At 49.1% G+C, this 117,888-nt stretch overlaps 2 protein-coding genes and 1 long non-coding RNA gene across 5 annotated transcripts; 1 reads left to right on the top strand and 2 right to left on the bottom strand.

The window, feature by feature from the left end:
* Positions 1-17,387: 17,387 nt before the first annotated feature.
* ADAMTS8 (ADAM metallopeptidase with thrombospondin type 1 motif 8) lies at positions 17,388-47,905 on the bottom strand. Its single transcript, XM_039496689.1, has 9 exons — positions 47,267-47,905; positions 33,792-34,031; positions 32,756-32,888; positions 31,575-31,742; positions 30,548-30,846; positions 27,274-27,457; positions 26,537-26,709; positions 26,250-26,425; positions 17,388-23,624 (listed from the first exon to the last, which is right to left on the bottom strand). Exons 1-9 carry the CDS (start codon positions 47,903-47,905, stop codon positions 22,892-22,894), a joined length of 2,745 nt encoding a protein of 914 aa, XP_039352623.1. The 3' UTR covers positions 17,388-22,891.
* A 4,947-nt stretch (positions 47,906-52,852) lies between these two features.
* On the bottom strand, positions 52,853-64,756 carry LOC120375785. Of its 3 annotated transcripts, none has more exons than XR_005586772.1 (4): positions 64,670-64,756; positions 56,310-56,464; positions 55,254-55,554; positions 52,853-54,223 (listed from the first exon to the last, which is right to left on the bottom strand). It is a non-coding gene; the product is annotated as an uncharacterized LOC120375785 (long non-coding RNA). The 3 variants fall into 3 exon arrangements; XR_005586771.1 differs by having other exon boundaries at positions 55,312-55,554; XR_005586773.1 differs by having other exon boundaries at positions 55,312-55,554; positions 56,310-56,582; positions 64,670-64,754.
* A 7,848-nt stretch (positions 64,757-72,604) lies between these two features.
* On the top strand, positions 72,605-101,229 carry ADAMTS15 (ADAM metallopeptidase with thrombospondin type 1 motif 15). Its single transcript, XM_039496745.1, has 8 exons — positions 72,605-73,790; positions 87,261-87,393; positions 89,225-89,392; positions 90,691-90,974; positions 91,952-92,129; positions 96,138-96,319; positions 97,198-97,373; positions 98,707-101,229. Exons 1-8 carry the CDS (start codon positions 72,825-72,827, stop codon positions 99,485-99,487), a joined length of 2,868 nt encoding a protein of 955 aa, XP_039352679.1. The 5' UTR covers positions 72,605-72,824; the 3' UTR covers positions 99,488-101,229.
* The last annotated feature ends 16,659 nt before the right edge of the window (positions 101,230-117,888 follow it).

Genomic DNA, 117,888 nt, shown 5'->3' with positions numbered 1-117,888 from the left:
GGTACTGCAGCCCGATGCACGCACGGTCCCCAGCCCAGTCAGGTACTGCAGCCCGATGCACGCACGGTCCCCAGCCCAGTGCAGAACTGCAGCCCGATGCACGCACGGTCCCCAGCCCAGTGCAGAACTGCAGCCCGATGCACGCACGGTCCCCAGCCCATTGCAGGTACTGCAGCCCGATGCACGCACCGTCCCCAGCCCAGTGCAGAACTGCAGCCCGATGCACGCACCGTCCCCAGCCCAGTGCAGGTACTGCAGCCGGATGCACGCACCGTCCCCAGCCCATTGCAGGTACTGCAGCCCGATGCACGCACGGTCCCCAGCCCATTGCAGGTACTGCAGCCCGATGCACGCACGGTCCCCAGCCCAGTGCAGGTACTGCAGCCCGATGCACGCACCGTCCCCAGCCCAGTGCAGGTACTGCAGCCCGATGCACGCACCGTCCCCAGCCCAGTGCAGAACTGCAGCCCGATGCACGCACCGTCCCCAGCCCAGTGCAGGTACTGCAGCCCGATGCACGCACGGTCCCCAGCCCAGTGCAGGTACTGCAGCCCGATGCACGCACGGTCCCCAGCCCATTGCAGGTACTGCAGCCCGATGCACGCACGGTCCCCAGCCCAGTGCAGAACTGCAGCCCGATGCACGCACGGTCCCCAGCCCAGTGCAGAACTGCAGCCTGATGAACGCACGTCCGGTGCACGCGTCAAGTTCATGCGGGAGGACACAGTGCAGCCCGATGTGCATGGTCCCCAGTTAGTGAAGGTACTGCAGCCTGATGCATGCATGATCCCCTCCCCAGGCTCATGTGGGTGGACACAGTGCAGCCAGATGTGCATGGTCCACAGTTCAGGTACTGCAGCCCGGTGCATACATGGTCTCCAGTTTGGGGGAAGGTACTGCAGCCCGATGCATGCACAGTCCCCAGCCTAATCCATATGATACAGTTCCCAACCTGAAGCTTAACTGTCATTTCCAGCTGCCACTCCCATCACTTCAAATGGCCATTCCCAGGTGCCTCCTCCTTTTTGCCAAAGTGCAGCAAAACCATCTGACACTTCCAGTCCCTTTAGTGCTAAAGGAATGTCAGCTCAACCTTGCTGTGCAAAGAGCAGGAGAGAAAAAGACACTATCATTTCACATGACATGCCTTTTATGTAGGAAGTAGTGTGTGGATTTGCATCACCCCAGGGTCAGCTCTGAAGGCAATTGTGGTTCACTGCGATAAGCCAAGGGCAGCCCTTGGGAAGTGCAGCCACTACCTGTTCCAGTCAACTTGTGGAACTCCTTACCTGAGGATGTTGTGAAGGCTAGGACTATAACAATGTTTAAAAGGGAACTGGATAAATTCATGGTGGCTAAGTCCATAAATGGCTATTAGCCAGGATGGGTAAGAATGGTGTCCCTAGCCTCTGTTTGTCAGAGGATGGAGATGGATGGCAGGAGAGAGATCACTTGATCATTGCCTGTTAGGTTCACTCCCTCTGGGGCACCTGACATTGGCCACTGTCGGTAGACAGATACTGGGCTAGATGGACCTTTGGTCTGACCCGGTACGGCCGTTCTTATGTTCTTAGGATACCCCTGTTTCTTCCCTGTCCTTTTGGGGAGACTGTCACCTCACGTGGTGCTCAGGGTTCTCAGGAGAATGGAATTGCATCTTGTCTCTGCTCAGGGCATACAAGGCAAGTGCGGGAAATCTTGCCCATTCTCACACCAATGTGTATTCACCCAGGGGCCAGATCACAATCTCCCCCTTGGAAATGTACTCTGTGTTCAGCCACTCCTGATAGTACAGAAAATGACTGAACCCTGCTTAGAATTAGAAGTGTCTTTTAGAATTTGGCAGTGGCAGATTAGATAAATGGTTGACCAGATTAGCCACATGTCATCTCTGAAGCACCCTGGGGCCTCTCCAACTGTGGATTTAAGGAAATACCCTTGTGGAATTATTTTCTGGCAGCACGCTTCCATTCCCTGCCTCCCAAAAGTCACTCTGGGTAGCTGCATGTTTGATCCATCCAGGTCAAATCTTCAGATCATTCCTCCCTAGAATTTGGTCCACGTCAGTGCTAACCCAATGTAAGCATGGCTTGATTTAACTTGATTAGTGCAGCCATTTGCTACACGTTTTTGTAATAAATTCAAAATAAATTGCAGCAGGAAACAGAGTGAAAGGCCACAATCCAAAAGTATTAATCAGCAGTGAAAAATCTAAGTCATCTGCTGGAAAGTGACACACTGCTCACTGTTTTAAAGATAAAAAACAGGAGCAAGCTCTCAGTGCTGTATTAAAAATACTGGGGCAATTGTAATAGGTTCCTAGCAAAACTAGTGAGCTTTGCTGCAAACCAGTGTGAGAGCGAGCAGACTCCAGGAATGCTCTTCCTGCTTCGTCTTTCACTTATTCTGGCTTTACACCAATGTACAGCAACTACAATGGGAGTTTGATTCAAAACTGCCTTGCACCTTGTGTTGTTATTTACACCTCTGCAAAGCAGGGGTAAAACTTTCCCATGCCAATTTGGCAGCGTTAAATGAAGACCCACTGCACAGGTGTAAATGGAGACATAAGTTGTGAGGCAGTGGAGAATCAGGCCCTGGCTGCCATGGATTATTCCTGATTTACACTGATATGAGTTGATAATCAGACCTACTTTATACCAGCCTCTACATGCTGATGCAAAAATGGCCAGGCCAGTGCATCAGCTGATGTAAACTGGCATAGTTCACCTGATTTCAGTGGAACTACAATTAAGGATAATGCCCGCACACTTTGAGCCTGATTCTCCTCTCACCTATTGCAAATCGAGGTGTGGCAGATGTGGAGCTGCGGTGTACTAATCTAAGACTACTATAATAATTTATAAATTCTACAGGTGACTTGGTCAGTGAGGCAAAGATACTGAATCGTTGCATTGGATTATTAGGCTTTCCTATATGAATGTATTGATCTAACTTAATAGGGGGCTGTTGGCAAAACAAGCACACGCTTGAAAGACAATGGGGAAAGTTTTGAGGATCCTATATCCTGTCTCCAGCAAAGGTACATGCCTTGTTTTGCCCCTGCTGGTAGGTAGAGATCACAAGAACAGCAAACGCTCAAAAGGACACTCTGGCGAGAGAAGAGCAGGGACCTGAGGATGCTGTTTCTGGTGAGACCAGACTGAGATGAAAGAGAGAGACACAGGTCCAGCAAGGGTGTCTAAAAGCAATTGAAATGCATCCGCTGAAGTGGGCTGTAGCCTGCGAAAGCTTATGCTCAAATAAATTTGTTAGTCTCTAAAGTGCCACAAGTACTCCTGTTCTTTTTGTGGATACAGACTAACACGGCTGCTACTCTGAATCTTGTCATAAAAGCAATTGAGGCTTCTGTGGCTCCAGGGAATGGTAAGCCTTAGGGAAAGACAGGCACGCACGTAGACTTTCCATTGGCGTAAGTGTTGTAGCTGTGTTAGTCCCAGGATATGAGAGAGACAAGATATCTTTTATGGGACCAACTTCTCTTGGTGGAAGGTACCAGCTTTCAAACTACAAAAGTTTAAGACCTGTTTTCTATGAAATGCTTTTGTTCTGAATAAATAATCATGTGCTTTAAGGAGACTGCCTGGCTACCGCTGCTCCCAGAAGAAATAGAACTGCAGGTACTGAACCTAATTCAGATTTGCCAAGAATCTCTTGACTGACATCTGGGGCGCAAGGCCCAGTCTGAGAGTGAGAACATCATGTGATTCCACCCTAACAAAGGTGATGGCTTCAGGCCCGAGAGGGAGTACAGTCCCACAAGGGATCAGAGGGGCAGTTAGCCCAGATAAGGGGTAACTTTATAGATGTCCATGGAGTTACACTGTTGTAAAACCAGTGTAGAATAAATCAGACTCTCACTGCTGTGTAGTCAGTCAACCAGTTTGACAGTGGAATGCAACATATCCTAGCTTGGTACGGTATCTTCCACACAAAGCTCATCTAAAAATGCTGTACAGAGTCAAACAAAGACACTGGATAGTGTGCGGCATAAGTTATTGAACAAAGCAGTGCTGGAAAGCTTGAATGTATGGTGAACAAAGAAAGCATTCTAGTTAGAAAGCGATAACAATGGGTAAGGGAAATTAATAGTCATAGAGGAGAGAGAAAAGATACAGGTGAGATTTTAAATTAGCTGGAGTGTCAATGGAGCATATGAAGAATATGGGAACATACGAAGAATATTCCAGGTAGGAGAATCTGTAGAGAAGTTTCTCACCCCAAGTGTGGCTTGTGGGAGAAGGACAATGAACTTCTGTTCTATGCAACCTGTAATGATAGGTAGGTTCAACTTGGGTGGTCAGATAAATTGGGATATAACCTGTGCGAACGGTGGCATGGACTTGCCCAACTCCATTCGGATAATGGGGTTCCAGCTAAGAATTATGACAGTGACAGAAATGCCATCACGCTACAGTGGGGTCAGAATGACCATACCGGAACAGACCAGAGGAGCTTCTCAAGCAATACCCCACCGCTGATCAGATATTTCAGAGAAAAAGGATTGACACACCAATAAAAAAGCATTTACATTTGTCCTTGTTTGTACATGTGCAGGTTGGCGATGAGCTATTAAAGTCAGTACAGAAATGGGAACAAAAGTGTCACGTCATTGCATGAAAGAAGACATTGAAAAAATTATTTATTATTTGATTTACCATTTATATAGTGAAAGCACCTGGAGGCCGCAGGCAGGCACCATACGAACATATAGTAAAGGACTGTCCCAGGCCCGAATGCCACAACGTATGTGGTCATAGGTAATGTGTTAGCATCGTGTAAAAATGAGGCATGAGGAAATGAGAATGGACAGAAACTGTAGGCGAGAACCTCGGTGGGTGTAACTGAGTATACTTCCATAACGTTGGAGCAGTGCTGGTTTATACCAGTGAGGATCTGGCCCCATACCTCTAGGTGTTCTATTCTGTGCATGGTAGGGAGGCGTGTGAATTATCTAGGGCCTGATCCTGCAAACTCTTACGCCCACAAGTAGACCTTTGAATTCAAGTGAGGAAGGACTACTCACGGGAGTAAGTGGCTGTAGGATCAGAAACGCAGTTTTCTATGCGGATGCACTTGGCTTTCCACGGAAAACTCCATGAGGGTTGTTAGCATCCCCAGCTGAATTAACTGTGACAGTTGCCTGAACTCTGCCAGGTCAATTAGAACGGCCCACTGACCCAGTACAGTTCAGCAGGATCTGCCAATTGCATGATGACCCCCTTGCGCTGGATTTTTCAAATCACATTTTTAGTTCTGCTTTCCCAGCCCTCACTGATTCATTTGCTCAGACTTTGGCAGATGTTTAGGACTGAAGCAAAGTGAAATCATTAACTTAACATGCACGCAGATGCCAAGCTGCACAGGTTTTAGCAGTGTGACACAGTTGCTTGGTATTTACCACGCAGTCATGCGGGGACATGACCGGCGTATGCAGTCATTCACGTCTCCCTCTTTCAGCTTCTCTCAGGTCTGCCAGATGCCCCTCACAGGGAACACAGGCGGGTCAGCATGTTTGATGCCCTTCCCCTCCCCCCCCCCCATAGTTCTTTCCACAGAAACTTGCTCAAGGAGAAGGATTTTGATTGACTTCAATAGGCTTTGGATAAGACCCCCAGTGAGAATAACCCCTTCATTTGTTTTCTTCCCAGTTTTCTCTTGTTCTTGGAGAAGCCTGAAATGGAATTGTGACACAAAGGGCTCCTTGGTGTCAGCTGGCAAAGGGTTCACTGCTCCAGTGGTTCTCAACCAGGGGTCCAGGGGGCCACGAGCAGGTTTCAAGGGGTCCTCCAAGCATGGTCAGCATTTGACTCGCTGGGGCCCAGGGCAGAAAGCAAAAGCCCCACCGCATAGGACTGAAGCCAGGGGCCCCTGAGCCCCGTCACCAGGGGCTCAAGCTGAAGCCTGTGCAATGTAGCTTAGCAGGGGCCCCTGTGGCATGGGGGCCCCAGTAGGGTGACCAGATGTCCCAATTTTATAGGGACAGTCCTGATTTTTGGGTCTTTTTCTTACATAGGCTCCTAGTATCCCCCACCCCCTGTCCCAATTTTTCACATTTCCTGTCTGGTCACCCTAGGCCCCAGGCAATTGGCCTGCTTGCTACCCCCTAACGCCGGCCCTGGCTTTTATATGTGGAAAAACAGTTACGGAGGCACAGGTAGGCTGTGGAGTTTTTAAAGCATGTTGGGAGAGCCTCCGAAAGGAAAGGTTGAGAACCCCTGCACTACTCTGTGTCAGTAACTCTTAAGAGGCCTGACAAACTCAGTACACCTAACACACTACTTTCATAGTGCCTTGCGAGGTACAAATTAAAGCTGGTGTCATGCTGGTCATTAATATCATTGTGAAATGTACGGTTAATGACTTATGGGTACCTACTAAAACTATGTAACAAGGCAGAGTTGACAAACAGGTTTTCTGTCAGTAAAAGCGTATCAGTTCACCTACCCATCTCTGATGTAAATTAAGCATTGTAAATCAAACACAGTGGCAGCCGCATTTGCATTCCAAGTCAACAGGAGGATGTGAAGTCAGCATTGGATCAGCACCCGAGGGACTTAACCACAAGTGGTTGTCCTGTCTTGGGTGCAAATACAATTAACTTGGCAGTATAGGAGGAAGGGGAAAAAGACCCTGGTTTTATCCTGCACTTAAGGAAGGAATTGTGCAGTGCAATATATTCATGAAAATGGGATCCCAGCCTGTCCTGTCTGGAAACACTGCAAAGATGATTTCAGTGAGAAACTGCTTTAGAAAAAGATTTTACCCAATGAAAGTGAAGTGTAAACCTTAAGGAGTGTTATACCTTATGTCCTACATGTAACCACTTCTGTTTCCATGACCCTTTCTCAGCATCTCTGAAATCTTTGTCTTCGATTCTCAACCTCTTCAATAATAAACATCTTTAATAATAAAGTTACAATTGTTACATCTCTGTGCTGTGGTGGTACCAAGGCCCTGATCCTGAGTTGTACCAATCAGGCTGTGTGCATACCCTGTTCCCTTGGGAATAGAAAAACTGGTAGTAACTGAGAGTGTCAGTGACAGGTGCTGGACACTACAGGGGGCACTTCAGAAGCGCTCAGGGACTAGGGTACACCCAGTGTTACCCTGCAGGGAAAAGTAAGAGCTGGAAGAGCTCTGGGGAGATTGGGTGGCTAACAAACGGGGTGTCAGGGAGCTGGCAGCCAGTTTAGTATCAGCAAATTTCTCTCTCCCTGCAGCGGGGGTGTGTCTCACTCCTAGCCGCCCCAAGAAAGCATCACAGGTAGACCTGACCCACAGCACCCAGCTGAGATCTTTGCATGCCTCATTAGGCTTTTAATTGACAGCAGATTATTTTGGACTTAAGAAGCAAGGTGCTGGAAACTGCTCACGAGTTACATTTTGATATACGGTGTCCTCTGCACATCGTACATCACTATACAGCACTTCAGACAATTGTGTAACCCTTGCCCATTAATTGCAAGTAAGGGTTATGTGTGCACGGCCTTCAGCCCAGCCGAGCCTGTCATATTTGCATCGCCCAGCTTTCAATTGTGAGAGCTCCTGTGACGTAAGCCTTCTCAAGAGTAACCTAAATAGCAAATTCTTCCAAGCAGGGCAGAAGAGGACTAGTTTTGGTCAAAAGAATTCATTGGTCCCTTCAAAATAGATTCCTCAGCAGTTCCCCCAAGATTATCAGCTGGGATAAATTTATGTAGGAGCTGTCCTTATGATTTGGCCTCCTCATTCCTAAGAAACCAGGTCATTTTTTATTACTATTTGCTTTTTCTGTACAACTGGTAATTTCTCCATGGGGTGCGATGGTGCCTCTGCTTTCTCCCAAGGACATTGGAATGAATGGTGCCTGGATGCCTCTAGCACCTGCATGCCACAGTTGCATGCAGTGAGCAGGTGGGATGGATAAAGTCAGACCCTGAAGAAACAGTCCATTAAGGATTAAACCAGTAGGATTCTCCAGAAATTGAATAGCATTCTTTTAGCAGCAGGCCATCCCTCCCCAGTGACCCACAATGGCACAGCGCAGTAACAGATCCACCGCCATTCTCCCCTTAGTCTCAGCAATGCTTCTTTGACAGGAGAACCTTTTCCCAGGGAAGCTATGTCAAGCAGCAGGCTAGTTCCTAGGAAAACATCAAACAAAAGGGTCTTCTACTCCTCCTGGTCTCCTCATCCACTCTCCCAACCTTCTTCCTGGCTAGTCAGCTCCTACCCTCAGAGCTTCTGTCTAGGAGTCCTTCCCCTTGGCTGGGTCCATACTCCCAGTCTACCTCCAGGCCATCTACCTGGAGACTGGTCTTTCCCCAAGCCTGCTACAAGAACCATCTTCTCTCCAATCACTCGCTTGCTTCAGGACCAGTGACAGGAAACAACTTCTCTCCTCGCCAGCTGAGATCTTCCAGCCCTTTATGGCAATCACCCACTCTTCCCCAGCTGGGCCAGATAATTGAATGAAGCCACCTGATTCCCCAGCCTGATCAGGATCAGCTGGGGTGGGGAGATGGGAGTAGGGGGCTCTGAGCTGTCACAAGCCAGGCAGATCCATACTCCCCTTAAAGAGCCAGGCAGCATGTGACAGTTCTAGAAACATTAGTCTAAAAACCTACCTAATTAATAGAGAATGAGCTCCTTTCTTTGAACCATCCTATCCACCTCTATAGCTAGGCTATCATGTTTGATTAAATTCTATAGGATGGTTAAAGAAAGCCCATGGGAAAGCCATCATTTTCTACAGGACTTTTCCATAAAGGGTGAGCCTGATTTTGGTCTCATACTCATTTTCCAACATTACAGGCAGGAGCCGTTGACATTATCGAAGTTACACTGGCATGAAACTGGAGTAGTACAGTGGTGAATCAGGCCCTATAAATCGACTGGAACTAATTTTGAGCTCACTTACATCTAGAGTAACATCACCGAAGTCAATAGAGTTTCAAAGGTAGAAACTGGACTGAGAGGAGAATTATGATACATTTTTCAAAAGCCCTGAAGTAACATAGGAGCCTAAATCTCATTGATTTTCACTGGAAGGCTCCTAAGTGCCTTAGTCCTGTGGTTCTCAACCGGGTACCCATGAGCAGGTTTCAGGGGGCCTGCCAAAATAAACCAGAGAGCAGGGCCGGCGTTAGACTCTCAGGGCAGAAAGCTGAAACCCGAGCCCTGAAGCTGAAGCCTGAACCCCTGAGCCAGGATGAACACTGACCATGACATGCGCATGTGCCTGTCGAAGCCACCCCCATGTCTTGACAGAATTGGCGGGGGGGGAGGGCTCAGAAAGAAAAAGGTTGCGAACCCCTGCCTTGGTCCTGTTTGAAAATAAGACCCAGGTACTTTTGAAAGTTTTACCCTTAGGCTCAGAGGCATGGATCCACAAAGGGGCTGTGGCGTTGCTTCGCTCAGTACTGTGCTGGTGGCGGCCAGAGTCTGAATGGGGTTTGATGCAGGCGGGCAAGATAGGTGCAGGCAGAAAGAGGAGATCACAAGGTAAGCTTGCCCCCTTCCTCCTGGGGGGCTCCACACATACTCTGTCCCTGCCCACAGCCCTCTGCATCCCCAACAACAGCCTCAAGCAGAAAGAGGAGCTCACCAAGGGAATTGCCCCCCTTGGCAGGCAAGATAAGCGCTCCTTATCTTCCCCCTGTTCCCGGATTGCACTGGTGTTTAGGCAGGAGTCTGGAAGTCTAGAACCAGGCAGCAGTACTAATGGTCCGAGGCAGAAACTTAGGCCTCTAGAGAACTTTTAACCTTGAACATTTAGGTACAGAATAAGTTTAGGCACCTACCGTGTTAGGCAGCAGCAGAGTGGCACCTACAAATGGGGCTTAGGGGCCTAAATATCTTTGCAGCTCTAACCCAGAGTTCCTCTAGCCCTTTCACACCACACCATATATCAGTTATGGTGAAGGAGGGGGTTGATTCTTTGCTACCTTGCACCTGGCATATTCTCGTGCAAAACTCTACCGGTAGTGTAAGGGAATGCAGAATGCTGATCTGGTAACATTTGACACCATGTTGCATGCCCTTTGCACACACACACACACACACACGATTATGTGTAATTTAAACAATTACTTTGCAGATCCAGTAGTCCCTAGTGTGCACTGCCAAAGAGTCTCTTGGTTTATTCCCAGCAACACAGCGGCTAGATGCCCAGTTTTCCAGGACGCTGCTTTCTAATGAGTAGGGCTTGTGCTCTACTTTACCTAAGGGCCCTGTTTAGCTGGAAGAACTGCTAATAGCTTATCTCCTCTCAGAGCCGTTATCAGGGGGTTGCTGCTGTTACAGCATAAAGATGTGAGAACTTTTTCCTTAGATTTCCCCGAAAGTGTGGCATGAAGCGCAGGGCAGTTATCAGCGCTGTCTTGTATCACTTTCAGCAGCTTGTAGCGCTCCTTCCTGTGGAATGCTTGGGGCTTTGGCTCAGAGTGAACATTTTGTGCCACCAATCCAGGGAGCTGATTTGTTGGGTAGATCTTTGAAGGGCCTGCATCAGCGCAATTCACTAGCGATGACACTTAAAGCCCTCTCCGTCTGGCTATGATATTCCGGTTTCCCGTCAATGCAGAAGACACCTAGGAATATCTCTTGGCCCTTTCGACAGCAGGCACGGCGTGATTGCCTTTCTGATAGCAAGGTTTGGAGGAGATGACTAATTTTCTCAAGCTGAACACTGACAAGCCAGAGCTGTGATTGATTGGGCGTTGCACACTGAGACCTCTTCTCCCCTCCTGGGCTGTTTCCTTTCATGGCAGTGCTGTTCTTCCTGCTGACAAAGTTTCTCATACTGGAAATATTTTTGACCTTGGGTGTTTGGAGCTGCATTTTTAGGCAGGCAGCCTTACTACAATTACAGGAATTATTCCACCAGGATGTCGCTTTTGCACTCGCTAGTCTCCTGGCTGCTTCTTCCTCAGAGAATTTGCAACCCATGCAGAACTTTCTCCCCACTTCCATATATTTTCCCCTGGAAGATCTCAAAGCACATTACAAAATATTCACTGAGCCTCAGAGCTCTCTGCACACACAGTGTTATATTGGCCTTTTTACAGATGAGGAAACTGAAGCACAGAGAGATTGTTACCTATTACCTTTATTATTGCACCATAGTCTGTGGCAGACCCAGGAGCACTTCCGGCTCAAAATCTCGTGCTGTACCGCCTTTCCCTGGATTGCTCACCAGTCCCAGGATATTGGTATGTGTTACTCCTGCAGGGGCGGCTCCAGGCACCAGCACGCCAAGCGCGTGCCTGGGGCGGCAAGCTGCGGGGGGGGGGGGGCGCTCTGCTAGTCGCCGCGAGGGCGGCAGGAAGGTTGCCTTCGGTGGCATGCCTACGGAGGGTCTGCTGGTCCCGTGGCTTTGGCGGGCCTCCCGCAGGCATGCCACTGAATCCGTGGGACCGGGGACCTCCCGCAGGCAAGCCGCCGAAGGCAGCCTGCCTGCCAAGCTTGGGGCGGCAAAATACCTAGAGCCGCCCTTGTACTCCTGATCAGATACAAGGTGGCAGGCACACTACCGTTGTCCTAATAAATTAGCCTCATGAGCAGTCCCTTGTAGTCAACAGGACACTGTCAATTAACTTCAATGAGTCTTGGGTCAGATGCTATTCCCGTTTTGATTCAGGTTCGCTGTCATATTTGGGTCCTGTACATCATTGCCTACCCAGGAACCAAGTCAAATCCCTCACATATAACACTCAGCATAGGCTGACTCCCTGCCACACTTACCCACTCTCTTTGATCTGGGTAGTTCCACAGGGAAACCCTTTTGCTGCTACCCTCAAGAGACTGCTGCCTATTCTTTGCTTTAGCCCTCAAGCTTTTAAGGTTCCCTTGTGGTTCTTCAATTCACCTCCTCCTCCTCGTTCCTGCCCATATTAGTCTCTAAAGGGCCATTAACTAACTTTAGATCCAGTCCACAGACTTAGTTGCTTGGCAACTGCCAATTTTTTTTCTCCAGTTATGTTTTATTTGGTTTTATCTTGTGCGTAGCATGGCAGGCCATTCCCGCGCAGGACACTATGTACGTGTGACTGACTAATTGCCCAAGGGGAATACAATTCAGCCACCAGGCCCTGCTGCGAAAGCCACACTGCAGCTATGGATGCACCCGCTAGTGCCTGAGGGTCTGATCCTGTGAGTGCTGAGGGCTCAGCTGCCTTTGAGTCACAGGATTGGGGCCTTAGCTGGCATTTGATAAAGAAACACCACGCGATAACAGGCAGGCAACAACATCACGGACTGTTAAATGGTTCTGAGCCTGGACAGAAGGGGGTGGGTAGAAGGGCCTGTGTAAAAAGCCTGTCAGACTAGGATGATTAGCCTTTGATTCTTGTTAGGCATGGCTCTCCAGACACGAGCGCTCTGTGTTGAACGCTCAGGCAGTTATTGGGAGACAAGATTTTCTTGAGAGTGGACTCTTGGGGATGAAAGAGAGCCACTTGCCCCAGGCCTGTTGGAGTGCCACATAGTTCAGATTGGCTTTTGAGGAAGCAAGGGTGAGAACACAGAGCGTTTGGCTCAGGCAAACAGCTCTCAATGGGCATATGAAAAGAATGGCTCCTGCAAGGGGCCGACATCTCAGCTGCCACAGACTTCATTGCTTCTCAGCCCCTTGCAGGATTCCCTGAGTAGGATTCCCTCAGGACATTACATGAGGCCAAAGAAACAAATAATTGTCCCTCTGTGACGTTACACCCCATATTCTTTATGGAACTATGCTTATGATAATGGATATGGCATAACTGAGCTATATTTTATGCAAGATGGGTCTTTTGTATCATCAGAAAGGTTATAATTTACTGAATGTGATTATCCAATTTGTATGCCTGTATCATTTCTGTATCTAAAGTTAGGAATATTGCCTATGTAACAATATGTTTGTATATTTGGGAGACACCCACCAGACAACCAACTATCAGCCTTGATGGGCCATGAGGAAGAAACAATAAGACTTGGAAGATACTAATCTTTCTCCTTCCTGAGAGGTGTCCTGGGACATAGCTGTGACACTGCTAGGTCAGGTGGTCCTGCCACTTGGTACTAAACCCCATCTTGGACTTCTAGTAATTTTCCACTAAAAGGATGGGGAGGTCAAGACTGGGAAACAAAGGATTCCTGCTTTATGTAAATCTTATTTAAGGCTAGGGAGTAAGGCAAACAGGACTTTGAGAATACCAGGGTTGGAAGGGACCTCAGGAGGTCATCCAGTCCAAGCCCCTCCTCAAAGCAGGACCAATTCCCAGACAGATTTTTGTTCCTTAATGGTCCCCTCAGGAATTGAACTTACAACCCTGGGTTTAGGCAGGCCAATGCTCAAACCACTGAGCTATCACTCCCTCTAGTGTCTTCTTTCCCATGAAGAAAGCCTACTGAAAGTACCTGACGTGACAAAGGACCTGAACAGTGGAAAAGGCAAGGGCGGATTCCAGACTAAGACAGGAGTCTAGGCTGTAAAGAGAAATAACTGGAAGGCTAAGCCACAGAAACTCTGCCACTTGTCTAAAACAACATTTAGGATGAGAAATTATTTCTTGAAACCAGTCCCTTTAAGATCTTAAGCGTAGTATGCGTGTTTTGTTTTATTTGCTTGATAATCTGCTTTGGTCTTTGTTTGCTATCCCTTATAAGCACTTAAAATCTGCCTTTTATAGTTAATAATCTTGTTTTTGTTTATTATTAAACCCAGTTTGTGCAATTGCTAACTGCGGGGGCAAGAAGTTGTGCATATCTTCCTTCACATTGAGGGAGGGGGCGAATTTATGAGCGTACATTGTATAGATTTCTCTACGGCGCAAGACAACATTGTTTTGGGTGTACTTTCCAGAAGGGATCTGCACTTGAGTGGTGGGCGATTTCCTAGATGAATCTTCTTGTAGAGAGCTGTTTGCAGACTCTGTGTGATTCTACAGTTGGTGCGTCCCTACCTGTGTGTGTGCGCTGCCAGAGGCTGGAGAGCCTAATTCAGCAAAAAATGGGAGAGGGAGCCCAGGCCAGTGGAGCAGGCAGGCTCATTGAAATCCCAATATATCAGGTGGCATCCTAGAAGGGGGGTCCAACCCATCACACCCTCCTCCTTCTGACCCAGGCTGGCTCTATAATGCTTATTCTGAGCCCCACTTTTTCTTTGGCTTCAATAGCGTTATTCCCCCATTTGCACTGGTGGAAGGGCGATCAGATTTAGGTCCATATGGCCAAATTTTGCAAACCTGGGTGCCCAAAGTTAGGACTCTAAATCCTTATTTAAACACCTACATGAAAGTGGAGTGATTTTCAGAGGCTCTGAATGCCAACAAATCGCACTGAAGTTACAGGAAGTACAAGTGTCCAGCGCCTTTGGAAACCAGTCCACTTATTTAGGGGACAGTAAGAGCGAAGGAAATCCCTGGCTGCATCCTTAACTATAGAGCAGTGATACTCAGACCTCAGTGGTTCAGGAACCAAGTTGGTGATCAGCATTACCCTAAAGAACCACAGTGGTGCGAATTCCTTGTGTTGTTTACTATAGTACTATTCATATTTAAACAATCTGATGGGGAAATATTTAGTTTATATATATATATATATATATATATATATGTCTCATGGCAAATAAGTTAATAACTTAGTGCAAGTTGATAACTTAATTGTTTAATAATGTAGTAAAAGCATCCTGATTGGTTAATAGCTCAGCTTGGTTACTAATTAAATCTCACTGTTTTAATATCATGGGCTGCAAATAGCTGCAGGGGACACATTAAAGAGCTAGCTGCAGTCTGAGCATCACTGCCCTAGTCCATTGTGTGTGTTGGGAATCTGGCTTTGGCTACGATTTTAGAGGCTTGGGCCCATCTCCAGGATAGCTCTCACACATTATATGAGAATGGCTACTCTGTATTGTGCATTTATGGCGTGATCGTGTGGGATGCTGCACGCAAGGAGAGTGCTCAGGCCCTGATAGGATTAAGTGAGTAGGTAGCACATTTCATCCTACAGGACCACATAGTGCACTGCACCAGCACAGACACGCAAATCACTTCATCCACTGCTGAAGTGCAGCTACTTCTGGGGTGGAATGTAGCAACTGTTTGGCACGACCCAGCAGTTTAGGAGGCGAAGTGAAGGAAATACCACAACCAAGGAAATCTGCAGTGAAGGAAGTAGGCTGACAAAATATAATTACCTCAAACTGGAATGCAACCTAGACACTGGATAACAGCCCTAGTTCTGCATGCGAGAATGGAGTGAATCTAAAATTAAGGTACACAAGGTTATAAAGAGGGTGTCATGCATTTCTGTGCCCATTAACCCAGTGACATGTTGTAGAGTAGGCTACCATGCACTGCCTGTGGTGGAGAACTAACCCTTTCTGTCTTTCCTGGCCTGAGACCAAAAATAGCAGCCCACAGCCTCTGCCGTCAGCACCATTTGCCCAGTAAATCTTAGGGAAGGAAGTAAAAGCAACTGTTCCCAAACCTCAGAGGCTTGCTAGGGCACCACTCCCACAATAAGCAAATGGATCAGCTGCAAGTACGCGCCTGAATGCATTGGAATCAGTGTCCCTCAAGCAACCCCTGGTGCAGCCCCATTGCTCAAGCTGAGGCCAGGGTAGAGGAAGCTTGTGTATGGAGCACAGACCATTTGTATGCCAAGAGAGCTGCCTAGGTGGTGAGGCACCATCCCTGCACAGCAGGGCAAAGCCAGGCAAGGCGTGATCCTCTGCTGCATTCTGGCTGTTCTATGCCGTACTGGCGGCCCAAGGACCTGAACCAGACTCTTCAGAAGTCTGTCCCCATGCCTGGGAGATTCCTTAGGATAGAGATGCACTGTAGTAATACCTGTGCCATGCCACCAGTTAGGGGGGAAAGGAGGCCCAGCCAGTGTGTCCCTATAGCACGGCAATCCTTCACTAGCACAAGAGCCCTCTGTGGCCGTGGATCACCAGTGTGTAACCAAGGAGCAAATTAGCACAACGGGGAAGCACAAACACAGCAACCTTTGAACCCCATTCTCCTGAGCGGCACTGGCCCTACCACAGGGAGACCCAACTCCCCCAGCCTCCATCCCGCATCTCTCTTTGTTGGCAAAGAAACCGGAAACTGGAAAGATGCAAAGAAGCCATTTCAGAGGTGCTCACTTTGCTTTGGGACCAGAATTTTCTATTCAAATTCTCCTTGGTATTTCAAGCCCAAAGCTTTGTGTTTCACTGGCCAAGTTATAATCTTGCAGTGACAACGGTTTTCAGGAAGGAACATGTTGAAATGTGTGGCATGTGCTGGTTTTATTTTACCTTCCACGGATGGCATGTCAACCGTCCCTATGGCTGGGGGTCTAGGTCGAAACAGAACAACAGATAAGCAACCATGTAATGCAAAGAAGAGAAACGTTAGTCTCTATATGAAGTATGGCTGTGTTTTTGAAGAAGGCTTCTGGTGACAGTACGGACTACAGAAGCAAAGCTTGTGTGAACCAACCATGGAATCAGACATACTGAAGTAGAACATAAGCAGAGTAATGGGTCAATTTCTGCTCAGAGACACTGGTGTAAATCCATAGTAAATTCACTGAAGTCAGTGGCATTAGTGTTTAATGCTGCTAGGATAAATTCAGAAGGGATATACACAAGATGCAAAGGGATGTGTTAGACTCCTACTGACTTGGCAATGTAAGACTCAAGTTGAGCACAACACCTAAGTACGTGCTTAACTTTAAGCATGTGCTTAAGTGGTTTGTTGAATCAGGGCCTAAGTCATTTAAGAGAAGGTAGAGGGAATCCAGCTAACGTGAGCATCGAGAAAGGCAAACCATCTATATTATACGAAGTGAGACACCCTCTAAACTCAGTCCATACATCCAGATAAGTTTGCCACCTAATTTGGCGTCAGAAGTGCCAAACTTTAGCAGCTGTATTTTTAGAGGATGATGCTACATTTATAACAATAAGGGACAAATTCTGCACTTTCTGACACCAATATAAATGCAGAGTGTTTCATTTGGCAGCAGAGTTAAATGAAAAACGCAGCAGTCCCCCTATTTTAACCACTAGAGCATATTTCTTCTCAGGTCTAATAAGTCACGGAGTTCTGCAGTACCTACTACCACAGCATAAGCAACCTGCAAAATGTAAACAACTCCACAATTTCTCACAGATTTATTTTGACTGCCTCCTATCATAATGTTTTGTTTCATTAGTTTAAAATCCAGAGGGACATTTCTGAAAAGTTACATAAAAAAAGGTAAAGTGAGGATCAGAAATAAGGCTTGTGGGCTGGACATATAAAACACACAGAGGAAAGTATTCATGAAATCAAATTTAACCAGTGGAAAACAAAAACTGACAATGTGGTAATTTCCAGAAAGTCCTTTATTAAGAGATAAAGGCTAGCATTACAATTGGACTATCCATTTTCAAAGATTAACAAAACAGAACAAAACCCAGGATAAAACAAGAAAATGTTTCTTTGTTAAAATAAAATTAGAACGTTTATTTCTATTGGCTTGTTATGATTACAAAGCTTGATTGGAAATCGCGTCCTGATTTGCACACCAAACAGTAGTGAGATACCAGTTGTGTAACTAAGCAGTTAGAAAGATTAGCGAGATTTCCTCTCCCAAAACTCCACTGCGGGTGTGGGATGGGGGAGGACAGCAGCAGCATCTTAAAACACAAATGGTCACACCTTCTTTTCAGACAGTTACTGTACAAAACAAAAATTCATAATAAATATCTTACAGAAGAGGATCAGTACACTGCTACAATCCTTCACTGAAGGGAAACATATATACATCTCTCTCTCTATATGTATATCTCCTATATATAACTTATTTGACTTACATCACCATAAATGCTACATGTTTCTAAGAGAAGGATAGGTCAGGAATTCCAAAACAATCATCACCCAGTGAAATGTATGCATCAGACCTGGGGCCCAATGCCCAGGATCAAAACACCCCATGAAGAAGTTCTGATCTTGATCCAAATTTTGTGCTGAGAGTGAATCTCAATCTATGGTAACTAGAAGAGTGAGAACAAGAGACCAAAAAGGTCTGCTTAAAATAGACGGGATTGACATGGGCGTGAATGAGGAACTGGCAGGTTTCCTGCCCTTGTCACCTCGAGGTTAGCTTTACTTTTCAGTGGTCAGGGCTGGACCTCACATGCTGGCGTTAAACTATTAACCCTCAGTTAATGCAGGAATGCAGCTGCTGTAAAGAATTCCCACTTCAAGCTTAGAGACACAGGCCTGTGCTGAATATAAAACAGTACCAGTGCAAATGCTTGCTATAATGTTACTTCCATATCAGGGACCAATACAGCAAAACACCACGGTATTTTTTCAAACAGAGCTTTATATACCACAGATGCATTCTCTCCCTCGTGATCCAGCGAATCGCTGAAACCCATGCTTAACTTTAAACTCATTTGAAGTCCCTGGGACTACTCACAGGCTTAATGCCAGATGTGCTCTTCAGTACCTTACTGAACTGAGGATGAAGAATCCTCTTACACACTACTAGGACTAAGGGGAACACAAGCAGAGCTAGAAAGCAATTGGTAAATGATCATGCTGATTGGGATTTGTCTGTAACCGGGAACTTGCACATGCAAGAAGTTCTAGCTAATGAACTGCGCCATGGGCATAAACAGAGGAGGTCTCTCTGCTTGTTTGACACCAGTGTGAGCTTCATTATTAGTGCATCTGTTTTCCTTGGCACACTCTCAGGGAAATCTCAGACTGCAATTTCTGACCTCTCTCAAATGGGCACTACAACCTTGGAGAAAAGACACGTAGTTGCTTTTGAGTTAAACACTTACACACGTGAAGGAAAAAAAAAATACCAAAGCAAGAAAGCATGACTTCAGCATCCAACTATTTGTTGGAGCATGTGAGATGGTTTAAATTCCTGGAGATAGAGCAGCGTTCTGTGTATATTTCATTAGAGAGGCCTGAATTGAACCTCAAACTCTGGGGAAATTCAGCGCTGGATCCAAACTTTGCAGCTGTCTATTACCTCCATAAAGGGGCCTAATAGAAATTCTGGATCCCTCACACTGTGAACTTTTTCAAAGTCTGAATCCTGACGTGCACCCTCTGGCTCGGGTCTGACCATTTTATATATTGTGTAACATGCTGGTAAAATGATATTGGAGGAAGGCGCTATTGAGTTCATGACCTGCTCTGCAGACACACACTCAGATCAGCGAAGGGAAGCCAATGAGGATTTGTAAAGATTTCCCAACATATCTGGAGGAGAGCAAACTTGAGATTTAGTGGTTTGATTAAAGGAAACAACCAGATCAGCAGGGGTCTACTCTTCTCTCCAGCTACACCCCCAGGATAAGAATAACTTCACTGGGCTTCAGTGGGAGTTATCCATATCCTGCTGGAGGAAGATCAGGGCCTGAATGTTCTAGGTCTTCAAAATTAAGCTAGATGTCTGGTGAGGACAGGCTTTCTGGAAAGATTCCTGGTACAAACAGCCTTTCTCATGGTATTTTGGCGCATCTGCACCCAGAATCTAGAAACGAAGAGGCAGCAACGCTAAGGTTCTATCTGGGTTCAGCTCAGGTTTGGGGCTCAGGTTTGGGTCAGTTCTTATTAAGAGATGGGTAGAAACCAACCCTCCTTACTCTAACTTCAGATAGAGGTTTGAGCTTTGAACTCTTTTCTTTAAGGGTCTAGATCCAAACCCCAACGGTGAATAGGCCATACTTTTGGATCTGGATTTTGAACCCTTAAATCAGGAGCTTTCGGATCTGGTATTTTGGTTCAGCCCAGTATTGAGATACTGGTTGAGATATTCAAATGCAACCCGGGGATTTAACCACACACCGTCGAGCGAGCTAGCTAGATTTCCTAAAAGAAAGTTCTAGAGTTTAACTGAAGAACCAAACTGGTGGTTTTAGCACTTCTCCTATTCCTGCTGTCCCTTACATTAAATACGGGGCAGCCAGACTTCTTTATTCAAGATGAACAAAACCATCTTCTCTTTCATTGTCCCAACTCCATGCCAAGGTGGAAGGGTCAATCTCCTTCCCCTTTTCCTTGGCATGGCTGTTTAACGGGGCCTCAGGCAAGGGTCTCCCTTTCATGTGGGCCAAACGAGCAGTAAGTTAGCTCTAGTCTATGCAGAGAGTGGGTAAAGGCCGGGGAGCCCCATAGCAGCAGCACGTGTAGCAGCTTTAGTTTGAAAGGTCACTGACTGCAGGAAAACACGGTGACCCCACTGTGGAGGTTGTCTTGGGGCACACCCCTAATGAGGTTGCCAGAGCACATTCTGCACGAGTCAATTTCTGGAAGATTAATAATAATAACAACAACAACGAAAAAATAAATAAAAGAATGGCTCTTACAAGGGCTCTGCAGCCGCCCACCCACTCAGTGCTGACATCTGTGGCTAAAATAGCTTCCTCCCGGCCTCATCAAGTACTCTCTTTCTGTAACAATATGTTGCTGACCTTTAAGGAGCTGACCTCGGCCAGGTCTCTCCTATACACAGGAAGACCTGCGGCATGCCTGCAGCTGGCCTGCGTCAGCTGATTTGGGCTTGCAGGGCTCCGTCTGCGGGGCTAAAAATTGCAGCGTAGACATTCAGGCTCAGGGACCCTAAAGGGGGGGTGGATCTTAGAGCTTGGGCTCCAGCCCAAGCCCAAACCTCTATGTTGCCATTTGCAGCCCCACAGCCAATCCCTGTGAGGCTGAGTCAATCAGTCTAGGCTCAGAGGTACAGAGAACAGAAGTGATTTCCCCAAGGTCAGAAAGCAGCTGCAAAGCCAGCAACAGAACCAAGGAATCCTGCCTCCTAGTCCTAGTAACCTGCTCTCACCACTGTTCTGATAGGGAAATGCTGGCATGCCCCTTCCTATAGTACGGGCTTTGCTTTAGCTAGAAAAACCTAGAATTAAAATACAGGGAAAATAGGGTCAATAGGTTTGAGAACCCCTCCCCTCCCCCAAATAGTTTTCAATGATCACAGAATCTTATCCTCCAGGAGGGTCACCCAGCCCTAATTAGAAAAGGACACACATGAGACAGGCAGAGAGAGACAGGCAGACAAATGGAGACTCTCTTAGTTCTCTGGGGTTTGTTTCCAACAATTAAATGGAAGCCGTACACACAAGAGAGACAGAGTGAGAGCATCAAAAGGGAGAAAGATGCTCAGGAGTCCCCAGGGTACTTCTGGGTAATATGAGGCTTCCCTATTGAGAAACTTTGACGAAAAGTAAATTTGCACATTTTCCCTAAAGACAGAGGCTGCTGCCAGGTCTGATCAGTCTCACCGGATGTGTAGCACAGGGAACTTGCTTCAAAAGGTGAAAGTTCAGAGACTGGCCAGATGTCTGCACTGGGGACAGACAACATCTGGGTCGGAGAGAGAAGAGCTGGCTGTGTTACTTAGCTCTGGCAGCAATTCCTGCTGAGGGGGGAAAAAAAAAGACTCCAGCCTTGGGAGAAGCCGTTTTAGATGTCCTAGTCAGGACTGGTCAGACGGAGGACAATACTAGGGCAAAGTGGTGGGAGAATTGACTGAAAACCAAGGAGGGTTTCTATGCACAAGGAAACACTAGCTCGCACCCTCCTGGTCAGGAGACAGGGCATAGTTTAGATGCAGCATCTAGCTATATATCATGCAATAAACATTTCACTCTTCACCTTCAAAGCACTGTACAAACGTCAGCTAACCCTCATGACGTCCTGTGAATCAGGGTAGTGCCAATAACCTCATTTTACAGTGACTCATCTAAGGCTGCATAAAGGAATTAGTGTCCTTTAGACTCAGGAGTAGCTGGAGCTCGGTCCCCTACTCACAACACTCTGCCTCCTGTGACAGTTCATTGGTTGTCTGTGCAGGCTAACTGAGAGACACAAGTCGGAAAGGTTCAGATGGGCACATGCAATGCTAGATTTGACTTTGCAGGCTGGCTTTTCATGGGGCTTCCACTGCATTTGTGCACCTCTGATGGACCGACTTTGTCCGCTCTCCTTTCATCTGTTCAGATGGTGGACGGCTGTATATAACCATCTAGGAATAGGGATGGCCCTGAACAAGCCCCCTGGATCCAAACACCCCCAAACTTTGGGATAAAGGGGACTGAAATTGGAACCATGATCCACAGAAGTTTTGCAAAGGGGCCCAGCTTCAAATGGGCTCAACCAAAGCCCCAGCTCCGAACACCACTCAAGGCAGAGGTGCCAAATTGTGCAGCTTAAGCCCCTCTGTAGTAACAAACCCTAATGGAATTTGCCAAATTAGTATAAGGTCACGTTTAAAGCTTCTGCTCCCACAGTCTTTACTGAAGAGCATGGGAATTCTACCTGAGTAATGGCGGCAGGATCAGGCCCTTCGTCCCATACCGGTTTAAAAAACAAACAAACCCGTGCTAAACTCCGGGGTGCTAGAACAATTTGTATAGTGGGGGTGCTGAGAGCCATTGAACCAAATTGTAAACCCTGAATGTAATGGAAACCCCTTCAAGCCAGGGGGTGCAGCTATCCTACCCCTCAGCCTCCCTGCAGATGAGTCTCTCAGGCCACATATGGTAAATAATGGAGAGTGGGTGGGCATGGCTGAAACTCAGGTCATCCTTTTGGGAAACAGCCTAGAATATGATTAATTGCTCCTTAAATTAAAATTCATTTGCTATTGATCAGTAAAAATAAATCACTGGACTCCTCCCTTTCCCCGGACTATTTCTGAGGTAGATGTCTATTGGCGGGGGATGGAACCAGAAAAGAGTCTTCCAAGCAGGTCTGCCCCCGGGGGCCTGCTCAGGTCAATTAGTGCACATTCACTTTTAAACCTACGTCCCTGCTTGACTTGCCAAGCCAGGTCTGGTCTGGTTAGTAGTTGGCTACGTTATGCATCTCCGATGCCCTAGGCCTGTCCTGGCTCAGCATTCTTGCAGTACACAGGTGGTGGTCGCTGCCTGGGGCAGGGGCAAGCTGCATTTCTCAGGGGCTATGATCTTTCCTGCATAGTCAATGCAGGCGGCGCTCTGCGTCCGCACTCCCTCGCCGCAAGTTCGGGAGCACGGCGACCAGGGGCCGAGGCGCCAAATGGGGCACGGGAGGTCGCTGCAAGGCTTGATGTCCTCAGGCTTCAGAGCCTTGTCACAGGTGGTGGAGGCCTGGTCCTCCACATCCCGGCATTCCACCGTTCGCCTCTGCCAGCCAGAGCCGCAGGTTTTGGAGCACTCGGACCAGTCTCCCATAACCCACTGCGAGGTCAGCATGGGCTGGATGATGTTGGCTGATTTCTTTTCCTTGACCTTCTGCTTGCTAAAGGGGATGTCCTTCGGGAGGAAGAACGTGTACTTCACCTTGGGCGGGAAGACCTCACTGGAGACGGTCAGCAGTTGGACGGTGAGAGATTCCGGAAGCTGCCGGAAGCTCTGGAGGCGCTCCAGGGTCGTCAGAGAGCCACTGTACTTCAGGATTGTCCCCTTCACCAGGAGGTCTTGTTCCATGGCTGAAATGGCAAAATCTCCATTCAGGAGGTACTTGCCATCCAGGGTTCTCAAAGCCAGGTAGTTTCCATCGTGCCGGACCCCTCGGTGGCTGCGTTGTTTGATGTCAATGTTGGTAGCTCCAGCTGGGATCGTGACGATGTCATTATATCCATACCTGTGTGGATCAAGAGGAGATGGTTGTCATCCTGAACTTACAAACAAATTAGTACGGGAACGGGATAGCATATTGCCTGGGACAAGCTTGACCTAATTAGCACTCCAGTGCCATGGACGGGGAAATTCTGCAACAGCCTCCGATAAATGTTAAACGGGAGGGTTTTTCTGAACAGAATGTGAAAATGAGCAGTGCAATCAGTTATTTATTTTACACTGCCCCTACATTTTTACATTGCAGTGGGCCTGCAGAGTTTTGTACTGGAAGCTCAGATCTGCATTGGGACCTGCCAGCCACAACACAAGTCCTTGAAATGCTGTGTGTAAATAGTCCTGTCAGTTACAGGTGCTGACTTGTGCCAGGTGCTGGATTCTAGTGAGTTGCCTCATACCTGTCACAAATGATCATTATTGTTTGCTCAGCACAGATAATGTACAAGGCACAAAGACAGACAGTCCCTGACTTAAAGGCCTTTTAGTCCATAGCCATGATTCAGTGCTCACACTGCAGTCCCTAGGCCCCTGTATACCCCTGGATTCTACAGCGACACAATTTGCCATAGAATCCAGCCCAGCAGCAAAACTGCACTCCAGAATCTGATTTCATTTTTTTTTAAAACTCAGGTGCTATCTCTGATGGTTGCAAAGAAAACCTTCCAAACGTAAACCAAGTGCAACCAATGTGGAGATATCTGCTTGAATCTGCAGACAGCCTGGAAAAAATAGCTCAAAGAGGTGTGAAATGCCCCACTCATCTCACAAGAGATGTTAACTCTGAAACCTAAAGAGGACAATATAAACATCAATATCAGTAACTGCTTAACTGCTGATTGTTTTAGCAGAAACATCCAGCCATTGTTCTTATCTTAAAGTTCCAAACTGTCACTGATCCCTCCCTAGGTACCAAAAGCCCCAGCTGCCTCATACCCAGCTGTTTACACACAGCGTTTCAAGGGCTTGTGTTGTGGCTGGCAGTTACGCGTAGACTATTTTGGAACAAAGCCTTAGGGTCAAATTTTGCTCTCGATTGTGCTGACATCCTTAACCCTGACCTTAATAGGCTCTCCTGTAGATTAAATCCTTTCGGCTGTCATTACCATGTTAATCGCCCTTCAGTCAACCACAAACAATTCATTGGCAAATGGAAGTTCCATTCATTGTGTTCCCTGGAAGGAAACCGTTTAGGAAATCTAATTTGACCCCGGGAGTAATTTCACCACATGGAATTTGATATCTTAGCCCTTTGTTACTCTCTTTCCAAGAAGTCTTTTCTATGGGACTCTGATGGCTAGCGTTATTCTGCTTGAAGTTTAACCCGTAAACACTGGTGTCAGTTGCCACAGTTCTATTGATGTTAGTGGCACTACACTGATCTATGTCATCTTTAGTCTCTGGCCCAGACAACAAAACTCGCCCATGTGTCAGGCCAGCACAAGATCACTGAGCCATTTAAGCATCGCATAGGTCTTATGCTGGTCCACCGCACACGGGTGAAATTCAGCCTCTGAGCTTAGACTGTAAACACCTCAGGGCAGGGACTGATTTTTTTATTTGTGCCTGGTAGAGCACCAAGCCCACAGTAGCGGCACTAGATAACGTTTGAAGCAACAGGCACTGCTTGGGTTACATAAGGAATAATCTTGGCAGAAGTTTCATGGAGTTTGGGGCAGAGATAACAAACATTACAGGGTCACTTGGCTGGATTCTGAGCTCATTTACCCTAGTGCAAATCCAGGTTAACATTATGGAAACCGATAGAGTTATGCCTGATTTAAATTAGTGCAAATTAGATCAGAATCTGCCTGACTGACAGGTAGCTTAGGTTCTAAATGTGTGTGCATGTGAATTGGTTTTGCAAACCTTAATAATTTCATGATACATTTAAAAGTTAATGTTAAGAGGTATTTTTTTTAAATATATATATTTAAAGTTTTTCCTGCAATTTTGGCATCCACAACATTGCAGCACTTAGATAGCGCATGAGAATCAGAAAGTGTAACAGACAAGAGACAAAATGTGAGTCTGACCGGGTCTGGTTTCACTATCCAAGCTGATTCAAGAGTGAAAATGAAAACAAACGGGGAAGAGTAACCTAGATTATTAAATCTGAAATAATTGTAAACATCTGACATGCCGCTGGTCGTCTGTGTAAGGAAATATGCGTTTAGTAATGTGTGGGTGTATTCTTCTCTCTGCTACACCCTGTTTGAATGCATTAAAGTCAAGGAGATTGCAGAGGTGTAGCTAGAGAGAAGAATCAGATCCTGAGCTGCTGTATGTCAGTGGAACTCCACTGAAGTCCAGTATTTGGCACCCTGAGAAAGAGCCTTGGAAACAGTGACTATGTTTGATGATTAAACCCCTTTTCTCTGTGGGCTTGATCCTGCAAAGCTCCAATTAGCTGGAATGATGTAGAATCAGGCCCTCTAAGAGCATCCGTCCGGAGTTTGCAGGTTGTCTGGGGGTTCGATCCTGCAAGGGGCAGGACCATTATGGGGTGAAAGCCGCTGCTCCAAAAACATCCCCAGGAGAGACAAACCTCTCTCACTTGGTGCCACCTTTATGCTACGATCATCTCCTTTCATCACCCCCTGGAATACCAGGCTTCAACCTCCCCAGGACTTACTTGGATCTGTTGAGTGAGCCAGATATTTTCCTGCATGTTGACCCATTGCCACCGCACACCCCACACTTGTCCAGCTTCTTGGAGGAGCCAACCACGTGGTCACAGCCAGCCTTGATGCACTGCCCGTGGACACAGATGGAGAGGGTCTCTGGCCCACACAATGTCCCATCGATCACCTGGGCCAGAAGAAGCAGACAATAATGATACAGTTCCATGACTCCAGCTGGGGCCTTTCATCCAGTTATATCCCAGGCAAGGACAATAATAATTAAAGGCAAGTGTCTTACTTTGGCCTCAAATACTTTGAATTCGCTCCTCCCTCTGGCTCGGCAAAAGAGCTTGCAACGGTCCCGGGGGGACACCCCGGAATACTTGGGGAGCCACTCCAGCAGATTCCCGTCCAGATCTGTGAAGTTGTAGCTGTTGTACTTTGCGCACTGCTGCTCTCTAAAGCTCTTTCCTGAAAGGAAGGGGAAATGTGACCCTACAGCAACCCAACGGTAATGAATCACTTGCCTGAAATCTTACAAACGGCATCCACTCATGAGCTAGGCTTGCTGCTCAGCTGTGCATGCACACTGCAAGTCTCACCACTAGACCCTTGGGGAGCTGGGTGGATATGCCTACCAGAAGACTGTGGTCAATTAACCTGCCAATGGCTCTTGGGGAAATGGTGACTGGGAAGGGGTGGTTTTGGTGAATAAGCCTGCTGGTAGGTTTGGGAAGAGAGGCCGTGTTCTGCCTCCAGAAGCTGGGTGAGGGATACTCGGATTGTCTCAGTGGCAGACAGAGCCCCCCCTGTCTCCCTAACATTAGGCCATGCAGTGCCTGGCAGTCAGATCTCAGCAGACAGACTGCTGCCATAAATAATGCCTCGTAAATTATATCGATAGCTGTACAATGGCTCCTTTCACGTCCGCCTAAGCTCCCTCGCTGGGAAACCCGGCCGTTCTCTCTGGAGCGTCTGTAGACGGAGCCAGGGATATTGTGTGGAGGGTAGTGTGACTTGCAAACAGTGGATTACCATCTGGCAGGCATTCCTCTGTGCGGCATGACTGATATTTGGCTCTCTGACCCTCGCAGTATTTTCCACCGTTCTGAGGCGCGGGGTCGTTGCAGTCCCGGTACGAGAAGTGCACTCCTCCTCCGCACGTCCTGGAACAGGCTCCCCAAGGGCTCCAGGGGCCCCAGCTCCCATCCACCACAGGCTGCAAGACATTGCAAAGGATCCCGTTACGGAAGGCCCTCGTTATGGCAATGAAATAAATCAGTAATTACCCTTAGCTCTTATCCAGTGCTTTTCAGCAGTAGATCTCAAAGCGCTTTACAAAGCAGATCAGTATCATCTCCATTATACACATGGGGAAACCAAGGCACAGGGAGGAAAGTGACTTGCCCAAGCATTAGGCCAGCGTCCAAGCCAGGAACAGAAGCCAGCTCTCCTGAGTGCCAGTCCAATGCACTACCCACTAGAGAGGCCATTTGTGGGATGTTCAAAAGGGTTCTGGGTGCCAAAGACAGGCTTGTCCATTTAGGTTGAGATTTTCCAAGCTGCCTAAAGGAAATTTGTTCAAGGCACAAATGGCAGGTAGGTGCCGAGCCCTCAATAGGAGTTAGGCCCCTAACTGCCATTTGTGCCCCATTTTCCCCACTGAAGTGACTGGGAGCTGGGCACGCAAATCCCCAGGTTGGCTTTGCAAAACTCAACCGTAAGCCTGAGACCCAGGCCACCTCCCTCGCCACACCGCCAGCAGAGTCCAACCGGGCAGGGTCACTCGTGACATTGGCTCCAGGGTTTAAACTTTGCACAGCGGTGGCAGGCCTAATGCAGGGGAAGGCCCTTGCCTCCAGAGCCCCTGCCCTCTGGCAGCTCACCAGAGCCCAGAGCTTCTGAGCCATCATGTTCCACACCAGAGGAGAAGCCGGTGATGGGCTGTAACAGCCGCCCCTGGCTGAACATGGAGCAGGACTGGGGCCTGAAGTAGGGGCCTGGACCACCACAAGAGTAGGACAAGCTGCCCGAAGGACGGGAGCTATCATTGTACCTTTCAACCTTGTTCAGGGCTTAGGGCTTGACTCTCAGAGGAGATGAGCATCTATAGAAGTCTATGGGTGAAATCCTGGCCCCACAGGTGTCACACAATGGGAATTGACAGAGAGAGGGAAGGTAAGTCGTGGCTGGGCTTTGGGTTCATTTTGTGATAGGGACTGGGCTGCTGATGAGCCTAGAGGTGGTGTTTGTCAATCAGTGTGTTGCTGCAGAGCGCACGGGGTAGGTGGTTGTGTTAATTTCTAACTAGATAAATGTGACAAAAAACCTCACAAAACCCAATGGAGGTAGAATTTTTTTTTTTTTTAAATGCAGCCAAGCCACATGCTCTGGTTGAGGTTTAAACATCCCCTGTGGCGTTTGCAACCCAAACCTTGCAGCATCACCGGAGAACCAGCCAGGAAACAAACCTGTGGTGCCCAGGTGAAAACGAGCAGTCCACGTCCCTCGTGCCAGCTGAGTGAAGTGCAGAAAGCAAACAGCAAGGGGGGCGGGGGAGGAACACAAATATGATTGTTTGCACATTAAAAGATCGCTAGGATTGCAGCAGGAGCCCACAGAGGACAGGACACTCACAGTTAAAGGAGTAAAGCTGCGATGCTTTGGCACAGCAGGAGAGGCGTTCTCTCCTCAGTTCTTAGCCCCTGTGCTCAGTAGCAAGGTCACGAAGGCCAGAGGAACCACACCAGAGGAAAACTGTTGTGAATTATGACTCAGCCTCGTGATTTTTATCCTGACATTGATCCTGTCATGTAAATATGGAGGGCGAATAAAGGACAAAAGCACCAGGAAAATGACCCCATACGTTGCTTCCTAGCAGTGCTGACTGGGGGCCCTGATCTATCAAAGCACTTATGCACCTGCTTATCTTTAAGCACGATCAACTTTAATGAACCTATTCACGTGCTTACAGTTAAGCTCGTGTTTAAATACTTTGCTGCACTGGGCCCTGATTCAGAAGTAGTTGATCTCCATGTACATTGAGAAAATGACTCAAAGGCACAAGGACAATCTGCTCAGTCTAGTTCAGACCAGCGTAAACCATAATGAAATTCACTGCAGAGTTAATCTATGAGCTGGCCTTGTCCAGCACAGGCTGAAATAATAATAATAAAAAAAATCTCAGTGTAGCATGCTATCAAAGGAGATATTCACAACCCCCCCCCCCCAGGCAAATCAAAAGATATGGGCCCTTCCTGGATACAGGTTAGGATGGACGAGGATAAGGGAACTGCCCCCACACCCCTGCCAATTTTGTAACATGAGGTGCTTCATTTATAAATTGCCAGCCGTCTAGGAGCCCAGTTCCAATTGGCATAAACCTGATCCACAGGCAGGGCCGGCTCCAGGCACCAGCTAAAGCAGCAGGTGCTTGGGGCGGCCAATACCAAGGGGCGGCCCTCTGGCCGCTATAGGGGTGGTACGTCCGGGTCTTGGGCGGCAATTCGGCGGCGGGTCCCTCAGTCCCTCCAGGAGCGAAGGACCTGCTGCCGAATTGCCGCCGAAGAGTGGAGCGGCGCGATCGCGCTGCTGCAGCTTTTTTTTTTGGGGGGGCTGCTTGGGGCAGCAGAAAACCTGGAGCCGGCCCTGTCCACAGGGATCTGCATTAGCAGACTTGATTGCAGGATCGGGGCCATTGATCCTATCAGCAGTTAACACTCACACCCAGAGTATTTGCTCATCCTGTCTTTTCCCCGAGAGCCAGGCAGAAATTGCTTGGTGTTTGAGTTCACCCTCCTTGGCTGTAGGCAATGAGGAAATAGCGGTCTGAGCACAAGGCTGGGAGTCAGGACTTCAAGGTTTTAATCCCATCTCTGCTAGTGAATTGCCATGTGGCCTTGGGCGTGTCATGTCAGATCTCTGCCTCAGTTTCCACATCTGGGGTTAACGAGACTTCCCTGGCTCTTAGGAGGAACCATATATGCAAGTGCTAAGTATTAACTCTACTTAGATGGCAAACTGTTTGCGGCAGATGCTGTCTTTTTGTTCTGTGTTTGTACAGCACCTAGCGCAGTGGGGTCGTGGGCCTTGACTTGGGCTCCTAGTGCTACCACAATACACATAATAATGATAATATGGCCTTCAAGGCTGGGCAACGCCTAAAGCTCAATTGCTTTTAAAGATGATGGTGGAGAGGAAGATCATGGGCAGAAGCCAGAGGGCCCAGCTCTTCAGCCCCATTCTTGGTGAATAGTTCTTTCACCAGGGTAGAGACAGATCATCTCTTTCCCATCAGCCATTCTGTTACCTGGGGCTTCCTCGCATCTTGTGCCACGCAGCTGCCATCCCAGCACAGCCTGCCCGCTCCACAGGGCGTACCATCTGCCCACGGCAAGCTGCCATTTTTGGTGTGACACAGGGGCTCCCTGGTGTCCATTCTGCACCACAGCTGCGCACAGATGTCCTCGTCCGTGGTGTTTGGGCAGTGCCGGAACTCCTTGCCGAAGATCTGCTGGCACTGGCGGTCCAGGTCGTACATGGCGAGTTGGCCTGGAAGGTCTGTGGGGAGGACGATGGGTTCAGCTGGAGCATCAAGCAGACAGTCACCTGGTCAGTGAACAGGGCAAAGCAGAGTGAAATAAAGTCGTTTACCATTCACCTAAGGCATAGCCCTGGGCTCCTAGGGGCCAGCTCCATTACCTCGTTCTGTCCAGCAGAGTTGACTTTATTACCCCTACGCTGTCCCTGATCAGTGGGCGTCATGTCTAAGCCGTCAGGATCCCCCAGTGAAGCAATTCCTCAGCTGCTATTGGCGGCATGAAGCTGCCCCAGCACCTCTGCTTCCCTACCATAACCACTGTGGTGCGGGATGTTAAAGAGAGACGAGCAGCGAGGAAAGTGCACCGGGGACGCTCCAGTGCACGGTGTCTGTGACGGAGAGTTTAATAGGCCAAGCAGGTGGGTAAGAGACTGATATGGGCACTTGGGGGCCTCTGACCTATTCAGGCTTTGCCCAGCTAAGACGTCAGCCAGGGCCCGCTGCCTCCCTTTCACAGCTTGTGCGTTCCAACTTGCCACGGTGCTTGGGCTGGCCTAAGAGCTGAAGTCTCTGCACCCAGCTGAACAGGAGGCAGGGATATCAATAGGGCCATATTGTCAATGGCACATAGGCACCTAAGGAGGCAGGTGGGGTCGAATGGGATTTTCAAAAGTGCCACAGCAGGTTAGGTGACTAAATACATTTGAAAATCTGGCCCTGGAGGACCTGTGCTGGCCTGGGTCCCCATGGTTTGGAACAACCCCAGCCATCCAATGGGTACTGAATTGATTCCTACCATGTCCCCCGTCCAGAAACTCTGTGAGGTACATGGCACTGCAGGGGGACCAGGGCAGGGTCTTGTTCAAGTGGACAAAGAAAGGAGCCATCATGTGGTGTTTTCCCAGGGGCCCAAAGAGCCTCTCACAGGTCTTGGAATCATCATGGGGCATGCTGAGCACGTGGCCTGGAAAAGGAGAGAGCCTGAATGTTAGCAAGCCGTCTTCCTCCCTCCTCCCATCCTCACCAGCCTACATCCTCTCCGAGCACACCCCGCCCGGCCTCTGACACTTCCCGCCCTTCTCAGGTTGACAGCCTTGTCACGGGTTTGAACGGGGAACCCCCGTCGTCTTCCAGGAGAGTCCCAAACGGAGCACCTCACCTAGGACAGGCGTAAGCCAGGTGCAGGCAAAAGCAGGTGCCACCACAAGAAATAAGATGCTTGCTTGCGAGGTGGAGATTCCACTGTCCGCAACTCCATCCATTAACTTAGAGGGGACACCTGTATTTTCTGTGCCTGCTGCCCCAGGAGCGATCGAGCCAATCATCATATCTCAATTGGCAAAATGCGACCAACCAGACTCAGTAACAAAGCTCAACAATATCTTTTCCCCCCACTGTATCTGAATTACACAGTGGGAGCGGATCTCACGGGTTGGACCCAGACCAGTCTGAGTAGGCGCAAAGGACCACAGTGAATAAAAAGAAAAGGGTTTGGAGTGCTTGGGCCAGATCCTCAGCTAGTGTAAACTGGCATAGCTTGACTGTGGTGGTGGGGGGAAAGACATTTGGGGATATCATCTTGTTCACTCTGTTTGGGAGTATTACCTCTGCCCCCTGGATCTGGATCTGCCTGGTCTATTGAGCTGATAAACTCTTTGGGACAGGGACTATCCACACTCTGAGCAGTACCTGTCACAGTTGGGCCCTGATCTTGATTGGCCCTTCGACACTAATATAATAAACATCATTTATAATAATAATTGAAGTTAATGGAGCTACGCCAGTTTACAACGGTGCTGTGTGAATTTACACCAGTTGAGGATCTGGCCCTCCAGTTTAAACTGCCCCCTGCCAGACCCCCTGACTTGAGAGAGACTTCAGAGTGGAGATGCTGGCGCTATAAAGACCCTGCCGTGGATTCTGCGGCAGTGGTCCGGCTGGCTATTTCTCCAGTGCATGCCGTACAAAAGGAGTTACCTAGTTCATGAGCCAGAGTGTAGGCAGCCTGGAGACCCTCATCTTCAATCACAGAACAGCTTTTGTTGGGGTCGCACATGGTGCCGATGTCAGCCACTCCCAGGGTGTCGCAGCTCTGGTGCCCACAGAAGTCCTGTGTTTGAAAACGGAGTCAGAGGAAATATAGTTAGAGAAAGCATGGGTCCCCATGTGATTCCACGGACGCATGGCCTGTATGGATTTGTAGGTATATGGCTAACCAGGGATCTATCGATCATTCCGTTAGCATGCCACTCCCTGGGACTGCAGGAGCCCTGGGGTCTATTCCCACGTCTAACTTTTCCTTGTATGTTAACCTATGTCTTGCTACATAGATTGCTGAAAGAACTGTCTACGTCTGTACGTTTGTGCCAGGAGATGGTACTGCACGTTAGACTCAAAATCTACCAAGTTCTCTCATGCTTGAGGCATAGACAAAATGAACTCCTAGATCATTGCTGTCTATAAATCCCATGGTTCTGTGATATGAAATTAAGTAAGACAAGATGTGGCCTATTAACTGACTACTAAGTGAGGTTCCTCGTTATGGGATCTGTAGGTCAGTGGGTTTCCAAGCAGTTTGCATCTCTTCCTTTTCTCTAAAGTTCCCATGCCGTTGCTGGGCACCTGACGATGGACCAGAATGAAAATATTTCATGGAGAGGAAGGAGGGATGTATGGGTAAGCACTAGAGTGGGAATCAGGAGATCTAGCTTAAATCAGGAGATCCCAGCTCTGCCTCAGTGCCCTGGGGTTACCTTGGACAAAGTCATGTCATCTCTCTGGGTCTCAGTTCCCCATCACTGATATGGGAATAAGAGTCTGCATTCTATTTAGAACGTAAGAGCTTTGGAGAAAGGACCCTCTTTTAATAGGTATGTACAGCACCTAGCACTGTTAGAGTATTGGACTGGAGGGGGTATAATTCTGCCCCCTCCTTATTTCCCTCTATGCTCCAGGCCATGCCCAAGGTAAATCCCATATGGAATCTGGTCTCTCAGCGGCTGAGACTACAGACCTGTCTAGTCAGCAGGACAGCAGTGTCGTAGTGCTCTGGGTGACGGTCACTAGCGGGGTTGAAGCTCTGTTGCCAGTTGCAAAAGTTGCGCAGTGTGAGCCCTCCGTTGTCGGACACTTCCGGCCCGGCCTTCCCATCCTCCACAACCAGCACCTTCACCACCACCAAGCTGACGGAGTTCTTTAGGCTAGGGTGCTGGTAGATCCGAGCAGCCACTGACATCAAGGTCAGAACGTGGTTCTGAAACAAGAAAGGCAGACGGACAACCAGGGTGAAACCTTGTGGAGGGGAAACTTCTGGGTCCAAAGTATGCAGTGTGAAGTCTGCCACTTTCTGTTCTCTCGCAGGGGCCACTCCTTAGGGTTTTATTAAGTCCTGGGACGAAGCAATACAACCTTTGTGATCTCTCCTACAGCATCTAAAATGGACACCTAGCAGACAGCATCCGCAATACAATCCATGGGCCGCCTTTTCCACTGCCCTGCGCCTTGGGCAGTCGTTTACGCCAGCCCAGAGTGGGCGTAAAATTCTTACACCTGCTCTGTACTGGTTTAAATTACAACTCAAGGTGCAAGGCAGGGGAAAATCAGATCCCCTAGATCGAGGTGTGTATCTCAGTCTTTGTCTGCATTGCCTTTTGTAATAGCTTGGAGCACTGCTGATCCTCTGTATTGCAAATAACGTACTGCTGTCTGCAGCAGCTCAGGAGAAGGATGTCAATGATCTGAGGGATGTGTTTGTGCATCCTCAGTTGTAGCATGAGCCATGCCCTCATTTTCCAACCCCTGTCCTCTAAAGCCAGGAACCAACCAGAATGTAACCACTTAAACTATACATTTTCCATCTCAGTGCTGTGTATGTAACACCCGCATATCTATGTGGTCAGCAGGGTTTGATCCGAGGGCCTTCAGCTCTAAACTACAAGCCTCTGCTAGTTGAGGTATAGCAAGAACTCTCTTAGCTAGCAGCAGTAGCAGGTTGTTAACCTCTATGTGGAACAGCCTCTAGAGGGGGCATGACACATACTTTACAAGCATTTTAAAGATACAAAATCTTTAAGTACGAACATGGGGGAGGGGGGAAGCAGAGGTAAAATCAATGTAATTCTGTCGACTTTAATAGAGCAACACCAATTTTCACTAGCTGAGGATCTGGCCCCAAGTCTTCACTCTACTGTATGGTGGAGTATTTGCTGGTCTTTACACTCAGCTTCAAATTATGTGCTCTTTAAACACATTCTCCACTCCTGAAGGGTGGTCAGCACTCCGGGCTCAGAGATTCCTAGGAAGTACGAGCATAGCAGGAAATAGCCGAGTTTGTTCCAGCAAGCCCCAAGTGCTGTGGTACTTTAGTCTAAACCAAGTGTGGGCGTTATACTCTGGTGTTATTATTTGTGAATGGGATTTGTTCCTATAGCACTTATGCAAGCTGCCAAGCATTCACTCAGGGGTTCCTTCTGCTTGGGCGAACAGGCGAACCAGAGGTTACCGAATACGTCAAATGCTCCAGCAATGTTTAGGTTGATGTAAACATCTTATCGGCGCGTTGAAATTCCTCCTCTGTTTGGCACCATCTCACGGAATGATATTCATGAGAAAAAAATGCAATCATTACACAACAGCATGAGTACTGAGAAAGAGAACGTGGCTTCTCTCATCCCAGGCAAATGACACTTTGCGGTCTCACCTCAGTGACTTTAGCATAATTATTTAATTAGATTAGATTCAGACATAAGGACTGAATTTTGCCCTCTTACACCTGTGCCAATCCAGATCAGCTCTGAAGTCAGCAGAGCTGCTACAGATTTACACCAGCAGCTGAGACCAGAATTTGGCCCTGTGAGTTTAACAATCTCAGCTCTAGCTGGAGTGAACCGTATCCTGTAGTATGGAACTCACCAAGTTCTTTGCCTCCGTGGGGAATAAACAGCTCACAACACTCACAGCCTTTCTGGGCCAGTGATTTGCATGGGAGGAGCAGAAGCACCATTTGCTTAGAAAATTAGTAAGACTCACCAATGCAAACATGTAAATCAGTGGCCATGATGGGCATCTCGCTTGCATTCCAACATTCAGTGGATCGGAGGTCTTGTCACAACACGGAGCCTCTGACGCACTTTGCGACGTTCATATATTAATAATGTACAAAATGACTTTCCTCTCCAAGGAATCCCAGGCACTTCACAGACTGTGTGTGGAGATCAGTCATTGCTGATAATGCAGCCACCTCTGGGGTGGAATGAGAGAGCTGTTTAACAGCAACACTGCACAATACCGAAGGGTGTGAAGTGAAGAATACCACAATCAACTGCAACTGCAGGGAGCAGCAAGATTCAGGAAGTGGAACATAATTAACTAAATGGAAATGTGGCTGACACACTGCAGTCAGCGTATCCCTATTCTTATGAAAAGTGCCAATCCTAATTAGCAAAATGCGGTCAGGAGCTTGGATTTATGTCTCTTCTGAAAGACTAATTGGTCCACTGGGGGTGTCTTGAACCAATGCCATATAAGCAGGACATTCCTAGTTATCTTAAATCATTCTGCAACATATTATCCCATCACAGACTAGCCACACGAACAGATGTCTAATTTTAGCAATATGCACGTTAGTCAGATTCAGTCCATTACATTATAGCAGGCACCAGAATGAGTGAGGGGCGCACTCACTAGACCTGTTTATTCAGACTGACCAGAATTCCATAATGCGACACACAGTTGCAAAGCATAGAGCAGGTGCAGCAAAGAATTCACTATTGGGGCAAGAAGCATACACAAGGTTGTGCAACTTGCAAAGTCCTACTGTTACTGTACCAGGGGAAACGTGAGAATTCTTTCTCTCTGCCTCAAGGTAAAGTCAAAATGGGCACCCTAATAAAAAGGCCACAGAGCTGTGGAATAATTCATCTGAAGAGGACTCCATATTTCACAAGACTGGGGTTGAAGTTGGCATAATGACCTCCAATTTAAAACAGAAGGCTCCCCGAAGCACTTGAATGCATATGCAAACCATCCAGGGGTTCACATCACCCACCACAGAAATGCAGCTGTCTCTGGGGTGGAATATGATAGCTGCTTAGTAGAATATAGCGATCGTTTGGCAGGAGAGGGATGAGGTAACAAAGGAGACTGGAACCAGAACGAGAATTTTGAAGGGTCTGAAAATAATTATCTATATTGAAATGGCTCAGACACCTGGGTTTACATTTCAGTTCTTGCAAAGAGTGCTATGAGATCTTTTCTGAGCCCAAAGATGCAGGATACTGGAGCATGCTCTGGTGGGGTAGGCTGGTTTGGCAGACCTCACAGTGGGGCTAGGGTTAAAAATCTTATTTCCTGCCTGTATCTGCAAACATAGAAAAGAACTGGAAGGCAAAGATGGAAAGTGAACCAAACAAACAGCTATTTAGTGAAGATTAAAAGGTCAAATTCACTTGTTCCACCATCTGGTGTCTATTTATACCAGCGCTCTGCCTGTGCAGTGCATTCTGTTTCAGCATGCGAGCAAGGGCTTCCGCTGGCCTGTGATAGGAACCTGGCTGCTCTTGGGCGAGAAGCAAGCCACCTGCAGAAAGTCCATTGGACCAGCAGAACCCGTTCAGAAACATGTTGTAATCTGAGGGGTTCTGCAGAGGCCAATCACTGTGTTTTCACAGCTGAAGACAACATTTGAAGTTGTTTGATCCTGCTTGTCCACTTTCCTTTCTGTCACCCCAACCCTACTGGCCTCTGTATTAATGAAGAACGTCCAGAGTGAGATTTAGCCTCTCTCTGTCATTGGATCTCCATGAATTCCCTTCGTGTGCCGAAGAAGCAGGGTTAGATTTAGGAAAAGGGTGGAATCAAGGCTGAGGGGATCAGATCTGACGAAGTTAAAAATCTCGTGAGATGATTTTTGCCACCTTGAATGGCATTGTGGGATCAGGAGTGTTCTTGTGAGATTTCTGCCATCTTGTCAAAAAAAAAAACTGCTCTCGAGAGTTCACTCACATCTTTAACTAAAGCAAGACAATTGGTCCTTTTCCAGTCCTGGATGTGACCTAGAATTAAAACTGGAGGGGCAGGTTCCAATCTGGGGAGATGAATCTGGATCACTATCAAATTCTCAGAGGAAAGAGAGAGGAATCCTTCCTTTTCACCCAGTGCATTGGTACAGCTGCCTGGGCAGATGCAACAGGATTTGGCACATACTGGAAAAAAGTGGTACGTTTCCACTGTTTAATGAAGCTCACGGTAACTTTCCACCTCCCCTGTAGTGGTTGTGGAGTTGTGATTCTCTGCTGATTCCTATTGCGAGAAAACCAAATTCCATCCAATTCCCCCAAAAGGAAAAACAGACTGGGGAACACATCAGAAAATGCCACTCAGTGACCCTCAGTAGCAGACACATCAGATTTAGGAAGTTAAGTGGTGCCTCAGTTTCCCTCTGGGAATGATGTTTCTTAATATCCCTAATGAGGCGCTTGAAAATCTATGGCTGATGTACTGTGGAAGCCTAGATATTAATTATTATTAGGTATTATGATGCTCCGGTAGTATTAACAGCTCCTGCTCAGCTGAGTTACAAAGCAAATGAGTTGCCTTTCCAGCAAGGAACCCACGTGCCCCATTGGTCAGGCCAGCAGCTCTGCAGCTGACTGAGGTGAAAAGCACAAACCATTACAGATCATGAGACTGCTGCTAGCGTACAGCACAACACAGGGGGAAGGAGATAAGATGAGAGATAAGAACGTAAGTGGTTAGGTTTAATTTGATCACATCTAAGGATTTCATGTGACTGTAAAGAGTCTTGCGAAATGCCTCTCTGCACACTTATTTATCTGAAGCTGCACAGTCCGTTGAATATTGTTGGGGGGAAGGGTAAAAACTGAATGAAACTGTACACACACACACACACTCTCTCTCTCATTTGGAGGGGAAATAAGTCCAGGGCATTCTGTATGCAAACAGACCATGGGAAGAAGACAGGTGGTCAGTTTTTAGGACTGACGAGCTCTGAAAAGGACCTTTAAAAGCCCCCCCCCCCCCAGCAGCCAGCACTGATCTGATACTATGCAGCCAGATTTTGTGTGGAACTTGTTCCCCGAGCATTTGTCCCTACAGCTGCAAAGCAAAACTCACTCCCTGCTGGTTGTCAGGACCTTAATCGGTTGGTGTGTGCAGCGTGGAGCCACGGGACTGGAGTGGAGCTCCTCGGGAGATGGCTCAATATCAGCTCCTGTTCCCTAATGATACAGGCTAGCGGGAACCAGAAGGATGTTCCAGCCCCAGCTGGAATCCCTGGCGGGTGGGGAGCGCGGCAGCCTCCTCAATGTTTACCAAAGTCTCTGGGAGCTCTTGGCGTTTCTGCCAGGGCCTTGGCTCCTGCCTCTCACGCAACACCTCCTTCGGCAGTTAGATGGCCGAGCCAGGAATTTCCTAGCACAAAGCCAGGCTGCAGCCAAAGTAAGTTGTGGGCAGCATGGGGCCAGGAGGCAAAGTGAACCCTGGCCAGTCCTCCTGCTTGCTGCCCTGCTCATATTCCTCACGGTCCTCTTTCTTCTCCAGCTCCTCTCCTCCCTCTTTTCTTTGTTCCTTCACATGCTTTCCCCTTTCCCGTTCCTCCTCTGCCTCATCTCTTCCTTTCCTTCATCTCTTTCTAGTCCTTTCTTCCCCCCTGCTCGTCAGCTCTGTCTCTCCTCCCTCCTTTCCTACTCTCTCTCTCTTCCTCCACTCTCCTTTCCTTCCCTCCTCACTGATTGTTCCATGCTTAAGGAGTTGGGGATGCTCCGATGTTCTTATCCTCTGCTCAGAGCGTGCTTTTCATACACCCCTCCGCCCCGTAACCTGACCAAGAGGCCTAGGGTCAGTACAGTTGGGCTTGGAATCCAACCTGCTTTCCTTCTCCTTTGAGATGACAGCATTTCAGTCACCACAGCCCTTTCCTGATCAGCTGACCCATTGCGGCCAGGTCAGCAAATATCATTATCCCCATTTTACAGGTGGGCAAACTGAGGCACAGAAGGGTTAAAGTGACTTGGCCAAGGTGACACAGCTTGATAGTGACAGAGCTAGGAATAGAACCCAGGTGCACTGACTCCGAAGTTCCTTGCTCTCACTACAAGAACACACTCCATCCCAGAAGTAGAATCCAGGAATCCTGATGCCTCGTCCCATCTTCTAACCTGCTAGACACACCAGATCGGAGAGATGAAGCAATGTCTGTTTTCTGAGGGAGCTTTGGACAGGAGCACAGTCACGTTTGTTTAGTCTTTTGCCACCACTGTAATTATTCCGGGCTAGGTTGTTTTCTCAGCATGTGGGAGTTGCGCACAGATCCTTAGGCATGAGACGCAGAGTAATCACAATGATCTCTTACACTGTGCCTTTCATACCAAAGTGCTTTATAATCAACAGTCACTTTGCCAGCAGCCACCTCTGGGGTCAGCTGTGGCAGCTGTTTAACATTATGCTGCAGTTCAGGAAAGGAAGTGGAGAAGATTCCCACATCCAGTGGGCAGAAATTGAGGTGGGGGGGGGAGAGAATATATTGACCCTCTCTGGATTATGCCTCTTAAGCTCCTTGCTCAACCTCATCCTGGACTTCTTGAACCCAGAGTTCAGGCTGCCAAAGTTATCTCACTTCCATGTGCAAGTGAAACTCCAACCAGGAGCCCCGGAGTGGAGAGGCCAATGCATTGATGTGCTCAGCCACCCAATTCTCTTGCTCTTCCTTTTCCTCCAGGGCTGCAGTGAAAAGCAGCTGGAAACAGCCCACGTTAATTGAACCTTCAGAGATGGCCCCCGCAGATTGCAGAATGCCCCCTTTATCCAGCAATCAGATAAGGAGGGCTGGCTCCTTTTGTCAAGGGATTAATTGAACTCTATTGTGCAAACTGTGAAAAATCCTGGCATAAGCCTGGGAGAGAGAGCCTGCACAAGGCAATCTTAGCTCCATCTCAATCACATCTGGAGCCATCTGCTGTCACGGCCGGAGAGCACAGCGGCCAGAGAGCACAGAGTGGCAGAAAGGCAGCAAAGCAAATATCCGTTTCCTCCTTGGAGAGCTACAACTGTTGACCTGCACTAGATGGAAGCCCAGGGTGACATTTTCAAAGCCTCTTAGGGGTTCAGACATCTAGTTCCCGTTGGAATCAGCAAGAACTGTGCATCTCATTCCCCTAGATGACTTTGGAAATTTCACCCTGAAACGTTATGGGACACAGAAAATTCATCTGAGCTGGAATAGCCACTTGGTAGATGGGAACTGCTAGAAGCAACTCTACCAGCAAGATCTGGTTGGGTTTAGCTCACCTGCAAGGTCACTTTGAGGATCAGTTGGCCTATGTAGAGGCTGTGCCCTGCTTGTCTGCACTAGATGGGAATTCGACTGTAACCCGATGCAATACAGCCTTGCTCCACAGACAGGGTCCAGCTGTTTAGCTACTGGCTGTTCTCAAAGGAAACAGATTGTACCAGGCCCAATGGAGCTCTAGTGCAGACCCCAACTGTATGGAGGAAATGCTACAGTCAAGGGTAGATCTTATGACTTACTCAGAACTGCTTATTTTATCAAGAGTCTTGTGATATTTGATGCTTTTTCTTCAAGCCCCAGCTGCTGGAGTCAGGGGATACCAAGAGAGTCCCAGTTTTCTCTGACAAGAACAAAGGAAGTTACAGAGAAAAGCTTGAAGGCATGACCCCAGTGCACCCTGAAGGCTCAGAGACCAGATGGCAAAGAAAAAGGACCCAACATTTATTATTGTTTGAAATCTCATGATTTTTAAGACCAAACTCTTGGAGTTGGCAACACTGTGCCCACAGCCAAAGCCCTTGCTCCTTCCAGGCCGGCTGAGGTCACTCTCAAGTGAGCTGGGCACGCTAGTCAGGAGACTTGCATCTGAGCCCTGACTCTGGCACTGACTAGCTGTGCTTCCTTAAGCAAGTCAAAGAGACCATCATTTTCAAACACACCCATTGCTTCGGGTGCCTAACTCCACTCCCCTTGGGCCTGATTTTCAGAGGCCCCATCGAAGTCGGCGGCAATTGTGGGTGCTCAGCATCTCTGAAATAATTAGGCCCTAGTCCTTTCCATGCCTCAGTTTCCTCAACTGTTAAAAAAAAAAGCCCTATTGTGCTAATGGTGTTCACCCACCTTTGTAAAGTGCTGTGAGGTCTCTGGAGGAGCCGTGCTGAGCATTGTGTGTCTGGTGCGGGTATTTGCATTTATCACTGTAGAATCTAGGCACCGTTCATCACTGCTTACGTCATCTTGTGAAGGTCTGAGTGCCTCCCGAGAGTCGCCGAGCGCTCCCAAGGCCCGTTGAGCGGAAAGCGCTCAGCACTGCTCAGGAGGTGCTCAGCACCTCTCAGGAACAAGCCCATAGGTGCAACAACAAATGCCCACTGGAATAATCTGATTCAGAGAAGTGATGAGAAATAGAGACCCTTAGGGCCTGGTTCTGCTGTCACCTCCCCCTCTGATGTCAGGACAGTTATTCCTGGTTTACACCAGTGTAAAGAGGGAGCAGGATCAGACCCTTGCTGTCTGAGTTAGGCTAACAGCTGAGCTACTTGAGGAAGGATGGAGCAAATGGAATGGAATGAATAAAACTTTGATAGAACTTCCTTAATAGCAGCATAAAATTGATTACAACTTACACTGCTCTGACTCTCCCATTTCCTCTTATGTATATCCAATGCCTGATCGGTTACAGCTTATGTAAGAAAATAGCTTCTTACTATAAACAATGCTTCTGACCTTTAATAAATATTTGGTAATTAAAGTGTTGTTACGGGAAGAAAAATAACTATGTAAATATGGTCCCTTCTGTCTCAACATTTTTGCTCCCTGTGCAACTTCCAGTCAGATGTAGATGTGCTGCTCTCACTGACGGAAACAAGTTTGCATTCCCACTAGCTCAGCAAAGCCAGTTCAGCTATGGGAGCGTGAGCTGGATTCTGAGCCGCCTCCTGGATTGCCAGTGGAGTTTCAGCTGCAGAACTCTTGTTACAGATCATGCAAGAAGCCGAAATAGAGCCGGTGAGTGGGACCATTTGGAATAACCGTCCTGGCGTGTGTAAACTCAGCACTAGAACGGAATGGGATTTTTCCCCCCAAAAAATGTTGATTTTTTTTTACCATTTTCTTTCTGCCAGGAAAAAAAAAAAAGACCTCTCTTCATTCTGCCCCGCAAAATAAGCATCTTGAAAATGATATTTCCCTCCCCTCCCCCTTTTGGGATTAAGCAGAGAAATCAGTAGGAAGGGGAAGAGGGTAGGGCAGGATGGGGAACCGAATGAGGATTACTAGGGTATGCTTTGCCCAAGATACTCCTCTGAGTTACATCTCTAAATCCTGAGGAACTCCCCTGAAATAAGTTCAGTCTTGCTTTTGTGAAAGATGATGAGCCAGAAACCAACCTCAGTTGCAGAAAATGGAGTTACGCCATATTCCCCCTGAGAAGCCCTAATGCTTATGCTCCCGTCCCACTACACAGCTTGGTAACTTCCAATAGTGGATCGGGAGAGGGCCCCCTTCCACCCTTTTACACACTGTCCTGGGATCTCTTGGCTGATAAGCAGCCTGTTTCCATGGCCCTCTGGTGGCATCACTTTCCTTTAAACCACGGTAACTAGCTTCTGGATTTGTCCCATAGCTACATCCTTGGCATGTCAGCATCCCATCGGTTCTAAGTGCAGCTCAGTGGCCGTGGTGCCATTGCGAGCTGCCTAGCGAGAGCTCGATCACAGAAACCCAGCAAGATCAGTTATTTGGTCAGAGAGCTGTTGATTTCATCAGCGTGTCTGTAGACAGCTGGGACCAGCTTCAGTAACTAGCTGGGGACAAACCCTACCACTGTTTTCAAGCCACTTGTTGCCCATTTGAAAGCAAAAATAGGACACGGAAGATGCAAAACCTCATTACTACTACTATGGTCTGCACCGATGGCCCCTCTCAGGGCTGGGATGGGAAATGCAATGGTGGGGTGACATTCTTATCCAAGGCCAAGTCTTTTTGCCATGGGCCCCAAACCTCAGGTTCTTGCGTTCCGAACGCTCACTGACTTTGTCTGATGAAGAACTGAGCAAACCAGTTAGGACCTTACGATTTGGGTCACAATGTTGCATCTAACAGGACTTGATCTACTGCTATTTTGAATGTAATCTCTTCGGGGCAGGGACTTTGTCTATCTACACAGCACTGCGCAGCCTACTGGTATTCGATAAACAACAACAAACAAGGGCCAAAGCCAGAGTCTTGCTGAGCACCCTCAAGTCCCACTGAAGTCAGTGGGAGTTGGAATGCTCAGCACTTCTCGGGATCAGGCCCGTGCATGCTGGAACAATTAGTACAGTGGGGGTGCTGGGAGCCATTGAACCAAACCGTAAACCCTGGATATGATGGAAACCACTTCCAGCCAGGGGGTGCGGCCCCCCCACCCCAGCACCTGTGATCAGGTCTCAACTGAAGAGAGCAGGAATGAGAATGTGCCCCACTGAGGAGAACATGAAGGGAAGCCTTTGGGAAGGGGTCAGACCCCACCTTAATCCTGCTGGCTGCTTGCTTACTTCAGTCAAAATGCAGCACATGGGTAAATTGCAGCCAGATGAAACCCACCCCTGTATCCCACTGCTTCAATCTGAGCTCAATACTGAGAACTACTTGTCTTGTCTCTTGCACATCCTCCCCAGTATGTGTGTGTATACACCCCACCCCCACACCCAAGCTGGTTATGGACCATTCGCCATTTAGTATCAACTGCTGCTATCCTACAGACGTTACTGTTTAACACACTGGTGCCAGTCTCTTGCACCGTCTCTCACTTTAGTACCTAAAAGCACGAGTGGGTCACTCAAACAACACAACGACAAACCTAGAATCAGTCCGGCCTTCAGTGCCAGATCCACCCTCTGCTGCAGAATACCCGCCACCAAAACAATGGCAAATACCTGCACTAGCAGGTGGCAGGGTAATATACTGAGTGGTGTGGATTCCACTCGGTGCCAGTGATGGCTGGGGTATATATGCCTCTTGAGCCATGGTCTCCTTTCCCTCTACACTTGGGCAAGTCATGTCCCTCTGTGTGCCTCGGTTTCCCCATCTCTAAAGAAGGGGAGAGCGATACTGACCTCCCTTGCAAAAAAACTATGAGATCTGCAGATAAAAAGCACTATAAGACCTAGGGATTGCTGTTATCATTACACTAATGGAAGTTACACAGGGATTTCCAGGGGTAGATTGTGTTCTGCTGTCTAAATGTGCCGTATGCCCCCAGACAAGAGCAGATGGATTTCGTGCTTACACTTGTACAATTGCTCATGGTGCAGCTGATGGCTGGGCAGGTGGGTAGATGTTGGGTTTGGGCAGAGACTATAGCCCAAGGGTTTGAAAAGTGACAGTGCTGGTGACGGGGGCCCTGGCTGAGAGCCCTGGAGACAGACACTCTCTGTCCATACAGCAGGCTTGGCAGGGCATGAACCTTGCCAGAGAGCACCAGTCCCGACCTGGAGGGTGAGAAGGGAGATCAGTCTGAATAGAGAGGCAAAGGACTGAGTCGGCTGTGGAGGCTGAACACGTGGCCAATCAGTGCCATTGGTATGATGCTCTGGACACGTGAGACCTGGACTTGTACCGGGCCAAGGACACCTCTTCTCCCATAGAAGAGAGAACGTTTCCCAGGGCAGGAGCACGGGGAGGAGTCTGTTTGCTTCGTGGCATGAGTGTGTTCATGTGCAGGGAGGGTCTGTGCTAACTGATAGCAGGTGGCTAACCTCAAGCAGGCTGGGGCATTGTTCCACTGAGGCTTGCATTACTCACCGTGCTAAAGCTGCAAGAGGGAATTCAGTTAATCCCTTTGCTTTGCAGCAGAGCATTTTCCCTATATATCCAAGAGACAGAGATATTACTTCCTTCTCCCCCTCTCCCCTCCAAACCCTGTCCTCAGAACCATGGGGAAAAGTAGCACTTTCTCCTTGGTGAGATGTAGGCCTAGACACGGATCACTCCACTGGCCAGAGACACTTCCTTCACCTCCTGCTACAACAGTGTTTCCTACTTCCCCGGCTAGCTCTGTCGCCACGTGAAAGGTACTAGCCCATAGCTAGTGACAATGCTGTTACAGTTAAGGGTGAGGGCAAATCCATCGCTAGCTGATCAACCCAGCTGCTCAGAACAGTCTCCACAGTTTTCCTTTCAGGCTGAAACTGCACCCTTTGTCAGCTCAAGAGTGCAACAAAGCTTCAGCAAAACCCATGCAGCTAACTTTGAATGAGTCAGATAAGGAAAATACTATTAGTCTGGTTAAAACTGTGTGTGTGTGTGTGTGTGTGTAAATGCACAAACATTGCTTAACAATAGCTGAGTTTTAAAATGCATCACACTTGGGACGTAGCTGGACCTCAGTGAGGGATATGCACGTGATCATGCTCATTACAGGTTTGAAAGCCCACCTTACAGATGCTGTAGATTAACTGGGCATAACCAGGGCTGGGAATGGGTGACAGGGGATGGATCACTTGATGATTCCCTGTTCTGTTCATTCCCTCTGGGGCACTTGGCACAAGCCACTGTCAGAAGACAGGATACTGGGCTAGACAGACCTTTGGTCTGACCCAGTCTGGCCGCTCTTATATTCACCTTCAAGGATCATCTCTTTCATTTGATATCTATGTCACAAACACACTTCAGTGACCCTTAGGATCTGAAAGCACTTTTGGAACATTAGTGAACCAGCCTTATGCCAAAAGCACAGAGAATGTAATGGAAGACAATTCACTTGTTTGGAGGGGGGCGGGGGACCATGCTATAGTCTCTCATAGAAATATATCCCTGCTACAAAATTCAGCCAGGTGGGGCCAAGACCCTATAGAAAAGGGCTCAGGTTTTAAGACCAATTTCTATAGCAGCCCATTAGTTGTCTGATCATAGGATGTTTCCATACAGGTAAGCGTCACAACCCGCCCTGGGAGCCGGGGCACTGGCCATGTTTAGAACCCCCCTGGTCACCAGAAGGTGAATTCAGGTCTCTCCCTCCCCACCTGCCACCCAGTCAGGGTACCTGGAGAGGGACCAGCCGCAGAGTCTTTGCAAAGCAAGCTCGTGGACAGTCACCAGCAGCTCCCAAACCGGAACCCCTCAAGATCACCCCTGAGCTCCAGGTATTTCTGCTTGGTGGAGACAGGACCGAGAAGCCTCTAGCCCTTGTGGGGAGCAGCCGGAGCGCAGCGCTAACACCGGGGCTTGGTTTCTGAGCTGAGACAGCCGGTCTCCTCGAAGCTCCACACCCTCCAGGGAGAGACAACTCCTCGCCCTCAAGTCAGCGCGACCCCTGAGAGTGGCTGCTCCCCCAGTGGGGCTCACGCCCCTGCCCCCTCTCATTCCCACGGGTGTCGGGTCCACTCGCGCCTGGGCTGATCCGGGGGGGTCCCACCGGCGCGGACACGCGCGGAGGGTGGAGAGGGACCTGCCAAGGGCTGGGGGAAGCATCTTCTTACCTTCAGCTCTTCCCCGTAGAACTGGACCATGGACGCGTCCGCCACCAGCAGCGTCTCCACGAAGCGGGCCTCGGACACGAAGCGCCTGGCTCGGTGGCTGGTCCCCACGGGCGGCTCGCTCCCCACGGGCAGCTCGCTCCCGGGCTCGGGAGGCTCGGGCGCCCGCCGCCTCTGGAGTCGGTGCGGCTGCAGCAGCGGATCGCCGCCCCCGGGGGCCGCGGGCTGGACCAGGTACTCGGCCCCGTCCACCAGGAAGGAGCCGCGGATGCCCCGGCACAGGCTGACGGCCGCCAGCGAGCCGGGCTGCGAGTTGACGGTCCCGGAGTAGAAGCATTTCCTCAGCCCCGCCTCGTCTTCCTCTGCCCGCGGGCCCGGCCGGCCCAGGCGCTGGATCTTCAGCCCGGGGGCGAGGAAGCTGGCATCGGGCGCCAGCTGCAGCACGAAGTCCCGGCTGAAGGCGGAGAGGCAGAAGGAGACCTGCTCTCCGCCCCGCGGGCCTGGGATCCTCACCGGCACCACCTCCTGGGAGTCCCCGGGCTGGGGGGGCAGCGCCCGGGCAGCGCCCAGCGCCAGCAGCAGGAGGGGGAAGGCAGGTGCCAGCCTGCCAGGCAGGGGCGGCTCCCGACGGGAAAGGGGCATGGATGCCACGGGCTTGGAACCGGCCAAGTGCGACGGGAGACCCAAGTGCTAGGGCAGGGCAGGGCGCGCTCCACAAGCCGGCGTGGGACCGGCGCTGGGGAGTGAAGCCAGATGCAGTAGGAGAGGGAGAGATTAACGCCGGCTGGTGTAATTACCAGCACCAGCTCCCTGCACCTTTGCGAGCCAAACACCCAGCAGCTGCTAGTCAGCTGGCTGCTTGGGCAAGGTGCTGAGCCGGAGGGGGCTTGGGGAGGGGGCTTCGCACTCTCGCTAAGAGTTTGCGTCTCGCCTGTCTTCCCCAGGCGCTTCTGGCCAAGCTCGCCTGGAGCAGCCCCTCCAAAGCCTTTGCAGCCCCAAAGCAGGCTGCCGACGTCTCAGTATTTATACTTTCTTCCCCCTCGTTTGACATAAGAGGTTTATTTTTGATCTCGTACTATTCCACTTTCCCCTCCCCTGGGACCCGCAGGAGGAGGAGGAGAAGTGAAAAAGGAAAAAAAAAAGTTTTGGATGGAAGTGGAGGCCAATCAGGAGCCAGAGGGACCCGCCTCTCCTGTTTAAGTGTCAACTCCAGAATCCCCCCCTCCCCACCCTTTTACTCACTCCGTATTAACTCCTTCAGCCCAGCCTCTGTCGAGATCAAAGAGCCCACTCTCACAGCAAGAAGCCCCTGGATTCCAGGGGAGTTAGTCCTGATTTACACAGAGATCAGACGTGGACCCTCCCCTGCCCCCCCCCCCAGCTTTCACCAGTTTCACCCCCCCTGATTCCAGAGGAGTTGCTCCAGATTGCCATGTCAGAGTCAGACCCTTGGGGCCTGAATCGGCGCCCACCGATTGCAAGGAGAGCCGCCGAGAGCAGAATCAGCCCCTTACGTTTCAGGCAGCATTATCGTCAGGGCTGAAGGCAAACTTCCTGCATCAAGTTTTCCTCTGTAGTCCACAATACCACCCCCCCATATCAGCCAGCGGCAATACACCCTGTGGTCCAGAAGCAAATGCTCACTGTCCCACAGGGAGTGCGGTCTCTGAACAGAACATCACACAAGCAGCTGGAGCCTGACGGTATGAACGACGCTGTTTTCCTAAAGCCAAAATAAAGATCAGGTTTTATGGACTAGCTGGTAAAGCAGATTTCTAGTGTGTGCCTATGAGAATAAAATGACCCAAACCACACTGTTCCTTCCCCACCTTGTTTTGTGTGGTGCGCACCGAGGGGGGTATTCCTGAAACTATCCCATCTCATGATGTAGAGAAACAGAAATCACAGCTAGCTTGATGCCTGAGAGTCTTTCTAGGGAGTAGCAGAGTCCTGTAGCACCTTATAGACTAACAGACGTATTGGAGCATGAGCTTTCGTGGGTGAATCCCCACTTCGAGTGGGATTCCTAGATCTGGAAGCTGCAGGGGCAGGTAAGTCACCTGTTAGCATGTGCCCAGCAAGGAGAATGCAGAACACAGCTCCAACAGAAAGCAGATGTTCTTGGCTGGGAAAGTTCCTAGAACCAGGCAGCAGCTGTTGTGAAGGCAAGAGGGAAATCGCCCCCTGTGGTATATTGTTTCTTTCCTTCTAAGCCCCCTTTCCCACTTAGCCCCAGAGATACCAAAGCTCTGCATTTCTCTTCCGCCCCTTGTTAAAAATTCTATGGAACACCATAGCTGGTGCTCCTTCTGCAGCCAACCCTATTGGCAACGTGCACCCTCAATTCTCATGAGCCTCAGTGGAGTTGCAGGTGCTCAGGATTGGGCCAGAACTTCCTTTCTCCTCCAGTGCATGAGACCCCAGAGATCAGCCAATCTAACCTGTGTTTTAAAGTCTAACCCTTCAAATATTTGAAAGGCTAATGCGGCATTTTGAAGCTCTAGGTACCAGGAAATCAAGTTTTATGGCCAAGACATGGGAGGAGGGGGGACAGGATCATGGTTTACAGGCTATTTTCCCTACACAAATGTCTTAGTGTGAGGAGTATTTACATCTGCCCCTCTCTCTGATGGTCTCTATTTAAAAACCACATCTCTACCTATATAGTAAACACCCAGCAATGTCTCTAAATAGAGTGCTACCCAGGGGCCAAGTTTCTAATTACTATTTCTCTTTTTAAAGGGAGCTGTAAAAACAACATGGTGGCGATCCATCCGTGACCTCTCTCTCAGGGGCTCAGTATTAAACATGCTCAGTTTACAAACAATGGTTCTCCGCCACCCCGCCAGCTCATTATGGGATCTGAAAGTCAAGCTGGGGCCTCTCTCACCCACCCATCAGCATCTACAATAAGGAGGCTGCTGCTGGATCTGAGCTGCTAATCCTGTTGCTTATGACAGATGAGCTAGAATGGACTCAAGCACACTCTCTGTGCTTCGGAGGGGACAGAGTACTAAGATGTATATTTATTTAAAAAACAAACCCAAGGAGTCCAGTGGCACCTTAAAGCCTAACGGATTTATTTAGGCATTAAGCACTTCTTCAGATGCATGGAGTGAAAATTACAGATACAGGCCATAAATATATATTTTGTAATTAGAGCCTGCAGGTATAACTCTGCTGGCACATGGCTGGGTGGTGTTAGAAGAGGCCATTTTTACATAGTGATTTTTCTGGAAGAATGTCACTTTCAGAATCACTTCACATTTCTTAAAGTAACCCAAAAAAATAGCAAAGTTCACAATTGCGACACGGCCCTTCTGTGGTGTCCTTCATCCAAGAACTTCAGCACATTGATGACTAGCGCCTCACAATCCTGTTTTGTGAGGTCGATATTCTCATCCCTGTTTTAAAGAAACCGAGGCACAGATAGCTGACGTCTGACAGGGTCATGCAGAGTCTCAATGAATAGAACCCAGGCATCCTGACTGACTCCTTTTCTTTAAGGATAGGCCATCCTTCTCGTCAACCCTCAGTGCCCTAGCATACATCCATATAACGTGCGTAGAAAGAAATGTGACTAGGGTTTGGTAGAAGGGAATTTGGGAATAATTTATATCCTGTTATGACCCCCAGGAAGCTTGACTATAGCAGTAACATCTACACAAGGCATGGGGGGCGGGGGGGAAAGACATCTTTCCAGTAGGATGCAGCTCATTTCTTATCCATGCCTTTGACCACATTTATATCTTAGATTTTAGGCAGGCCTGGCCTGGTTTTCATTAGTGGTTTTGTCTGTAAACAGTAGCTCGTAGTTTCTTGTAGCTGATACAAGTCTCTCAAGACTTGTTAAAGTGAGTTCTAAGGAGTGCTTTGGGATAACAGAACCAAACCTGGTTTTCACCTCCGGCGTCAGGCATTGTCCTTTCACAGATCTGAGGAGCAGATGAAAAAAGCCAAACAAAATGCACTGACTTCTCTGGAGTATTTGTTTCTCGTTGTAACCCTTTCAGATCCACTTTACAAACCACTAATGGAGGATAGGAGTTTATGGTTCAATGCCAGTCTCACTGAAGTCAGTGGCAAAGCTCTCTTTGATTTCAAGGAGAGCAGGATTGGGTCTTTAATTTCCATGAGAGGGGTTGAGCATATAAAAACATCTAATTCATAATCAGTGTGAGTTTAAAGCCCCTTTGATCAAGTTGCTTGCAAACTCTTTCCCCTCTCCAAACACCCGAATCTATCACTGCACTGAACCAGGAGACTAAGAAACAGAAACTTCAGGGAAGCCACCACTATTCAAGATGCAGAACCCAAATTCTAAGGCGCTGCCTCCTATGGGAGTTTTGTTTCCAGGATCGGGCCCATTGCACGTGCTCCCATGATTCTGTAGCAATGAGAAGCCTCCAGTATCTACTGATCACTTTCACCTGTCACCTATGATACATTGTCTTGGGTCACCTCCTGATTTGGAAGTTTACTTCTTTTTTGCAGCACTGACCCTGATTAATTTGCACTCACTCCTCCGCCTTCCCTGTGCTGTGTAGTGACAACATCTAAGTACATACGGTCCTACCACTCCAAAAACAACCGCTAGATGTCAGTGCTGTTTTATCTTCTCATGCTAGTGTAGATGATAAACTCCCAGGCAAGAGGAACAGTCAGTGTCTTATAGAGTGTGTTCTCACCTCACACAGACTGTTATAAAAAGGATTGGGGGATAGCCTTTAGTCAACTGAATTCAGGATCTATCCATCCATTCATCCAGTGCTAGACATAGATCAGCTGCTTGCAATCCAGGTTAAATTACCTTCACCCAGCGAGCATCACTCTGTGATTTGACTAACGCTTGGAAGTTTGTTCTCTACTGAATTTGCAGCTGGCCCTCAATATTCCACCTGTCTGACTGTCAGCAATGATCGGCCCCGGGAGACAACTTTTCCCACACAGGAGAACAATTTGAATAGGCCTTACACTGCAAATATTGGCTCAAGAAGCAGCAAGGCATCCCAAGTCACAGGATGTTGAATCTAAGGTTTTCATTCAGGCTTGTAGCTGACAGTGAAGTGTGCAAATGAAGATAGTGAATTATTTGTGTACACAGGGCCTGACTCTGAGTTCACTTGCATGGTGTAAACCCAGAGGGACTCAACTGAAACTATCAGAGTAAATTCAGAGTAACCGAGAACAGAATTTGGCCCAGCCTATGTAAATACTGTATCGCCCGAGGTTGAAATACATTTGATTAGTTTTCCTTTTAAACAAAACCCAGTTGGCAGGAACACATCTCTTTAGGAAAAGATCCATGGATAGGATTTGTTTCTTACCAGATTATTTTCTAGTGTGCTCAGTGAAAACCGTCTGGGTCATAAAGATGTGAAACTACAGTTCAGACATGTTGACAGCTTAGCATTTTCTTTAGCTAACTTGTGAAAAAGAATTGTGGCCATGATGAGCACCTGTACTGCTCAAGGTCAGGCCCTAATAAGTGGGTGAGTATCAAACACCAATATACGTGTGTGTGTATTAAATACTCAATCATGTAAATTTGGCCACCAGAGGTCACCCTTGATTTATAAGTGCTGTTAATTTAGTCTACAAATACATAACCCTTTGCATAAAATTGCAGAGAATCATTCAGATTTCTCCTCACTATAATGAGTTACTCCATTTGTGTGTGTCAGTTTAGGGCCTTGAAATTTTTGTTTCAGTTAGTTTTTAAGAAATATGTTTATACTGAATTACAGATCTAAGGATGATATTATCAGCCTCCAGAGGGCAGTCTTGATTGACTGTGGTTTCAAATTATTTTCCACATTGACGGTCCAGTCAGTGGTACCCTTATACACAAGTATATGAGTGTGCTTTAAGAAGAACAGGTTTAAAGCTTTCCAAACCCCCCTAAACAATAGTCCCATCATTCCAACTCCATTAGTCACTTACAAGGAAACATGCTAAGAAAACGTAGGACGACAATCTTGTGGTTTAGGCACTGCCTGACGCCTCAGGAAACATGGGCTCAAGTCCCACCTCTGTGACCTTTGGCAAGTCAGTGCCTCAGTCTTCCCTCTGTGAAATGGGGATAATGTTTCCTTTCTGCCTCTTGTTGTCTGGCTTGGACATAACCTCATTTCATTATTTGTATTATGGCAGTGCCTAAGGACCGCAGCTGAGATCAGGGCCCCATTGTGCTAGGCTCTGTATAGAATAAGAGATAGAATGTAATCTCTTCAGGGAGGAACTATGATGTGGCTGGTACAATGGGACCCCGCTCTTGGTGCCGTCTTAATGCCTATAAATGACAATGATACATTCCGACATTTCGGGACACAGCTAAAGTACGACCTGAATTTACCCTCACAGCACTCCTGGAGTGAGGGATGTGCTAAGACCCCCCCATTTTTCCAATGCGGAACTGAGGAACTTGCTGAAAGCCTATAGCAGAGCTGGGACTTGTACCAGGGTTTCCTAAATCCTTAACTAGAGCCCAACCACAGGAAACCCATCCCACTCCCCTAAGAATACTTCTTAGCTATTTTCATCAGCAGAGCTCCAAGTGCGATACAAAGGAGGGCAGTATTATTAGCCCCATTTTACAGATGGGGAAACCGAGGCCCAGGATGGTGAAGAGATTTGCCCAAGGTCACCCAGCAGGCCAGTGTCAGGCATAGACCCTAGATCTCCTGAGTACCACTCTAGTGCTCTATCCACCAGGTGCACATACTGGTTTATTTCCACATTGCATTTCATATACTCTTACTTTTAGTCCCCTTTTACACTACTATGGAAAAAGTCACATCTCTTCCTCCCATGTTTTGCCCTTTCCCCTGCTCAGTATTTCTTTCTTCCATGAATATAGCCCTGGAATGACACCAAACTCCTCTCTTCTACATGGTAACAGGCCTGGAGATGGGTGAGAGAATTGCACTTTCCATGGGCTTCTTGGTGCTTTTGCTGTCTCTGTGGAGAGGGATGAAACACGCTGGTGATTTTGAGGATGTGCATTAGGCACCAGGCTGAGACGTGGCAACTCGTTCCATACATGTCTTCACACACCCCTCACACGGCAGTTCCTTTTGGCCACTACGGACTGGTTCTTGATTTGACTAGGTCCCTTAGCCACGACAGATTTCCTAGCCCACTCTCAGTCCTCCAGTCCCCCCCGGCTTATGTTTCCTATGGCTCCTGAGACACACAAGCTCTGCCTTGTTTATCCTCATCAGCAGCTCTGATGCTGCCAGGCAAGCAATGGCCTGACAGGTTTGTGAGCCTTCTCCCTCTGCTGGGTGACTCCAACAGAGCATGTGAGATGGAGGGGCAAGGCTCATGGCATGAGTGGCTCCTGGCTGCACTATTTCAGTGATGGATCCATGAGCAAGCAGGGCTAGCCCAAGCCTGGCTTTGCAGCCACAGGGCGAGCGGTCTGCCTCCCACAGCGTGGTGGCACCTGCACCATGATGTGGTATTGCCAAGGTCTCCTCCCCTGGGCCCTGAGATCCTCTCCACCCATCCCAAAGCCGCAGGCAGAAGAAAGCCAGGTTGTAGGGCAGTAGCAGACGCCAGACTCCAGCATGAACTCCCCCAGCTGGGATGGGTTCCTGTGTGGGGCTTTCACCCAGCCGCTGGGGCAGGGAGGTGCTGCTCCCAGGCATGCAAGTTTTGAATGGTACAACAGGGGCATCACCGGGTGAAACCCTGCAGAGCTGGATGAGGGAAGAGGAAGGGCAAATCCTACTCGCTAGTGAAACCCGGGGACTGATGTAACCACTCAGGGCACAAGAGGCTACTCTCCCCACAGCAGCAGCTAGACCCCAGCAGCAATGTCCCCTGTCCCCACTCTGCAGCTCCAGGGGGAGGCAGAACAAATCTAAGGACACAGCCATGGAGCATCCATCCACTAACAGACTGGGCAGGAGGCCCTCACATGCTTTCCTTCTCTCCCCACTTTCTCTTTCCCCTCCCCTAGTCTCCTTTATTTCCCCTAACTTACTTCCCCATTTCATCGGGCAAGAACCCTCCTCGTTTACTCCTCTGGAGCAGATTCTCACCATGTCCCATTTCACCTCTTCCTCCCCTCTCTCTCCTCTCTCTTGTGTCTTCCACTGTTCTTCCCTTCACCTCCTGGCGACTCTGCAGCAGTTCAAGTAGGTGCAAACAGGAGGGGGTGTTCTGCTTCTTTCCCTTGTGTGTGATCCTGCTCCACAGTCCCCTTCCTCATGCCCTGGGAGCACAGCACGCCTCCGGCCAGCTCCTCTGCCTCAGTCCCTCTGACCCATCCACACAGCTTGAATCTGGAGGCCAGGAGCAGAGAGGTGAGCCCCAGCCAGAGGAGATGGGGAATTCCCCCCCCCCCCCAATACATCATTCAGATAAGACAGATCAGTCAGGGAGCAGCTGCAATGTGACTCTGCCTTCAGTTTTAACACGGAGCACGGGTCACAGATCGAACTGTAGCTGGGAATCCCACCCATCGGCAAATACCTCCAGTACCCTACAGCCCTGGGTAGGGCTCTTACAAGGGGCCCGGTTTGGGATTGTGGGACAGTCTCCCGCCTACCGCAGAGGGAGGGAGAGGTGTGTGGGAGATGCTGCCTGCCCCAACGGGCCCCCCGTTTAATTCAAGCTCTGCTCCTGCCAGCACAGCTGTGTTTGAGGGTTGTACTTATTTCCCCTTCTGCAGGGCCAGACTAGGCCACGGCAGGTCTGAGAGCTCAGGGGACGCTGGTGGACCACAGAGCAGAGGTTGTCATGGCACAAGGCCTTCCCAGAGGGAAAGGTGTAGGGCTCCCCCCAGCCTGTTTCTCACAGGCCTACCAGGCCCTGGGTTTGGGTTTGGCTCTGGATCTTGGGGGAAGAGAGGTGGAGAGTGAGATTCTGACTAGCAGCCTCCACCGCAGGCCAGGCCAGCCTTACACAATGCAATGTACTGGTTGGTGCCTATGGGTTCCACTGCCCCCGGAGGACTATTAGAGATAAAATCAGTGCAGCTACCCAGACAGCTAAGGATGATTCTCCCACAGAGGATGTATAAAGGCTTGTGGTTTACCTGCAATACCCCATCTTTGATGCCACAGGTACCCAGTTCAGTGGTCGATCCATCTGCACTGATCCATTACAGGGTGGCACCTGGCTGTGGGATCCACCTTGTTTCAGGATGAGCTATGCCTGGCTTGGAGCACGTGTGTGCACCAATGGCCCCTCCTGCAGGCCCAGAGAAGGTAAAAGTGCTGTTCCAGGTGGCAGATCTTACTTGGCCTCATGTGTCAGGCCACTGTGGAGCCAAAAGGCTGATGCTCTGTTTCCTAGGCAGGATGCAAAGCTGGTAGCAGAAGAGTTTAGACATTTTTTTTGCAGACTTTTCCCTCCACTCACTTGGCTGAAATGTCAAATGTCTAGAACTGGAAAGAAAGTTGTGCTACACCAGAGATCTCTGTACACAGGCAGCACAGATCTGCTCGGGACAGATCTTTCAGACCAGAGTTGGCTGGTTCTAGGCCATCTGATTACCAAAACCTTGCCAGGGGCTGCAGAATACTGGCTGGTCACCTGGTTCTGGCTCCTCTTTAGTCCCAGCAGCTAAATCCCCGATGTAGTGGGAGGAAGCAGGTGGCCTAGTGGTTAGGAGCGTGAGTGTCAAGTCTCGGCTCTCAGTCTATCTGTAAATTGGGGGTAAGCGGCAGTGCCTTACCTCACTGGGGCATTGAGGAGAAATTCATGAAAGATTTGGAGGTGCTCAACTATTGCACTGACAGCAGCCAAATAAGTATCAGTGATAAATTAAAGTCGGCTACCAATATGTCCAATACTGTCCCAGTGTTACTTGCCACATAGGCAGTTGCTGCAGGGATCTTACATGTTTATGGTTTCTGTAAAGGGAAATCGTGTCTTACTAATCTATTAGAGTTCTTTGAAGGGGTCAACAAACATGTGGACAAGGGGGATCCGGTGGACATAGTGTACTTAGATTTCCAGAAAGCCTTTGACAAGGTCCCTCACCAAAGGCTCTTACGTAAATTAAGCTGTCATGGGATAAAAAAAGGTCCTTTCATGGATTTTGAGAACTGGTTAAAGGACAGGAACAAACAAAGGAATTAATTAATGGTAAATTCTCAGAATGGAGAGGGGTAACTAGTGGTGTTCCCCAAGGGTCAGTCCTAGGACCAATCCTATTCAATTTATTCATAAATGATCTGGAGAAAGGGGTAAACAGTGAGGTGGCAAAGTTTGCAGATGATACTAAACTACTCAAGATAGTTAAGACCAAAGCAGATTGTGAAGAACTTCAAAAAGATCTCACAAAACTAAGTGATTGGGCAACAAAATGGCAAATGAAATTTAATGTGGATAAATGTAAAGTAATGCACATTGGAAAAAATAACCCCAACTAGTCAGGAAAAGATCTGGAGTTATCGTGGATAGTTCTCTGAAGATGTCACGCAGTGTGCAGAGAGCGGTCAAAAGCAAACAGGATGTTAGGAAATCATAAAAGGGGATAGAGAATAAGACTGAGAATATATTATTGCCTTATATATAATCCATGGTACGCCCCACATCTCGAATACTGTGTACAGATGTGGTCTCTCACCTCAAAAAAGATATTCTAGCACTAGAAAAGTTCAGAAAAGAGCAACTAAAATGATTAGGGGTTTAGAGAAGATTAAAGAGGCTAGGACTCTTCAGTTTGGAAAAGAGAAGACTAAGGGGGGACATGATAGAGGTATATAAAATCATGAGTGATGTTGAGAAAGTGGATAAGGAAAAGTTATTTACTTATTCACATAATACAAGAACTAGGGGTCACCAAATGAAATTAATAGGCAGCAGGTTTAAAACAAATAAAAGGAAGTTCTTCACGCAGCGCACAGTCAACTTGTGGAACTCCTTACCTGAGGAGGTTGTGAAGGCTAGGACTATAACAATGTTTAAAAGGGGACTGGATAAATTCATGGTGGCTAAGTCCATAAATGGCTATTAGCCAGGATGGGTAAGAATGGTGTCCCTAGCCTCTGTTCGTCAGAGGATGGAGATGGATGGCAGGAGAGAGATCATTTGATCATTGCCTGTTAGGTTCACTCCCTCAGGGGCACCTGGCATTGGCCACTGTCGGTAGACAGATACTGGGCTAGATGGACCTTTGGTCTGACCCGGTACGGCCTTTCTTATGGAGGGGAAAGAGGTGGGCTGTGCAAAGCCAGATGGGAGGGGAGGAATCTCCGACACAATCATTTTACTGAGAGAGAGAAAGGGTAGTTGTAAGGTTACGGTGCTGGATTAAGTCTCATGAGTAGTGAGTTCACTCCTGGCTTTGCCACAGACTCTGTGTGACTTCGAGCAAGTCCCTTAAAGTCACAGGTGCTCAGTTCCCCTTGGCCAGGGCAGGGAGCGGATGCTGGTTAGCACCCTATGGAACAGGGTGAGAATCCCTGCTCTAACTCTGCTGGGTTATAGGCTGACAAGGAACCAAATCATTGTAGAACAGCTTGCTCAGTCCACATGGGTCTTTGGATTGTGAATCCCCATTACACCAGGTTTATTCCAGAAGCGTAAACTAGAAAAGCACCAATCTACAAAGATCAGTCGATTTGGAAGGACAGTTCACCTACCCATTGCTTGTCCCAGGGCCAACAGAACTGGCCCCCTGGGCCCAAAGGAGGGTTGAACCTTAGAAAGGTTCAGGGGTTCCAGAAAAGAGCAGTTGGATGCTTTGCTGAAGCTCAGATGAGCTACATGCAGCCCTCAGGCCTGCCAAGCTGGGTTGGAGGTGCGGTAAGAACTGACTTGCTTGTGATATTTAGGTATTTCCAGATTGAGCACCAGCCAATGCAGGCGTGACAGAAGAGTACCTCTAAGCAGTGCTGGAGCTGTGTCAGTCCCAGGATACTAGAAACAAGGTCGGGGAGGTAATAGCTTTTATTGGACCAACGTCTGTTGGTGAGAGAGACAGAGAAGTCTGAGCTACACACAGGGCCGTCCCTAGTGGGGTGCAGGGCTTGTCACTTCTGTCCCAAATCAGTCACTTCCAGGACCGACCCATCACTTCCAAGACTGACTGTGGGGCCCGGAGTAGTTACCCTGATTCACCGAACCCAAGGGACGGCTCTGGCTACACAGAGCTCTTCAGATCTGGGAAATGTACTGAGCGTCACAGCTCAATACAAGGTGGAGCAGATTGCTTAGCATCAGTAGGTAACACACGTTTAAGGACCCATTCAAGGTGAAGTGGCCCATACCTGGACAGTCTCAGATCTCTGCAGAAATGAGACTTCCTGCCTGTTGGGAACTAGAGCATGGGAGCAGGGGATGCCTCTTGAAAAAATAAACTGGTTTGCTCATCCCTAGCCTCCGTGTAGAGGGGATCCGGAAGGGCAGAGACCTATGGAGCAACAGAAGAAATTCCTATTTCTTCCTCAAAACAGTTGCTTAGCAGGGTGGCCCACTCGAGGGGAACTGGCTGTCTTAAAGACTTTGGTACACCAGGGAATTCTGGCATTGCTGTAGTTTCACTAGTGCAAACCCCTAATTGTAGATGTGCTGCACAATGTACAAAAAGTGACTTGCATTAGTGAAGTTTACTCCACTTTTTACACCAGAATGATACATTTACTCTAGGGGTTTGCACAAATGCAGCTGTAAGCGTGCAAAACACTCCAGTGTAGACAGGACACACAACAATATTTAGGGCCCAAGTTTGAGCAATTCCTGTGTAAGAATTACTTTTTAATTAAGAATCAGGTGATTCACATGGGCTTGTCCTTTGGGGCTGTGTTCAGTAGAGGAAAAGGCCCTGTACATTTACACTCTACTCTGGCTCCTAATCAGTTGGCATTGATTTGTTTAAACAAATGTGTAACTCTCCCAGGCCAACTGTGTATATCTGCAGCTTTCGCATGCATAAAATAGACAGATGGGTTCAGTGTATTTATATGGCCCCCCAGTCACTGTGGTATCCGAGCGCCTTACAATCATTAGTGTATTTAGACACCCACAAGAGCAGAGCAGTGCTATTACTGCCATTGCACAGAGAGACTAAGTGAGCAAGAATTGCTCCCAAATTTCCCCATGCCACCTAAGCTCCACACCAGTGTTATTTGGCGAATACCATGGGCCAGATTGATCGCTGCTGCAAAGCCTCTGAGTGCTTCGAATTACAGCGGGGATGGGTTTGGCCCTAGGTGTAGAGCGGCCTCCAAACAGCTCGGTTTGATTCATCCTCTCTCCCTGGAGACAGGATACTTCTTCCTGACCAGGTGGTCAGGACAGAGCTCCTGGCTCAGGCAGCGGGGAGAGCTCAGTTTGTCCGATTGGGCTGCAGTCCAGTTTCTGACGCAGCCAACGTGACAAGTGGGGTAATAAAGCCAGAATTTCCTCCGCTAGAACCTTTCCACTCTGTCTTTGGCTTCGAGCGCTCTACCAGGCTATTTTAAACTACGTCTCTTTTTGGACTGCAGCTTATGGGAGATACTTGGGGTTCTCCCCCCCCCCCATCATCATTTGAATTTGCAAAGTGGCTTCAGAATGTTAAACAGCAAAAATCTCTGCCTTTGGCAACGCACCAACAGGAGCAGAGAGAGTTGGGAGAAGGGCCGAGGAGGAAGCATTTGGATCCAGAGCAGATTTAAAATTCCACATTAGGTTGGGATTTTGAGTTTAAAATGAAGGCAAGGGTTCATGTTTAGATCCAGCGCTGCCCAGATCTCACTAGCTATTCTTGGGAGAGTTTAGCATCCTCTGAACCAGATCTGGAAAAACCAGCTCCTGTGTGTGGATACTATCTATTTTAGATCACACCACTCCCACTGGCAACCTACAATTCAGAGCTGACTCCCATCAAAGAGAATGGAATTACTGGAGTGTAAAGCAGCAAAATCCAGCCCCAAGTGCCTTGAAAGAGATTTACAGTGCAATTCAATCAGTGCATCTTTCTCCTGTTTCTTGTCTTAGTTGATTCACAGATGCAGCTACAAAGGGCATCATGGTGTTTGCAGTTTACATAACACCAAGAGATACCGTTTAGATTTCTCTTTACTGCACCTTTAAAGGTAAAAGAGCCTCTTGCCAGCAGCAGGTCAGACACCAGGGACCATTCTGTGTTAGAGGTCACATGCAGAATAGTACAAAGAGAATCATTGCATGTTCTCTCTTTGACTTGAGGCAAAACAAGAACAAAGATAATCTGAAATAAAAATTCCACCTGTGACCCTATGAGCCCCTCAGTGCCAACTGGCCAACAGCCCACTGTTCTGTAATTCCATTCGTTACACCTAACATTTCTGTCATAGTTATCTGTAAAGAGCGTCATGTGAAGTAGCAAGTAAGAGCTGGTGATGCCCCAGTAATCTGGAGTACTGTGTCCAGTTTTGGGCCCCACATTACAAGAAGGATGTGGAACAATTGGAAAGAGTCCAGCGGAGGGCAACGAAAATGATTAGGGGGCTGGAGCACATGACTTATGAGGAGAGGCTGAGGGAACTGGGGTTGTTTAGTCTGCAGAAGAGAAGAGTGAGGGGGGATTTGATAGCTGCTTTCAACTACCTGAAGGGGGGTTCCAAAGAGGATGGATCTAGACTGTTCTCAGTGGTAGCAGATGACAGAACAAGGAGCAATGGTCTCAAGTTGCAGTGGGGGAGGTCTAGGTTGGATATTAGGAAACACTATTTCACTAGGAGGGTGGTGAAGCACTGGAATGGGTTACCTAGGGAGGTGGTGGAATCTCCATCCTTAGAGGTTTTTAAGGCCTGGCTTGACAAAGCCCTGGCTGGGATGGTTTAATTGGGGTTGGTCCTGCTCTGAGCAGGGGGTTGGACTAGATGACCTCCTGAGGTCCCTCCCAACCCTGACATTCTATGAATGTATGTACCAATGGGGGATAAAAGGGTGCGTACATGTGCTGGAAAAGATGGTCCTGAAATATTATTTTGGGGCAAGTTTGTTTTACACAAAGGGATGTTTGATTTGCCTGTGTCTATAATATAAACTGAGCATGGGGACACCAGAGACAACGGGCAGTTCATTGCATCGGAGATAAACCCCAGTTATGAGGAGAATGAGGAAACAGCATTGTGTTAGGACACCCAGCAGTCTGAACCCCAGGGGTCATCTTGACACTTGAGACAAAGACAGTGAATGCTGGGGACTGCAAGGAGACGCAAAAGAGCTTCTTAACCATCACTGAGAGATCAGCGCTCTCTGCATCTATGGATGGCCTCTCCTACCACAGGCGAGGCACGTGTTCCTTCAGAGATTTGGAAATCTGTGTAATCAAGGGGAATCAGAAGAGCTGGGTTTACTCCCAGCTGTTCTACTGCCTGTGACCTACAGGTAAATCACTTCATGTCCCCGTGCCTCAGTTTCCCCCCACCCCATGTAACATAAGTGTAGTACTACTGCCTCTCCTTTATAAGGTGCTTAAAGAGCTGTTATTATGTATACTCCAATAGCCCCTAGAAGGGCCAACCAAGATTGAGAGCCCCAAATCTGTGGATGAAATACACTACATGAGAGCTAAGTGTGAGCTCCCTGAGGCGTCCTCCTCCTCCAGCAATGCCCAATCTCTGAGGCATCAAAGGCAGGCAAGTAGGTGATTTGACTGACTGCAATGCTTGACCCGGTGTGCGATCCCTTTTCACCTCCTCGAGGCAGGGCCGGCTCCAGGCACCAGCATTCCAAGCTGGTGCTTGGGGCACCAATCTGCAAGGGGCAGCAGTCCCTGTTGTTTTGCCCCCAAGCAGCGCGCCGAATTGCCGCCGCAGACAGTGGGGGGAATCCGTGTGCCCTTAGGGCGGCTCGCGCATTTCCGCGGTGGCAGCAGTTCAGCAGCAGCTTCTGTGTTTAGCTGTCCGCAGCAGCTTCAGCTAAACATAGAAGCTGCTGCGGAATTGCCGCCACCGAGGAAACGCGCCTGCCCCCACCGAGGAAACGTGCCTGTCCCCGCCGTCCACGGCGGCAATTCGATGCGCTGCTTGGGGTGGCGAAAACTGTAGAGCCAGCCCTGACTCAAGGAATTCTTACAGCAACAGACTGAGATATCCCAAGGGAACAGACCCACATGTGGGAGATCTCCCCTGCTTACACATAAACTACTCTCTTCAGTAGTGAAGCCATCCAGGGACAATGTTAATCACAGATACATGAGATGCAGGGCATGAATATTCGCTCTAGCCGACTCTCAAGAGAAAGATCATTACAAAGAAACCCGTGTCTTCCTTATGTTTTTCCAGAGCATCCCAGCAGCAACAAGACACACCTGCAAGTTGTCATCAGCGTCAGGCCGAGAGACGCTGTGGTGTGGGGTGCATAGGGCAATCTGCAGCCCCATGGTATTAGGAGAAGGTTCTGGACTCGTTCCCTTCTTTTGCCTTCCAACAGGACTGTCAAAAGTTTAATCCACAGGCTATTTCATTCCCTCCTCTGTCCAGCTGAAAGGACAACAGTCACCCTCCGCCCCCTTGTATATTAATATTAATGGGTGTCAAGGCCATTGTACAAGGCACTGGGGAAACCTCAGCTGGAATACTGTGTCCAGCTCTGGTCACCCATGCTGATCTTTGTATTGCTGCAGCACCTAGGAGCCCCACTCATGGACCCAGGCCCGTGTGCTAGGTGCTGTACAAATATTGAACAAAGACAGTACATGTTCAAGAAAGGCAAATTCAAACAAGTGCAGGTGCAGAAAAGAGCTATTGGATGATCAGCACCAATCTCACAAGGAGCAGGTAAGAGCACTTCACCATCATTTTCCAAGGTGAAACAAGCCAAGAGGGGATCTGATTGCTCTGAAAATACATCAGGTGAAGGTTACAGGGAACGTGTACCCTCGTGCAGCACAGGCCCAGCTCACCTCAGTTGCCCCTTTATCTGCCCATTCAGAGGAAAAGCATCTTTCAGTGGCAAATTCAAGCCCTTCTATTCATAGGGATGTGCCAGAGGCTGCAGACCCCTCAGGGCAAACACAGCTCCTCCCAACATAAAACAAGGTTACACCACAGCAGGTCTTCAGTCCCATTTGAAGGCCACCATTCCCAACACAGCCACCCCCCAGTCATAAGCCCTCTGGCCCACTTCCTTTAGCTCCTGTTCCAGGGCTGCACCCCCTCAGAGAGTGCCAAGACCCACTTCTTTCCCAGGAGTCTTCTCCTTGTACCCCAAGTCAAGGCTTCTGCAAGATGGCTCCCCACAGCATTTCACTCCCCAGCCCCCTCACCTGAGATGTCTACCTCCACTCCTGGGGACCCCTCCCCCCAAACCAACCCTTTGCTTCTAGGCCTGGCTTGCACAGGCTATGCTGGGTCTTCCCCTCACTCCTCAGCAGAAGCCTTCCCACAACTTGGCAGGGTCCCCCAGCTCTAGCCAGTGCTCCAAACACCTATCCACAGCACTCATCGCCAGCTGCTTACAGGTACCACTCACCTTCAACTTTGCTGCAGCTTTTCCCCTCTGGCAACTCTCTGCTGCACCATCCAGTTCTCCTCCATTCTCAGAAAGCTCTCACCTGACCTCTTCTTCACTTCCACTCTAGCTCAGCCTCAGGCCTTTTATACAGCCCCAGTGCCTTCTCTGAAGCCGAACTGGGAGGCAGCTGACCAGTCACAGGTGCACTGGACCGCACTCTCTCTTAAAGGGCCAGTTGTGCCATTGGTGCCAACTGGCAAAGGGTTCATTGTTTTTCACAAGCAACTCCTGTCTCAGACCTGACAAACTCGCTACACCTAATACACCACTTTCATGGTATTTATCCATGAAGGGTAGCACCTGAAAGCTTGTAACTTATGAATACTCCTAATCACTGTGAGATGAGTGTAAGGGTAATATTTAGGGAATAATGTAACTATCCTTAGAACTATGCCTTGTGGCCTTGGAGTACAAGCTAGTCACCAGGGAATGGTGTGTCTTGGGGAGAGCCCATTCCAGCGGGAGGGAGGTGTCACCCCTCCTCTGGTGATGTAATACAAGGCTCAATTGTCTACCCTTGTCCCATCCTGGAACAGTCAATGGAAAACCGTCAAAGACAAGTGCAAACAATCAAACCCACTTGGAGGTGAAAAGGAACATTACAATAGACAGGGACGGCCCTGCCTGTGAATAAAGACAAAAGACAGATTTGGTATATCGCAGGGTGGAGAAAGACACCCTGCATCCATTCACTGAGGAGGTATCTTGCTGAGCAGGGGTGTGTCGTGAAAGATTGGGTCCTGGCTCCGTGGGGCTAGCAAGCACTGCAAAAGATGGAACTTTGGGGTGAGGATCTACTTTGCTGGATAGAAAGGGTGACTATTAGGAAGTGTAGGCCCTAGGTTGCATTATCTGATTTTGTTTTGAGTATATCTACGTGTTTCCAGCATGCACATTTGTTTCAGCTGGAGGCTCTGTTTTTTCTTAAACAAAATTTCCTCTTGTTTCACTAGAACTGAACGCGCCTGCTGTGTGTGGGATAGGAGCAGTGGGCTGAGGGAAAACTGGTTAACTGGGGTACACTGCTCCTTTGGGAACAGGGGATCTGGGATGTCTGTGGGTGCCCAGTGGTCAGGGGCTAGATACCACAGGGGGACACTTTGAAGGGACTCGGCAGCTGGGCAAGTTCAGAGGTGGGTGCTTAAGCAGTTGACAGATTGGCTGTATTAGGGAGCTGACACCCAGCTGGCATAGGCAAGACCATTGGGCTGGAAGAGGTGGCAACTTGGTAACTCCAAGCCCTGGGTGCCCTGAGAAGCGTTGCACCAATCACCCTATGACAGGTGGTAAACCCCCGGGGGGGGCAGGGGGAAAGGAGAGGTATTTAAACTAAAGGACAATGTTGGCACAAGAACAAACAAATGGGGTAAACTGGCCAGCAAGAAATTGAGGCTGGAAATTAGAAGCAGGTTTCTAATTCTGGCACAGACCCCAATGGAAGTAGTCAGAGCAAACAATCAAACTAGCTTTAAATTGGAGCTTGCTAAATTTATGAGCAGGCTTCCATGATAGCATTGCCTGTTATAGCAGGGGATGGGCATCTGTGACCAAAGAGGTCCCTCCCAGTCCGATATTCAAGCCCCCATTCAAGCCTATTGGGATGCTATGGCCAGAAACCAGTGCCAAACACTTGTAGGAGAGGCAGGTGATCAGGAACAGTCAACAAGGATTCACCAAGGGCAAGTCATGCCTGACTAACCTGATTGCCTTCTATGATGAGATAACTGGCTCTGTGAATACTGGGAAAGTAGTGGCTGTGATATACCTTGACTTTAGCAAAGCTTTTGATACCGTCTCCCACAGTATTCTTGCCAGCAAGTTAAAGAAGTATGGGCTGGATGAATGGACTATAAGGTGGATAGAAAGCTGGCTAGATCGCCGGGCTCTACGGGTAGTGATCAACGGCTCGATCTCTAGTTGGCAGCCGGTATCAAGAGGCGTTCCCCCAGGGGTCAGTCCTGGGGATGGTTTTGTTCAACATCTTCATTAATGATCTGGAGGATGGGATGGATTGTACCCTCAGCAAGTTCACGGATGACACTTAGATGCAGGGAGAGGTAGATACGCTGGAGTGTAGGGATAGACAAATTGGAGGATTGGGCCAAAAGAAATCTGATGAGTTTCAACAAGGACAAGTGCAGAGTCCTGCACTTAGGAAGGAAGAATCCCATGCACCCCTACAGGCTGGGGACCAACTGGCTAAGCAGCAGTTCTACAGAAAGGGACCTGGGGATTACAGCGGGTGAGAAGCTGGATATGAGTCAGCAGTGTGCCCTTGTTGCCAAGAAGGCTAATGGCATATTGGTCTGTATTAGTAGGAGCATTGCCAGAAATCAAGGGAAGTGATTATTCCCCTCTATTCAGCACTGGTGAGGCCACATCTGGAGTATTGCGTCCAGTTTTGGCCCCCCCACTACAGAAAGGATGTGGACGAATTGGAGAGAGTCCAGCAGAGAGCAATGAAAATGATTATGTGGCTGGGGCACACAGGGGCGGCTCTACGTGTTTTGCCGCCCCAAGCACGGCAGTCAGGCGGCCTTCGGCAGCATGCCTGCGGGTGGTCCGCTGGTCCCGTGCCTTCGGCATACCTGCTGCCGAATTGCTGCCGAAACCGTGGGACCGGTGGACCTCCCGCAGGCATGCCGCGGAACGCTGCCAGACTGCTGCCCTCGCAGGGACCAGCATGCCACTCCCCGTGGCTTGCAGCCCCAGGCATGCGCTTGCTGCGCTGGTGTCTGGAGCCACCCCTGGGAGCACATGCCTGATGAGGAGAGGCTGAGGGAACTGGGCTTATTTAGGTGCAGAAGAGAAGGGTGAGGGGAGATTTGATAGCAGCCTTCAACTACCTGAAGGGTAGAAAAAAGATGGAGCTAGGCTGTTCTCAGTGGTGGCAGATGACAGAACAGGAAGCAATGGTCTTAAGTTGCAGTGCAGGAGGTCTAGGTTGGATATTAGGAAACACTATTTCACTAGGAGGGTGGTGAAGCACTGGAATGGGTTAACTAGGGAGGAGGTGGAATCTCCATCCTTAGAGGTTTTTAAGGCCCGGCTTGACAAAGCCCTGCCTGGGATGATTTAGTTGGGGTTGGTCCTGCTTTGAGCAGGGGGTTGGACTAGATGACCTCCTGAGGTCCCTTCCAACCCTGATATTCTATGATTCTATGACACTAGCCCGGTCCATCCCAAGTTTGACGCACAGGGAAAAAAAAACAGGAGTTGAGTTGCATGTTAAAATAACAGGGTTTTGTTTTCTTTAGACATGTGACCACAAAGAATAAACAGAGTGGGAGGGTTAGATTAGAGCAAAAAAATGTCAGATTCAAAATGCCCATGTGCTCTGCTTGGGAGCTTTGAGTCATGGATTCCGGCAGGGCTTTCTGATTTGTGAGGATCCCCAGCAGCGGAGCCATGGTGAGAGAGAATTGGGTTATGAGTTGCCCCTCCATTCCTGCTGCCAGAGGCAGGGATCATGTAGTGGGATAATTCCCTGTATGTCAAAGGAATGAAGAGCAATGAGATGAAAAGGCTGATTTTTAAAGGGTGGCATCCCCTAGGCTTCTATTCCCTGCCCATATGGCTGAATCACACTGTATAATTCTTCACTGAATTATGGAACAAAGGCTTTAGAATCCAGCTTAAGTAGGACTTAACTTGTACCTTGTCCTGGCCCTCTGCACCACTGAGCATTTCACCCATGGTGCACTCTGCATCCATGTGGGATGTGTGAGTTAGCCTCCAGATAAGGGACATCCCTTCAGATACCAGGGGACCAGCCAATGATACGGAGAGTTGTCCACCACCCTCGTGCAGTGTCGGTGTCAGATTGGGAGATTGGCCCATTGCCACATTCAAATCTGAATTCAGATTCTGAGCATCCCTGGACTTTGAGAATGTTTGGATCCAGGAGTTTAGTTCAGGCTCCTCTCCAGCATTGAGTCCTCAGAAGCCAGGTCCCCTGTCGTGTCTTAAGTTGCTCATACTTAAGCCTGGCCTTTTCCTCTTGCACATTCATTAACTGTGCTTCTGAGTCCATCTCAAAACATGTCCACATCAGGGCACACAGAATCTGATGCGTTATCAGGTTCAGTGTGAGATTATCTGAGGGGTTCCCTCCTCTGCTCATTACTTTCTGACTGCAGCATGCAAAAGAGAAAGCTTGGATAAGAACCCAAGTTTACCAGGCTATCAGCATGCAGGCGGGACTCTGTTTAGCTGGGTTAAATTAAGGATCCTCCGAGCAGTTCGGAAGGTCTGACATGAAACATGAAGTATGAATTCCCAGCTGAACCCAAGTCACTGCTGAGTTTTGGCTGGTGTACAAACGGAGTTTGATTCATTAAAGTCACTGAGTTCATTAGCTAAAATTATGGGTTCATCAAGTCTGATTTTTGGGTCACAAGTTCAGCTGGAAGGTAGTTTATGGGGTGACTTGATGGTGAATCCAGTCAGTGGTGAGATCCTGGTGCTAGGACAGGCAGGATTGCAGGCCAAGAAGCTCACACTCACCCTTAGGCAGGACTGTTGGTTTATATTTTGGAAATGCATAAAATTCTTCTGCTACCATCACTTCCATGCCAAATCATTTAAATCACATCAAAACCACCATGTCTACATGACCAGCTTAATTTACCATTAAATCAACTCGGTGGAGTAAAAACAAGCCTTTGCTTTGAATACGTGACTTATGTATAAGCTGTTAACTGTAGAGCATTATTTAAATGCATGTGTCTAATTCAAGCATAAAACCATTTAGCATGGAATGAGAGAAGCCAAAGATGGAAAAAACCTATTTGGTCACCTTGTGCATCCCTCCTGATCAGTACGGGATTGTTCCATACAGTATGATCGCCAGTGCTTTGGCAGCTGACAAAGACACTATAGGCCCAGAGTCTCAAAGGATCAGTGGAAGTTAGGAGCTTAAATACATGTGAGGCTCTTACACTCCCCCAGACATCATTCCATACATCTGTTGACACTACTCCAATTCAGCAAGGCACAGGAGCAAGTACATGACCTTAAGCATCATTAAAGTGAAGGAGACTCCTTGTGGGCTTAAGCACCTTGCTGAATCAAAGCCAGTGTGCTCATTGCTGTAATAGCTTAATTATTATTATTACTCCCAAAGACTCCAATCAGGATCAGGGCCCCATTGTGCTGGATGCTGTTCCGCAGAGAGTCAGAGAAACAGGTCTTGTTCCAAAGCGACTGCAGTTTAATGCAAGTCAAGAAGTAATAAACATGTAATGAACAATTGGAGGGAAGTGGGGAATGAGACACTGGAATTACAACACCAGACAAATAGCCCAAGGATTGCATTGTCTCCCTTGCACTGGGACATGCCCAGAAAGTATGTGTGCTAAAGGTTTTGTCTGGGGCAGTTATTGTCAAATGCACATAGGCTGAGATTTGCAAGACAGTGCAGGGGATTTAGCCGCATATCTCCTCTAACATTAAACCCTGCTCTGAAGATCCCAGGCATCTTTACCATGGGCCAAATTCTGCTACCTTGATTCATTGGGCTAAATTGTGACTTGGACAGCACATCAATGCAGCAGAGGAGGAGGGAATAAGAGCCCCCACTTATGCCCCAGGGCAACCCTGACCTTGAGCCTGAGTGTATGAAAGTAAACAGGGCTAAGTGCTCAGATGGGGGAAGATTTTCAAGCACTATGCATCCAGTGTGCCAGACTGCTTTGAAAATCCAGCTACTTATTTTGGTGCCTAAATGAGAGCAGAGCGCTTCTGAAAATTCCAGCTTTTTTCCAGCAAAGCAGGCGTGTGGGGAGAGGCATGGGTGGAGACTTAACCCCACCCCCTCCATTCATTGGTTGGTGCAGCTAAAAGTGTGTGTATTAACTAACCTTTGGTAAAGGCTAGTAGCAAATTACTAGCCTGCAGGAGGCTGGTGGGGAGCAGAAGGGAATTGTGATGAGGGGCAGGCAGGAAATTTTTTTTTTTAATTGGAAAATTCTCACAGGAGGGGAAAACAATTTCCTTGTCCTGAATTGGGCCAAAAATCAAAATCTTGAAAAATTTCATGAACCAACAAATTATTAGTATTATTTGTTTGTTTGGGCCAATTGAAATGTTTCCCTTTGATCATTTTGAAAAGTTTCATTTTGATTTTACCCTTTTGTTCATTCTTAACTTTGTTTTTAGTAGAAATTAAGTGAAATTTCAAAAAAGACAAAAGTCGGTTTGAACTGTAAAACCCAAAGTTTCTCCATTTGAAAAAGTCAAACTAGGACCTTGTTACAATTACAAAACTTAATTTTTTTCCAATGCTTTTTCAAGTCAGGAACTTTCTCCAAACCAAACTGGGTGACAGAGGATGGATCACTTAAGAATATAAGAACATAAGAACGGCCATACTGGGTCAGATCCAAGGTCCATCTAGTCCAGTAGCCTATCTTCCGACAGTGGCCAATGACAGGTGCCCCAGAGGGAATGAACAGAACAGGTAATCACCAAGTGATCCATCCCCTGTTGCCCATTCCCAGCTTCTGGCAAACAGATGCTAGGGACACCATCCCTGCCCATCCTGGCTAATAGCCATTGATGGACCTGTCCTCCATGAACTTATCTAGTTCTTTTTTGAGCCCTGTTCTAGACTTGGCCTTTGCAACATCCTCTGGCAAGGAGTTCCATGGGTTGACTGTATGTTGTGTGAAAAAATACTTCCTTTTATTTGTTTTAAACCTGCTGCCTATTAATTTCATTTGGTGGCCCCTAGTTCTTGTGTTGTGGGGTCACCAAATGAAACTAATAGGCAGCAGGTTTAAAACAAACAAAAGGATTACCTGTTCTGTTCATTCCCTCTGAAGCACCTGGCCACAACTGGAAGACAGGATACTGGGCTAGATGGACCATTGGTCTGATGCAGTATAGCCGTTCTTATGGTCTCACGTTCTTTCCCTTTCCCCACCCACAGTCTCGGATTCAAGAAATTGATATTTTTGGGTGAAAAAAAAACATTTTGTGGCAAAAATTCCAGCCAGTTCCAACGGCGATTCTAGGAGCCAGTATTCCTTCCTTGGGACATTCTTGGGGTGACACCATTATATGCCGTGTCCTTGGGAGGGAAGCTAGCACACTGATTTCAGTAGGATCAAAGGCATTATTCAGCAAGTGCCGGGGAGGCAAGCTCAGGTTCTGGCTCTGAGGGGCAGAACTCGGTGTAACACTAATTTTAAATCAAATCTCCAAACTGCCAGGGCAATGGCAGAAAGGTTCCTTGTTTTAAAGACCTTTTTTTTTTTTTTTTTTTTGCAACCAGTGGTCAGCAGTGAAGACTAATAGCTTCTCGGCAAGATAAAGCCAGCACTAATTAGGAGAAGGGAGACACAATGCAGCCTTTTTCAGACCCTCTAGTGCATTGCCTAGCGAGCCCTTTTTACATAACATGCCCTTGGCACTTCTTCTTGAGCTGTCAACACTCTGGGAGGGGCAGAACACTCAGATCCACAAACAAACACAATAATAAAGCAGGACAACAGACCCAGGGAAGCCAGGACTTTAATCAAAAACACCCCCCCCCCGCTCCCCCAACAAAAATTAAATAAAATCAAATCAAAGCTGCCAAAACAACCCCAAAGTGGAACAAAGTGCAAAGCAGCTGCAGGGGAGGAGAAGGGGAGCAAAGACCAAGAATAACACCAGCAACTCCAGCAGTTTGGTCACAAGCTGTTCTGGCTCTTTAAAAACTTGCAGCCCTGTGCAGGGATAATAGTATTTGGAGAGCTACAAGTGGCTGAGGGCAGGTCCAATAAGCGCCCTCAGCACCTCCCTCCCCCCCCTCCAAGAACTCTGGTTACAAATCCTCGCTCTTTTGCCCATGGCAGAAATGTATATAAACCCCCAGAAAAGCAGATGCACTTGAAAAGCCAGGTACGGGGGGCAGGGGCTGGGGAGCCCCTCCACGGGCGCTGGAGTTGGAGAGGCAGGTGCTGACAAGAGCGCGCTGCTGGGGATCCTGACCGCTGGATTACCGGTGCGAGCGGGCTTAGGTGCAGGCTTTGATTGTTTCTTTCCCCCTCGCATGCCTGGATCAGGCTGCTGCGGCTGCTGAGCTGGAACTGCCCCCTCGCCATCCCTTTCGGCAGCGCCTGGGATCATGCTGCTGCTTCCGGGCATCTTTGGGCTGTGCCTGGCCGTCCTGCCCTCGCTCTGCTCCCCCCTGGAGAGCGAGATCGTGACCCCGCTCCGCTTAGACCCGGACATCAATGGCCGGCAGTATTTCAAGAGGGGCCCCGAGGAGCCCAGCCCCCAGGGGGTGATTTTCCAGATCACCGCTTTCCAGGAGGATTTCTACTTGAACCTGACTCCAGACGCGCAGTTCATTGCGCCCGCCTTCGCCATCCACTACCTGGGCGCATCCCCCAGCGCGGCCAGGGAGCGCCCCGACCTCAGGCACTGCTTCTACTCCGGAGACGTCAACTCCGACCGGGAATCCTTCGCAGCCCTCAGCCTCTGCGGGGGGCTCCGGGGGGCTTTCGGGTACCGAGGGGCTGAGTATCTCATCAGCCCGCTCCGGAATGACACCGGGAACGGGGCGCTGAGGAACAGCCAGGGGGAGCACCTCTTGCAGCGCAGGAGCGCGCCTATCCAAGCCGGAGACCCCACCTCCAGGTGCGGCGTGGGCTCCAGCCTGAACCCGGCCATCCTGCAAGCGCTGGAGAAATACAAAGGCTCCCACCAGCCGCGGAAGAAGCAGCCGAACGAGACCAGGCTGCCCAGGAAGAGCGGCCGCGCCAAGCGCTTCGTCTCCATCCCCAGGTACGTGGAGACGCTGGTGGTGGCGGACGAGTCCATGGTGAAGTTCCACGGGGCTGACTTGAAGCACTATCTGCTCACCCTCATGGCCACGGCGGCCAGGCTCTACAGGCACCCCAGCATCCTCAACCCCATCCACCTCGCCGTAGTCAAATTCCTGGTCATCGGCCAGGACGACAAGGGGCCCAAGATCACGGGGAACGCGGCGCTCACCCTGCGGAACTTCTGCGCCTGGCAGAAGAAGTGGAACAAAGTGAGCGACAAGCACCCCGAGTACTGGGACACCGCCATCCTCTTCACCAAGCAGGTGGGGCTGGGGGCCGCGCGCGGGGAGGGGGGGCGCCGCAGGGGTGGGGGGCAGCGGGCCCGGCTTTCCTTCCCCCCGGCACTGGCTGGGACAAGGCCCCGGGCCAAGCGCAGCACTGCACCCTTGCTGCAAAGCTGCCCACGCGCAATGCACCCTTGCTGCACCCTTGCTGCAAAACTGCCCACGCGCAATTCACGCTGCGCAGCTTGCGCAAAGCAAGCCCCGTTCCGCTGTCAACCTTGCAGGTGAGCGCTAGATTGTCCTAGCAAAGGCAGGCCGGGTTGAGGCATGCGCAAAAGCGCAGGCTGGATTTTGCAATGTCACTTAATTTACAGTATTTCTGTTCTGGTTGCTCTGGCCAATACGGTCCGGTCTCCCCCAGCTCCAGCCTCCCAGAAAGCGCTGAGTGATAGGAACCACTAGCGTGGATTTAGCATTGAATCTGCGGGTGCGCCTCGTGGCCAGTAGGAGGCGCTCTAATGATGAAATGTAAAGCAGCTCAGGCTATTCCAGCAGAGCTGTGCGTGTGGATCTGGGTCATTAGCTTGATTCTCAGTTCCAAAGGCAGGGGGAAGGCTGAATAACAACCCTCCTCCCAAACAGCCGGTTACAGATTTCTTCAAGGGCCCGAACTCGGGCTGGAGGGCAAAGATGATGGTGAGGGCAGAGGGTCGAATCAGAACTACAGGGCAGCCCAGGGCTTCTGCTGGATGCATGGCATGCATGGAATGCCTTCTGAACAGCCCAGAAAAATCACTGCCACAGGCTGCATGCAGCCAGGAAACCGTTCGTGGTCACTAATTTCTCCATGGTGCATTTTCACCAGCCACTTTGCAGGTATTTTATATCTGACAGGAAGGAGACCCCCACGCCCAGCACTAGTATCTATCACAGCTCCTGAGTCTCTGATACAAAACAGCAGAGGTGGGGTCACACTGGGGCTCCCAACAGGGCACAGGAACTTGCTTCTCTTTGCAACCTGCTCGAGTCCATCTGAGGACAGCCTCAGAAGCGGAGCAAGCATCCGGCCCTGGTTTCTGAGCCTTCCTCCTCAGCTGGGAGTAGCTGGAAAGCTCAGCCTGGAGCCGGTGCCGTGCATTGCACCTGCCAAAGAGCCTCTCCCAGCTTCACACTTCCTCTGACTCATTCACTTGAAGAGCCCCATGAGAACCTGGAACTCTCTCTCCTCCTTTGGTCCTGAGTGAATTTAGTGCTGGTGAAAGGCATCAGATCCCTGCAGGCTGGAGTCCTCTCCCTGTCCACAGAACAAGTACAGCACAAGCAGCAGTCGAGATGGCTTCCCCACAGCCCCTGCTGCTGTGGTCTGGAGGGAGACCCTCTGAGGCTCCGCTGAGAGATGGAAGCATTAGATTTGATGTGTTTCAAGCTCTTTCTCTTTGCCTCATTCAGTCCCTGGACTCAGCTGATGCCGCCAGCAGTGGTGCCAATGTCAGTGCTGTTTGGGATGATTATTTTGCTGCATGGTTAACTGTGCAATGGGAACAAGACTGAGAGCGGCAGCTCACTTGGCATGGGCCCCTAAACAGCCAGCAGATGGGAATGAGTGACTTTCAGTCACCGCCCACTCGGGCTGGATGCAAACAGATGACATGCTTGAAACTTCCTTGGAGAAACTCTGCCACACTCAGATAGCCTCTGGGCTCCTGACTGCCCTCGATCCCTGGGAGGAATCCCACTTCTCCCCATGGGAAATGCTTGCACACATCAAGTTTGATATTTGCCCCTTAAAATACTCAGAATACTTCACCCCAACTCGTTAAAGCACTCCGGGCTTTGCACTCCCTTTTCCATGGCTGCTGTTTGCTGAATCACGTCACACTGCTGCTCGCATGCTTATGTGTATATTGAAGCTTTTTCCTTTCTGCTACAGTGATGAGTGCTATTGACAGACTTAACTAATCACCTCCAATTACCTACCTGGGCCTTCAGACCAACATAGGCTAGATTGTACTCTCAGCTACCCCTCTGCAGTTCCTACACAGTGTGTAAACCAGGACAGAATCTGGCTCAGTGGACCGAATCCTCATCCTGTTGTTGAAAGCAATGGGAACTTGGTCACTGGCTTCAGTGGGACCCCGATTTAGGCCAGTGACCATGATACCATGTGGCTATAGACATTAATGGGGTGAGATGTTACTTGCTGAATTTGGAAATCACCGATGGAAGGTGTCGGGCAGGAGAAAGAGGCTAGTCAGAAAAAGAGGAAGTGTCTACGAATACACGATATCATGGCAATCAGCTATGGTGGGTTGGACAATAGGGAAAAAGCTCATAGAATAGTGACAGTGATTCTTCAATTCTCTTTTCTCTACCTCCTTGCCAACCTGCTCTCTTTATTTGGGGGGATTAGATTCCAGAGCGGAAGCTGGGGGGGATTCCATAACTCGTGTCCTAGTAAGGCACTCACGGAAGGAAAGCCTATTGACACCACAGGACTAAATGATCAACGTGATATGAGCACCACAGACCTGTGACAACAGCTAGCAACCTCTGATCTAGCCTGGAATGGGAGCAACACAACCAGTGACAATTTCAGCAATGGAAATTCATCTCCTCAGACCACGCCCTTTAGCCGGACACGAATCTCTTTAATTGGGAACAAAGGCACATGGCCCGATCCCCAGCCTGCTCAAGTCAACCGCTTCGATTGGGCTTTGCATCGGGCCCTGTCTGGTTTACGACTGTTGCAAGAACAGGCAACTTGTTGACACTGTTCCCTAATGGGCCAGATTCACCCCGGCATAAACATGTTGAGGTTACTGGAGTTACACCAGGGATGAGTTTGGCCTTAAACATGCACGTGCTGCCACATTGGCTGCATTTTTGACGCATGACAAACCGTCCATTCCTGAAACCCCAATGCAAGGGCACATGATCAGCGGAGACATCTGCCTTCCCGGAACTCGTCCAGCTGTGGTCTCCTGGTACCCAAGAGTTTATCTCCCTGCCAAAAGCTGTTACATAAACCCTTAACTTTTATTTCGTTTAAAGGGCAATTGATAGGCAGTTTCCAGTTGTAGTCAGCAAGTCACTGATAGATGGAGTTGTCCTTTCTCAATCTGGCATCAGGCGCTCCCACACAGCCTTGTTTGCTATGATGTCAGTTGCTCTGGATTGCGGATATATCCTTGGTGAACTCATTCTGTGCATCTGGCCAATTCAGGTCTGCCAACCAAGTGTGAGCAAGAGATCTCGATCTTCCCACTTTAGCTGGCGCTTGAATAAGGGGCCATTGGCGCATACGGCGTTAAGATGCACAGCCGCCCCTTGTGACTGCACCTACGGAATGGAGAATGGTTCTGCAAGCGGTGTCCAGTAACTTGGCTGCATTTACAACCATCTGGAAACTGATGCTCTGCAGCTTTGTCCGGCTTGACATCTGCCAACGATGACCATGGACGTTCTTAAACTGTCTACTGTCGTTAAAGGGCTGGCTTTGCCAAACAGCTGTTCTCTTTACTGCTGTGCACCAGAGGCGGGAGAGGGTATAGAATTCCGTTACCCATGGACTCAAGGGTGGGGAGCTTAGAAAACAGGCAGCTGATAATGAAAAGCTCAAGCAGCTTTGAGTTAGGCTGACCCAGTTGTGTGTTTGTGGAGGGAGGAAGTTCCATCCTCTGAGTGCTTGACACAACTGCCGCAAGTTCCCTGCAGCCAACCTGCAAAGCATCCGGAAAGACACTGATTATGAATCACTGGGGAGGCGGCCAAGCCTGGAAGGAGAAATCCAATGGGGACAGCAGCGAGTGGTTGCATAATCCTGAGTTGCTTTAGTGGGGATAAGGAGAAAGCTGAGCATCATGGGATTATGGACCCCACGGGAGATGGGACCACAGTCGCTGTGCTTGGCTGGCGAGAGGCAACGGCTCGGGTTCCACGTGGAGATGATGGCATCTCTGCCAAGTTGCGGCAATGACAGTGTGTGTAGGCTGTTCTCCAACACCCACACAATGGAGGGGCATGAAAGAGGGCGGGCTAGGAAAGTCTAGGAAGGGACGGAGAAGAAATACCCCTTCTTAGAATGTGAACAACCTCATGCACAGAGCTACCTACCTTAGGAAGGAGGAGGAGAGGGGGAATTCTTATTCTATACTCCATTAACTCAGGAGTTTTTGGATTCAGATGGCGGAACACATCTTCTGCCCAGTTCATCGTCTCATGGCAGTGGGCAAATCAAAAAGAAGCATGTAGGCCCCCTGGTGACCCTCCGTGATGTTTGAGAAAGGAGTGTGGGCAGCATGCTGGCTGCATCTCTTTCATCTCCCACGAGCGCAGCTTGGCAGGGTCAGAGAATGGTCCACCCGGGAAGGATAGGTTCTCTTGCCTTGCTCTGCACTGACTCTGTCACCCTGGACGAGTTACTTCATCTCTCTGTGCATCGGTTTCCCTATTTGTGAAGTGGCCGGAAATATAGGGTTATGGCGAGGCTCGGGGCCTCGGGATGAGTGGGCTGTTGGAGCAAAGTATTATCACCTTGTAAAGGGCCAGAGGGCAGAGCCAGACCAGGAGAGCTGTGTCTAGATCAGGCAGGGAGCTGGCATGACAGGCAAGGCCTTAGTATACTGTAAAATCCCATTCTTGGACCGGTACTAGTATCATTTTCAGCATAGCCAAGACGAAGTGAAATAATGAGCATGACTTATCTGTGAACATTCTGCAAATCCCATTGGATGCAGCAGCTGTAACTGGGCTGTTTCCACCTTCCACCCTTTTCCCATCATAGTCAGATCTGAGGGGATTTTAAATGGGTGTCACTTGCGTATGCGGTTAGCATTTTCCTGGCTTCCAGTGGGATGGGAAAGCTCTCCCTAATCCAGGCTCGGATGCTTTCAGCCCCCTCTCGAGTTTTGGTGGAATCATGTTACACTGCTTGATGCTGGAGTCTCTGGGGAAATTCTCTGGCCTGTGCTATGCAGAAGATCAGATTAGATGAGCCTAAAGAATCCATCAGCCTTAAGATCTGTGAGGATTCAGGTAGGAAAGGAGACGGTTTTAAGGAAGGAATAGTTTGTTTGCCTCTTGCTTTGGATTCTTCCTGCTACCTCTTTCTAACATGTAGTCTGCCTATCTAGGCATCTATAAATTGCCATCCCTGTAGTACATAGCTCCTGCCTCTTCCCCGTAGTCCCACTAACAATCTGCCCTTGTGCTGCTACTGCAAAATCTTCCTGCGTTTAGGAATATGCTTTGCCCAGCTGCACATTTTGGGCTTGGTCCTCTCCTGTCTTGCACCTGTGCAAGGCGGGTGCAAAATGCTGTGAGGCAAGGCGCCTCCACTCGCTTGCACCAGTGGTGCAATTTCACACCCACACATTGCACAAGTGTCAATGCTGACACGAGGCTGTGGAGGGTCAGGCTCTTTGCATTGCAAACTTTCACTCTCTTTTCTCTTTTGTTCTTCTCATTTACTCCCCCATTTCCTTCCCTTCCCCACGACCTAATTGCCCCCCTCTCTTTTCTCCCCCTCTCCTCTGTTCTTCATTCCCGTCTGCTCTCTGTAGAGTCTCTCCCCATACAGAGGAGATGCTATCCCATTGTTACTCTGGGGGCCCCCAGACACGTCCCCAATCCCATGTTTTGGAATCTCTTACTCTGCTGACTCCTCTTTGAAACTCCCCTCACTCTGTGCCCCTTCACTGACCTTTCTGAGCCAGGTTTGGGAGCTGGCTGGACCTCCAGCGTGGCTGGAGGAGGGATTCTCAGTGGGGGTGAGGGGCACGGCCGGTGGGTGTGGCGCTGCCATCTGGCATTTCAAAGGGGAATGGCACCAGGAGGCTGAGGTTCAGATTTGAACCCAGGCCCAGAGGTTACAGGAGGGCCGGGTAAGAGCTGCTTGTTAATCTATCCCTGCAGTCAGCGGACAAGGTTCGCAGCAGTAAGTGGGTCAGTGTGTCAGTGCAGGTGTTCGGCAGGGAGCCAAGAGCGCTCTCAGCCAGCAAGGAAACAGGAACTCTTAAAAGAGCAATGAGCAAGGAGACTCCGCCGGCCAGCCTCTTCCCGGTGTGTCCCCACGGTGCCCTCGCCCCTTTTAACCAAGGCCGTTTGCCCTCAGTGGCTCTGCCTGTGGCAGATACTCAAGCAGACTTACCTAAGCTACAGCCCAGGGCTGCTTTGCTTCTCGGTCCCAGGAGGGAGCAGATGAGCCTAGAACCGGGAATAAATGGTTGTTCTGTAAACACGAGGCCATCTTCAGCTCAGCACTGGCTCCTTCACAGAGTGCTGAGCAGGGGCCCGGCATTTGGCTTTGCCTGGCCAGTTTGAGGCATCAGCCCTTACTTGTACTGATACTACTACAGCTCTGCCCTGACTAGTGTACAGCTCCAGGCACTTTACAAAGGGAAGGTCAGTATCAGTATCCCACTGTACAGATGGGGAGGTTAAGCCGCAGAGAGGGGAAGTGAACTGAAAAGGGTCCCGTGGCACCTCTGTGTCTCCTGACTCCCCGTCCAGTGCCTCATCCATTGGAGGCTGCTGCTGCAGCCTTCATGAACATGCATATTTCCCCTATATTTATCTAAGGCATTTATCTGGCCCCTGCTAGCATAGTACCTGAGCGCCTCATAACCTCTAATAAATTTATCCTCTGTAGAGATGTGCTTTTATTCCCGTTTTTACAGATGGGAAAACTGAGTTATGAACAGTTAACTGACTCACAAGACGTCGGAGGCAGAGCAGGGACTTGAACCCAGATCTCTGGCTAGCATCCTAACCGCTGGACCATCCTTCCAGGGGTGACGTTCAGAAGCAACGCAATAATGGAGACTCACACCTCCTTCAGTCTGTGAACACTCAGACCCGCAGCCCTCAATGCTCCCCGGGAATGGAGATGGGGCTTTCCCTCCCTCCCCCAACAGAATCCAGGCCCTGACACTTTGGATTTCAGAGGGTCTGGTTCTGATCTCACTTACCTCAGTTCTAGACAGGTGTGGCTCCGTTGATTTCATTGGGGTTACTCCTGGTTTGTACCAGCATGAGGGAAAGCAGTCAGGCCACGTGGTCTTCATGCTGCTCACTGTTTCCCTTGGACAAGATTTAACAAAAAATGCAAAACCAGAAAGAGTGAGATGGAAAGTTAAAGGGCATAAAATAGGAGCGAGATCACAGAGATCCGACTTGCTTGGCAACAAACGATCCTACTTCATCTAAACCAGATTATATTAGACTAAGCTAAACACCCTCCGTCCCTCCTGGGAAAGCCAAGTCAGCAGCAGTGCTGTCTAGTAGTTAGTAGACCAGACCAAGGTTCCCCCTCTGCTGGAGATGAACCACTCACCTCTCAAGGCGGGGGGCAGGCTAGGACTTGCAGGGGGCAGGCTAGGACTCCTGGCTTCTATTTCTAGCTGTGCCACTGACTAAAGCAGGTCACTTACCCGATCTGGGCTCCAGTGTAAAGTGAGGCTCATAATACCAGGGGGTATGAAGATTATTTCTCTGGTGGTTTGTTAAAGTGCTTTGAGATCATCAGCTGTGAATGTCCAAAGCACTGAATGATGGGAAGTTCCTGGGTGTTCCTACGCATTGCCGTGACGCCCACCTGGCACATAGGCAAGTCACGCTGCTGATCTTCCGGAGCCAGGGACAGCCGCAAGGGCAGCGTAGAGCCAGTCTGTCTGAGGAGTTGAGATCAATGTCCATCCCTGGCGGGCAGGATACAGGGGCCTGGCCATCCTGGCAGAGGCATGGGCACGACTCCCTCTGAAGTCAGTGGTCAGGAGTTTGTGCAATGGTGGTGCAGCCCACACATGATGGAGAGACTGTTGGCCGTAGGCCTATGGAATCCAACGGGGCCCCATCGCCAAGAACTGACTCACCACAGCACTACAGGCCACTGCAACAGGTGGGGAGGAAACCGGGTAGTTCTCTCGTGTCTCGCTGCACATAGGCCCCCACAACCTAGGGCTGCCCCTTGGAGAACAACAGAGACAGAGCGGTTAGGCCAGCTCTCCTGAATTCCTCAGCAGCCATCAGGGCTATCTTGGTGATGGATTTGCTGAGTGCCCTCTTGTAATCCGCCTGTCAGAGAAAGGGAGATTTCCCTCCAGACATATGAGCTACAGCCCTCAGCAGTCACGGGAAGAAAGCTGCAGGAGCCTCCTGCCTGGGCCAGGCATTGCAGATAAGCCACCAGTTTGCTCCCTGCCCAATTGTGGCTTTAAGCTTCAAAGATCAAATAAACCAGATCAGGCTTCCACTCCCCCAGCTCTGTCCATGCACTTTAAGGGTGCACCTCCTTCCTGGGACTCCCCCTCAGCTCTGCCAATGCCCCACAACCCTAATCTGCAGCAACCCCTCCTAGTCCTTCCATGGGCTCCCAGTGCAGCTCTGCCAGCTTATCTCTGATATCCGAGTTGTGGTCCTCGGCTTGTCATCAGTTGTGTCAAAGTGCGTGATGGCTTTGTGATGCCGATATGTTCTCACGAGGGACCAGGGTGAGCCCATCGCGTTCATTTCACACGCAGACAAGTGCAGGTTTGTCCATCCAGTTCTTCAGTCGTGAGAGGCTTGCTTCTTTACTATGCAAAGGCCAGCCCTTTCCCGACACGTTATTACCCTGATGTTTTCGAAGTATTTCATGAATGCTCAGCCAAGTGCTTGCTACTAAAGCCAGCGGGGCAGGGCCAGAACCCTCGGAAGTTGTTGATGTTGATATTTATCAATGGACGAACCTTGAATAAGCCCCCAACAGTTTGGATTCTTATAGGAACTTCAGTTTGGAGACCACCTCAGCCTCTCTTGTGCGATTACACAGCATAAGAATGGCCATGCTGGGTCAGACCAATGGTCCAGCTAGCCCAGTATCCTGTCTTCCGACAGTGGCCAATGCCAGGTGCCCCAGAGGGAATGAACAGAACAGGGCAATTATTAAGTGATCCCTCCCCTGTTGTTCAGTCCCAGCATCTGGAGAGTCAGCACTGGGCTGTGTCCCTGACCATCTTGGCGAATAGCCATTGATGGACCTGTCCTCCATGAACTTATCAATTTTTTTTCTGCTATTGGCTTGGACAGGAACGCAGCATGAATCACTTTTATTTATCGTGTGGTAGCACCCCAAAGGCCCAACTGTTGCTTGATCCCATCAATATTGAAGGTGGGAGAGATTCCCTGCCCCTTCCCACAGCCTGTCCTGCGAGCACATCCTCTCCTGGATTCCTGCGTCTCCCACCTTGATCTCAGAAGATGATAAAGGGGTGAAAAATGATGCTCAGGGGTGAAAAATGAAATGTCAGCGTGTAAATTCCAGGCAGTTACTTCTCTTCCCAGACTCCCCCCTGTGGGGGCACTTCAAAGGAGAAGGCTGCACAGCCAGGGGCGAGTCCAGGGCCGCCTACAAGGGAAAAACTTTGTGGAGCTGTCAAGTGGAATCCGATCCGAGAGTCCTGGAGTGAGGCCGGCACTGGGGATGGGTCGCCCTCTGTAGGTCTCCTTAACTCCCTCTCTCCCTTGAGCTCTGGAGAAAGAGAAGCGTGTGGGGAAAAGGAGGAAGGACACTTTGTGCTTACGCAGCAATGATATTGTGTATTTGAACAGTGACTTATCTGACTGTATGATTTGTATTACAGTAGCACGTATTGGCCTCAACAGAGATTGAGGCCCTGTTGTGCTGGGCCCTCTTTGGACATAAAGTGAAGTACAATCCCCTGGCCTTTCTTCAAAGAGCTCACCACCGAAATAGACAGAACAGACAAAGGCTGGGAGAAAGGAAGTGTGGTTATCCCTATTTAACAGATGAGAAACTGAGCTAGGAAGACGCCAAGTGACTTGCCCAAGGTTACCCAGAGAGTCTGTGTCAGAGCCAAGAATTGACCCTAGATCTTTCGCTCAAGGAATGTGATGGTCCAAGCACCGTACAGGGATTCTGGCCCCAATCCTGCCCCCTTTGCAGACAATAGCAAAACTCCCACAGATTTTAATGATGCAGGAGCTGACCCTAATGAATGCATTCTCATCACTCGCTCCATACCAGGTGTGGAAGGGTCACCACCAGCCTTTTACAGATGGGGAAATTGAGGCACTGAGAGGTTAAAGACCCAAACCTTCAAACGGGCGTACCAAAATCCATATTTTGATATCCAGATAATTGGTCTGGTTTTACCAGAGGCGCTGAGCCCTGGCAGTTCCCATTAACCTCAGCAGGAGTTGTGGGTGCTCAGCACTTCCAAAAGAGGGGTTACACCTCTTGTAACCTGGCTCCTTCCACACCCACCCTTCCTCTGGAATTTAGATTGGAAGCTCCTTGGGGCAGGGCGTGTGCTTACCATGTCTCCTGTGACATGTCGAGCACGCTTTGGGGTGCTATATGGTAATCAATACTGTGTCTGACTTTAGGCACCTCAGGGTGAAGATTCTGGTTTAAATGATTCATCAGTGGCAGAGGTGTGAGAAGAAACCAGGAGTCCTGACTCCAAGTGCCCTGCTTGGATTGTAGTTCTTTCAGAGGGGGAATTTCCCTCCCCCCACCATGGCTATGCATCCCCAAGGTCTCTGGTATCTCTGTTATGTAGTAGACTATTAACATGACTGCATGTGTTCTGGTTTAAGGGAATTCCAGGCCCTAGTGTAGTTAGCCAATCTGGTTCTCTTCACCTGTGAGCTACAAAATAAGGAAGCAATTTATATCTCGCAATGGCACTGCCCAGCTGAAGTCTATATACCAGCCTCTGTCTCCAAAAGCAACATCTGCTAGACACGGTCAGTCCTGGCTCCGAACAACTCCAGCAGAGAGAATCTCTTACGGCATAGATGTGGCATAACCCCTGCTTGGGGCTTCTGCTTTCAGTGGCTGTCACTATTGTCTTCTTCAGTGCTGTCTGTGTGGTCACATGGGAACAAGGGGGAAAGGTAGCATCAGACCTAAACCTCCCAGCCTGGGAAAGAAGGGGAATGGGTTACAAGGAGAGCAATTAGTTGCCTTCAGGGTTTCCAGCTCAGAGATAAAACTTACCTCTCTCTGGTGTTAACTGGGAGGCTGCAGATTTCCCCAGCTGCAAAAAACCTTTCGGCAGCACCTCATCAGAGCGGGAGAAGCTTCCTCTATGAAAGGCTGTTCTGGGTTTGACAGAGATACCCCCTTGTTTCTCTCTTTGGGGCTGGGGATAATCTCCCCACCTACCTGCTTCCTTAAATCTATCTGCCTCAGATGTTTAGAAAGCCCCCATCTCATAGAGGTGTGACAGAAATAGGAATCAAACCCCACTTTGAGCCGCAGATTAGCATTTTAACCCTTGTTTAACTCGGACTGCCTGACTGCTCCTAGTGCAGTGCTGGACCACCCTTCCTAGTAGTTACAGTCTCACAACTGCATCCTTCATCTCCGGCACGGCTCCCCCATCTGTTTCACTTCCTCTGCCACTTCCATGCTCATTCCTTCTGAAAGGTTCTCCTTTGGTGTGGCACAGAGAGACAGCACCAGCTGGTGGCGAGGACATGGCTATAGGTCTTCTATTTCCGGCACTGCCACTGGTTTGCTGTTACTTCCCGACTCTATGCCTCAGTCCTCACATCTGTAAAATGAGGAGAGTGATACTTACCCTCTTGGAAATGTGCTCTGAGATCTTAGGATGAGTGGTGCAAAGTATGATGATCATTATCAGGGTTCAATCCATTGGTTAAAAAGGCAGCCCATTCCCTAGAAGCTTCACAGAGTGCCATCTCCTCCTCCGGAGAATGAATCGTGCCATTCACTGGCTTGTGTGAGCTATCTGTGTCTGGGATGCACAGATAAACTGCAATGACCTGTGAGGGCTGAGAGCTGCAAATAGCTTGTTTAGGGTAGGGGAGTTTAAGCAAATGTTAGGGGAAAGTGGTGCACTGTTTGCATATTTGAAGGAGGAAGGCTGGTCTGGTGGTTAAGGTGCTAGCCAGGGAGACAGAAGGCCTAACTTCTTGTAGGACCTGGGGCAAGTCCCTTAATCTCCCCAGTCAAGATTTACTTACGACTTTGGATGTCTCAGTTCTTGTGGACCCAATCTGAGACGCCTTAAAGGGACCTGATATTCAGAGAGCAGATGCTCAGCGCTTTCTGAAAAATCAGCTCTTGTTTAATGTGTCTTGAGTGGGGCACTCAAAACCGCCAGTCACTTTTGAAAACCTTGGTGTCTGTGTCAGTTTCCCCAGCTGTCCCAGGCTCCACATCCTTTGGCAGTCTGGAGCATTTCAACTCTAAACTCTTTGAGGCAGGAGCTATGTCTGCCTCTTTGTTTGTACACAGTCCACAGTCTTGATCTCAGCTGGGGCCCCTAAGAGCTATAGTAATACTACACATACTCAATAATCAAAATGAATACACATGTGTATGCCCTGTGCCTATAACAATAAGCATGTGTGCAGAATATTTTGATGATATTTGCCTGTGCTTAAAAAATATCCCCACTGTGCAGAAGCCCATTCTGAGAGCGGACAGACACTCTACGACAGAGGGCATCCTCTGGCAGGGACTAGTCCTGCTTTGGTTTCATTCAGACAGACTAGCGCTGGACAACCCTCAGGCAGTTCACAGCTTTGGTTCAGATAATCCCTCCGCAGCCTGGCTCCTCCGAACCCTGCAGGCCTCTGGGATTTGCAGAATCAGGCTGGGAATCTGGTGATTCTTTGTGCCATTTCTGCTGTGCCCAGGAAATACTCTCCTAGGAGTTCACAGTTGTCCAATGCTTCTGGACCCATCCAGAATTCAGACAGGCTGGAGCCACTATGAAACTGAAAGAGGAAAGGGGAAGGAATGGAATAATCTTCTGGCCCTTAAAAGGTCAATTTCCGTTTGAATTGCGGGCGAAGGTGGGGCCGGTTCTTGTTGAACTCGGCCTGCCTGCCTGCTCCCAGTGCAGTGCTGGCATGAGGCCTGAGCCAAAGCCCATGGAAGTCAATGGGAGCCTTTCCAAGGAATTCAACAGACTTTGGATCTGACCCATCAACCTCTCAAAGCCAAGCAGAGGTGAGAAACTGACCCGCCTCCTTCCTCTGGGTCTGATCCAAAGCCAGGAATCCTCCCATGGGCTTTGGGTCAGATCCTTTGTCCTTCTGAAACAAAAGAAGTCAGGCTGCCTCCCCTGGGGTTTCGGCTGGCCCCCTCCCTGTGATAGGGGCCTTAGAAGTCAGGAATCAGTGTCACTGAAGACTCAGGAAGACGTTATATATATGGTATCGCTGGTGCCAGGGTTAATTCCAAACGTGTCATTTCATCGCACTGGACAGCCCAAGGTTGTGTGTATTTTAGGTCAGTGAGCCACAAAGGTTTCCTGGCTCCTACTCAGTGTAAACAGGGATGTACGGTTCCTATCCTGTTGTCTCCTGTCGTTCTTGTTTTCTAGGGGTTAGTTAGTGCAATAACAAAAGCCACGTTCTGGCATCTCAGAGGGGTTCCTCTGGTGCTGGCATCTCAGGGTCTGTAGCATCAGTGCAATCCTTGCCTGCCGCTAACTGGTCCAATTTGTCCTCTTCCCACGTTCCCTGCAGGATTTGTGTGGCGCCACCACCTGCGACACCCTGGGGATGGCCGACGTTGGCACCATGTGTGACCCCAAGCGCAGCTGCTCGGTCATCGAGGACGACGGGCTGCCATCCGCCTTCACCACGGCTCACGAGCTGGGTAAGGGGCTGAGGTTCGGGGCAGCGTATGCCCATCCCCTTTCGGGGCTGCTCCCTCATTTGTTTGCAATGGGGAACAGAATTTGGTTTCTCGACCCACCCCTGTGCCTCGACTTCACAGGTCTCAAAGCGCGTGGCACCCAGTGGGAATTTGAAGTGCAGGGGAGCGAAGTGACATGCTCCAGGTCACACAGGAAGGCTGTGGCAGAGTCAGGATAGAACTCAGGAGTCCTGATTCCTAGCCCACTGGAATGTGCTGCCCCGCTGATAACAGCATGACTGCGTTTTTTTGCTGTCCCGCTGATAACAGCATGACTGCGTTTTCTTGTACAGTTTGCTGACTCTCTGTTCCCCTTGCTGTACAATGCTAGCGTCACCGGGGGTGTGCTTCCATGACCCGCACGAGTGTCCGAGCTCCCAGGCAAGCCATTCATTCCCTGTGTTCTCATGCCTCCGCCTCGCACGTTGTCCCTCAAACAGTTGCCAGACCATTTCTGGTTTTAATAGCGAACGCCTCCATCCATCATTCTGTGGCTTAGAAAGCCGCCACTTTAACCAAACCCACAGCAGAGACGTGGAGCCCCAGGCTGCGGTTGCCACCTGGGGGGGGAAAAAAAAACCCATATCCCAAACCTGCTAATGTTTATGGCTCCATAATTAGGAGGGAAGGGGGAGGGAGGAAAGCCTGAGATGTTTAAAATAACCCTGAATTGCAGCCTCAGGAAGTTTAGACAATAGCCAAGTGTCCGGAACAGCTTTCTGGGGAAACTCCACCTCGGGGTGAGAAAGTGAGACGCACCGGCTTTCTTCCCAGCGCTTCTGGGAGGTGAGAGAGGAACTGTTGGAAAACAGCTGCTAGGAAAGCGAGTGGGGCCAGTGCGGGCGGGTCAGCTGTCCCAGCTATATTTTGTTGTTGTTATTGCCACTTTAGTGCAGTTTCCAGGATTCGGGTGTCCTGAAATAACACACCAAGGCTGGGATGCATTAGGCATGCACTTAAATCCAGAGACACTTGCAGTCTCTGGGGGACTGAGTAATGAAATCGCTCTCTCTCTTCAATGTTCTTTCTTTCTTTCTTTCTTTCCTTCTTTTCTCTCTGAATAACCCACATCCATACATGAAGCAGATGGTGTGCGTTTTGGCCAGCAAAGTGCCGGCTCAGAGACCCCAATTGGCAGGCTTATAACTTGTCCGTCTTAAAGGCGATCTGATTTAAACACAAGGAATGGAGCTTGTGGAGCCCGGGGTCAGGGGGACAGGACACCCAGACCATTAACCACCGGGCTGCAGGTATTTCAGAGCTGTTCAATGTGACTCATTAGCATCCAGGAAGATCACACAGGGACGGAGGGGAGAGACATCAGCTGCTGAGGCAGTGGTGGTTTGGCTGTTACAACAGGGCTCATATAGGTGTGGTAGTTCATCAAAGCAAATGAGGGTCTCCGTGGCATTAGCTAGAGCAGGGTCCGTGCCAGCGGTCTGTGGCGCAGCTTGCCAGGATCCTAGGGGACTAGCCAGATATGTATATAAACCGAGACTAAGCACACAACCCACATATAGGAGACTTGGTCAGATCACAGCCTCCTGCTAGGGGAGGAGAAGTTGCCTTGTGATGAAAGGATGGCCTTGTGGCTCAGACATGGGCCTCCTGGCTTCTCCTTCTGGCTCTGCCCTAGGCTTCTTAGACAAGTCACTTGGCTTCTCGGTGCCTCAGGCTTCTTAGCTGTAAAATGGGGATAATGGGACTGACGTTGTGAATTGCTCTGAGATCTACGGGTGAAAAGCGCTGTGCAAGAGCTCGGGATGACTAACGGCCCCTCTCGCCCTTCCAGGGCACGTGTTCAACATGCCCCACGACAACGTGAAGGTCTGTGAGGAAGTCTTCGGCAGGCTGAAGACCAACCACATGATGTCACCCACCCTCATACAGATCGATCGTGCCAACCCCTGGTCAGCCTGCAGCGCCGCTATAATCACCGACTTCCTGGACAGCGGGCACGGTAAGCTGGGCACGCTGGGAAGGGGGACTTGGCTGCAGTTGCTGATGGTGGCTCATCGTTATTGGTGTTTAAGGTGCTGTAAAGGCATGCAGCACTTAATAAAACAGATGGAGGGGCAAAATCCTTGCCCGGGAGGGACCATCCAGCTGGCAAGGGTTCAGACACCAAGTGTGGAGACACTGCAGGGAGGAGAAGTGGGTAGGCAGCGAGGGCAGGCGTTGGGAGCCTACTCCGGTGATGGGACTCACGCTTGCTCCGTGGTGAGATCCGCTCCATCCCAGTGCTCTGGGTCATCTTGCCTTCTCCCAGCTGTGGGTCATCAGTCCCATTTCGCCTGCTGGGACTTTAAGTGTGAAGAATTAGAGCCTTTCCCTCTCACAGGGATGTGGGGGTGGGGAGGAAGGAAGCAACTGTGCTCCTCACACCAGATGTCTGCAGCCTTGAAGCCCTCACACAGCTGAGCTGGGATGTCCCTCGACTCCACAGACTCCGGCACGGTTCTCCCTTTTAAAACAGTTTACTCTTGGCAAGCAGTAAATCATATAAGCTGCGTTCATGCAGGAGGTCACTAGCGGCCGAGGGCAGGTCAGCTTGGGCCCTGGCTAACTCGGACTCAGTGGTTTCTTGGTTTCAACCTGATTAAACCAAAGCCAGGTCAGGCTAGAGAGTCCACCTGCCTCTGCCCACGGACATCTCCTCCCTCTGCATGCACCATTTCTATTGTGCTCATTGCTGTGGGGTCTACATGACACAACTCCTGCAGCCCTCTCCTGGGATGCGCCTCTGAACAACTCATGGCCAACATTCTTATGTCATGTGACCCAGAGGGGTTGGTTGAGATTTTCAAGGGCATTCAGCTTTAATGGGAGACGTGTGTCTAAATCCGCTAGACTGATCTCAAAAGCTCAATAGTTACTTCTAAGTGTGAGGGGAGGCTGGTCATTGGCCAGTCTGATGAAGCTGCTAGTCAGTGCCAGTTGCATTGGTAGGTTTTGTGTAATGGACCCCTGTACCTGTAGGAACTGGATGGAAACCATGGAAATGACAAATGCTCTTGATTAGAAAACTCACACAGGCTTTGTTAAGAGAGAAGAAAATCCAGCTGTAGCTTTATTTGCTGGCCTCCTGCTGCAGTGAGTTCCACAAGTTATATGGTGCCAAGTAATGGGTCTGCCTGCACCAGCCATGAACGTCTGCTTTGCATGATCTCCAAGAGTTGGGTGCAGCAACACCGTGTATTGAATGTCCCATCAGTCGAATGGTATCTCCCATTTAATATTTCTCTCACTGCCCTGCAGGGGACTGCCTGCTGGATCAGCCCATCAAGCCCATCTCGCTGCCGGAGGACCTCCCTGGGGCCAGCTACAACCTCAACCAGCAGTGCGAGCTGGCCTTTGGCCTCGGCTCCAAACCCTGCCCCTACATGCAATACTGCACCAAGCTCTGGTGCACGGGGAAAGCCCGGGGTCAGATTGTTTGCCAGACGCGCCACTTCCCCTGGGCCGACGGCACCAGCTGCGGGGAGGGGAGGTTCTGCCTGAAGGGCACGTGTGTCGAGAGGCATAACATCAGTAAGTACAGGGTGAGTACCTGACCGCTCCGTGCTGGGGGATGCGAGTGGGGAGGGCGAGGGTATATAGGGTGAAGCCCGGCAAGGCAGCTTGGGCTGACGTTGAGAACATGTAGCTCAGAGTTCTTTGTGCACTGAAACCAGGCGACGTAGTGCCAGTGCTCTCCCAGGGGCTGGCCACGGGAGGGGCATGGCTGTACCTCGCTGCAGGGAGGGAAGCAGCCAGAAGTTGAAGGGGTTTGTCCATTCCCCACTTGCACAGGCGTGCTATTCATCATCGTCCTTGAACCCAGCCATCGTGACCGTTTCCCCAGGGCGCTGGGCCTGGCTGCAGTTATCCAGGGCTCCTCCAGACCGGATAACCGCAGCGTACTCCTCATGGGGCGGCCTCACCACGGAGCGAGCACTTGGAGGACTCAGAGTGGAGTTCATCTCCACGGCCGCCATCCAAGACGCTGGCTGTGACGGGGTGTGTCGCTGGAACTTGTTGCAAACAGGCCAGCCAATTCCAAGCACTGCGGAAAGTCAGCAAGCTAGATTGGAAAGGCCTCACTTCCCATCTGTAACCCCGGAGGCCAAACTCAGTCCCCAGCAGGTGTATAAACAGCAACTGCGCTCATGGGGATGGAGAAGAGGAGGAAACAAATGATTATCTTTTGCAAAGGACTTGCGGCCCTGGTTGCTGGGGCTGAGGCTCCCCTCGCCTTAGCTCTTGCCCCAGGACAGAGCTATGCCCAAAACGCCGCTCTGAAGCAGCTCTGCTCTCCTCTTGGTGCCTGGCAAGTGTTTTCTCATGGCACCAGGTGTGAATGGTTTATGCTGGGTGCGGCAGCCATAGAGGGTAGAGTCCCTTCTGCTTAATGCTGGGTACCCCCCTCTGAGTCTGATTCCCCCCACAGGGGGACCCAAATATTGCACGTCCGGCTGCTTTTGAAGAGACATGGCTGTAGGGCAAAGGGGTTTTCCTCTTAACACCCTCTCTCCCGCAGGTGGATGGCAGCTGGGGGAAGTGGACCCCGTATGGTCAGTGCTCTCGGACCTGCGGTGGGGGAGTCCAGCTAGCCAAGCGCGAGTGCAACAGCCCCGCGCCTGCCAATGGAGGGAAGTACTGCGAAGGCGTCCGAGTCAAGTACCGCTCCTGTAACCTCGACCTTTGTTCTGAGTCAGGTGAGGCTTCCCCAAGGAACGGGGCCAGCCGGGAGGGCAGAGACCTGCCCTGGCACTAGTTCCTAATGGGCACAGTTGGGCCTTGCAAAGAGCTGTACATGTTAAAAGCAAGCCACCAATCCCAAGCAGCTACCTGCTATCCCGCTCAGTCCCATTGCTGTTGGTTCTCCGTTGTGCTAACGGTGCTATTCGGTGTCACTGAAGTTAGTGGCGGATGAGGGTTTTGGAGGTGTGAGCCTCAAGAGCTATGGAGGTTTGGGACAAGTGACCCCAAAAGTTTGGCAGCTTTTCTGCAGGTGACACAGATCTCTCTGGTCTGCAAATCAAGTTAGAGATCTCAGTAGGTACCAGAGGAAGGCACTTCAGTGGTTACAGCACCTCGTACTTAAGGGGAGACAGACTCCGTGTGTGGCCTCGGGCAAGTAACTTAGCCTCTCTGGGCCTCAGTGCCCCGTCAGTGAAATGGGGACAACAGCACTGCCCACCTCGCAGGGGAGTCGTGAGGATAAAAACACTAGAGACTGTGAGGCGTTCAGACACTGTGATGGGGCCTGTAAGTGGAGAGATGTTCCACAGGTTGAGTGTGTGCTCAGTACGGATGCACAAACAGAGCGGTGTCGCAACCTCTTGAGGCTGCAAAAACGAGCAGGCGAATGAGGGAAGCCAGACGGTCAGAAGGGATTTTCATGCCAGAAGTGAAGAAACCAGCTCTAAATATCAGTCTTACAATGGGTCTGGGGAGATCTAAAGTAGGTAACAGTTTAATGGGAGCGCGTGTCTTAGTAGAACCCACTTCGGCCCATTCCTTCTCTGCTCTATTTCCACTCAATCCAGCGGAGCTGGAAATACCATAAAAATCCCAGTTCTCATGGTATTTCTGCCCTGGCCAACATTCAAAGGCTCACAAAACCTGGTTGATGGGGCAGAAAAGGAACGTTGATCACACATGAAAATAGCTGGTTTGGGTTTTAATTTGCCCACGTTGATTAGGAGGTGGGATTTGCAGCTGGGAACGTCTGACCTAGCTCCACCTGTGGTATCAGGCAAACAATACATCATTAGAGACTAAAGCTCGGACAGATGTCTGCAACTGTTGTTTCATCTGCGCACAGCAGAGCTAAAGTTAGAGTATGTGAAAAATATGCAGAAATGTTTTGTGCGTGCGCAAAATAACTGCAATCAAAAATCCAATTTTCTGGAACATTTTGAGCACTTTAAGCTGGTAAAAAATAAGCAAGAACATTTTGCAAAAAATGTCAAACATTTTTGACCAGCTGGAGCTAGCATCGCCATAGCAACCACTGCCAGGTTTGCAAGTTTAGGGACAATTTCACTAGAGACAGTGGGCCCAATTCTCCTTGGCCTTGCTGCTGTGTGCAGTCATTTATAGCAGCCTATTTTATTGAAGCCAAAGAGCATCGTCAGCTTACCCAATCGGAGACCCAGGCCTGGCCGTGGTCCTGCAGTAGAATATTACACACTGGATAGGTGGAAGTGACTGCACAGCTTGCAGGGCAGAGGAATATAGTGCTAGTGCATTTGTGTGTGAGAGAAAGATTATACACTCCAAAGTCACTACGCACCACCACAACGGCTGTGCTCTTCTGGGGGCTACGCAGATCACTAAGCTCAAGACAAAGCCACTGAGAGCGGGGCACAGAGCACGGTCAGCTGAGGGGTTCTGGCTAGGGAACAGTCTTCCAGGGGAGGTCGAGCACATTCAGTGTCTGAGTATCGTTGGAAAACGCTGCACAACTTTGAGAAAGCCGGATCCCATAAGTGACACTGACAGTACAAACCCCTACTTTCTATTTCCAACTCCAAAACCACCATCCCCCAAGCAGAGTTTTGACCCCAAAAAGGGAGAGTTGCCAAAGATGCCATGAAATCCTCTTGGAGCTTTGCTCCTCTTACTGATTATGTGTGGAAGCTGCCCAGATGCTATGGCGATGGGCAGCAGTCTAAAACCTTTCAGATAGATCTCTAACAACCCCCTAACATCCCGGCACAGTGTGAGACCAATACCTCAAGCTCTGGAAGGCCTTCTGAGCATGGCCTTCTCACAGAATTATTCAGAAGGTCTGGAGAGTAACCAAGATTTGTGCAGCTCAAGTGTGGATCCATTTGGAAAGGCCTGTTCAGTTAGCTTCTCCTCCTCCTTCCCACCAGCAGGACCTCGCTCCTAATGCCAGCTACTCCAGCTTTCTCCCAGCACATGCCTCTTCTAATGTGCTGGGGGGAATTGCCTAATTCACCACAGCTGGGCTCAGCCATAATCTCTGCACTGAGGGGCTGCAGCTGTGTACTGTAGTTTCCTCTGCTCAAGAGAGAGTGTTAACTCTTTCCTTGCCACCTCCTGGATAGGGTCTCTGTGTCTCTTCTAATAATATAACTGTCAGATGTCTTCTTCAGGTTTTATTGCACACTGCTCAGAGGCCTCACAAGGAGTGCCTAATACACAGATAAACAAACATAGTTTGGAATATCCATGGTATGCCCACACGTTGAATACTGTGTGCCGTTCTGGTGGCCCCATCTTAAAAAAGAGATACTAGAATTGGAAAAGGTACCAAGAAGGGCAACAAAAATGATCAGAGGCATGGAAAAGCTTCCATATGAGGACAGACTCCAAAGACTGGGACTCCTTAGCTTAGAAGAGAAACAACAAAGGGGAAGGGGGGAAGAGAAGATAGGATAGAGGTCTATAAAATCATGAATTGTGTGCAGAAAAACTGTTATTTACCACTTCACATAACACAAGTACCAGGGTCACCCAATTAAATTAATAGGCAGCAGGTTTAAAACAAACAAAAGGAAGTATTTCTTCACACAACGCACAGTCAACCTGCGGAACTCATTGCCAAGGGATGATGTGAAGGCCAAAAATATAACTGGGCTCAAAAAAGAATTAGATAAGTTCACAGAGGATAGGTCCATCCATATCTATTAGCCAAGATGGTCAGGGATCTAACCCCATGCTCTGGATGTCCCTAAACCTCTGACTGCCAGAAGCTGGGACTGGATGACAGTGGATGGATCACTCAAGAATTGCTGTGTTCTGTCCATTCCCTCTGAAGCATCTGGCACTGACGACTGTCAGCAGACTGGATACTGGGCTAGATGGACCATTGCTCTGACCCAGTCTGGCCGTTCTTATATTCTTACTGTGTTGCTTTGAGCAAGTCACTGCCCAACTCTGTGTCTCACCACTTCCCTATCTGTAAAATGGGGATAATACTATTTACTTTCCTTTGAGACCCTTGGGTGAAGAGCTGTATTATCTTTTATTACACATCTTGTTCCCATTTCTGAAAGACTGCAGGAACATCAAGTGGCCACCCCCACCTTACTAGACATGGCCTGCAATATGAGGCAGTGATTGCCAAGGAGTGATCCAGGCACGCAGACTTTACAGTCTTGCTGGTTTCATTTTTCCCTGGAGTAAAAAGGTGGCAGTTGTTTCGAGCAATGGTTGTGGGATGTTACCCCTGGAACTGACACTGCCTTAGCTGTGAGTGTGGCTTGAAGTGGCTCTCTGTACCCTCCACCACTGGTGATACCGTCCCGCTGTTATCCTACCTCCACAAACCACTCTCTCTTGTATCATCTCTTCATTGGGGATGCCTTGACTATACAAAGAGTCAGACAAGTTTCCTCTGAGTCTAGGACATAACATGTCTCACGAATCGCAACACCAAAGCTTCATTTGCTTTAGTAAACCCAGAGAGCCAGATAGTCTGGCAGACACCTACAATCCTTAATAGTCCAGTTGGGGACCAACTCAGACCAGCCATACATTTGGAACCAGAGCCTAGCCACACTCATGTAAATCAGTAGTGACTCCACTTCAGTCAGTGGAGCAGAACTGGAGTAAAACCAGTTGCAGGGAGAGAAGAATCTGACCCTGGGCATCCCCAGATTCCATGGTGCAATACTGTATGGTTGATGCTGCCTAGCTGAGGATGTCCTCTCCGGTGAAATGCCCACGCATGCTTTGTATCCTTCCAGGGCTAGGAAAGAGTTTCCGAGAGGAGCAGTGCGAGGCTTTCAACGGCTACAATCACAGCACCAACCGGCTCACTGCCACCGTCTCTTGGGTCCCGAAGTACTCGGGAGTCTCGCCTCGGGACAAATGCAAGCTCATCTGCAGAGCTAATGGCACCGGTTACTTCTACGTATTGGCTCCTAAGGTGAGCAGGAGAACAAACAGTGTGAACTGGGGACCATGGGGGAAGAGGGTAAATGAAATTGGGTAAGGAGCTATAGGGAAACACAAGGGCACCTGGAAATGAATGAACAGAAGGATTTTTTTTTTGACCCAGCGGGTGACATTTAGAATTCACTGCCCCGGAGGCTGGGAGTCAAGAAAAAATAGCCTGTTCTTTGGCTATCAGTGTTATCATGGGGCATAAAGGGGATCAGATGAGAGGCCATGTGCCAGATCAGCTGGTGTAAATCAGTGGAGCTGTGCTAATTTACACCGGCTGTGGATCTGGCCCCATGCCTGGACCTGTGTTTGTAAAGCATCCCAGCTTGCATGCCTATGGCACTAGAACAGGAATAAAGGATAACAACTAGACACTTCCCTCCGGGGATTCTGGCTCACACGCACAGGGCGGGGCCGGCTGCCAGACTTGGGACTGGGAATGTGGTGTGCACATGACACCGCCAAAGGGTTAATCAGCTCTCCAAAGCTGCTAGTTTGCAGGGTGCTGCCCTCAGGATTAAATGTGAGGAAAGAGAGAGAGATGTGGTTATAGACATGGCAGTCAGCAGTCAAAGAGCACCGTTCTGTTTAGTGCCTCTCGAAGGCACAGCCCGTAATGGAGGCAATGGCGGCTTTATGTCCTCCAGCATAACACCTCCTCCATACTGGGCTGCACAGTCAACTTAGCTTAGAGCAGCTGCTGGCTCACTGGCACGTAGGGCTATGATGGTCCCGGATGGGCACCCAAAAGTTCTTTCTTGGAATGCCGGCGGAACACACACAGGTGGGGCAAATATCTTCGCCTGAGCACAAAGTGACTTGATGGCTTGTGCTTTCCCTCTGCCTGCGGGTAAACTTCAGGTTGTGGATGGCACTCCCTGCGCGCCCGACTCCACCTCGGTCTGCGTCCAGGGCAAATGCATCAAAGCGGGATGCGACGGCAAGCTGGGCTCCAAGAAGAAGTTTGACAAGTGCAGCGTGTGTGGAGGAGACAACAAGAGCTGCAAGAAGGTCTCGGGCTTGTTCACCAAACCCATGTGAGTGCCAGAGGATCCTGCTGCTTTCCCCGTGTGCCCTATAAAATAGGCCTCAGAAAACATAGGGCTCATGGAAGGGAGGGACCAATGGTACTGTTTCCAGGGATGGCAGTTCTGCCTTTAGCTTCATCGATAGGCCCTGATTCTTTGGAGAAGAAGGTTCCAACTTCTAGGCTACTCTCAGGGGTTTCAATCTGGTCTCTTGCACTGGAAGTGAACTGTCTACAGTTGAACCTCAAATGGGTATGCTAGATCAGTGGCTCTCCACCAGGGGTGCATGTACCCCTGGGGGTACACAGAGGCCTTCTAGGGGGTACATCAATGCATCTAGATATTTGCCTAGTTTTACAACAAGCTACATAAAAAGCACTAGCAAAGTCAGTGCAAACTAAAATTTCATACAATGACTTGTTTATATTGCTCTATATACTATACACAGAAACAGAAGTATTTATATTCCAATTGATTTTTTTATTTTTATATGGCAAAAATGAGAAAGGAAGCAATTTTTGAGTAAGAGGGTGCAGCGACACTTTTGTATGGTTTTGTAAGCAAGTAGTTTTTAAGTGAGATTAAACTTGGGGTTACATAAGACAAATCAGACTCTTGAAAGGGGTACAGTCATCTGGACAAGTTGAGAGCCACTGTACTAGATGACTCAGGGGCTGATCCTGGACCAGTGACCCTTTCAGCTGTAGGTTTCTGAATCAGACCCAGACCAGGTTGGGAGTGAGTGGGTGGTTTTACTGTGGCTTTCTAGTGGACTGTGTAAAATGAATGATTGCTCTCAGCCTGGTTCCTAGTGGTCAGGTGTCTACATCAGAAAGACTCAGCATCACAATTGCCTGCCTTGGTAGCCATCTCTGCAGAGGGACCAAGGAAACCCATGGAGACTGAACTCCTCTCTCATCACTAGAGGTGACCCCTTCAATTCAGGGTTGAGGCCCATTGAGGGGACAGGGAAGCCTACCCTGATGCTGTCTGTCCAGCGCCTCTTGTGGGGATTTTTCAGGGCCAGGAAAGTCTCAGAGACAGAGCTATAGAGCTGCTGTAGGGCTGCAGAGCACTGGCGGGGCTGGAATGGGGTTCTGTGGGTCAGGACTGAGGCACATTGGCAGAGCTGTGGGGTCACTCTCTTGGTCTAGCAGAGGGGGGTTCAGGCAAGGGGAAGGGTCCTGGCAGAGCTAGAAGGAAGAAGTTTGGGAAGCACTGGCCCTAGAGAGGACAAATCTCACCTCTAAGAGCAACAGCTTATGAATGAAAGGCCCATGCCCCGTGATGTCGGTGGTGCTGACACCACCTCTCGGGTGGCTTGTCTGCTGTTCTCTTACAGGCACGGCTACAACTTTGTGGTGATCATCCCAGCAGGAGCCTCCAGCATTGACATCAGGCAGCGGGGCTACAAGGGCCTCATCAGCGACGATAACTACCTAGCTCTGAAGAACAGCCAAGGCAAGTATCTGCTGAACGGGCACTTCATCGTCTCGGCTGTGGAGAGGGACCTGATGGTGAAGGGCAGCGTGCTGCGGTACAGCGGGACGGGCACGGCGGTGGAAAGCCTCCAGGCCTTCAAGCCCATCCAGGAGCCGCTGACCGTGGAGGTGTTGTCAGTGGGGAAGATGACCCCACCACGCGTGCGCTACTCCTTCTACCTGCCCAAGGAGAGCAAAGACGATAAGTCCTCTTACTGGAAAGACGGGAAAAACCCGCCCGTGCTCAGCAACAACGTCCTGAGCTTGTCCAACCGCTTGGATCCGGGCAGGCCGAATTACAAACGTGTGTCCTACAAGTGGGCGGCCAGTGGTTGGGAGGCCTGTTCCGTCTCCTGCGGCAACGGGCTGCAGAAGCGCTCCGTACACTGTCGCGACTCCTACGGCCAACTGGCCTCCGTGTGCGATGCTGCCCAGCGGCCCGTCGATGTCAGGATATGCGGTGACCCCTGCCCCATGTGGGAGGTGAGCCCCTGGTCCCCCTGCTCCAAAACCTGCGGCCGGGGCTTCAAGAGGCGCATGTTGAAATGCACGGTGCGGGCCGGCCAGCTCTTGCCTCGGGATCGCTGCAACCTCAGGAAGAAGCCTCAGGAGCTGGACTTCTGCACCCTGAGGCCATGCTGACCCCGCGGGCACTGCTTCCAAAGAAGGCCTGGTGTCTCTCTGGCTGGAGATAAATGGCTGAAGGCTGAACAGCAGCTGGGGGGAGGGAGAGGGGGAGCTGTCTGAAGTGAGGGGTCTGTTACATAGGGCATATCAGTGGACAAAGGACTTGTACGCAGGGCGAGAGCGTGCACACGTGAGAGGGGCCCAGTGTGGTGTTATAGAACAGGTTGCTCAGAGATGAAGTAAAATAAACATCTACCTCGAAGCTGCCAAACTCTCCAGGCTCCCTCCCCATCCAGAGGAGGCTATGGGCGTGAGGGGGCAGGATCGGTCTCTGGGGACTGCTCTCCGGGATCCACCAAAACATCAAGGACAAGAGTGTGTTTCTATATCGCCATGGCCGGCCTCCCTCTAGGCTTCAAAGGGTCACGCCCCAACCTCCAAAACACTAGTGCTAGATGGGACCAAAAGGAATTACCATTGCAAGGACGACAAACTATACTGCTTAACGACCGGTGCAATAAAGTGCTGGGGTCTATTAAGAACTGATGCCTTCAGGGCTTGCTAGCAATGACTCCGCAGCCGATGTGTTGCTGCTCTCCAGACCTGTGCAGCAGCGTTGTCGTGCAGGGCTGTACGTGGGTCATTGATCGGCGGCTTTTGCTTTTCATGTGTATGGACCGAACAACGTAGATTCTTATGGTGCTTAATATCTGTATTTTTATTTTTCTTCCTCATGGTTGACGCAAACCCTGCGTGCCTTGGGTAATTTTGTCATTTTTTCCATTGGATCCTCTCAGAAGACTATGCCTCTTTATATGGTGCTTTGAGAAGGGTGTGTGGAGGGGCAGGGTATCCCTAATACAAGGTGGGTATGTATTTTAAAGAAACCTCTTTAGACCAAATACCATTTACACTTAGGTCCCTTTTTGCTTTGCTAATAGTGTAAAGGTGCCTTAAAACGAGCACAAATTGCATTCCCACCACCCCTTTACACAGCTGAAGCTTAAAGGGATCTTGGTGTACGTGAGAATATGGCTGTAATTCTAGGAGGTACTGCACAATGGTGCCCCACCACAGTGCTTCCTGTTGGAAGAATGAGAAAGAGCATTGTATGCGTGACTGCCATGGGTGGCAAATACTGAGTCTTTTTTCAAAATGGTGCTCTGTGTATGTCCCTGTCACTCCGTGCCCAGTAGTCGTACTATCCTCCACCCTCTTCTCTTAACATCGTTGTTCAGGGTTATTTCTCAAAGACACATAGAGATCTTTGGTGCTGAAGTATAAAAGAAACGGGGACTAACTCTCCTCCCAGAAGATGATTGCATGGGCCTTTCTGGCCTTAAGATCTATGCTATGTACCCTGCTTAAGCCCCTCTCTAATTTTATGGGGTGTGTCTATCCTGCAATTGTGGAGCGTGATTACATCTTGTGCAGACATACCTGAGCTAGCTTTAATCTAGCAAGCTCAGGTCCCGGAGCAGTGACGCTGCAGTAAGACAAGCTTCAGCCCAGGCTAGCATCAGCAGGGGTCCAGGAAAGCTTGGACAACCCATGCTGAAGCACAAGCCAGCACAGTTTCATTTCTCCAGGACCCAGACTATGTAGATTGAAGATAGTTTGGATAGGTCAACTCAAGCTATAATCAGACCCTAAGGGTCTGTCTACACTACCTGCTGGATTGGCGGGCAGTGATCGATCCAGCAGCGATGGATTTATCATGCCTAGTCTAGATGTGATAAATTAACCCCCGAGTGCTCTCCCATCAACTCCTGTACTCCAGCTTGGCGAGAGGCGCAGGCAGAGTCAACGGGAGAGCGTCAGCTGTCGACTTACTGCAGTGAAGACACTGCAGTAGGTAGATCTAAGTACGTCGACTTCAGCTACGTTATTCACGTAGCTGAAGTTGTGTAACTTAGATTGATACCCCCCAGGGCTGTCTGCGATTGTTCCCACTGGCATCAAGGGGACAACTCACCGGGTTAAAGTGAGGCATATGCCTTGCTGAATTTGTGGTCCCTGTGGCCCGATTTCCCCACCTGTTCAATGGGGATCACGATACTTGCTCATTTTTTGCAGAGCTTTTTGAGATCTTAGCATGGAAGATACCAGAGCAGGGGAAAGTATTTTTTTATTATTGGTCCTTGGCCGGGTTGTAACTCAGGCGTTGAACCGAAGACCAACCCCCTTCCAGTGCGAGAGAACAGCAGCTAGCTGTAGACCCCCTGCACTCTAAACAACTCATGAACAACTCACATGTAAATGTTGCTTGGCAATGGGCTAATTGTCAATTCCTGCCCCTCTACTGGGCTCCCCATGGCTCTACCATAGCCTTTCTTTCCCACATGCCCCCTTCCAGCCAGCCCACTGGATGCATTTTGATAGGACACTCTTCTAGAGCGAGCTTGCCCTCATGAGCCCAGCTCCCAAGCGTGGGCCCATAACAGAGCATCCAAATCTCTCGTGTGAGCGTACAACTGCGTGTTGAAGGGCACAAAGTCTGTCTTATAGACAAAGTGCTGCACTGAGCATCGTTGGATGTTTTGTCCAAGCTTTGCCCATGGATCATTCTCCAGCCCCCAAGCCCTATATTGTCCAGAAGATTCCCTCTGGTGTTGGGATGCCAGCAACAGTAGTTAGGGAATGTCTTGCGAGGCAGCCTCTCCACTCTATGGGGAAGATGATTCTTCCTTGTCTCACTGAAGCAAGTAGGAATTCTGGCATAGACTTGCGTGGGACGGGACTGGGCCCAAAGATCTCTGGGCTTCAAAATAACCCCACCTGGAAATTCAACCGATTTTTTTATTACAAAGGGCATTAACCACACCTAATGCTGAATTTCAGATCAAGGAACTATAGCACTGGGATTATAGACAGTTCTTCGATGGCAAAACCCCTTTCTGATGGATAGATTTAGGGCTTCTGGGCTGGATCCTCCTCAGATGTAAATCAGCATAGCTCTGTTGCCTTAATTACGCCATTGACTTTGAAAGAGCTACACCAAATTACACCATCTCTCTCTCCCCACTGTCCTTCGCAGATGCTGTGCAGAGTGGGTGATGGGGTTTGTTGTTACCTAACTCCAGCTATGATTCAGCACTGCATCTCATCCTACTTAAAGGCCCTGGTTAACATCATCCAATATCCCCTTAAAAATGTGCCCAGTCTCCAGAACAAATCAGCTCTTGAGTGTTCACTTCACTTTTCTTCCCAGCGTTTAATGATCAATGAGCATTGATAAGATAGTGTCAACTCTCAGCATTCCCATAATCTCTCATGATATAAAATTAGTATCAGCATAGGGGAGAGAGAACTTGGACTGGTTGGTTACTGGTTACAGAAGAGAAATAGTATGTTTTAGTGGGAGAGGATCAAGAGAAAGGAAACAAAATCCCATTGGGCAAGCGGTTACCAGGGTTGTCAAAGAGTTCTGCACTAGGCCAGACCGGACCAGGCCCTAGATCAATCAGTGTCTGTATGTAACACTTCTACTTTACCTCTTTCCCTGTCTCAGAGTCCACCCCCTCATCCTTAGGAATATACATTACGTTTATTGGTGGGTTTGCTGTGTCTAGCACAGCTGACCCCCTCCCGGTTCCAGCTGTGTAGCTGGTCCTGAGGGGCTGCCCTTTGGGTCTTTCCATCGAAAAGAATTGGTTCCCAACACCATCAAGAATTGTCACAGTCGTGGGGGTGGGGGGCGGGGTGGGGGGTTGTTTTGTTTTTTTGTGGTTCTTTTGCAAGATGTATGGCAGAAGGACAGAAATGCCTATTGTACTGGCTGCTTTGTGTATACCATGTATACTGTACATCAGTCTTTGCTGTTTGTGCATTGATAGCAAACCTGAAATAAAGTGGTATTTAAAGTTCCATCCGATTCTTTGGGCGTATGGGTCTGTGCATTCAGTCTATTTGGGAGCAGAATCTGGCCATGCTTTCAACCTAACCCCACTAGGGTTCGACTTTTATTCCATAAGGGTGTAGTTTTCCTACACGTTAACGGGTCAAGATACACCCTAAGGAGCCTAAAGTTTATGGTGAGGAGAGAGCATGTGCCAAACAACAAGCTTGGCTTACCTCCATGGAGGCTGGAAGAATTAGATTTGTTTTTAAATATAATTTCAGATATATTGATGTTTAAAATAAAAAAAAAAGGTTAAACCCAATCAATTTACGTGTCCACGGTTGTGTGAGGGGCGGGTCAGACAATTATTTGACAGCAAAGATTCAAAAAGTTAGCGCTTCGTAACTGCTAAAACAGAGAGTTGACATTGGAGCACCTCTGAGGCCAGGCTGATGCTATAGACATTCGTATCCCCCAGCACCTGCCAAAAAGATGTGGAAAAGGTTGTCAAGTGGCTGACTGGCTCACCGGTCCCCCTTCTTGACGCCACAAAACAGCGAAAACCTTTGGCCCTGGATAGAAGGACCTTCATCCTTGGCAATGTGGAGGGACTTGTTTCAATGTTCTGTTCAGTGGTTTTGAGTCCAATGCAGTTCCTCAGCGGACCTGAAGGTTCTCTTACCCCTCCAGGCCGGGGATCCATTCGTGTTAGTTCCAACAAAGGCATCAATGTCTTTTCTTGGCAGGCTTGCCAATTCCTTCTTCAGCGACTCCACCAGGGCTCATGGGACTCTGTATTTTGGTAGCCTTATGGGCTGCACATGAGGTTCCCCCCCGCAACTTCAGCTTGCCTTCTAAGTGTGCATCTCCTGGAAGCAGGTCCTTATATTCTGTTACAATGCTGGACAGGGCCCAGGGTGACTGTTCTCCCTTCTCTCACATTGAGGATATTCTGGTATTGCTCTGTGATTAAATGTATGGCTTTCGCTGCCCTGCTGCCCAGCAGCGGGTGGTACTTTTGTGGGCGAACATATTTGCTAAGTGATAATGTCTCTTATCTACAGCCTGCAGTTTTGCTAATTGGCCTAACAATGGTTTTATTGTACATCACTAGCACTTGGTCACATTTCTCCACTCGAACATTGCTGCTTATCACTGTTGCTAGGATTACATTGCAGCTGGTTCCACAGTCTAGCTGGAATAAACTTTGTCATTATTCCAAATATGGCAGTTAAATGGCTGGCAGCCTCCTTCTGCAGTGCATTGAATCTTTGGATATGCTAAAATCCTATTGCAGACATCTTCCTCTTCATTCTCTCTTTCCTCAATCACCGCATGGACTGTTGCTTTTTTCTTCTCGGGGGCAGCTGTAGCCTTGGGACATAAAATGGTTCCTCTTCCTCACACTCCTTGCCCCACTGCCCATAGGCCAAGCATTTTAACTTCTGCCATTTGTGCTGCTCTCCATAGTATATACACTGATGTCTGCAATCCCAGTTGGTCTGCCTCCATCCTGCTTCTTTTAGCTAGAGCCTGCGTTTCTGTTCTGATCCTGTCTCTGGACAGTCCAGACACCCGCAAATAGGGTTAGAGCAGTTTCTCTCCACAATCCCTCTTGTAAGCTTGAATCACGTCATGCGCATGCCCCCCGTCAAGGAATCTTAATGTCTCCAGAATTACATGTGGGTGCCAGAGCTCTCAGTTCTGCAAATGTTAGTATCCATTCCCTCTTCTGCTTTTGGTTTCCAGTAAAAAAACACCAAAAGCACTACTCTCTCTACAGTCTCTCTGCCTATGGTCACAGTACTCAAACACACGTATTAGCTGTTCATGTTTTGGGCATTATTTCTGGCAACAGTGTCTCTCTCACATCTTCTCCTTTTCCCCAATGAGAAAGCTTATTTAATTGTATCTTCATTTTCTCATCTTTTGTCCCATGGTCAGCTTCCTATAAAGACTCATTTCTTGCTTCCATGCTTGTGCAAGGTAGATAGGAATCTAGTATTACCTGTGGTCTCAGTTCCTCCATGCTGCTGTTTGCTCTGTTTCTGGATGATGCTTTGTTTGTTTCAGTCTTGCTCACTGAGTCTCACTAGACTGACTGACTTTCCACTCTGTTTCATGCCCTGTGAGCTGGATAATGGCACGAGACAACTTCAGCTAAACTGATTCTTCATTAAAATAACTGTTTACAGACATGCTGCAACGGCAGCTAACATTCCAGCCATGTGCACGCAGACTGACTTCATGGTGCCTCCTCCAAACATATTCCTCCTGCAACCTGTGCTCCTCCTCTGAAGTTCCATGCAGGTTGCTATAAGCTGCATCTTCATCAGACCCACTCTGTGCTTATGTTACACCAATTACTCCTTCTCAACTTAGGTAACTCTGTGAGAGTCTATTCATTTACATTGGTGTAATTCCCATCGACTGCAATAAGTTAGCAGTGAATCTGGCCCACTGAATGTAATTGAATCTAATTTGGAGGAATTCCCATGCTGAGGGGTTAGAAGATGGTTGCTTTTATTGCTGAAAGGAAGGTGTACATTAGAATAGCCTGTGCAATACTTTAACTGACCCTGTTTACACTTCCTTGATGCTCCTCTGGACTATCTTATGCACCATTGCTTGAGGGAGTCTAGGTATACCGAGTCTGAAAGGGACGCTAAGTTATACCACTTTGCACATCACCTGTGAGTTCTTCATGAACGCAACTCCAGATTTACAAGGGTGCCAATGAGAGCAGTTTGGCTCCTTAACCATGTTGCTAGGTGCTTAGAAAACATTAGCTATGCCTTCCGTTGCTTGCGGAATGATTCCCAGCACACCCTTGATGAGTCAGTTCCCGCTCCTTAAGTCATATCAGTGCCAACATGAGATAAGCCCCAATTCCTTCCTTGTAGCAGGACATGTCTGTACAGAGACGACTAAAGTCACATCCAGCTTTCATCAGGGACAGTTTGTCCTTTTCTCTATTTTACCCCAAACAAAGGAGAGGACAGCTTGATTGTCATATTGCAGTTGCTTGGCAAATTTTGAGGGCACCCCAAAAACTTCGGGGGTGAACTTATTTTGCACAAGAAATTGCTACCACTCCCACATCTAAATTATCTATTGAATGTGATTGATAGTTTGTTCCTCTCTCCCTCGAAAAAGAAAAAAAAATCTGTTCAAATATATGACAATATTGCAAAGGATCCAGTTACAAACAGCTTTATCAAGATCACATGGCCAGATCCTCAGCTGGTGCACATGGGCCGAGATCCAGTGATTGCAATGGAGCGATGCTCATTTACACCAGCTGAGGAGCTAGCTGGAATGTGTACATGGCATAAACGTCTCCTGCTGCTGCAGAAGTGGGGCATAAGTAGGGAGATGAAGATATTGATCCTGTCCGATTATGACTGCTGGATTTCTAAGATACCAGCAAACCAAATGGATGCATATGTAATAATCTAGTCTAGTAGATGCTGGTGTGGTAGTATGGGCATCTCTCACTGTGTCATCATTGCTTTAGAGTGAAATTCAGAGGACCTGCACAATTTAAGTCCCACTTTAGCACAAGATCTATGTGCCACTTAAGTCTCACTTAAGCACAATGAGCTTTGTGCTAACCCTCTGCACAAGGGTGAACTTTACTCTTATCCCATACCTCTTCCTTTGTGTTCTCATGTGATGAGAGGCGGGAACTGAGTTCAAGTTAACCCCTTGTTCACTGGGGACTAGATAGCACCACTGCATCTCATCAAATGCCCGTGGGGGGCAGGAGGGAGGAATCTATGTGGCTGCAGAGAAACCATCTCCAGGCGAAAGATTAAAGGAAACAACCACCACTATTGGAAACCTCAGCTCAAAGTAAAGTGATTAGAGTTTATGTTTGGTCAACTCCAAGTTTGTTTGCTCCGTGCCTTGTCTCGAATATCGCCTAGGGAAAGCCACACAATCACTTAATGTGTCTGAGAAATATACTATTAAAGGGCATGACATAGGTGACGTACGGGACATGGAACAGCCATATTAAACAAACTGCTCAGGAACAGGATATTGGCGAAGAACAAACATTAAAAAAACCCAGAGAGCATAACTAGTGGCAGAGGAAAGAAGTTCTTACTGACAGGGAAAATCTCAACCAATTGCTTTATCTCAATTCCAAAATACGGGGTTTGAAAAAGAAGCATGTAACATTCCAACAAAGGGTTAGAAAATCAGTTTTGTGATAGGGGTGATCCATCAATGGCTATTAGCCATAATGGTCAGGGAGGCAACCACATGCTCCGGTGTCCCTAAACCTCTGACTGTCAGAAGCGGAGACTGGACAACAGGAGATGGATCACTCAATAATTACCATGTTCTGTTCATTCTCTCTGAAGCACCTGGCACTGGCCACTGTTGGAAGACAGGATACTGGGCTAGATGGATCATTGCTCTGTCCCAGTGTGGCCATTCTTATGAGATGTGTTAAGACCAGAATGGTCAGGTGGCCTCCTAAATTCATATTATGCCTGTCGATTTAGGCGTCTAGCGGAAGGCATCCAAATTAGAACTTTTTCCCTGAGGGATCACTTCTGCAAGGTCCTGAAGGCTGAAGGCCAGATCTGCAGCATTTGTTATTCACAGAGCTCCATTGACTACAGTGGAGTTATGCTGATGGATACCAACTGAGGATCTGCCTCTGAAAACCAAAATCACTGAGAGTTCAGAGTGCTCAACACACCTTGCAGGATTGAGACTTATGGCTTTATGATTTTCTTCAGATCTGTTATCCCAGTGAGAAAAATCCCATACGACCACACTGAATTTGACACAGATTTACACTGGAGTACATGCACTAATGTAAATCTGTAGATTTCCCTGGGGTCAGACTGGGTTTAAGGGACATCAGCTTCTGGGTTTCTGACACTGAGCTCTTTTCTTTCCTATTCGTAGGGTCTCCCTAACAATGTGGTTCAGTCTGTTTTTGTCTGCATCTGGAGAATGAAAACATACACACACATTTAATGCAGTTTCAACTAATCCACTTTAAATTCAGACCTTTAGTTAATTCGGATTAACTTTCCTGAAGGTCCCCATGTAGACAAGCCTTTACGATCACCGGGTCCCCAGGAGACAAGTACATTGCTTAGATAAACCCATTTGTAACCACAGCCAGTCCTCTCAATATTCCTACTCCTCCAAAATAGCCCGGGAGCCCCCACCATCTAGCAGAAAGGGAGCGGGATATCACTTCAACTCAGCGTTCTTTACCCATCATCGCCTCAGCCTTTGGCTGGGTAAACTATAATCACCCAGGAGCCATCCCCAGGCAAGCCTTGCTCCAGTGAGGCAGCTGATGTACATACCCACACCATTTAGAAAAGAGCAGCTTACAATAGTTGGGAGTACTCCGCACAGCAGTGGAACCCGATGCTGGGTTGCCATTGCACCTCTCTCAAAGGAAGGTTCAGGAAGAGATATGGAACCTCTCCCGCTTCCCAGTGGACATGGGCCAGCATGAGATGTGGTATCTCCATTTCAATGGACTGTCCACCACCCTACAGAGGGAGGAGAGCTAATTGATCCAACAAAGGAGGACTGTTTATTACTGTTGGTCTGATGGCAGCCCCTCAAGGGCCCAGCTGAGATCATGGTTCTTGGTATTGCACAGACACAGAGTAAGGGACAGGCCCTGGGCTGCTGACAAACAACCTAACAGGTTGGAGGGGAAGCAGAAGCACAGAGAGGTGAAGTGACTTGCACAAGGTCAGACAACAGGTCTTGGGGCTGGGCTAGGAATAGATCCAGGTCTCCCGAGTCCCAGCTCAGCGCTTGATCCAATCATGATGATGTCCCCTCGCAGAGAGTTATGGCAAATCCAGTGGATTCTGGACAGAGTCCCCAGTCAGCTAATGGCATTAGGCTATAGCAAGGGGACAAGTCTGTCCAGATGAAGCCAAGTTGCTCCAGCCACTCGCTATGGGAACCCCTCAGGTGTGTAAGTTGTGGCAATTTGACAGTAACTGTTACAGTATATGACAGTCACAGGGATGCCGCGAAGCTTGGGAAGCCCAAGGCGTTCATGGGCGATATTGAATTTGAGGGGAAATGATGGCTCTTAGGAACCGTTTTAAGACCAAGAACCATAAGAAAAAGGAAGAGGTATTTGTTCAGAGTGTCTGACTCAGCTGCCTGCTGTCTCCCTCAGCCATGCCCAGTGCTCCGGGTCCCTGGATACACCCGTGAACTGAGAGATGCTATTCCAGGAAGGCTTCGCATTTTAAGGATGGGTGAGCTTGTAACTGCAAGGTCATTTCCTCTGAGTGGGTAGTTTCCAAGCTCTCTGCTGGCCACCCTGGGTGATGGAGTGCCCCTGGCATTAGTCACTGACCTGCCAGCATTGTGCCTCCTGATCTCCTCTGCACGCAGGCCCAGAGCACTATTTATAGAGTGTAGAGGAAAGTTCACTCTGAGAGGGGAGGGAGCAAATTCAAGATACAAGGGTGTAGCCTTGCCTTGCTGCGTGGCCTGCAGCCATGCCCACCTGGGCCTGTGCACTCCTGCCATCTCACCAGCCAGGCAAGGCGAGGCTGTGGCACTGCTCAGAGGGGGAAGCTAGAGTGAAACCCCAGCGTACAGCGGCAAGGGGCGTTGGTGGCACTTTCCCTTCCGGGCCACTCCTGAACCAATGCATCAGGGCAGTGCTGTGCTGCTGGAGGTGCATCCTTTCATGGGCATCAGAAATCTGGGGTTCAACTACTTTATGAGCGTGTAAAAAGCTCCCAAAGAAAGACAGCCTCGTGGTGACAACACTGGAGTGGAATTCATGAGTCCTGGGTTCCATTCCTGACTCTAACCGAGATTTCCAGGACAGCTTGCTTAATCCATCCGCGTGGCAGCTCCTGGTCTGTGAAATGTGGGCAGTGACACTCCCCTACCTCACAGGGGCATTGAGAGAATGGATTGATTCACATCTGCGAGGTGCTTAGGTAGTACAGTGAATGGAACCATAAAACTATGGTATTTATTTGGCCCTCAGTTACCATAGTATCTGAACACCACAAAATCTTTAGCATATTTCCCCTCACAACATCTCTGTGAGGTACAGAAATGCTATTATCCCCATTTCACAGATGGGAAACTGAGTCATGGAGAGGCTATGTGATTTGCCCAAGGTCCCACAGGAAGCTTGTAGCACAGCCAGGACATAAGTGGAGCAATTGACAAGAACAGAGATGTAGGCATGGCCCAGCTCAGTTAGGGTAATTACTACATTTTACCAGGCCTAAATCTCCCTCCTGTTACAACTGCATGCAGAATTGTTCTTTGCTACTTGTATGGAGCTGCTAAGCAGCTCTGTGTAGCAGCCTAGAGAAGACCGGAATAAGTGACTCCTATCCAACTAGAAATCATGGTTACTAACCTTTCAGGATGAAAGGAGTTGTACAAATATAATCTCCTTATCAAAAAGGAACTGTAGAACCTCTTGTTCCTTACCAAGGTCACCTTGTGGCTTTGTTCACTATTTGAACTGGCTATAAGGCACTTATAAACGTTTCCTTGCGGCCCACATTTAAATTAACGTTTCTGGGTTTTAATTCCTCTTCATTCTGTTAGCACCCCAACACATGCCAGCAGCAAGGCCACGATGTGCCAACAGCAGGTTGCTTTCAAACACTTGCCATTAATAAAAGCACAATAGCACCTTATAAATCACATCGGGCCATGTTTTGCTTTTAGAGGGAAGTCATTTAATAAAAAGGCCCATTCACCTCGATGGAGCCACCAAACAGAAATTATTGCTACACTAATACGAGCCCCCCCTCACCTTCTTTCTCTGAACTTTATGAAGGTGTTTGGTGCTGTGCGGAATGCATGGTTTTAGAGACATCCCAGTGGTCTCCTGGACATGGGCTCGCAGGAGTCTCTTTGAAAATCCCAGCCCAGGAATTCCCTGAAACTCTCCTTTATAAAGTTTGTAGTAGGGGCAGACAGGGAGAGGGGCTAGTACGACCGAGGGGTGAGGGAAAGAGTCAGGTAGAAGGAAGTGCAGATATCCCTGTTGTCAGCCAGCTGGAGGTGCAGGTAAGTGGTTTTGGGTAGATGGGAGAGGACTTAATACGGGATTTAGTAGAAGTAGCCCTAGCCTCAAGCAGACAGAGGACTTCCACTGTCTGTTGAACATTATAGGAGAATGGTCATGCATGCTTTTCTCCAGCTGCATTTATCCCAGAGCATTCTGGAGGAGTGCACCTCCTCTTCTACCCTAAGAACAGCTCTGAATTTTCCCTCATGTAATATGCTCCCCTTCAGCCCAAGGCGGTGCCTTTGATGCATTCATTTGCGGTGGTCAGCACTTAACACTGGGAATCTACCAGTGACTAGAGCTGCTCAGAATGTTTCAAACGTTTTTCTCCCACGGCTTTGTTCTCCTCTCAGGGAAATTGTGGTGGGGGAGGGGGTAGTTGTGGGCAATTTCTCCACTTACACTAGGGCATGATGGTAGGGCTCCATTCTCACTCCTTTTGCACACGCACACGAGGCCGTTAGGGGCATGTCTACACAGCCCGTGGCAGCTCTGAAGCCTGCACCCTTCCTCTGGCTTCAGAGCTTGAGCTCCAGCCCAAGTCACAATGTCTATCCAGATATTTGTAAGTGCGGTAGCGCAAGTCGCACGAGCCCTAGTCTGTTGACCCAGGCTCGCAGCGGAAACATACCTCAGCCCCACCCAGGCCGCCTCACTAACGTTCCCCTAGAGTATCTTCAGTATGTGGAGACATCTAGTTTTAGGTCTGTCTCATCTGACACTGCAGCTGAGGGCCTTAGCCACTGTTTGGACGAGATTGGGGACAGGGATGATTTAGAAGCCTTCAACTACCTGATGGGGGGTGAGGAGTCCAAAGAGAATGGATCTAGACTGTTCTCAGTGGTGGCAGATGACAGAACAAGGAGCAATGGTCTCAAGTTACAGTGGGGGAGGTCTAGGTTGGATATTAGGAAACACTATTTCACTAGGAGGGTGGTGAAGCACTGGAATGGGTTACCTAGGGAGGTGGTGAAATCTCCATCCTTAGAGATCTTTAAGGGTTGACAAAGCCCTGGCTGGGATGATTTAGTTGGGTTTGGTCCTGCTTTGAGCAGGGGGTTGGACTAGATGACCTCCTGAGGTCTCTTCCAACCCTGATATTCTATGATTCTAGAAAACCCTAAATAAGCTTGGGACCTGCCTGCTTTCCCAAGTGACCCCTCATGCCATTCTGCCACAGCTGCAGTTCCCCTTGGTAAAAAAGGGTGGGAACAGCCAGCTGGGCATGTCCTTTGAGAAACTAGCTGCTCTACTGAAATAGCTCCACGCTTTAGGGCACACCTACAAGACTCATTACCTCAGAGCACCCCATCACGGCAAGGCCTAGCATGGTGCCGCTCTGCCACCAAAGTGGCTCCTGAGAGCCTGCTGTTCTCTACTCCAGCCAGTCCTCAACTGCTGGGCTTCCTCCTTTTAAACCCCAGACCCCGGATAGGTATCGCGCTGCAGCAGGATTAACTGAGCAGAACTGACTGGCACCCAGTCCTCTTGGCCCTTAAAGTAGCGGGCTGCCCTGTTACGGAACGCTACAAAGTTCTGGGGACCATTCAGAGTCTGGCTGGTTTTTTTCTTTGCTGTTTACATTAGTGGCGGGTTCATTTACTCTCGTTGTGTTGTGTGGGTGCCTGTTACCCTGCTGGGTGGTTACTGCTGCATTACATGACTGTTAGGGCCCCTAGAACCAGAGAAGGGTCTCTTTATTGGCCTTTAAATCAAAACAAATCCCCACATTCTTAAAATAAAATGATGTCCCAAAGAGATAAGAACTGAGCTACACAGCCTTTTGCTCAATGAGCCCCAGCCATGACACAGAGTCATCTTATCTAGCACCCCATTGCCATAATATCTGAGCTCCCGCAAATCATTAGCATATTTATTCTCATGACACCCCTGTAATGCAAGGCAGGGCTCTTGTCCCCTTTTTACAGATGGGAAACTGAGGCACAGAGCAGGGGCAGCTCTAGGTATTTTGCCGCCCCAAGCATGGCAGGCAGGCTGCCTTCGGCGGCTTGCCTGCGGGAGGTCCCCAGTCCCACGGATTCGGCAGCACGCCTGCGGGAGGTCTGCCGAAGCTGTGGGACCAGCGGACCCTCCGCAAGCATGCCACTGAAGGCAACCTGCCTGCCGCCTTCGCGGCAACTGGCAGAGCGCCCCCCCCTTGGCTTGCTGCCCCAAGCACATGCTTGGCGTGCTGGTGCCTGGAGCCGTCCCTGGCACAGAGAGAGTAAGTGACTTACTCAAGTCACACAGGGAGTCTGTGGCAGAGCAGGAAATTGAACCCAGATTTCCACCCTGGTGCTCTAACCAGCAGACCATCCTTCCTCTCTGGCCTTGCAACATATGTTACACAGAAGAGGTGCCGTATGGTATGGGTGGGATTTTGACACATGTCCAACCCTCTAGGCATCTTTGGGAAAAAAAAAATTAAAAAGCCACCACTCTGTGTGCAGACATCCCGCTTAAACACGGGGTCCAAAGACTGGGGCTGAAACCTATCTCCAGGCAAGCCAGTTATTGTAGGGGAACTGGATGGCCCAGCCTATTAGTAATTGGGGTTCTGGTACCTTTGACCTAATTGGTAGCCAGCCCAGGTCATCGGTCAAGGAAAGGTCAGCTCCGTGAAGGGAGCTCCCAGGGGAGGCGTGTCTGAATTGCAAAGCTATTGACTCCAAATACCAGCCCCCCCATGACGGTGGAAACTGAACTTTCCTATCCAGAGCGGGATGAGGCAGTATTGTTGTGTACTATGTGGATAAACAGATCTTTAGGCTTTTGGATGTAATGTAATGCAAATCAGTGTAATGCAAATCATGAGCAATAACTTTGCTAAGTGATTTAATATGCCGTGTGGTTGGTGCCAGGGAGGAAGTCATACGTTGCTTTCTGTCCAAATCAACTAATTTTTCGCTCCCAATTCATTCCTTATGTATCTCCATTTAAGTCAATGGAAGGAAGATGGCTTGATCTGTGCATACTGAATACTTTTCAAAATTAGATTCCAATCCTGGGTCTGGGACTGAACGGGATTTTGCTTGTTTTCCTTTGTTCTAAACGGAAATAAAAGGAACTGAGGGTGGGGAAGAGAACAGTATTAAATGTATGTTGAGGGAGAGAAACCTTCCTAAGCAATGTTAAAAGGCCTCCTGGTATTTCTTTTTGGTCAGAGGATTTAGTTCTGATTGAGATGTGGCTTCAGATCAACTTGTTGAGCCTGGGTTCCTGGTTTTTTTTTTTGGCCAAGAGACAAAAACAAACAGACGTAGATTGAATTAATGGGCCTAATTCGTAACATGTGGAGTGAAATGCTGCTCCTGAGTGTAACCAAGCTGTGCAGGATGACTCGGGGCTCTTAGCAAGTCATGCCTAGCATCAGATACATAAAATATAGGTGGTCACGTGGGGTCGGCAAAGCCAAACAAAAATGGCAGCATGCACCAGAGGATGATACCACGAACAAGAAACATGTTGGTCTGTGATGTGGTAAACTCATTTCCCACTCAGATGATTGAAGACAGCTGAATCGCCCGATGCCCCTTAGTTTATTCTGCAGTAATCACTGTTTACTGCATGACTCCTGCCAGCTGACCACTGAATTAGCTTGCTGGCTCCATCACTGGATTGTTATACAGTCTATTTTTTTTAAAATCGTAACCACTTTTGCAGACAAAGCAGCTGAAATTAAGTCTCCAGCTCTTCAGAAGGTAAAGAGTGAGGAGCAAATCGGTGACAATTCTTTCCACTTAGTAAGGGGGATGTGTCTTTAAGGGAGGTGGCACTCTCTTGCTCCACCCAGTGGGAGGAGATAAGTCCTGGGCACCCTAGCTGGTGAAAAAGAGGCAGTTGCATGATATCTGTTGAGTGGGCAAGAGGTGCGAGTCATTGGAGGGCACGGGGTACATGCAACCTCAAACTCTGAGCAGGTTTGAGGAAGCTCATGGCACAGTTGGGGCCTGCATGCGTGAAGTCAGGCTGAAAATCCTGTACGGGATGGACTGGCAGGGAGGCTGGTGGACAGAACTTTCTGGGGGTCCACAAAGATTCAGTGGATCAGCATCAAATTTAGTCCCAATCCACTTACAATGCAGAGTGGATGGGATGCCCAATAAACCAACCGACAACATCTGCAACAGAATCCCTGCCTGACACCTGCTTCTGTTGTTTTAGGCCAGGGGTCGGCAACCTTTCAGCAGTGCTGTGCCGAGTCTTCATTGATTCACTCTAATTTAAGGTTTTGCATGCCAGTAATACATTTTAACGTTTTTAGGTCTCTTTCTATAAGTCTATGATATAGAACTAAACTATTGTTGTATGTAAAGTAAATAAGTTTTTTAAAATGTTTAAGAAGCTTCATTTAAAATTAAATTAAAATGCAGAGCCCCCCAGACTGGTGGCCAGGACCTGGGCAGTGTGAGTGCCACTGAAAATCAGCTCCCGTGCTGCCTTTGGCAGGTGTGCCATAGGTTGCCTACCCCTGTTTTAGGCTGCTATTAGTCCTTTCGAGCAAAAGAGTGAGTGTTTGTTCAATGCCAGATTGGAATGGCACAGCAATTAGCAGACAGGACCTGCCTAGCTCGGACATAGCACTTGCATCCATAGCTCTTAAAGTGTTTTACAAAAGCTGTAGGCTTCATAAGCCCCCATTTTAAAAACTGAGGCATGGAAAAGTGATGGGACTGCCCAAGGTCACCCAGCAGATCAGAGGAAGAACCAAGTACCAATCCAGCATACGATGCACTGAGCCATGTTACCTCCCATAGGCCAAAAGCGTGGAGGATGGACGATGATCAACAGGAAAATGCCTTTTACTCACAGGTGGCGAAATCCTGAAGTCCTTCCGCAGTCGAGACTTCCACTGATGTCCGACGGAGCTTTGCAATGGCAGAGGTGTGGCCATGGTGATTAGTTCTCAGCTTGAGCTTGTCAGAGCAGAGAACAGCGAGGCACTGGGAGAAAGAATTGCCCCCATCCCAAGAGAAGGCACAAATTAAATGTCTCTTTCCTCTAATGTTGTCACATGGAAATGCCCCATTGTGTCCTAACAGCATTCAGATATTGACAAGTTACCTTGCACGCAATGTGTTTTTCAGCAGAGCTGACCTCAAACTGCAAAACCAAGATCTGAAACAGAATTTCAAACTCCCAAAGCCCACAGTAGGTCAGATCTGGGAACTTGTTTCAGGTCCCTTTCCAATTTGTGTGTGTGACTGGGACACTTGAACAGTTTCCTTTGGCTGACTGCAGGATTTGCTAACCTTCATAGCCTTCTTGCTACAATGTTTGCTCTCTAGAGGCATAGAATCATAGAATATCAGGGTTGGAATGGACCTCAGGAGGTCATCTAGTCCAACCCCCTGCTCAAAGCAGGACCAATCCCCAACTAAATCATCCCAGCCAGGGCTTTGTTAAACCTGACCTTAAAAACTTCTAAGGAAGGAGATTCCACCACCTCCCTAGGTAACCCATTCCAGTGCTTCACCACCCTCCTAGTGAAAAAGTTTTTCCTAATATCCAACCTAAACCTCCCCCATCTGTGCCCAAGATTTGAGTCTAGCCAAGAGAGGCTCTCCATGCAGGAAAGTCTTTTTTTCACCCCAAGCCAGCTTTGACTGACACTGATAATGGCCCCGGACATGCGCCTGCAGGAAGTCTGGACCAGTGCCAGATAAGCACCAGATCTAGATCAAGAAAGGAAGGACCTAATGACATGTTTTACATTACTAGGAGGTGGGTGGGGAATAGCTTTAAAAGCCTCTACGTGCTGCTGATCTGCAAAAGTGAGAGAGTGGGGGAGATACTGATCAGGTATGGGGTGATGCCCACTGGCCTTCCTAAAGAATCAGACTCCCTAGCCAAGAAGCTGGTGTTAAGAGCTGCCCAGTTATGCACCATGAAGATGGTCAGATTCTTCCAGCAATCCTAGCCAGGAGAGTGGGCCTAAGCAGATTTGTGGCAAATATGCTTTCAGCTCCTTGCTGATAGTGTCGACTGTACCAGAGCTCTATGCTGGAAAGTGCTGGCGCTCCATGCTGAGGTCTCCATCACAGACTTTGCCTTTATGAAAAAGGCTTAATCCTCAAAGAAGTGGCATCAGAAGGAGGAAGATTATACTCCTCTTCTGAGATCCATGTCAGCATCTCTAATGAAGGGTGGAAAATGAGTTGAGTAAATCAGGCAGCTGTTAAAGATTATAGACCTTTAACTAAGTAAATCCTTTGGAAATTGCAGCCACGGGGTGATCAGGGAGCACTTTCCATCTGAGTACCACAAAAGACACTGCTTTTGGATTTGGCGTAATTCACATCAGGTGCAGCCAGGACACCAGCCGAGACTGATGAAATCATGGAGGGTAATTTAATTTAGCAGGATTATTTTTACATCTTTTTCTTGTAAATGAATTTAGCGCTGGTGAAAGGTGCCAGCTCAACATCCCTGGAAAGTGAAGGTCTCTGTGGTGATGTGTTTTGGAGTCTTCTACATGACAAGAATATCATTATAACAATAACAGCTAGTGATTAT

Source organism: Mauremys reevesii, linkage group 12 (assembly GCF_016161935.1).
Source record: "Mauremys reevesii isolate NIE-2019 linkage group 12, ASM1616193v1, whole genome shotgun sequence".
Classification (NCBI taxonomy): domain Eukaryota; kingdom Metazoa; phylum Chordata; order Testudines; family Geoemydidae; genus Mauremys; species Mauremys reevesii.
This window is presented reverse-complemented; position numbering and strand designations above follow the sequence as displayed.

Coding starts and splice junctions, on each gene's coding strand:
- ADAMTS15 (XM_039496745.1), top strand. CDS start 72,825: ATGCTGCTGCTTCCGGGCATCTTTGGGCTGTGCCTGGCCGTCCTGCCC. Junction 89,393..90,690: donor CTTCCTGGACAGCGGGCACG/GTAAGCTGGGCA, acceptor ACTGCCCTGCAG/GGGACTGCCTGCTGGATCAG. Junction 90,975..91,951: donor ATAACATCAGTAAGTACAGG/GTGAGTACCTGA, acceptor TCTCTCCCGCAG/GTGGATGGCAGCTGGGGGAA.
- ADAMTS8 (XM_039496689.1), bottom strand. CDS start 47,905: ATGCCCCTTTCCCGTCGGGAGCCGCCCCTGCCTGGCAGGCTGGCACCT. Junction 34,032..47,266: donor TCTACGGGGAAGAGCTGAAG/GTAAGAAGATGC, acceptor TTCTTGTTTCAG/AACCACGTTCTGACCTTGAT. Junction 32,889..33,791: donor CTGTCCTGCTGACTAGACAG/GTCTGTAGTCTC, acceptor TTTCAAACACAG/GACTTCTGTGGGCACCAGAG.